Source organism: Lissotriton helveticus, chromosome 2_1 (assembly GCF_964261635.1).
Source record: "Lissotriton helveticus chromosome 2_1, aLisHel1.1, whole genome shotgun sequence".
In the NCBI taxonomy this organism is placed as follows: Eukaryota; Metazoa; Chordata; class Amphibia; order Caudata; family Salamandridae; genus Lissotriton; species Lissotriton helveticus.
The window spans coordinates 1,155,198,429-1,155,342,607 of record NC_136059.1 but is presented as its reverse complement, the minus strand read 5'-3'; positions in this window follow the sequence as shown (position 1 = coordinate 1,155,342,607).

The following is a 144,179-nucleotide window of genomic DNA, read 5'->3' as shown; positions in this document are numbered from 1 at the left end:
GTTTATTGTACTGCACCTTCACTGACTTTATACTCGGTGGAGTGGGAATAGCTAATTATATGGGTTGACTGTCCAGCACCTTCCCTGACTTTATACTTGGTGGAGTGGGAATAGTAAATTATATGCGTTGATTGTCCAGCACCTTCCCTGACTTTAAACGTTGTGGAGTGGGAATAGTAAATTATATGGGTTGACTGTCCAGCACCTTCCCTGTATTTATACTTGGTGGAGTGGGAATAGTACATTATATGGGTTTAGTGTCCAGCACCTACTCTGAATTATACTTGGTGGTGTGGGAATAGTACATTACATGGGTTTAGTGTCCAGCACTTTCCCTGACTTTATAGTTGGTGGAGTGGAAATAGTAAATTAAATGGGTTTATTGTCCAGTACCTTACCTGACTGTATACTTGGTGGAGTGGGATTAGTAATTTATATGGGTTGATTGTCCAGCACCTTCCCTGACTTTATACTTGGTGGAGTGGGAATAGTAAAATATATGGGTAGACAGTCCAGCACCTTACCTGACTTTGTACTTGGTGGAGTGTGAATAGTAAATTATATGGGTTTATTGTCCAGCACCTTCCCTGACTGTATAATTGGTGGAGTGGGAATAGTACATTATATGGGTTGACTGTCCAGCACCTTCCCTCACTTTATACTTGGTGGAGTGGGAATAGTAAATGATATGGGTTTAGCGTCCAGCACCTTCCCTGATTTTATACTTGGTGGAGGTGGAATAGTAAATTATATGGGTTGACTGCCGAACACCTTCCCTGACTTTATACTTGGTGGAGTGGGAATAGTAAATTATATGGGTTGACTGTCCAGCACCTTCTCTGACTTTATACTTGGTGGAGTGTGAATAGTAAATTATATGGGTTTAGTGTCCAGCGCCTTCCTTGACTTAATACTAGGTGGAGTGGGAATAGTAAATTATATTGGTTGACTGTCCAGCACCTTCACTGACTTTATACTTCGTGAAGTGGGAATCGTAAATTATATGGGTTTATTGTCCAGCACGTTCTCTGACTTTATACTTGGTGGAGTGGTAATAGTATATTATATGGGTTTGTTGTCCAGCACCTTCCCTGACTGTATACTTGGTGGAGTTGGAATAGTAAATTATATGGGTTTAGTGTCCTGCACCTTCCCTGACTTTATACTTGGTGGAGTGGGAATAGTAAATTATATGGGTTTATTGTCCAGCACCTTCTGTGACTGTATACTTGGTGGAGTGGGAATAGTAAATTATATGGGTTTAGTGTACTGCACCTTCCCTGACTTTATACTTGGTGGAGTGGGAATAGCAAATTATATGGGTTGACTGTCCAGCACCTTCCCTGAATTTATACTTGGTGGAGTGGGAATAGTACATTATATGGGTTGACTGTCCAGCACCTTCCCTGACTTTATACTTGGTGGAGTGGGAATAGTAAATTATATGAGTTGACTGTCCAGCACCTTCCCTGTATTTATACTTGGTGGAGTGGGAATAGTAAATTATATGGGTTTCGTGTCCAGCACCTTCCCTGACTTTATACTTAGTGGTGTGTGGTGTGGGAATAGTAAATTACATGGGTTTAGTGTCCAGCACTTTCCCTGACTTTATACTTGGTGGAGGGGGAATAGTAAATTATATGGGTTTATTGTCCAGCACCTTACCTGACTGTATACTTGGTGGAGTGCGAATAGTAAATTATATGGGTTAACTGTCCAGCACCTTCCCTGACTGTATACTTGGTGGAGTGGGAATAGTAAATTATATGGGTTGATTGTCCAGCACCTTCCTTGACTTTATACTTGGTGGAGTGGGAATAGTAAATTATATGGTTTGACTGTCCAGCACCTTCCCTGACCTTATGCTCGGTGGAGTGGGAATAGTAAATGATGTGGGTAGACTTTATACTTGGTGGTGTGGGAATAGTACATTACATGGGTTTAGTGTCCAGCACTTTCCCTGACTTTTTAGTTGGTGGAGTGGGAATAGTAAATTAAATGGGTTTATTGTCCAGTACCTTACCTGACTTTATACTTGGTGGAATGGGAATAGTAAATTATATGGGTTTAGTGTCCTGCACCTTCTCCGAGTTTATACTTGGTGGAGTGGGAATAGTAAATTATATGGGTTTAGTGTCCAGTGCCTTCCTTGACTTAATACTAGGGGGAGTAGGAATATTAAATTATATTGGTTGACCGTCCAGCATCTTCACTGACTTTATACTTGGTGGAGTGGGAATCGTAAATTATATGGGTTTATTGTCCAGCACTTACCCTGACTTTATACTTGGTGGAGTGGTAATAGTAAACTATATGGGTTTATTTTCCTGCACCTTGTCTGACTGTATACTTGGTGGAGTGGGAATGGTAAATTATATGGGTTTAGAGTCCTACACCTTCCCTGACTTTATATTTGGTGGAGTGGGAGTAGTAAATTATATGGGTTTATTGTCCAGCACCTTCTGTGACTGTATACTTGGTGGAGTTGGAAAAAAAAATTATATGGGTTTAGTGTACTGCACCTTCACTGACTTTATACTCGGTGGAGTGGGAATAGCTAATTATATGGGTTGACTGTCCAGCACCTTCCCTGACTTTATACTTGGTGGAGTGGGAATAGTAAATTATATGGGTTGATTGTCCAGCACCTTCCCTGACTTTAAACGTTGTGGAGTGGGAATAGTAAATTATATGGGTTGACTGTCCAGCACCTTCCCTGTATTTATACTTGGCGGTGTGGGAATAGTACATTATATGGGTTTAGTGTCCAGCACCTACTCTGAATTATACTTGGTGGTGTGGGAATAGTACATTACATGGGTTTAGTGTCCAGCACTTTCCCTGACTTTATAGTTGGTGGAGTGGAAATCGTAAATTAAATGGGTTTATTGTCCAGTACCTTACCTGACTGTATACTTGGTGGAGTGGGATTAGTAATTTATATGGGTTGATTGTCCAGCACCTTCCCTGACTTTATACTTGGTGGAGTGGGAATAGTAAAATATATGGGTAGACAGTCCAGCACCTTACCTGACTTTATACTTGGTGGAGTGTGAATAGTAAATTATATGGGTTTATTGTCCAGCACCTTCCCTGACTGTATAATTGGTGGAGTGGGAATAGTACATTATATGGGTTGACTGTCCAGCACCTTCCCTCACTTTATACTTGGTGGAGTGGGAATAGTAAATGATATGGGTTTAGCGTCCAGCACCTTCCCTGATTTTATACTTGGTGGAGGTGGAATAGTAAATTATATGGGTTGACTGCCGAACACCTTCCCTGACTTTATACTTGGTGGAGTGGGAATAGTAAATTATATGGGTTGACTGTCCAGCACCTTCTCTGACTTTATACTTGGTGGAGTGTGAATAGTAAATTATATGGGTTTAGTGTCCAGCGCCTTCCTTGACTTAATACTAGGTGGAGTGGGAATAGTAAATTATATTGGTTGACTGTCCAGCACCTTCACTGACTTTATACTTCGTGAAGTGGGAATCGTAAATTATATGGGTTTATTGTCCAGCACGTTCCCTGACTTTATACTTGGTGGAGTGGTAATAGTAAATTATATGGGTTTATTGTCCAGCACCTTCCCTGACTGTATACTTGGTGGAGTTGGAATAGTAAATTATATGGGTTTAGTGTCCTGCACCTTCCCTGACTTTATACTTGGTGGAGTGGGAATAGTAAATTATATGGGTTTATTGTCCAGCACCTTCTGTGACTGTATACTTGGTGGAGTGGGAATAGTAAATTATATGGGTTTAGTGTACTGCACGTTCCCTGACTTTATACTTGGTGGAGTGGGAATAGCAAATTATATGGGTTGACTGTCCAGCACCTTCCCTGAATTTATACTTGGTGGAGTGGGAATAGTACATTATATGGGTTGACTGTCCAGCACCTTCCCTGACTTTATACTTGGTGGAGTGGGAATAGTAAATTATATGAGTTGACTGTCCATCACCTTCCCTGTATTTATACTTGGTGGAGTGGGAATAGTAAATTATATGGGTTTCGTGTCCAGCACCTTCCCTGACTTTATACTTAGTGGTGTGTGGTGTGGGAATAGTAAATTACATGGGTTTAGTGTCCAGCACTTTCCCTGACTTTATACTTGGTGGAGGGGGAATAGTAAATTATATGGGTTTATTGTCCAGCACCTTACCTGACTGTATACTTGGTGGAGTGCGAATAGTAAATTATATGGGTTAACTGTCCAGCACCTTCCCTGACTGTATACTTGGTGGAGTGGGAATAGTAAATTATATGGGTTGATTGTCCAGCACCTTCCTTGACTTTATACTTGGTGGAGTGGGAATAGTAAATTATATGGTTTGACTGTCCAGCACCTTCCCTGACCTTATACTTGGTGGAGTGGGAATAGTAAATGATGTGGGTAGACTTTATACTTGGTGGTGTGGGAATAGTACATTACATGGGTTTAGTGTCCAGCACTTTCCCTGACTTTTTAGTTGGTGGAGTGGGAATAGTAAATTAAATGGGTTTATTGTCCAGTACCTTACCTGACTTTATACTTGGTGGAATGGGAATAGTAAATTATATGGGTTTAGTGTCCAGCACCTTCCCTGATTTTATACTTGGTGGAGTAGGAATAGTAAATTATATGGGTTGACTGTCCAACACCTTCCCTGACTTTATACTTGGTGGAGTGGGAATAGTAAATTATATGGGTTGACTGTCCAGCACCTTCCCTGACTGTATACTTGGTGGAGTGGGAATAGTAAATTATATGGGTTGATTGTCCAGCACCTTCCTTGGCTTTATACTTGGTGGAGTGGGAATAGTAAATTATATGGGTTGACTGTCCAGCACCTTCCCTGACTTTATACTTGGTGGAATGGGAATAGTAAATTATATGGGTAGACTGTCCAGCACCTTACCTGACTTTATACTTGGTGGAGTGTGAATAGTAAATGATATGGGTTTATTATTCAGCACCATCCCTGACTGTATACTTGGTGGAGTGGGAATAGAAAATGATATGGGTTTAGTGTCCTGCATCTTTCCTGTCTTTATACTTGATGAAGTGGGAATAGTAAATTATATGGGTTGACTGTCCAGCACCTTCCCTCTCTTTATACTTGGTGGAGAGGGAATAGTAAATGATATGGGTTTAGTGTCCAGCACCTTCCCTGATTTTATACTTGGTGGAGTGGGAATAGTAAATTATATGGGTTGACTGTCCAACACCTTCCCTGACTTTATACTTGGTGGATTGGGAATAGTAAATTATATTGGTTGACTGTCCAGCACCTTCTCCGACGTTATACTTGGTGGAGTGGGAATAGTAAATTATATGGGTTTGGTGTCCAGTGCCTTCCTTGACTTAATACTAGGTGGAGTAGGAATAGTAAATTATATTGGTTGACCGTCCAGCATCTTCACTGACTTTATACTTGGTGGAGTGGGAATCGTAAATTATATGGGTTTATTGTCCAGCACTTACCATGACTTTATACTTGGTGGAGTGGTAATAGTAAACTATATGGGTTCATTGTCCTGCACCTTGTCTGACTGTATACTTGGTGGAGTGGGAATGGTAAATTATATGGGTTTAGTGTCCTACACCTTCCCTGACTTTATATTTGGTGGAGTGGGAGTAGTAAATTATATGGGTTTATTGTCCAGCACCTTCTGTGACTGTATACTTGGTGGAGTTGGAAAAGTAAATTATATGGGTTTAGTGTACTGCACCTTCACTGACTTTATACTTGGTGGAGTGGGAATAGCTAATTATATGGGTTGACTGTCCAGCACCTTCCCTGACTTTATACTTGGTGGAGTGGGAATAGTAAATTATATGGGTTGATTGTCCAGCACCTTCCCTGACTTTATACGTTGTGGAGTGGGAATAGTAAATTATATGGGTTGACTGTCCAGCATCTTCCCTGTATTTATACTTGGTGGAGTGGGAATAGTACATTATATGGGTTTAGTGTCCAGCACCTTCCCTGACTTTATACTTGGTGGTGTGGGAATAGTACATTACATGTGTTTAGTGTCCAGCACTTTCCCTGACTTTATAGTTGGTGGAGTGGGAATAGTAAATTAAATGGGTTTATTGTCCAGTACCTTACCTGACTGTATACTTGGTGGAGTGGGAATAGTGATTTATATGGGTTGATTGTCCAGCACCTTCCTTGACTTTATAATTGGTGGAGTGGGAATAGTAAATTATATGGGTTGACTGTCCAGCACCTTCCCTGACCTTCTACTTGGTGGAGTGGGAATAGTAAATTATATGGGTAGACTGTCCAGCACCTTACCTGACTTTATACTTGGTGGAGTGGGAATAGTAAATTATATGGGTTTAGTGTCCAGCACCTTCCCTGATTTTATACTTGGTGGAGTGGGAATAGTAAATTATATGGGTTGACTGTCGAACACCTTCCCTGACTTTATACTTGGTGGAGTGGGAATAGTAAATTATATGGGTTGACTGTCCAGCACCTTCTCTGACTTTATACTTGGTGGTGTCGGAATAGTAAATTATATGCGTTTAGTGTCCAGCGCCTTCATTGACTTAATACTAGGTGGAGTGGGAATAGTAAATTATGTGGGTTGACTGTCCAGCACCTTCCCTGACTGTATACTTGGTGGAGTGGGAATAGTAAATTATATGGGTTGATTGTCCAGCACCTTCCTTGACTTTATACTTGGTGGAGTGGGAATAGTAAATTATATGGGTTGACTGTCCAGCACCTTCCCTGACTTTATACTTGGTGGAGTGGGAATAGTAAATTATATGGGTAGACTGTCCAGCACCTTACCTGACTTTATACTTGGTGGAGTGTGAATAGTAAATGATATGGGTTTATTATTCAGCACCATCCCTGACTGTATACTTGGTGGAGTGGGAATAGAAAATTATATGGGTTTAGTGTCCTGCATCTTTCCTGTCTTTATACTTGATGAAGTGGGAATAGTAAATTATATGGGTTGACTGTCCAGCACCTTCCCTCTCTTTATACTAGGTGGAGAGGGAATAGTAAATGATACGGGTTTAGTGTCCAGCACCTTCCCTGATTTTATACTTGGTGGAGTGGGAATAGTAAATTATATGGGTTGACTGTCCAACACCTTCCCTGACTTTATACTTGGTGGATTGGGAATAGTAAATTATATGGGTTGACTGTCCAGCACCTTCTCCGACTTTATACTTGGTGGAGTGGGAATAGTAAATTATATGGGTTTAGTGTCCAGTGCCTTCCTTGACTTAATACTAGGTGGAGTAGGAATAGTAAATTATATTGGTTGACCGTCCAGCATCTTCACTGACTTTATACTTGGTGGAGTGGGAATCGTAAATTATATGGGTTTATTGTCCAGCACTTACCATGACTTTATACTTGGTGGAGTGGTAATAGTAAACTATATGGGTTTATTGTCCTGCACCTTGTCTGACTGTATACTTGGTGGAGTGGGAATGGTAAATTATATGGGTTTAGTGTCCTACACCTTCCCTGACTTTATATTTGGTGGAGTGGGAGTAGTAAATTATATGGGTTTATTGTCCAGCACCTTCTGTGACTGTATACTTGGTGGAGTTGGAAAAGTAAATTATATGGGTTTAGTGTACTGCACCTTCACTGACTTTATACTTGGTGGAGTGGGAATAGCTAATTATATGGGTTGACTGTCCAGCGCCTTCCCTGACTTTATACTTGGTGGAGTGGGAATAGTAAATAATATGAGTTGATTGTCCAGCACCTTCCTTGACTTTATACGTTGTGGAGTGGGAATAGTAAATTGTATGGGTTGACTGTCCAGCATCTTCCCTGTATTTATACTTGGTGGAGTGGGAATAGTACATTATATGGGTTTAGTGTCCAGCACCTTCCCTGACTTTATACTTGGTGGTGTGGGAATAGTACATTACATGTGTTTAGTGTCCAGCACTTTCCCTGACTTTATAGTTGGTGGAGTGGGAATAGTAAATTAAATGGGTTTATTGTCCAGTACCTTACCTGACTGTATACTTGGTGGAGTGGGAATAGTGATTTATATGGGTTGATTGTCCAGCACCTTCCTTGACTTTATAATTGGTGGAGTGGGAATAGTAAATTATATGGGTTGACTGTCCAGCACCTTCCCTGACCTTCTACTTGGTGGAGTGGGAATAGTAAATTATATGGGTAGACTGTCCAGCACCTTACCTGACTTTATACTTGGTGGAGTGGGAATAGTAAATTATATGGGTTTAGTGTCCAGCACCTTCCCTGATTTTATACTTGGTGGAGTGGGAATAGTAAATTATATGGGTTGACTGTCCAACACCTTCCCTGACTTTATATTTGGTGGAGTGGGAATAGTAAATTATATGGGTTGACTGTCCAGCACCTTCTCTGTCTTTATACTTGGTGGTGTCGGAATAGTAGATTATATGCGTTTAGTGTCCAGCGCCTTCATTGACTTAATACTAGGTGGAGTGGGAATAGTATATTATATGGGTTGACTGTCCAGCACCTTCCCTGACTGTATACTTGGTGGAGTGGGAATAGTAAATTATATGGGTTGATTGTCCAGCACCTTCCTTGACTTTATACTTGGTGGACTGGGAATAGTAAATTATATGGGTTGACTGTCCAGCACCTTTCCGACTTTATACTTGTGGAGTGGGAATAGTAAATTATATGGGTAGACTGTCCAGCACCTTACCTGACTTTATACTTGGTGGAGTGTGAATAGTAAATGATATGGGTTTATTATTCAGCACCTTCCCTGACTGTATACTTGGTGGAGTGGGAATAGTAAATTATATGGGTTTAGTGTCCTGCATCTTTCCTGACTTTATACTTGGTGGAGTGGGAATAGTAAATGATATGGGTTGACTGTCCAGCACCTTCCCTCTCTTTATACTTGGTGGAGTGGGAATAGTAAATTATATGGTTTTAGTGTCCACCACCTTCCCTGATTTTATACTTGGTGGAGTGGGAATAGTAAATTATATGGGTTGACTGTCCAACACCTTCCCTGACTTTATACTTGGTGGAGTGGGAATAGTAAATTATATGGGTTGACTATCCAGCACCTTCTCCGACTTTATACTTGGTGGAGTGGGAATAGTAAATTATATGGGTTTAGTGTCCAGTGCCTTCCTTGACTTAATACTAGGTGGAGTAGGAATAGTAAATTATATTGGTTGACCGTCCAGCATCTTCACTGACTTTATACTTGGTGGAGTGGGAATCGTAAATTATATGGGTTTATTGTCCAGCACTTTCCCTGACTTTATACTTGGTGGAGTGGTAATAGTAAACTATATGGGTTTATTGTCCTGCACCTTGTCTGACTGTATACTTGGTGGAGTGGGAATGGTAAATTATATGGGTTTAGTGTCCTACACCTACCCTGACTTTATATTTGGTGGAGTGGGAGTAGTAAATTATGTGTGTTTATTGTCCAGCACCTTCTGTGACTGTATACTTGGTGGAGTGGGAAAAGTAAATTATATGGGTTTAGTGTACTGCACCTTCACTGACTTTATACTCGGTGGAGTGGGAATAGCTAATTATATGGGTTGACTGTCCAGCACCTTCCCTGACTTTATACTTGGTGGAGTGGGAATAGTAAATTATATGGGTTGATTGTCCATCACCTTCCCTGACTTTATACGTTGTGGAGTGGGAATAGTAAATTATATGGGTTGACTGTCCAGCACCTTCCCTGTATTTATACTTGGTGGAGTGGGAATAGTACATTATATGGGTTTAGTGTCCAGCACCTTCCCTGACTTTATACTTGGTGGTGTGGGAATAGTACATTACATGGGTTTAGTGTCCAGCACTTTCCATGACTTTATAGTTGGTGGAGTGGGAATAGTAAATTAAATGGGTTTATTGTCCAGTACCTTACCTGACTGTATACTTGGTGGAGTGGGAATAGTGAATTATATGGGGCAATTGTCCAGCACCTTCCTTGACTTTATACTTGGTGGAGTTGGAATAGTAAATTATATGGGTTGACTGTCCAACACCTTCCCTGACTTTATACTTGGTGGAGTGGGAATAGTAAATTATATGGGTTGACTGTCCAACACCTTCTCTGACTTTATACTTGGTGGAGTGGGAATAGTAAATGATATGGGTTTAGTGTCCGGCGCCTTTATTGACTTAATACTAGGTGGAGTGGGAATAGTAAATTATATGGGTTGACTGTCCAGCACCTTCCCTGACTGTATACTTGGTGGAGTGGGAATAGTAAATTATATGGGTTGATTGCCCAGCACCTTCCTTGACTTTATATTTGGTGGAGTGGGAATAGTAAGTTATATGGATTGACTGTCCAGCACCTTCCCTGGCTTTATACTTGGTGGAGTGGGAATAGTAAATTAAATGGGTAGACTGTCCAGCACCTTACCTGACGTTATACTTGGTGGAGTGTGAATAGTAAATGATATGGGTTTATTATTCAGCACCTTCCCTGACTGTATACTTGGTGGAGTGGGAAGAGTAAATTATATGGGTTTAGTGTCCTGCATCTTTCCTGACTTCATACTTGGTGGAGTGGGAATAGTAAATTATATGGGTTGACTGTCGAGCACCTTCCCTCTCTTTATTCTTGGTGGAGTGGGAATAGTAAATTATATGGGTTTAGTGTCCAGCACCGTCCCTGATTTTATACTTGGTGGAGTGGGAATAGTAAATTATATGGGTTGACTGTCCAACACCTTCCCTGACTTTATACTTGGTGGAGTGGGAATAGTAAATTATATGGGTTGACTGTCCAGCACCTTCTCCGACTTTATACTTGGTGGAGTGGGAATAGTAAATTATATGGGTTGACTGTCCAGCACCTTCCCTGACTTTATACTTGGTGGAGTGGGAATAGGAAATTATATGGGTAGACTGTCCAGCACCTTACCTGACTTTATACTTGGTGGAGTGTGAATAGTAAATGATATGGGTTTATTATTCAGCACCTTCCCTGACTGTATACTTGGTGGAGTGGGAATAGTAAATTATATGGGTTTAGTGTCCTGCATCTTTCCTGACTTTATACTTGGTGGAGTGGGAATAGTAAATTATATGGGTTGACTGTCGAGCACCTTCCCTCTCTTTATTCTTGGTGGAGTGGGAATAGTAAATTATATGGGTTTAGTGTCCAGCACCGTCCCTGATTTTATACTTGGTGGAGTGGGAATAGTAAATTATATGGGTTGACTGTCCAACACCTTCCCTGACTTTATACTTGGTGGAGTGGGAATAGTAAATTATATGGGTTGACTGTCCAGCACCTTCTCCGACTTTATACTTGGTGGAGTGGGAATAGTAAATTATATGGGTTGACCGTCCAGCATCTTCACTGACTTTATACTTGGTGGAGTGGGAATCGTAAATTATATGGGTTTATTGTCCAGCACTTTGAGGTACTGGGTTTTTAAGAACCGGCACAGACACCGGTAACCCAGCGGTGTCAGGGAATACACACCCAGAGACCTCGGGTTCTTCCTGATCCAGACCACAGAAACTCAGAGTCTTCTAGGTGAAGTCAAAGATTGGTTTATTGGTTGCAACCAAGGTAACAAGTGTCCTAGAAGTACAACACGGGTATATTCTCAGGAGACTGCTCGCCCTTACGTAGTCAGGCTTCTCTTTTTATACACAATTTTGGGCTTCAGGCAAAACATTCTTGGTGGTAAGGTAAATCGTTAACATACTTCTAGTACAAAGAGAAAGCAGAGTCATGATGACATGTCCATATTTCACTTCGTGCTGCCTACAACAAATCATTTGGCAAGGCCCAACATTTCATCAGATATCACTGGACCCCTAATAAAAACGGGCACCTCCCCACCATAAAGTAAGTGAAGCAAAAGAGTGGAGATAGATGTGAGCGAGATATGGCAGGTGTGCGCGCTGAAATGGTTTTATGGTTTGTTGAGCCTAGATGCTATCTTGCTCGGCCACTGGGAGGGGAACTGACTTAACGAGTTCGGCCTGGGGCAATGGTTCCAACTTGTACAGGTCATGGAAAAGTCGATTAAGGAGTATGTTTCCTTGTGGGATTGAATTCAACTGGATTAAGGCCTATGTAAAGGGCAACACATAAATAGAAGCCAAGGGTTCAGAATGTAAATGACGATTTCGGGGTGAAATCGTCACTCAAATGTGCTGAAAATATATGTACATGATGTACTCGTCATTCTCGGTCTTTTGATACCAAATTCGTCATGTTTCGACGAAGTTTTAATTCTCGAGTTCAGAATAATTACACGAATCCAGATTTCCAGAACCTCAATCCCTACTTTTGCCCTTACATAGGCAATTAATCTATCCTCATGTTAGTCTGAGTCCAGGTCTATATTCCTAAAGTCATTGAGATGTTGCTGTAACATCATTCTAGTACTTAGTTCATCTTTTGACACAGGCTTCCTTACACATGATGTAACACAGAGGCCACATATTGCAGGAGCGCACTGTATGCACAGACAGAACAGGAAAAGAATGGCTAAGACCATCCCAATGACCATCAGAATTTTCCATCCCCAGGCAGATATCAGTTCCCAGAACCATCCCATTAACGACCAATCTCCTTTATCCACATGAATAGATTCGGAAATCTTATGTAGTTTGGAGATGGCCCTGTACACGGTTGGAGCATTATCTGGGATGAAAATGCAACAACTAGATTGGATCAATTTGCATACTTCACCTCAGTCTGCAAGTATAACATCCAAAGCGACCCGGTTCTGAAGGGTCATAAGTCGATCCGACTGGAGCTCAGCAGTCAAGTTACTAAGGGCACCAGCAGTTTCAGTCACGGTGGATTCAACTACCCTTGTTAATTGCCTTATGTTTCTGCTGTTAGCCATGGATCCCCAGAACGGCAGAAAAGCCTTTGCAAAGTCCCCAAATTCTTGACCTGCAGTGTCTTCTTTACTCAAGACACCCCTAACTACCCTTGTCCGGTGGTAATCCGACGCTGCTGTGTAGGTGGGAGGCAACAGGAATGAAACAAAACATGAGCCCGAGAAGTCAGGGGGCAACCATGTATAGGCTCTATCATGGCAGATGAAATAAGTACCCTTAGCGGCTAAAAACGCAGGGGAAGTCTGAGATCCAAAAACATACGTTTCTGTACAGATACTCTTCCCTAGCTGAGCTCTGGGATTCTTGCCAATACCTTGCAGACACAGGTGACCCTGATGGGGTACGATCCAGATAGGGGAGGATCTTTTGGCTTGCTGTTTCTCACTTAAAGTAGTGCCATATCCGGTCACGTTCCAACCTACATATTCAAGTATCTCATCATCCGGAGTATCTTCATAAGAAGTTACTTCCTTGATCATGTCAACTATACCTTTGACTAGGGCGCTAGTCTTGAGGTTGTCTTTTACAGAACGTAGGGGTTGGACTTCTCGTGCATATATGAACATTGTCCTATATGCCCATACTGAACCATTGTGACTAAATGGCAGGACCAAATAGGGGATACCTTTATCCGTTGTGTGAGGCATGAGACCGCACACCCAACAGTTAGTCGTGTTCATTACAAGTTGGTGTTGGTGTAATAACTGAACAAAGGAGTTATTAACGAACTCTAATCTCCTATTTGATTCGTGGTCAGGCAGAGGGTGGAAAGAGTGAGAGGAAACAGTAGGAGGAGGTATGGGTGATGCAGTGGGCGCAAATGTTATACGGAAAGAGAATAAAACATAACTTATCAAAAAGATCATTACGCTGGATAGCATAAGAATACACAATATTATAAAACTTTTCTTTGTCATCGTGTTACACAGTCTCTGCTTAAAGTTCATTGGTTTGGCAGGTCTCTCCACATCAGGAAACTCCATCCTCTCTAAAGTGCTGCCCGCGGTGGGAGGTTGCCTCTGCTAAAGGATGCTTCCGTCAGTCTAGGGCAACTCCCTTGGACTGACCAGAACTACCGACCTAACGTCGTCAGCTGCACCCAAAAGACTTTAATCAACCGCGGCCCTAGCAGCGGAACCCGGATGGCGGTTCGAAAAACAAAAAATAAGCAAGTTTCCTAAATGGGAGAGCTGCACTTTCAAAAAGAGTACTTGGGAGGAAAAAGGATATATTTATTTGTCCATAGGTCTTGGTCTCAAATCATAAAAAGGAATCACTTTTATTAGTCCGTTTTTCTCGGTCTCAGATTGTAGCGTCTTTTTCCTGGTACTGTCTGGTCCTGAAACAGGAGTTCAGGCTCCAAAGAGTTCAATTGTTCTGATGGTGGCACAGCTTCTTGAAAAATGTTCTCGCTTTCACATTCAGGGTTAGTTCCTTTTACACGGTCATCGCTGAAAGGTATGACACGTGGCACAGTTGTAAGCTCTGAGTCAGTGACACCCTTCTGGACCCACTGGTCATGTGGCGGAGGTGAAGCTATTCTTTTGCAGTGGATCCCGTGGACCCAGTTGGCCTTCCCCTCCACTCGAACGGCTGACCTCGTGGAAAGAAGGACGAGGTGTGGCCCGGTCCACCTGGGCTGGTCGTTCTTTGTTCTCTGGAAGTTTTTCACGAGGATCCAAGAACCAGGGACAATGGAGTGACCTGGAGTCTCAGAGACCGGAGGCAGGGTGTTGTGGACCTGTTGATGCAAAACACGCAATTTAGCCGTCAATTCATACAAGTAATCAAGCAAAATAGGGTGTTCTAGCTCGCTGAACTTCGTGGGTCTAGGCACTCCCCATATGTTGGCTGGCCGGCCAAAGATAATTTCGTAAGGGCTGAGTTTCACTCGCGAATGCACAGTCATTCTGGTGGATAGGAGTGCTAAGGGTAGAGCGTCAGGCCATTTAAGACCTGTGCTCGCTTGGATTTTGGCCAATTTAAGTTTAAGCGTGCCATTGTAACATTCTACTAATCCATCTGATTGGGGGTGTTTTGCAGCGTGGAACTTCTGCCTAATGCCTAGCCCTTCACACACTCTTTTCATCACACGACCCACAAATTCACTTCCGTTGTCAGACCAGACCATTCTAGGCATTCCAAACCTGGGCAAGTACTCTTTCACAAGGGCTTTTGCTGTGGACAAGGCAGTATTGTCTTTTAGGGGATATGCTTCTACCCATCTTGAGAAAGCACAAACAACAACGAGCACGTATTTTAAGTTGTTGCACCTCTCCATGTGTATGAAATCTAGCTGCAAAACCTCGAACGGATACGTAGGAGGTGCAAAATGACCAGCTGGAGTTGGGGTTCCCCTACCAGGATTGTGCTTCAGACATACCATGCAATTCTTGACAACATTCTCTGCACACTTGGGAATCCCTGAATTCTTCCATACTGGGGCCAACAACTCGCAAATCCCTTTCACGCTGATATGAGCCATTCCATGAGCCATTGTAACCACTGCAAGCACATATGCATCGGGTAACAACCATCTCTGATGCTCTGTCAATTCAATCCAACAACCATTTGCATCCATCTTCCCTGTACTCTCTCTCCATGTGCTCAACTCTTTCTCTGTGGCCTCAGCTTGGATGGACTTCACACTTTCTATCGTGTCCTCACATATTTCAACATCACCAGTCCATCTTTCAGGGCCTGCAACATACATTCGGCTCATCACATTCTTTGCCGTTTCTTTCGCTATCTCATCAGCAAATGCATTTCCACGACCTACATCATCAGTCACCTTCTTGTGAGCACTACATTTCACAATCGCCATTTGCAGAGGCAAGGTCAGTGATTCAAGAAGCTCAATCACCAACTGACCATGCTGAATCTTAGCTCCATGCGAAGTCAGGAACCCACGTTCTCTCCACAATCGTCCGAAACTGTGAGCCACGCCAAAAGCATACTGGCTGTCGGTGTAGACATTCACTTTCATTCCTTTAGACAATACACATGCTCTCGTGAGTGCTACTAATTCTGCGGCTTGAGCTGAACCATGCGGTACTCATGCAGTTTCAACAACTGTGTGCAAAGTTGTGACAGCATATGCTGCAGTCACGTTCCCATTTGGGAGCTTAAAACATGAACCATCCACCCATAACGTACCATCACATTCAGCAAGAGGAGTGTCAAATAAATCCACTCTCCCTTTTGTCTCGTCCTCTGTTGTGAGTAAACAATCGTGCTGTTCTAAAGCATCTGATTCCTCTGCAATTGGTAACAACGTGGCTAGATTTAAGGTACTGCACCTTTTTATGTGCACATGGCTCGCTAGCAGCGTCAATTCATAACTGGACAGTCGAGCACTAGTTAAGTGCTGTGTCTTGGTCCTATTTACCAATGTGTCTACTGCATGCGGGACCATCACGATTAGTGTATTATTCATTACTAGACCAGCAGACTGTCGAATAGAAACAGCTGCTGCTGCTGTGGCTCTTAAACAACTTGGCAATGCTCTAGCTACCAGATCCAAAGTCGATGAAAAATAGGCACATGGACGCTGCCTACCTCCAAACAACTGAGTCAACACTGACAATGCACAGCCCTCTTTCTCGTGGACATACAATGTGAAAGGCTTACTGTAGTTGGGGGTACCTAACACAGGAGCCGAACATAATGCTGTGCGTAATTCGAGAAAACTTTTCTGACACTCTTCAGACCAAGGAATGGGATTGGGTGTATTTTTACACGTTAATGCCACCAAGGGTTTGGCCAATAACGAAAAATTTGGAATCCACTGTCTACAGTACGATGTAATGCCCAAGAAAGCACTCACTTCTCTCTGTGTTCTTGGTACATTCAATTTCGCTATTGCCTGAATTCTTTCTGGGGTCAGTTTCCTTCCCTCCTTCGATAAGAGGTGACCTAAGTAGGTCACTTCTTGTCGGCAATATTGAAGCTTGGAAAGTGACACCTTGTGATGCAGATCACACAGATGACGCAATAATGTCAACGTGGCCTTTTTACACATTTTCTTAGTATCTGCAGCAATGAGTAAATCATCCACATATTGTACAAGAGTAGCACCCTTAGGTAAAACGATCGTGTCAAGCTGTGTTTTCAGAGCTTGACTGTATATTGATGGGCTTTCACAGTAGCCTTGAGGAGCGCGTTTAAAGCGGAAGCTTCGACCTCCTAAACTGAAGGAAAAAATATCCCTGCTCTCCTCAGCAATTGGGATGCTGAAGAAAGCATTCTTTAGGTCAATCACCGAAAACCATGAAGCAGAAGCTGGAATCATAGTTAATAATGTGGTAATGTCGGGGACAACTGGGAATTGTGGCACGACTATTTTATTCACTTCTCGAAGATCAATCACGAATCTGTACACAGGTGGCTGAGAAGGGTCAGTTCGTTTTAAAACAGGCAGAACAGGACTATTGCAAACGTTGCCTCGCGTTTCTTCAATCACATCCTTTTCAATCAATTCGTAAACAATCGCTAGCAAAGCTTTTTCACCCTCATTGGATATTTTGTATTGGGGAATTCGTGGCATTTTGACATTGGACTTCAATGTTACAACATATGGTGGAATTTCTAAAAGACCTACATCATTAGGACCAGTGGCCCAAAGAATATCCGGGAGAAATGACAATTCTGCTGGAAGTGCATCTCTCGCCAAAAAATACATGGGAGAAACTACTTTCTTACCTAAAGTAAGTTGTACTCCTGAAGGAGAACAGTACAAAGTCGCATACAATCTTTTTAACAAATCCAATCCAAGCAAATTTTCACCACAACCTGTTGTCAGGATAAGGGGTGCTTCGAATTCACAAGGACCAACAGAAAGAGATAAAGGGTCAGAAATCGGATTTCTAACTGGGGCGCCAGAAAAACCTACAGAAACGTTCATTTCGCCAGACAAAGGTGCGCCAGGGAGTTTGGAGTGCATAATAGAACTCTTTGTAGCACCAGTATCCAACAGAAAAGGCTCTGACACACCTGATGTAATCACCTCAACGTAAGGTCCACTCTGATCTACTGGAACTGAAACAACTCCCTCTCTTTGTCTATGGCTGTCCTAGCAATCATTACCTTCCCAATGCTCATCTTCTGTGTAATAATCATCAACGTAGTATTGAGCTGTCCTGTCAGATACGTTATTTTGCTGATCAAACCTGTTCATAGAGTTTTGTGGTGGAAGGGGACGTGTGTTCTGAGGGGCGTTTCCACGCCCTCTACCTCTAGGTGCTTGCTGACTGCCACGACCCTTCACACCAGAAACTCCATTCGCACGTTGTAATAGAATAGGACAATTATACTTGAAATGGCCCTCTTGTTTGCAATATAAACACTGGTTGGGGCCTACAGGTACACGGGGTTGAGTATACTCGACTCTTTGCGAGTTCCTCTGATACTGTTGAGGCTGCTGAAAAGTATTTTGGTAGTGATTCTGACCATTATTATTTTGATTACCACCACCACGTGGCGGATAGGCTTGCTGTAGCAAAACCTTCGTTTTTAGTTCTCTAGTTTTCTTTTCTACTCTATCTTTCTCATCTTTGTCTCTATTCTCGTAATATTGTGCAGTGGCCAATATCTGGGCTGAAGGTGATACTGCCCAAGAACTTTCTGAATCTTTTAATTTCTTACACAATTCTGGAAGCAGATTGTGCACGAATTTATCGACAAACAATCTCTGACCACCTTCTGTGGTCATATCTTGACCGCTGTGGTCAACAAATGTTTCTTCAAATCTGGTGAAGAAGTCTGAGACTGTTTCTTCTTTCTTCTGCTTGCATGCAGACAACTTATCCCAATTTACGCGTATTGCAGGCATTATCGTTTTCATGTAATCTACTATTTTACCAGGGAGTTCTGCTATCAAAGGCTCAGGCTTGGCACCACCAACTTGTCGGGCATCTGCAGCAGTAATATTAGCCCATGTGTCACCTAATTCCTGGTCATGATCTATATGACGAATTTTACCCCATAAAGGCTGTGGAACAACATTTCCAAATAACATATCGATGTCGGCTAAATTCATTATACATGACCCAGCAGTTTGCGACAACTCTTTATAGTACCCTGCAGGATTTTTACGCGGATCTGGTAATGTTTGTTTGAGTGCTAAAACTTCAGCTCGCTTCCATGGGACATGTACCCATACACGCTGAAAGTGTGGCAGAATAGGTGGGACAGCAGCCGTGTCACCCTCTCTCCATTGTGGGGGAACTTCTCTCATAGGGTATTGTCGCGCCTTTTTCCTACTGGATGTATTAGGCTCAGATTGTGACTCAGAACTGCTCCCCTTACTCCGATATGATAACAACATTTCAACTGCTTTCTCCACATCTGGACCTACAATCATACCCTCTCCGAACTTAAACCGTACACGACACATCTCTCGTGGGATGCATTCCTGATCATTGTCTTCTAAATCCTCTCAAAGGAAAACACACATCTGTTCGAAAACATATCTCTGTGTCGCTGCTTCCCATTGATGGAAGACTTCCATGACAGACTGTACATCATATTTTACGGTGTCCATGACCCATTTCCGTGCTAAACTATTCAGTGAATCTCTCTCTTGATAATCGGGTAGTTGACTTCGCAACTGTCTTCTTCCCATGTTAGGGGTCGTAGTAGGCGACCCGAAAAGAGGTAGAAGAAGGTTAGTAACAGTACTGGCCATTTTCTGCCGAATGGAAGGTGAAACTGAAGGACAAACAGATGGAAAAACGGGGTGAGATAAGGCAGGGGTAGAGATAGCAGAAGAGGTATCAGGGGAAATAGAGGGGGCACTAGGCAAAATCGTAGAGGGAGCATTAGGAGACGTAAAAAGTTCAGTAGGCAAAATCGTAGAAAACACAGGTGAAACAGAGGTGGTCGGTGGGCCTGGCGGAGGCTGCACCGAAGAAGTAGGAGCCAGCTGAAGAACAGCTGGTGGGTGCTGTGGAGGAGCAGGAGGCGTAGTTTGCGCAATTAAAGGTTGAGGGGGTGCTGTGGCATTTTGCGCATAGGGGGGTGGTGAATTTAGTAAATGCGACATTAATGGGTCTTTTTCATGCTCTTTTGCTGCCTCTTGCTGAAGACACGGCAAAACTGGATAACACTTATCTATTGCCATTTTACGTTGCCTGTGCAACTGCTCATTCATCTGCTCTTCTTCATTATCTTTAAACTGCACAGCAGCTTGCATTACTGAAAGTCCCCCTTCTCTCTTATTTTTCTTAGCTAATTTAATTTCTTTTTGTTTGGCTTCTTTACGCCATAAGCGGAAAGAGTCAAACATCGCCGGCCGGGCTTTCTTTTTAAATAGTTTACTTCAAGGTTGTCTAAGATTTCAGAATCAAAGCTACCATATTGGGGCCATTTTAGAACACCATCTTTCCTGGTGTATTTAATCCATACTTCGTTGTAGGTGATGGGGCCTACCCCATGTTTCACATATAGTTCGTAAGTCGGAGTTCCAACTGGGGGAACCGGACACGAGTCCTCCAATCGGGAGTCCCTATTATTACTACCAAGACAAAACAAATTCCCAAGTCTAAGACTAGGCATCTTCGCTCTCTAGTCTAGTTCCAAACTTCAAAGGATTATCGATTACGATATTTCTCGTGAATACACGAGTCCTTCGGTTTTGGTGCTTGCTAGTACCAACACAAAACTTTGTATCCCAAAGATACCAAAACTAAGTCCAACTAAGGACTGGGAGACACTCCACTTATACTTAACTGAAATATCGATGACGTCACCAGAAGACTCGTCTTAGTGTTTCGCTCTACCAAACTTCAAGGGTCCAAATCAGGGCGATAGCCAGGGCAGCAGTCCTTGTAGCCGTCGGGAAGCGGGGAACCTCGCAGCAAAGACCTTCGGACCACGTCGACATGCAGGGGTCGATGAGGTGGTTGGCCGTCCTCCGGAATTTCCACACGAAGCTCCTCACGATCTTCTGGCTGACTGGTACCACTGGAATCGCCCCAAACGTTGGGCGCCAGCTGAGGTACTGGGTTTTTAAGAACCGGCACAGACACCGGTAATCCAGCGGTGTCAGGGAATACACACCCAGAGAACTCGGGTTCTTCCTGATCCAGACCACAGAAACTCAGAGTCTTCTAGGTGAAGTCAAAGATTGGTTTATTGGTTGCAACCAAGGTAACAAGTGTCCTAGAAGTACAACACGGGTATATTCTCAGGAGACTGCTCGCCCTTACAAAGTCAGGCTTCTCTTTTTATACACAATTTTGGGCTTCAGGCAAAACATTCTTGGTTGTAAAGTAAATCGTTAACATACTTCTAGTACAAAGAGAAAGCAGAGTCATGATGACATGTCCATATTTCACTTCGTGCTGCCTACAACAAATCATTTGGCAAGGCCCAACATTTCATCAGATATCACTGGACCCCTAATAAAAACGGGCACCTCCCCACCATAAAGTAAGTGAAGCAAAAGAGTGGAGATAGATGTGAGCGAGATATGGCAGGTGTGCGCGCTGAAATGGTTTTATGGTTTGTTGAGCCTAGATGCTATCTTGCTCGGCCATTGGGAGGGGAACTGACTTAACGAGTTCGGCCTGGGGCAATGGTTCCAACTTGTACAGGTCATGGAAAAGTCGATTAAGGAGTATGTGTCCTTGTGGGATTGAATTCAACTGGATTAAGGCCTATGTAAAGGGCAACACATAAATGGAAGCCAAGGGTTCAGAATGTAAATGACGATTTCGGGGTGAAATCGTCACTCAAATGTGCTGAAAATATATGTACATGATGTACTCGTCATTCTCGGTCTTTTGATACCAAATTCGTCATGTTTCGACGAAGTTTTAATTCTCGAGTTCAGAATAATTACACGAATCCAGATTTCCAGAACCTCAACTTTCCCTGACTTTATACTTAGTGGAGTGGTAATAGTAAACTATATGGGTTTATTGTCCTGCACCTTGTCTGACTGTATACTTGGTGGAGTGGGAATGGTAAATTATATGGGTTTAGTGTCCTACACCTTCCCTGACTTTATATTTGGTGGAGTGGGAGTAGTAAATTATATGGGATTATTGTCCAGCACCTTCTGTGACTGTATACTTGGTGGAGTGGGAAAAGTAAATTATATGGGTTTAGTGTACTGCACCTTCACTGACTTTATTCTCGGTGGAGTGGGAATAGCTAATTATATGAGTTGACTGTCCAGCACCTTCCCTGACTTTATACTTGGTGAAGTGGGACTAGTAAATTATATGGGTTGATTGTCCAGCACATTCCTTGACTTTATACTTGGTGGAGTGGGAATCGAAAATTATATGGGTTGACTGTCCAGCACCTTCCCTGACTTTATACTTGGAGGAGTGGGAATAGTAAATTATATGGGTAGACTGTCCAGCACCTTACCTGACTTTATACTTGGTGGAGTGTGAATAGTAAATTATATGGGTTTATTGTCCAGCACCTTCCCTGACTGTATACTTGGTGGAGTGGGAATAGTAAATTATATGGGTTTAGTGTCCTGCATATTTCCTGACTTTATACTTGTGGAGTGGGAATAGTAAATTATATGGGTTGACTGTCCAGCACCTTCCCTGTATTTATACTTGGTGGTGTGGGAATAGTACATTACATGGGTTTATAGTCCAGTACCTTACCTGACTGTATACTTGGTGGAGTGGGAATAGTGATTGATATGGGTTGATTGTCCAGCACCTTCCTTGACTTTATACTTGGTGGAGTGGGAATAGTAAATTATATGGGTTGACTGTCCAGCACCTTCCCTGACCTTATACTTGGTGGAGTGGGAATAATAAATTATATGGGTAGACTGTCCAGCACCTTACCTGACTTTATACTTGGTGGAGTGGGAATAGTAAATTATATGGCTTGATTGTCCAGGACCTTCCTTGACTTTATACTTGGTGGAGTGGGAATAGTAAATTATATGGCTTGACTGTCCAGCACCTTCCCTGACTTTATACTTGGTGGAGTGGGAATAGTAAATTATATGGGTAGACTGTCCAGCACCTTACCTGACTTTATACTTGGTGGAGTGTGAATAAGTAAACGATATGGGTTTATTATTCAGCACCTTCCCTGACTGTATACTTGGTGGAGTGGGAATAGTGAATTATATGGGTTTAGTGTCCTGCATCTTTCCTGACTTTATACTTGGTGGAGTGGGAATAGTAAATTATATGGGTTGACTGTCCAGCACCTTCCCTCTCTTTATACTTGGTGGAGTGGGAATAGTAAATTATATGGGTTTAGTGTCCAGCACCTTCCCTGATTTTATACTTGGTGGAGTGGGAATAGTAAATTATGTGGGTTTATTGTCCAGCACCTTACCTGACTTTATACTTGGTGGAGTGGGAATAGTAAATTATATGGGTTGACTGTCCAGCACCTTCCCTGACTGTATAATTGGTGGAGTGGGAATAGTAAATTATATGGGTTGACTGTCCAGCACCTTCCCTGACCTTATACTTGCTGGAGTGGGAATAGTAAATTATATGGGTAGACTGTCCAGCACCTTACCTGACTTTATACTTGGTGGAGTGGGAATAGTAAATTATATGGGTTTAGTGTCCAGCACCTTCCCTGATTTTATACTTGGTGGAGTGGGAATAGTAAATTATATGGGTTTAGTGTCCAGCGCCTTCCTTTTTTTAACTTTATTTTTTCAGCAGAATGAACAACAGAATCCCCCTCCAAATTGGCATCGGTAGAAAGAAAAATACAACTGTACACACGTCATAGCCCCAGTTCAGTTCCAGCAGGTGCAGATATAACAGTAGATACGAAATTCAAATCCTTGGGATGCAAAGCAATCATATACAATACAACTGTCGTTAAGGAATCGTGTGCGTGGTCCTCAGGGCGTTACGCCAACACCAGCCTTCCCTCCCCACCTCCCACCTCCCTATCCTCAGGTCCCGATCCGGCTGAGGAGTACAATTCAGCACTAGTTGCCTCGGAATCGCTGCCACCTGACCCCACAGCGCACATCATTCTCCATGCGAGCAAGTCCTCTTGCAGCCGCTCATCTTTACGCGTATGCTGCATGTGCGTTTCCTCAGCCAAGGTCCATTCCCCAACATCCCGGAGCCACAATAACATGTCCGGTGCCCTCTGTCCCATCCAAGTAATAGCCACCCATCTCCTAGCCAGCACCAATAGCAGCTGCATCATTTTATAGGAAAGGTTCTTCTTCCTAGGCTTTGGGACTAGGGCCAACAAGCAGTGAAGTGGGGTCAGTTCAATGTGTAGGCATGTGATCTTCCTGATGCGGACTACCACTGCCTTCCAGAAGTCTCCGACCAGCGGGCATTCCCAAGCCAAATGGAGAAATCCGGCTCGGAGTGCACCACATCTAGGACAGGCATCCAACTTATCCGCGGCAATGCGGTGTAAAGCAACTGGGGTTATGTAAGTACGATGTACAAAATTGAAGTGTAGCAGTTTGAAACGTGCGTTACACGACACCTTCTTGGTAAGTGTCCCAATTCGCTTGCGTTGTCCCGGGTCTAAGGCGACCCCCAACTCTGCTGCGTCCACCCACCCAAAGTAAGGAGGTGAGTAGCGTATCAAGGGTGCGGAATATACGAGGAGGGAGAGGGCACAGGGAATTCTGTAAGGTATACAACACTCTGGGCAACATCACCATCTTCGAGATGGCCAATCGCCCCATGAGAGAAAGTGGGAGTGTATTCCAAAAGGACACGTACTGTCGTAAGGAACTGAGGACTCGGTCGGCGTTTCGCGCCAGCAACTGCTCATCCGATAAGGCCACTCGAATTCCCAGGTATCGAAAGGCCTTCGTTTCCCACCTAAGTCCCAGGGGTGGAAAACCCACTCTAGGGTCATCACCAAATCCCGCAAGAGGGAAGATCAAGGACTTCTCTGGATTAAGGCGTAGACCAGAGGCCGCATCAAAGCGATCACAGTGCTGCAATAGGAGTGGCAGCGACTCCCGGGGGGAGGCAAGGTAGAACAGCGCATCATCGGCGTATAATGAAACCAAGTGCACTGCGTCTCCCACTCGTATCCCCGAGGGTGCCATCTCCGCTCGGAGCGACATCGCCAGGGGCTCAATCGCTAGTGCGAATAGAAGCGGCGACAGGGGGCACCCCTGGCGGGTGCCCCTGCCCAGTCGCCATTCTTCAGATCGGGCCGCTCCGAGTCTGACTCTGGCTGTAGGCGCACTGTAAAGGAGTCGGATCCAAGCGCAGAAAAGTGGTCCCTCCCCAGCCATACGAAGCACCTCCAAAAGGTACCCCCAGCTGACAGTATCAAAGGCCTTAGCAAGGTCTATCGACACCAGTACCTGAGGAACCTCCCTATCACGCACCTCATGGAGGACGTGGTTCAAGCGCCGAAGATTCATGGCGGTGTTGCGGCCCGGGATAAACCCGCACTGGTCCTGGTGGACTAAGTGCACCATATGAGGTGCCAGCCTCATGGCCAAGACCTTAGTGAGGACCTTGGCATCGGTATTAATTAGAGTGATAGGCCGATAGGCCGCGGGATCACAGCTATCGCCGCCCGGCTTTAGAATCATGCAAACCTCACCCTGTTGCATGGTGGGAGGGAGCATGCCACTCTCCAGCGCCTCATGGTAAGTTTGGAGGAGACAGGGAGCGAGGGTATCCGCAAATGCTCGATAAAATTCCGGGGGAAAACCGTCCCAACCGGGTGTCTTAGCCAATGGTAGGGCAGCCAACGCCATCTTGACCTCCTGGAGCGTCAATGGAGCATCGAGTTCCTCCGCGTCTGCCCGAGAGAGGGTCTGGAGAGTCAAACCTCGAAGGTATGACTGATACGATGCCTCCGTTACTAGGGGGTCCGCGGTATATACCGTCTGTAGATGCGTGCGAAGCACCGCGAGGAGGTCCCTCTCCGAGTGCACCAGGTCCCCAGTGGAGTCTCTCAACGCCACGATCTGCGCAGGTGCCGATTCCCTCCGGAGGATCCAGGCCAATAGTCGGCCGGATTTGTCCCCCTCACGGTGGAGTCGCTGGCGATAGCGGCTGAGAGTAAACTTATCTAGCCGGGTAAGGATATCGTGAACGCCCTCACGGGCCGTCCTTTCAGAGTCCAGATCCGGCACATCCGGTGCCGACAAAGATTGACAGTGGCGGAGGCGCTCCTCAGCGCACTCGAGCTCACGGAGCAGCTGTCTCCGGACTCCATAAGTCAGGCCCATACATGCGCCCCGCACAACCGCCTTAAGAGCGTCCCATTTGGTCGCATAGGGTATGTTGCCATCTCCCCAATTCAGATCTAGATAAGAATGTAGGGTTGTCTCCAGATGGTCCCGTCCTACCGGATCTTGCAGGAGATCTCCCGGCATCCTCCAGGTCCGTGGACGGGAGGACCGGTCTGCCCATTGCAGAACGCATGTCACGGGCGAATGATCGGACAAAAACCTAGCCTGATGGGTGACCGTCAAGACAAGGGATGGATCGACATTGGCAGCAAGGACTCTATCGAGCCTACTATGTGTATTGTGTGTGGGGGAATAACAAGTGTACAGCTTCAGTCCTGGATTACCGAGGCGCCATACATCGACCGCACCCAGGTTATCCATCACCTCCTGGAGACGTGCCGTCATCCGTGGTTTCGTGCCCGCGCGGGGAGGATGCCTGTCCAGGAGTGGATCCAGTACACAATTAAAATCACCAAACCATAGGAGGAGGGCATCTAAATCTGACACTAGAAGCTCCTGTAAGGTGGAGAAGAAACTCGGATCATCTACATTTGGTGCATAAGAATTCACCAGCAGGAAATCCCTCCCATCCAGCTTCACCCGCAACAATATATACCTGCCCTCAATATCCGCTTCAACAAACTGGACCGCCAGGGGAACCCCGGGTGCCACCCAGATAAAGACCCCCCTAGCATAGGTAGAGAAGGAGTAATGGAACATCTGACCCCTCCACTTCTTGGCCAATTTAAGGGCACCTTCTTCACTTAGATACGTTTCCTGCAAGCACGCCACAGAAACCCCATGGCGGCGGAGAAAGGACATTACTCTATGGCGCTTAGTGCAAGTGCCCAAACCACGCACGTTCCAAGTCAAAAATTTGTATCCCATAAGCAGTGGCCACGCCCATCCGGGCAACCAATTCCTGCATCCACAAGCAGCCTCCCAGGGGCATGAACAATGGTACACACAATGCCAAAAACAGTTTCCCCGCAGAACCCCTTCCAACCCCACAATTCCCCAAACCACTCAAACTTTAAAGAACCCCCTCCCCCTCCCACGAGCAGGAGTAGCGCAACAACAAGACATGCCACACCGCCCTCCCCCTGCCAGTGCCAGGACGTACACAGCCACCCCATACACCCCACACCACACACACACTCAACCACACCAATCATCCCCCCCCAATCCCCCTACCGGACCCAACAAAGATTAGTCGTACCTTCCCCGTGCGAACAGTGCAACTTAAGTATCGTTCCAACAGGTAAGCAACCCCCCCCCTCCCAATCTCTCCACAGATCACCCATATAGAACAGAAACAAAGGAGGCTCTGCAAGGCAGGCATGCAGCAGATGTCTAACGGTGCCAACAGCAGTTCTCAAGCAGGAGTGCGGCCCATACCCAGGCCAGCAGGTCAAAAATATAGGACAGCCTGGAGTCATATCACCTCAAGATGAAACCGGTACCTGCAACAACTCAGTTCCTCCGGTTTCCGGGACCACAGAGGTAGAATGTAGCGTATTCTGTATCGTATCTTGTAGGGTGTCAGGGACCAGGACCTCCTCGGGGTCCACCTGATGCGGGTCCCCCAAGTCAAGCGCATCTGGCAACGGCTCCAGAAGCATAGCACCATCCCTGCCCACCGTAATCCTAGGTTCCACTGTGTCAGCCGACTCAGATCCTCGCCTCCGTCTGCCACGTCGTCTCCGTGAAGGTCGTGTTCCCCAGGTCTCCCGGGGTCCCCCCCGCTCTCCGGGGGGCAGGTCGTCTCCCCGGATTTCCAGCCATTCCCAAACCTCCGCAGGGGAGTAAAAAAAGTGCGCCTTCCCCTGTGAGAGCACCTTGAGTTTTGCGGGGTACAATAGCATATATTGCAGCTGCATCTCGCGGAGCTTCCTTTTCACTCCCAAATAGGATTTCCTCTGCTCCTGGACTTGTTGCGTGTAATCAGGGTAGATGGACACCCGGCTATTCTCGATGGTGAGATCCGCTGATTCCCGTGCCGCCCGCAGTATACAATCGCGGTCCTTATAGTTCAGTATTTTGGCGATCAAAGCTCACGTAGGCTCCCCGGGGCGCGGTGGCGGGATCAGAGCACGGTGCGCTTGCTCGATCACAAAGACGTCAGAGAGGCCCACCGGGCACAGCTTTGCTCGGATCCATGTCTCCAGAAAGCGTTCGGCGTTCCCCGCCTCCAGCCGTTCCGGCACCCCAAGAACTCGAATATTACTGCGGCGGGCCCTCCCTTCCGCATCTTCAGCCCTCCGTTCCAGAGCTCGAGTCGCAGCCGTGAGGTGCGTGACTGTCTTTTTGAGAGTGGCCACCTCTCCCTGTAGCTCCACAATATTCCCTTCTGCATCAGTGACCTTATCAGCAACCTTCTGAAGGTCAGTGCGAAGCAGGTTGACGTCAATGGAGAACGTTTCGATCTACCTCTCCAGCGCAGTATGTGAGCCCTGTATGGCCTTCAACAATTCCGCCCGTGTAGGCTCCCCAGGGCCTTCCGCACCCTCATCCTGGCCCGACTGGCGTGTAATCCGCTGGGAGGGCAGCCGCTCCGTGGTGTATTGGGTGATGGTGTTGGGCTGTGAGGCACGAGCCATTCTGTCTTTACGCATGGCCGGGGCCACACGGGGGTCCCCCGCAGGTAAAAACAGCGCCGGGCACCCTCCGAACCGATGGTCCAGTCGATACTCAGCCAACGGGCACAGGGATGTAGCGGGCCCCTAGGCACCGAGCGTGGAATGAGGCAAAGTCCAGGCCCCAGCAGCCGCAGTCTGGAGGAGCGGAGCCACACCACACACCAGTCCCCCTCGATATGTCGGCTCCCAGAACAGGTAAGTCGCGGAGGAGGGGAGGATCAGGATGCAGAATGTCACTCACCAGAGCGCCCCCCGGTCTCTCAATCCTCTCGCGATAGGGTGGACATGTCCACGGGTCAGCTCCACTCCCAGGAGTACCAGGTCTGCTCTGGCAGTTGTGTCCAGGCCATCCCCGCAGGCAGCCTCCGTACCACCGGACACCCAAAGGACGGGGTCGCCCGGCCGACAAGGACCCCTCGCCGTCACCACCGGCGTCACCCACAGCCTCCTCTCAGTCCGCAATGCGGCGCTGGGGGAAAGGCCCTTCAGAGCGGCTACCTTGAAATGGCGCACTCGCGGCAGGAATCAACAGGCAGCAGGGCTCTCCACAGGGGTCGCAGAGGGCGTCAGGGTCCGGTGCGGGCAGGAGGGCGCCGGGTCCCGGAGGAGCCACCGGGGATCAGGACCGCGCCACTCTCAGGATCCTCGACTAGGCCCCAGACCCCGGGCCCCACGTAGGTATAGTCCCGGGACCCAAGCCAGGCACGTCCGGGGCAGCAACCAGGAGGCCCCAGGGCCCGTCACAGGGGCCGTAGGCAGCAGCAGGCTATGGCGTGGGGCCAAGGCACCAGGCCCCGCAGGATCCCCAGGGGCACAGGACCGCACCACCTCCGGCAATTCCGGCTAGGCCACAGACCCCGGCCTCGCGTAGTCAGAGGCCCGGGGCACGAGCAAGGCTCTCGGTCGGAGGCAGCCAGCAGGTTGTAGGGCTCGCGCCAGGAGCCGGAGATGACGACAGGCTCCGGTGCGAGACAAGGCCCCTGTTCCCGCAGGAGCCACAGGCGATCGGGCCGCTCTACCTCCGGCGCTGGTGACTCGGCAGCAGACCTCGGCCTCGTGGAGCCAGAGGCCCGGGGCTCACCTCCAGCAAGCCGTGGGTCGGCTGAGCGTTCCGGCGTTCCTCAACGCCGTTCGCAGGAGGGGGACCTCCGACCACCGCCGCAATCGGTTACAGGCACTTACAGGATGATTTAGACAGGATTTGTGGGTTCCGAGGCCGGGAGCTAGCGGAGCTCACGTCCCGTCGGCCATGCTGCTTGGCCACGCCCCCGTCCAGCCCCTTCCTTGACTTAATACTAGGGGAGTGGGAATAGTAAATTATATGGGTTGACTGTCCAGTAATTTTTTCAGAGTATATACAATGATATTAACATTATTTAAATATATATTATACAGTAACATTTATAAAAATATATAAATAATTATTATAATTGATAGTAAGTGAAATTAAAATAATCAGACTCAAACATTTTTTAAAGATTTTATGATGTTCAAAAGAGGGTAATAACATGAGAAAATAAAATTATTTATATTTTTCAATGTTAAGTACACATTTTCATTTTGATGAGATATAGTTTAATAACATATTTACATTATAGTCACAGTTGTGTATTGGTGTAAAAAAATTGTTTTTTAAACACATTTTTAATACAATCATTTTTAAGCAAAGTAATATTTATTCACTGTACATTTGTTTGTTTATTTCACAATTTTATTGTAAAAATAAAGATTTATTTTACAAGTTATATAGAACACATTTTTTAAATATTCTTTGATACAGTCTTTGTGTATTGAAACATTTTTTAAGTAAACATATTTATATATATCACCAAAAAGAAGTAGGTATTGTTCACATTGATATCTAATTTACAATTGTATTTTTTGAAAGAAATTAATATTATTAATATATAACATATTAATAATAATAATTTTTACATAGGTAAAGTATTATTACACAGGTAATGTTTTTAGATTAATTATTTGTACATATAAAGAGTAAATAATAGTAACATGTATTACACTGTTTCATATTCATACAATCATATAAGTATTTTTTATTACAGTAAATGTTTGTTAAATTAATAATAAGGGGGTCATTAGGATAGCGGGCGGAAAACCACCCCGACCGCCATGGAGGCGGAAACCAACCGTCTGCCTGCACCGCGGATACACCGGCGGCCACATTAGGATCAACCGCCACTAAAGACCGACCGCGGCGGTAGCGGGCCAAGCAAAGCCGTCCGACGCGGGCGGTGATGGTCTAAAACCGACCGCAGCGGTCGGAAAAGCTGCGGAAAAGCAACAACCCGCCGCAAGGACAGCGGACACACCGCACGGGATATCCCGGAGGGTGTCGCGGTCGGAACCGCTGTTACCGACCGCCACGGACGTACATAGGAGTGAATGGGAAAAATAGCGGAAGAGCTGCAGCATAGCCACCGCAGCGGACGGGGCATGAAAAACATGGCGGACAATGCCAAAACACCGCAGTGATGCCAAACATTGCACAAATAAAATTAGCCATGCCCCCCAAATACATAACACACATACAAATAAATGCAAATAAAAATAAAACAGCACAAGACAACTCCCACAACACACCTGACACCCAAATTCCACTTGGACACACCCACACAGCTGAGTATAAAGCCACCCCCTTCACTAACCACAATCCTTTGCTACACTCCAGAAGAGAAGGCCATACACCACATCTAACAGAAGAGGCATAAGAGTACAGCACACACACAAATCCACCACCACCATCACTACCACCATTACACCAGCACTAACAATCCCCCAGCACACAACACACCTCACACACCAACACCACAACCACCACCCACACACCTGTACCCACAAACACTTCACCCACCACGCACCATGACATCACAGAAAATGCCCAAATTCACCGAGAGTGAGTTGACAGTCATGGTCAATGAGATAGTGAGAGTAGAGCCACAACTGTTTGGTAGCCTGGTCCAACAGACACCATTAGCCATGAGGACACAAATGTGGGAAAGGATACTCCAAAGGGTACATGAATTTGGGACCACCCCAAGATCCAAGAAGGAGATCATGAAGCGGTGGCATGATCTCAAGAGGGTTGTCAAGGAGAGGAGGAGCAAGAACTGGACGCTGGCGAACATGACTGGCAGTGGCCCTCCCATCCCACCGAAAAAATTCACACCATGAGAGGAGAAGGTGCTTGCCACACTGCTTCCTGAGAGTCTCACAAGAGTAGCCGGGGGAGCGGAGGCTGGTAAGTACAAACAAATGCCAAACAACACACAGAGAAGTACTTCCTTGCAAGACCCAAACACCATTACACTGTCCACCCTCACCCAACAGGTAGCTAGACATCTTGCTTAGGAGGCCTGTTTGGGGGTGGGAGGCCTGTATCACTACTCCCAGCATGCTCCCTGGCCCACAGCTCAGCAGGACAGAGGCCTCCCCCACCCAGGAGCATGTGTCAGCCATTGCACTGTTTACCCTCACCTAACAGGTAGGTAGCCATCTTGTATTGGAGCACTGTTTGGGAGCGGGAGGCCTTTATCACTACTCCCAGCATGCCCCCTGGCCAACAGCTCAGCAGGATAGAGCCCTCCCCCACCCAGGAGCATGTGTCAGCCATTGCACTGTTTACCCTCACCTAACAGGTAGGTAGCCATCTTGTATTGGAGCACTGTTTGGGGGTGGGGGGCCTGTATCACTACTCCCAGCACACCCCCTGGCCCACAGCTCAGCAGGATAGAGGCCACGCCCACCCAGGAGCATGTGTCAGCCATTGCACTGTTTACCCTCACCTAACAGGTAGGTAGCCATCTTGTATTGGAGCACTGTTTGGGGGTGGGAGGCCTGTATCACTACTCCCAGCATGCCCCCTGGCCCACAGCTCAGCAGGATAGAGGCCACCCCCACCCAGGAGCATGTGTCAGTCATTGCACTGTTCACCCTCACCTAACGGGTAGGTAGCCATCTTGCTTGTGATGTCTGTCTGTTGGAGGGTTGCCTGCACTACCACTCCCAGCATGCCCCCTGGCCCACAGCTCAGCAGGACAGAGGCCCCCCACCCAGGAGCATGTGTCAGCCATTGCACTGTTCACCCTCACCTAACAGGTAGGTAGCCATCTTGTATTGGAGCACTGTTTGTGGGTGGGAGGCCTGTATCACTACTCCCAGCATGTCCCCTGGCCCACAGCTCAGCAGGATAGAGGCCTCCCCCACCATGGGGCATGTGTAACCATTGCACTGTTTACCCTCATCTAACAGGTAGGTAGCCATCTTGTATTGGAGCACTGTTTGGGGGTGGTAGGCCTGTATCACTACTCCCAGCATGTCCCCTGGCCCACAGCTCAGCAGGATAGAGGCCTCCCCCACCCAGGAGCATGTGTCAGCCATTGCACTGTTCACCGTCACCTAACAGGTTGGTAGCCATCTTGTATTGGAGCACTGTTTGGGGGTGGGAGGTCTGTATCACTACTCCCAGCATGCCCCCTGGCCCACAGCTCAGCAGGATAGAGGCCTCCCCCACCCATGAGCATGTGTTAATCATTGCACTGTTCACCCTCACCTAACAGGTAGGTAGTCATCTTAACTCTTGATGATGTGTGTGGGGGAGACCTGCCTCCATAAACACAGCAACAATTGCATGCAATGCATTGACACCTGACATGTATGAGTAAATGATGTTCCTCTGCACCATGACATTACACATAGTGTTGCCATGAATTGTACTACTGGAGACTCATTAATTGTGTAGTGTACAGACAGTCAATGATACGCGGATGATACAATACTTGCACGCTGCCCAACACTGACCATTCCCCATCTACTCCACAGGTGATGAAGAACTCACTGCTGAGGACCACACCAATTACCAGCAGAGCCAGTCTCCACCCCCGGCACATGGACTCTCAGATGTGGACTCCCAGGACAGTTTGGAAGATGAGCTCCAGGCCGGCCCATCTGGTGTGCCATAGACCCAGAGGTCCCCAGCCCCCATCCTCCCCACCACCATGTGTTCTGCAACAACAGCGCAGCAGATCCCTGCTGTCATGGCCTCTGCCTCCACCGCAGCCACCACCGCCATCACCAGTACCACTAGTACCACCAGCACCACCAGTACCACCTGCAGCACCCTCCCTGTCCCAGGGGTGACCAGCCCACAGCAACAACTGTGGAGGGCATGGAGAGTGTACGTGGACCCACAGTGGCGAGGCAACAGGTCTGTGGCAGCAGGGCAGGTGGGAGGGCCAGGGTCACCACCAGACCTCGGGAGGAGTGGACACCATCCTTGGATCACTTCACCAGAGTTGGGGAGGCATACCAAGAGTTCCAGGGACAAAGTGGCCGGTCTGATGAACTATTAAGGGAGCTCATCCTGCTGATGAGGTCCATCGACAACCGCCTTGGACAGATGGTGGACATTATGGGCCAGCAAGTGGCGTTGCAGAGGGACAGGCCTACGTCCCAACCAACACCTCCGCCCCTCCTGTTTTGCCGCAGGATGACAGTGCACCATCCTCCCCTGCGCCAACAGAGAGGGGCGAGTCCTCTGACGCCGCTGGCCATTCAGCAGGACCCCACCGCCAAAAAGATCTAGGGGGCGTCCAAAGAAGAACCTGGGAGTCTCAGAAGGCAAGGCACCTGCCACACGCCAGTCACGGAGCCAGCCGTGATGGCAACCCTCTTCCCTACTGCATTGACTGTTTGGACTATCTTTCCCCACATTTCCTTTGCAATGGCACTTGTCTGTTGGACTGGGTCACCACATCCATGTGGTGTCTACTCTTACATCTCATCGACCGTGACTGTCAACTCACTGCTCATTCCCCACCTTCATGTAAATATTCCTGCACAAATCACATGTCCACTTTTCAAATAAAATACCTGACGCACCTGATTTTGTGCAGTATCGTATTTAGTTCAATATTTCCAGTGTTGAAGATGTCCATGATGTGTCCAAATAATGCACAGTATGTAGGGCAGGATTCTTCTGTAGCACCTAAGAAGACACATCAGAACAACAGTCACTGGTGTCATTGTGGCATCACAGACATAATACTACACAAAACATACACAATTCAATACTGGCATACAAGACAATGGGCTGCAGGTGTGAACAAATAGGGTCCACCATACATCCCCATATGCAACGTCAATGTCACAGTTACCACACACAGGTGACTGAATGTGTGCCTGTCTGTTACATTCGCGCATAGCCCTGCACAATAACAGCAACCACACCAGACAATGTACACGTTGTACCTCATCACCCACCTTCAAATGAAATAGCGGTTGATGAGCTGCTGGCGCAGATCTACTCCTTCCTCCCCTCCACTGTCCTCATCACTGGACTCAGGTCCTTAAGCATTTGGTGGCCTTGGTTCCTCACCATCGTCCAGGACCAGGGGGATCCCCTTGTGGATGGCCAGGTTGTGCAGCATACAGCATGCCACAACGATCTTGCACACCTTCCTAGGCGAGTATGCCAGTGCACCTCCTGTCCTGTTAAGGCAGCGGAATCTTGACTTCAGCACGCCAAAAGTCCGTTCGATTACACGTCGGGTCCTGCCATGGGCCTCATTGTACCGGATGTCAGCCAGGGTCCTGGGATTTCTTAGTGGGCTCAACACTACTGGATTATGCAGAGTCACCTGTGAATGACAAACACCCATTGCAATGTTGCACAGCCAGAGTGCAGCAGGTAACACACAGCACGCCATATCAGTAGGCATACTCACCCACAATCCAAGCACGCTCGGGATGCAGATTTTCCATAATCCATGGCACCATGCTGTTCCTCTTGATGTACGAAGCATGTGCAGAGCCAGGATATCTCGTACACACATGGGAAATGGTCATGTCCACAAGGCACACCACCTGCACATTGATAGAATGATAATGTTTACAGTTTCTATAAATGTGCTCTGTTGCCTGTGGTGGCACCAGACCTACATGGGTGCAATCGATGGCACCAACAACATGTGGGATGCGCCCAAGGGGATAGAAGTCACCCTTCACAACGGCCAATTCTGCTCCCCTAGGGAAATGAATGTAGCGATTCCTCATGGCTGCACAACATCCCTCAGCACCTGGCTGAACATGGGCTGCGACATCCCTCCAGCGCTAGCCACGGTCTCCTGGAAGGAACCTGTTGCAAAAAAGTGGAGTGCTGCCATCACCTTGTATGTGGGTGTGAATGCAGTTGGATAGTGACGGCGAGGCGGCAGGTGGGGCTCCAAAAGATCACACAGGATCTTCAGTGTTGCTCTGTCCAGGCAGAATTTCCGTATTATTGCAACATTCTCCATGTCCTCCAGCACTGTCAGGTGACGTAGGAGATTTGGCCTCCTCCTAGTTGAGATGTAAGTTACAAAATGTCAGTGACAACCATCATGAGATGGCCACAGCACATACCATCAATGATGTCATGGAAAAACAAAGACTGCCTGAGAGATGCATGGCACAACAGGTTACATAGGTGGCCTTTTGCTACACACAGAGGGCACACCTCTCCACTGACAATACAGAAGTACCACAAACACATCTGTGAATGTGAATGCACACATACTGAACCACACAATTCACATGTGCACGCCAGGTGCTGCAACATCGGCCAATGTGTTAGAAATTACCATGACTGTATCATACCCAACTGCTGTACCTGTCACACCTCATTGCATCATGTAAAGTCTGCACACATCCATCAACAGAATGATCACAGTCGCAGGAAAACTTTCAGTTGTGTGCATGAGCTGTTGTGAAAGCACCAGTCTGGTATGATACCATACAGTGACACAAGCCTTGTCAAGGTCAGCTCTGGCCCACAACACATTGATTTCTTCAACATCATTAACACCAGCTCAAGAGTGTCAAACATCATCAACCATCAAATGCATAACTAACATGGCAGGGACCACAGACCAAAGTGTGTCACACAGAACGTACGTCCACCTGTGGATGATATGGAAGAATGGCATTGTGTGTACAATGATGTGCCTTTCACCATGTTGCTGCTGTGTACTGATACAGTGTTCACGATTGCCATAGCCATTAAAGGATACGAAAATGGCGGTATCTACCGCCTGTCCCCGGCGGTGTGACACCAGCACCACCCCTTCACAAGTGCGGTAGCCATTGGCATATGGACATGTGTAGATGGCGGTGGGCATGCTCCGCCGCATGAATCGCGGTACCTACCGCCTGTCCCCGGCGGTGTGACTCCAGCACCACCCCCTTCACAAGTGCGGTAGTCATTGGCATATGGACATGTGTAGATGGCGGTGGGTATGCTCCGCCACCGCGGAGGCGGTCATTGGATACTTTTGAATGATGCACCATCGCGGTAGCGCACCCCAGGCACCCGCGGTGCATCACCGCCATGGAGCATTGCCTACAGCCAATGGGAGCGATGATCGCGGTGGCATGATGCAGATTTGAAAATCGAGGAAGGTGTGCTCCGCCAACGCGGAGGCGGTCATTGGATAGTTTTGAAAGAGGCAGACCTGGACAACCAATTGTTGCTGTTTTGCAGCTTCCAGACGACCCCAGGGGGCTATAAATCTGTGGGAGTGAGCCTCATATTTCCACTGCTCACAGAGCCACTCTCCTGCTGCTGCCTGAAGAGCCTGCTGCCTGGGACCCTCTCCTGCTGCTGCCTGAAGAGCCTGCTGCCTGGGACCCTCTCCTGCTGCTGCCAGAAGTGCCTGCTGCCTGGGACCCTCTCCTGCTGCTGCCTGGGACCCTCTCCTGCTGCTGTCTGGGACCCTCTCCCGTTGCTGCCAGAAGTGCCTGCTGCCTGGTGTAGTGTCCTGGCAATCAATCAGACAGACACTACAGGTGATATATGGTGGTGCTTTATTATTCACGTCTTGCTCCTTCAGGGTCCCTATTCTAACTGTCCTCATCCTGTTCTGACTCCTCCTCTTCCCCTCAGCCCACCTAGCTCCGCCCACCCCAGCTACTAGACTGTCAACTATATTACATCTCCCCCTTTCTTAACAAAATGAGCTTAATGTCTTCAGTGTTTGCAATTCTTCAATCCACCACACGGGTCGGCGGACAGCCTGTTCTTCAAGCTTCAGTAGTGTCGAATCAGTGGTGGGCTTGGCTTTGGTCAATCTTTCCGTTGTCTTAATCAGGGCATTCTTGACTAAGGTGCGTGTGAACTGTTTACTCTCACACTCCGCAGTCATCATGTTTCCTTCCTGTGGTGTAACTGTTGGTTTAGATGCTCGGTCCCTTTCATGAGTGGATAATGTTCTGGTCCTTTTCTGAGCACCTGCATTTACTTTTACTTCCTTTTGTCTTGTCCGGTCGAGCGCAACACTGTCCTCCAATTCAGGGTCATGCATACCAGACAGTACGGTACTATCTGACGAGACTGTCTTGGTTTGGTTCAATAACTCATTCACGGCCTCGGGTTGTCTGGCGAACTCGTGGGCTATCTGTGCATGGGCATGTCTTTCTCTCATCCAGTGATGATCTCTCTCTACTGACACGTCCAGCTTTCCTTGCGGAGTGACTGGCTGGTCCCTTCCCATCCGGTGACTAGGGTCCACTGTCTCTGTCTTCCTTTTGTAGGTCCTTTGAGTCAGCCTCGCGTACCCCTTCAGGGGTGACGGTGTCTGATCTATGTCCGGATATACTTGTGACTGACATGACAGGTTGCCTTGTGGAGTGACTGAGTATTCAGAGACCTTAGTGTGTGACATGTTGCTCTTGACGGGAAGGATGTCCTCTGGTTCCATGGTGCGTTCGGGTGGTTGACGCCATGGCTGCTGTCGGGACCATGACTCGGTCGACTAACGGGGTTGAACAGACGTGCTCTCTGGGTCAGAGAAGTCTTTTGTCGACTTCCAGGATCGGGCAGACGCGCTCTCTGAATCAGAGGAGGTCCTGGCCATACCCCTTTTAAAGGATCGGACAGACGCGCTCTCTGAACCAGAGGAGTTCCTGGCCATAGACGTGCTTTCTGGGTCAGAGAAGTCTTTTGTCGACTTCCAGGATCGGATAGATGTGCACTCCGCGTCAGAGAGATCCTTCTTCCCATTCCTTCTCAAACGTTTCTTTAAAACTGTCTTGGGTAATGGATTTTTGAATTCCGTAGTCCGTGACAAATTGCTCTTTCCCTTTGAATTGTCTTTGAGATGCTTCTCCGTTTGCCTTTGTTGGAACATCTTCAATGCTGTCTCATTTGGGAGGTTGTTTGATGATCCCGTGCTTGTTCCTTGTGCTTGATCCCAAGCTTTTGCCTCTTTGTCCTTCTCGCCTGAAGTTAACAATTTCCTCTCCGTTTCTTCGTTGTCGCGGGAGCCATGGATGCATGGATCTTTTCTGGTTCGTTGCTGTGGAGGATCAGTCCGTCTTGTGCGACCTGTTTCTCCTTCACGCTTGTTTGATGCTCTAACACCTCTGATCTGGGGGTGATGTGTTCTCCTGCCAGATGTTTCCTTGGACTCGTCTTCACTGCTTGGCGACTGATGTTCCTGCGCCGACTTCCGGTGTTGACCAGTGCGACCCCTTCTTCTATGGTTTGTCTTTCTCTCCCACTTGTTGTGCAGGATGCCCTCTTGTCCAGGAGTGCGATCTGTCCCACTTGACGCTCTTTCCTTATCAGAGTACTGTGTGTCATACTTTGAATGACTCCTTGAGGAACTCCTGGGGGGTGAATAACTCCTTGGAATTGTCTTTTGGATGGTTGACTCTGAGTCATCTGACTCTGAGTAATCCTTGGTTGACTTTGAGTAGTCAGACGCTGAGGAATCTGACTCTGAGTAATCCTTGTCACTTTCTTTGTCACTGTATCTTTCCCGTTGTCTTTTTGCTGGTCTGCCTTCCCTCTCTCTCCTTTCAGTTCTGTTTGTTTTCTGAGTTCTATCTCCCCAGGTATCTTGATGGTTTGCTCTCAGGTGCACGTCCTTCAATCCGTCTCTTGCTTTGATTTGCATTCCAATTTCGGCCTTCTTGATGATTTCCTTTAACGACCAATGCCCTTGCAGGATCTTGCGCTTTGTGTCAGGGTTTGTGCAACCTTCAACTATCCGAAGTCGAACCGCATCCTCATTTGTAAAAGTGTTGAAGTGGCAGCCTCGTACCAGACTTTGCAACCGAGTGATGAAATTTGGCAATGGTTCGCCTGGTTCCTGCCGTGCTGTATTGAAAACCATGCGATTATGATCCACATCTGTCTGTGCGTTGAGATGGGCACAGAGCTCCCTTTGGAGTCTTTTATAGATTTCTGTATCCTCTTTGGAAAATGTCCTGATTGGGCATCGGCCCTCAGGACCCACCAGATGGAGGAGTAGTATCAGACATTTTCTCTCTCTTTGCTCACCATTGGCTTTTAAGAAATCTTCCAAGGCTTCGAGCCACCAGTGTCGTTTGAGATCCGAGATCCAATCATCAGTCTGCACCGCTGGGGGCGGTACTTCAATGTATGGAGTGACCCGCTGTGCTACGTCTCTTCCCGCCATGAGAGAGGGAGATTCTGGTCAAGGTCTTTGGTCTGGTCGTTTGCTTAGAAATTGATAGTCTTTGTAACCATCACAGTATGCGCCGGTGAATGAACTTGGATGCTTCTACTCTCTCCGGGGTCCTCTGTAGGACTGCCCTCCTCTGGGTCTTCTGCAGTTCTGCCCAGCAGCTCTTCTCCCTTCGGCGCTCTTTGGTTTGTGCTCAGCGTCGTCTTTATCTGTCTCTTGCATTTGCTTATGCTTGTTCCATTGTGCTGTTGTCTTTGCTTGGTCCTTGTGTTCGCTTGTGCTTCTTTTATTTTACAGACACGTGTTACTTCATTACATTCGCCACTGCGCATTCGCTTGCGTTTCTCAATGTTCGCGTTTCCACCCGTGCTGACATTTGTTTTTGTCAATGCATGTTTGTTAAGTCACTCTTGTGGTTGCTCATGCTTGTTAGTTGATTCACTCTCGTGTTTGCATGTGCGTATTCTGTTTTGGTTGCCAAGACTTGTTCATTGTTGTTCACGCACCGTTATCCACGCTTATTTATTTGCCTTACCAATGCCTATTTCTTGGCATTTACCAGTGCTTGTTTATTTGCATATACCAAGGCTTGTTGACTTGCATGTACCAATGCTTGTTTATTTGCATGCACCAATGCTTGTTTATTTGCATGTACCAATGCTTGCTTGCTTGTCTTTGCCAATGTTTGTTTGGTCTTCGCCAATGCTTGTTTTATTTGCATATACCAATGTTTGTTTATTTGCATGTACCAATGCTTGCTGTACCAATGCTTGTTTATTTGCATGCACCAATGCTTGTTTATTTGCATGTACCAATGCTTGCTTGCTTGTCTTTGCCAATGTTTGTTTCGTCTTCGCCAGTGCTTGTTTTATTTGCATATACCAATGTTTGTTTATTTGCATGCACCAATGCTTGTTTATTTGCATGTACCAATGCTTGCTTGCTTTTGCTAATGTTTGTTTGGTCTTCGCCAATGCTTGTTTGTTTGTTTCCTTACAGTTATCAATGCTTGTTGACTTTCCTTTGCCAATGCTAGATTTCTTGACGTTGTCTGACCTCAAGATGGCCGCTCATGGATCACACAGGGTATGTCCTTAAAACTTGCCTGACTCAAAGATGGCCGCCGTAGTTGTCTGCAGGCACTACTTTCTCTCTCTGCACTCGACCCGATTCTTCACACAGGACTCACCGGCAGTTGCTCCCAGGGTCAGCGTACTCCGGATTTGGCTCCCTCTGGTCAATGCTACAGTCAGGTGATATTGGGGTGGGCTCCCGCCTTACTTTGCAGGGTCCTGCGGCGGCGTGCCAAAACCCACGCATCCGGCGTGAGGTTTTCCGACGTCGGAGCTCACTCGGGCTCCAATTTCACCGCGCTCAGCAGCGCTTGGCAGGAGACCTTCGTGGGGGCGATGTCCTTCACCCTGAGGTACTTTCCTTTCACCTTTGGGGCTTGGCAGAGTCGGAGTGGGCTCCCGACTTCTGTTTCGTTGGGGCATGCCAAATTACACGCATCAAGCGTGAGTCTCATTTTGGCGCGATTGAGCGTTTCTTTTTCCCGACGCTCTGGCGCTCGCTTCTCCGGTTCCTTCGGGCCCCTGTCAATCCCCTGGCTCTGGGGAGAGGGTTACTCACTGCTGGCCTTTCTTCTTTAGGCGGCAGTACGGCAGGGTCGGGGTTGGGCTCCTGATCCCTCGCTCAGTCCGTTTCAGCCCTCACCTCACTCGGGCACTTTCAGTTTCTTTTGGCGCGAACAGCGCTCGGTTCAAAATTTGCTCCGACACCCTGGCAGCAATTACCTCAGCTGCACCAGGGGAACTCCACACAATTCACTGATTGCGGAGCACAAATTCGATCGCTGATCTTCTGACGGCGATCATGCTGGGGCTCACGTGTCGCTTCGGCGACCTCTTCAACGCGACGCCCAGGGACCAGACAATGTTCCTTTCTGGGTTTCAGGATAGCAGGCTGCTAATCCCACCCTCGTCGCCAGTTGTAGTGTCCTGGCAATCAATCAGACAGACACTACAGGTGATATATGGTGGTGCTTTATTATTCACGTCTTGCTCCTTCAGGGTCCCTAATCTAACTGTCCTCATCCTGTTCTGACTCCTCCTCTTCCCCTCAGCCCACCTAGCTCCGCCCACCCCAGCTACTAGACTGTCAACTATATTACACCTGGGACACCTCACCACTCACTTCCACCACAGGTGTTCCATGTCCACAGGGATGGCAAGGACAGAGAATATCCGTGCCAGTCCATTCACAAGTGAGGAGCTGGATATCCTTGTGGACAAAGTGCTGGGACAGTACCCAAGGCTGTTTGGTGGTCCCAATGTAGTGGTAAGTCACCATGAAGGTAACTGTAGGGCAGGGGGGTGTCAGACGTGTAGTTGTGCAGCTGCAGTATATGCCTGAGGGTGTGGGGTTGTGTGAAACACTGACAGGCAAGCTGTCGCCAGGGCAAGGGAGTGTGTGTGTCCCAATGTCACTCTTTTCCATGCCTGGACTTGTATGTGTGAGTGGTGTGTGTTACATTGTCAGACATACAGAGCCAACGGTTGATAGCCATGTACGTGCCAGGACAGTATTTGCATGTGTGAATATTTCTGTGTGCACCTGTAGTCTGAGTCAGTGTGACCAAGAGAGTAGGTTCAGTGCCTGCCCACCCAAACGATTATACATCACCAGACTTACATGCTCCTTGCTCCAGTTCCTTCAAACTGAATAGTAGATATACCCCATCTGTGCCCTGGATTACTTCAGACTTAACACACTTCTGTTGATGCATATTGTGATGAGGCATCATGCATTTGTGTGAATATCATGGAGCCTATACGCCCCAATGTGTGCATGCAATCACATATGTTTCAGCCATGCAGAGTGCCCTTGTGAGGGGTCCCCCAGTTTTGGAGGGAGGGAGTTACAAGTAGTCCTGAGTCTGTGTCTTGCTACGGTACTGATAGATGTTGATATCTGACATTGTGTAACTGGACATTTACCCTTCTTTTCTCTCATACCTACAGTTCAAGGTACACCAGCGTAAGGCCCTGTGGAGGGCCATTGCAGAAAAGGTGCGAGCCCTGGGGATTTCCAACAGATGATGCACCCACTGTCACAAGATGTGGGACGACATCAGCCGGCTGGCAAAGCAAGTGGCAGAGATGACCTTGGGTTTGCTACCACGCACAGGGCGTTTGGCACGGCGCAACATGACTCCACTGATGGGTCGCATCTTGGCAGTGACTCATCCAGACCTGGATGCACGTCTGAGGGAGCATCGGCAGCAAGGCAGGGGTGGTGAGTATCTGGGAGGGTGACTTTTGCTGGGAGTGGATGCATGTGCACAGGGCCTGTGTCACCGGTGACCCATGCGATGTGCGAGTGTTGCTGTGATGTGCTGTGTAATGTGAGTGGCTGCTGTGATGTGTGGTTGTATCAGGTATTGGCCCACCCTGGCCTTACTGTGCTGAAACTCCCTGCTGTACTTTCGCATTGCCAGATGGGTTAGGCTCCGCATGGTCATTCTTCATTGGGATAGTGTGGGGAATCCATAATGGGTTGTACTGCAGTGTCAACTTTCTGAGTGTGACTTCATGTATGCCTACTTTGCATGCACCATGATCGTTGAGGCCCACACATCTGACAACAATGTGCCCCAGATTACCACATGGTTCTTGCTATGGCCTACTTGGCATTGTGGACTGAAATGACCTAAGAGGTGTGTGTGTTGTCCCCTCCTGTTCCCTGAAGGTCTGTCATTGGTAATAAGTGTTGTACCCACATCATGTCCCTAGGGCAGGGCAAGTTGGGGGGGGGCACTCCATCTACAGCCAGGGTGTAGTGCTGTGTGGCATCAACATGGCTCAATCATGGCATTTTTTCTGCGTTACAGGCACTGTTGTGGTCTATGTGGTGTGTTGCTGCACAGTGATTGCAGGGTGTTGTGGTTACCACGTATATTTGGGCCTCTCCTGTACTGCATTGCTTGTAATTCGTGTGACCAGATGATGACACTTACACAACCCTGTATCTCTCTCTCATGCAGATTTGCAAGAGACCACGGAGGAACATGAGCCAGAAACCAGTGGTGGCGAGAGTGGCACTACAGCAGCACCGGTGGCCAGTGACACAGAGCCCACCAGTGCATCTGAGGGGGACAGAAGTATGCAGGAGGAATCCGTGGCAGAGACAAAGAGTACCACATCATCTGATGCCAGCGGGGATGCATCCATGTTGGCAGGTACAGGGGATGGGGAGTCTGCATCATCATCTACCACCCAGCGGCCAGTGCCCAGCCTCCCATCCACTTCCTATAGTGCTGCCCGTATCCGTGTCACTAAGAGGGGATGAGTCACATTCACACCTGGCACCGCTGCCCCTGCACCTGTCCCCCCTGCTGCCCTCAGTGCAGAGTATGTTGAGCTCCTGTGCCAGCTTGGTGTGGGCCAGACCGCCCTGCTCAATGCCTTCAGTGACCATGACAAGAAATTAGGCCAGGTGGTTGCATACATGGAGGGCATACACTCTGACATGGGTGGGCTACACCGTACAGTCCAGGCGTAGTCATCCACAGTCACGTCAGCCCTTCAACAGGCACATGCTCCCATTGCAGCTCAGGTGCCTTTGTCCATCCTCCAGTCAGTGGCCACCTCAGATGACAGTGTGCACGGTTCACCTGCGTCAACAAAAACGTACAGCACAAGGAGCACACAACAGACACAAGGCAAACACTCCCGCCTACATACACCATCCCCACTGAAGAGCATGGCCACCCCAGAATGCACAGACAAGAGCCAGTCAGGGAAGAGCAAGGCCAGAAGAGCAATCAGGCAGACAGCAGGCTCCCATGCCGCAGAGGCATCACCAGCAAAAGATTCTCCTGTCACTAAAACATCACACAAACCTACCCATGCAGTGTCTGTGCCCACTGAGGAGGTGTTGCATGTCAGGGGTACACCTAGGAAGAGCACAGGGACACATCCACCCAAAACATCTACCCCAATTCCACGTCCATTGATGCAGGTGGAGGAGGGAACTGTAGAGACCACCTGTGGCAAGAAGGCAAAGGAGGGCACTGTAATGACCACCCCTGGCAAGAAGGCAAAGTAGGGCATGGAAGAGACCAACCCTGGCAAGAAGGCAAACGAGGGAACGGTAGAGATCACCCCTGGCAAGAAGGCAAAGGAGGGCACGGTAGAGACCACCCCTGGCAAGAAGGCAAAGGAGGGCACTGTAGAGAACACCCCTGGCAAGAAGGCAAAGGAGGGCACGGTAGGGGGTACACCTGGCAAAGAGGGGAAGGTGGTCCAGAGACGTAGCCAGACCAAGCGTTCCGCGGGATCCAGCACATCTTCAGAGGTTGTGCCAGTGTCTGCACCTGATGTGGGACAGTTGGGGTGTGTGCCTGTTGTGTCATCACCACTTCCCATCAACCCCAAGACAGGGAAGCCATTTCATATTCCCAAAAAGTGGAAGGGCACCCGTCCAACCTCTCCTACCCACACTGTGCCAGGGGTCTGCATGACTCCACCTCCACGTGCCACCAAGCCACCTGGTCCACACAGCCCTCCTGCTTGCCAAGCCACTGTTAGCCCCACAGCACCTGGGCCTCTGTCACCACAGTCAAGTGGGCCTGCTGTCCCCGACACACAGCCAGGTACAAGTCCGCATGACAGCCAGGAGTGAGTTGACATCACCCTCATACGCCTGTGCCTCTTACAGGTGTGCTAGTCCTCAACATTGTTTCGAACATGGGTGTGTTGCTGGCCCTGTTGCTCTGCTATGCTGTACTCTCCCCTGTGCAGCCTCTCGTCTACTTGCTGTGCACCCTGCCATGGACACTGGCCCTGTTGCTCTGCTGTGCTGTACTCTCCCCTGTGCCATGGACACTGGCCCTGTTGCTCTGCTGGCCTCTCCCCTGTGCCATGGACACTGGCCCTGTTGCTCTGCTGTGCTGTACTCTCCCCTGTGCCATTGACACTGGCCCTGTTGCTCTGCTGTGTCTGCCTCTCCCCTGTGCCATGGACACTGGCCCTGTTGCTCTGCTGTGCTGTACTCTCCCCTGTGCAATGGACACTGGCCTTGTTGCTCTGCCGTGCTGTACTCTCCCCTGTGCAGCCTCTCGTCTACTTGCTGTGCACCCTGCCATGGACACTGGCCCTGTTGCTCTGCTGTGCTGTACTCTCCCCTGTGCCATTGACACTGGCCATGTTGCTCTGCTGTGCTGTACTCTCCCCTGTGCTATGGACACTGGCCTTCCTGTTTGTGTTTCACATGTGCATGGTATCTGGCATTGGTACATCATTTTGTGCCTTGCTGTTGTCTACAATTGTTGTACCGCTACATCTGTGCAATATGTGAATAAATACAGTTACTTCTGTTGTGTGTTTTGTCAGTGTCCTTGCTGATTAAAGTTCTGTTTCTGTTCGCATTTTATTGCCTGTGCACCATGCTCTATATATCACTTCAACATTGCAAGGCTCTTTGCAGGCATCAGATTTTTAGACAGGGGGAATGGATCTTCAGTCCATTCTGACCCTGCAAATAGTGTAATCTGTGATGGCTATATTACCTGCCATGCAGTTATCTTGTTGGTGATTTGCTATTGTTGCCTACACTGTTCACATGTCAGGTTGGGAGGCACTGCCAGCACAGGGTGTGATGCTGTGCAAATGTTTATAAGCTGGCTGGGATATGTCATGAAGTATGTGTGTAGATTCCTTTCTGTGTGCCCAGCCTTGTATGTGTATGGTCATCTTGTGTTGGCCCTTGGTCCTGGTACCATGGCCTACATGAGATGGATGGTCTTGGGTGTAGCAGAGGTGTGCAGTGTGAAGGGTGTCAGTTTGTAGTGGATGTATGTGTGCCCCTGTATTGTGAGGGACACACATGTGTCACCCAGGAGTTGTATTCCTGTTGTGTGTTTTGTCTTGCCCTGTGTAAAGGATTGTATGCACTTGTGTGAGCTGTTTGTAGTGCACTGTGCTGTGTGTTGTTGTGTCCATGGTGTTGTGTGTGACTCATCCTTGTTGTGTTTGTAAGTTTGAAGTGTGCAAAGTGTGTGAGTTGCACATCAGTGTTGTGTTTGATTGATCCTCAATGTGTCTTGGGTGTTTTTGTGTAGAGTGTGTGGCCCTGCTGCTCTACACTGGCATTGTGTTTGTGTTTGTCATGCATTGCAGGCACATGGTGGTTTTTGGACTCCTGTATGGAATGGTGTGTGTGGTTTTAGGCTATCCCCTATGTGTGCCACTTGTGCCTGGCCATTGTGGGTGTTCCGTCACTCTATTCGTGTGTGGCACACCCCTTACATGTCTGCTACTGACATGCAGGCTGTTTCACTTGGATGTGAGCTGTCCCCTTAGTTTCTATGTGTGTGTGCCTCCACATCACTTCATTTGTGGGCTTGTGCTTTGTGGTGCAGTTCTTAGGCCATACGTGTTATTCCACTCTGGACATTGCCCCAATGGTTTATGTGTGCTGTCTTTGTGCTATTGGTCATTCAGTGGTGGTCATGTGCACTTCAGCTGTGTTTGCTGGCCAGTTCTCTGGTGGGGGTGGCTGGGCTCTTGTATCCCAGAGTGGTGCATGTGTAGTTGTTGTGTTGGATGTGTGGGTGTTGGCTGTGGTATTGCTTCAGTTCCTGGGTGTGCTGTTGTATTTGTGCAGTGCTGATTTGTGGTGTGTGTCATGAGGTTGTGTCAATCATGTGTGTGTGTGGCTGTTGTGCTTGTTATGCACATACTGCTTGTTGAGCATGCAGTGCTGTGTGTATGTGGCCTTGGCATTGCCTGATGTGCATCCCCTGATGCCTTGTGGTGTTTGTTGATTATGGTTTCATGGGCATCTGTGGTCGGTTTGATGTGGCAGTGTGTGTTTGTCCAGATGCACTTCTTGTGTGATTTGTGTTATGGTGTGTGTGTTTTGTTCCTGAGTGATGATGTTGTGCACTCCTGTTGTGTCTGTGCTCCCATTGCTTTTCCCCAGTTTTGCTGACAGGGTATGTCTGTTTCTGTTGGAGTTCAGTATGTGTTCCTGTAGTGTTTGTGTGTTGTTCTTGTGCAGGCATCTGTAGAGGCATCCCTGTGTATGTGTTGTGTTTGTGGCTACACCCAGGGTGTGTGTTTGTTTGTGTGTGTATGTGATGGGAGGGATTGTGGGCCTTCGGTGTGTGTGGCACTGGTGTTGTGTGTTCCTTGTCAGCCACTCCTGCAGTGGCTGTCTCCCTGGTTGTGTGTTGTGTGGTGCAGTGAGTGTGTATTTTGCTTGTTGTTGCAGTGCTTGTTGGTTTGCATGGGGGTGCACTGGATGGGCACCTGGCCTGTGACTTGTTGGGGTGTGTTGATGTGTGGTTGGGGGTGGTGTGTCCCTATGGTGTTTGTGCCCTGCCCATGCCTTTGAGTGGCCCTGTCTTCTGCATAGTGCGCATGTGTTGACCGCGGCGGTGACGTGACTGGGACCGGGACGTTGCTGCTGGTTGGTGGACGATGTGTGTTCCGGATGCAGAGGGGTTCCTTGTTGTCAGGTGGGTCATGTGTGGGTGCCCTTGTTGATGTGTTGTGACCCCCAGCAGGGTGTCTGTGTGGTGATTGGACCCTGTGTCGGCCTGTGTGTTGTGTGTTGCATTTGGGTAGTTGCGTACCTGCGGCGTCGTCCGCAGTGGCCCATCTGACGATAGTGTTGCAGCAGGTACATCACCAGATGCATATGGAGGGCTGGGTCCAGGGCGTTCATGATCGGGTCTCGGTGATTGCGCTCCGTTGTCTAGTTTCTGCCTGCTCAGGCTGGGTGGTGTCTCCGCTGCGGTGCGTCTGCTTGTTTGGGCCATCCTAATTTGTCGAGCAGGGCGGATGTCATTCGGGACGGTGGTGAGTCTCGATTGGCTGCCACCGCCGCGGTGGTGGGCGCACTTTGAGGGCGGTGCGCGTCGCTCCACGAGGGACGGGAAATTACCTATGTTTTGCTATCCTAATGTGGCGGACGTGATTACCACTGCTCGCGGGTGGAAAAAGCTGTTTTTCCACCCCGCCATCACCGCGGTGGTGCCACCGCCCGACATCCTAATGGACCCCTATGTGTTTCACGTATTATGGTGCATGCAGGATTTTTTATTTATGTAGCGATTACTAAGATTAAAGCCACCTCAGGTTTTAACACAGTTGAATAATGCATTATGGGATTTGTAGGAATGATTGATTTGATGGAGGGAGGACAGTTTCTTTTGAATGAGGTATTCATGTAGTTGGATTGGGCACACCTGTGTGAGCATTTCAAAAGAGCAACTCGTGAAGAAGTGAACTCTTGAACTTTTTTTGGAGAAAGAGGGGAGGCAATAAATGACAACTATGCCGTAACTGGCTTTCACAAGGTAAAGAGGGGAAATTAGTTATTGTACAGGGACAAGTTTATTATTTTAGATGTGATTAATGGAGCTGTGAACGGAGGAAGGTGAATCTTTGAGGGCACGTTTCTTTAACCCAGTAAATAAGAGCATTCTTGAGAGGCGATCATTTTTTTGTCATTGTTTGCACAGTTTGAGACACTGAGAGGGAGGTTAAGGGTAACGATGATTACAATGTAAAGGCAGGAGACTTTTTGTTTGTTTTTTAATCATTGAGTATGTTACGCTATAGAGTGGATGGCTAAGTGTTTGCTTTTAATTTTTTACAGTAACCCCTGACAAAGAACCTATTTGGTTCGAAATGCATTGGGTCAAAACTGAAAGACTGGTTGTGAAATATTTTAAATCTGCACACGTCGATGGTAAAGCTTGGATTAGCTACAGAAAACATTTGAATGTGCAAGAATAATGTATTCAGTATCATCTGGCTGTCTCCGGACTGACATGTATACATAGAAATGATGAAGATTACTACAATGTTAAGTATAATGGTTTACTATGGATTACCTGGTTTAAAATGAAAACTCGGTCTATATGGAAGATCTTATTTCCTTCACAGCAGTGCAACAGTTGGAGCCACAATCATGCGTCACTCTTTTCACAACTTTCTAAATGTGGCATTTCCAGAAGTGTGACTTAAGATCCGACTTTACCATTAAAGAAGGTGTTAAACTACAGTTTCTTAGATACCAAACTTGTTATTCCAACTTGCTCCCACTTGAAAGTCATCACTAAGCATGGGCGGATTTTGCGGATCCACGATTCACGAATTTGCGGATTCACGGATCGTGGATCCGCAAAATCCGCGGATTATGCGGATCGGCGGATTTGGGGGCGGGGCTTCCTCGAGTGTGTGGGCGGGGCCAAACGGACGGGCTTCCATGCGAGCGCACATGCCTCTTGTGTGTATAAAAGGTCAGAGACCGATCGGAGCAGCAGATTAAGAGACAGAAGCTCCTGGTCACAGGAACAGCACGGGGATTGCGCTCGTGAAAGTCAAAGATGCAAATGCCTCTGGCCAGCATCACAGAGGATTTTCGATGGTATATTTGGGAAGAAGGCACACCTGCCCAGCACCCACAATGCTCACGATTGTTTTTGGGCTGATGAATGAGTCACTGAATTTAAGCTTCAACTGGGGCACATGCTTTATTGATATCTGCAAGTGTTCCTCGAGTGTGTGGGCGGGGCCAAACGGACGGGGCTTCCATGCGAGCGCACATGCCTCTTGTGTGTATAAAAGGTCAGAGACCGATCAGAGCAGCAGATTAAGAGACAGAACCGTTTGTCACCATCATGAATAATTTACGATGGCGCCGGCAAGCTGCCAGCGCCATCCTGCAAAAGTTACTTAATTAGCTTCAACAGGAAGCTCCAACTGATAAAATAAAGCAGGCGCTCGAGCCCCTGCTTTATCTTATCTGTTAGAGCTTCCTGTTGAAGCTAATTAAGTAACCATTTGAGGATGGCGCTGGCAGCTTGCCGGCGCCATCGTAAATTAGGCATTAGGCTTGAACTTTTGACCGCAAAATCCGCTCCGATCGCGGATTGCGGATTTTCGGTGAATTCGCGAGAGTTCGCGGACCGCTGATTTACCGAAAATCCGCAAAATCCGCGATCGGAGCGGATTTTGCGCTCATGCTTAGTCATCACTTAATAAATGAGATATGCTAACCCAGTGTTATTCTATGGGAGAGGCATTACAATAGTGAAAACAAATTTGAGAGTTTTTCACTACCAGGACATGTACATCTTAAAGGTACATGTCAAACTTTGTAAATGCTCTGTACCCTGCCCGCTTGGCTGTTCAGGGCTTACCATAGGGGTGACTTATATGCATTAGAAAGGAAGGGATGTGCCTGGAAAAAGGTTTATTTTGCCAGGTTCTCATCTGTCATAGAATGAAAGGGAGAACATGTTGTATTTGTCATAAATGGAAACAACCTTGGAAAGCCAACTGGACTTGGCTTTCAAAAAGAAGATCTTTATCAGACTGGAAGCTGATGCACTTGACCATAGCAACGGGGGCAAGGGAGCAAGGCACTCAACTGACTATGTTAGAAGCTGGCCCTTTATAGACTGTGATAGATACTGCGGGCCTGATTCACAAAGGTAATTTACACTTTTCAGTAAGTTTACACTTTTGAGTATGTTTACCACTTTTCGGTATTCACAAATTCCCAATGAAAGCACTTGATATGGTCAATCTCTGGTACTGCAATAACCTTCCATAGAAAATAATAAAAGTACAGACTTAAAATAAAACCCCATAGGAAATAATGTTAGGTTAAATAAATTAATTAAAATAGTTAAAAATGTAAATAAATATAAATGAATGCTAAATATATATACAAATAGTACCTATGCATTATTTTATTATACAAATATTTTAATAACCTATTTTGTATTAAAAGAAATCCACCAAGTATCTGAGTGGGTTAGGCGAAAGGTCCAGAGGATGTATGGGAGGTGGAAAGTTAGGCACCTCCTCTGGACACACAGAGGGATGTTAGTTCATCTCTGTACTTATTGCATGGCCACTGAATGGCAGGGAGGATCTAGCTAATTCTTTGGTGAGTTTTCATAAATGGGATGTGGTACTCGTTGACTGCATTGAATTAAATGTCCTTGTTGTTTCCATAAAGGCTATTGTGGTGTTCCCTTCTATTGACACTGTAAATTGTGGTTGGCATGTCATGCAGGTTATTTTCGTTTTATCTCTTTTGCCATTGCTGCTGTTTATATTTAACTATATTTTATTTCAATTGGATATACGAGTAAGAGATTTGGCCAGTCAATTCGTGTTTTGCCACCTATGTGGCATGCAGACCTGGAGCTTTTTCAAGGCTGTGTGATGTTAAAACAAAAACCCAGAAGGTATATATATGGAACATTCATATTCACCGCACACAAACATCGAGTACTAAAAATTATTTAGAGTGTAGTTCAAACACAGAAGAGAAAATGCAAAAAAAAAAAAACTAGTATAGTACATTAAATATTTGTGCTTATCTTTGTGCTAGATTCCCAGTGCTGTGCACACAAAAAATGTGGTGATAGGCACTTTGTACAAAATTAGGGGTAGGCGAAATTCACTGTGTTTTACTGAATTCCCCAGAGTTACATAGAAACTGCGGGAGATTCGTTGGAGTTCCGCGAGTGTTGAAAAATCAGCACAAACTGCACCACACGGCATGCAAAAGGGTGCTGCTTCTTTCCACCACACAATTAGGGCCCGATTCACAGAACTAACTTAAGACAAAATCCTAAACTTACTACCATTTTGGTATTCACAGAAGGTACTTACTGATTTCGGTCTTCACAGAAGGCATTTAGGAGTCCTAAAGTTAGGACTCCTAACTTCTGTGAATACCGAAATGAGTAAGTGCCTTCTCTGAATACCAAAATGGTAAAAAGTTTAGGATTTTGTCTTAAGTTAGTTCTGTGAATCGGGCCTAAGGGATTTTTCTCAGTTTAGGAGTAGTAAAGTTAGGACTCCTAACTTCAGGACTCCTAAATGCCTTCTGTGAATACCGAAGTCTTAAAGTTAGTATTTTTCTCAGTTTAGGAGTAGTAAAGTTAGGACTCCTAACTTTAGGACTCCTAAATGCCTTCTGTGAATACCGAAAGTCTTAAAGTTAGGATTTTTCTCAGTTAGGAGTGCTAACTTTACTACTCCCAAACTGAGAAAAATCCTAACTTTAAGACGTACGGTATTCACAGAAGGTATTTAGGAGTCCTAAAGTTAGGACTCCTAACTTCTGTGAATATCGAAATGAGTAAGTGCCTTCTGTGACTACCAAAATGAGTAAGAGCCTTCTGTGAATACCAAAATGGTAGTAAGTTTAGGATTTTGTCTTAAGTTAGTTCTGTGAATCGGGCCCTTAGATTTTCTAATGGAGCAGCAGCTTGCTCAACGCCAATGGTCGCGACCTGCCCCGGCCTTACACATTGAGAAATCTTACTGGGAGGCATTCTACACCTGAGAATCTCGCTAAGGGAAACAAGTTCTCACTCGCCAACTTAATGTTGGCAAGCCGATTGTGAGAAAAAACTCCACCACACAGCGGTTGGTGGAGTTTTGCTGAAACTCAGCATTCCAAGTGGAACTCGGTGAGGGTAAAATGCTACAAACTCCACTGGCGTAGTGGGATTTTTCACCCACCCCCATACAAAATGTGAAATTGATGGGGCGATAGAGGTATTATTACTCAGTGTCCCAGTTTTTGTGTCCACTTCAAGGTGACACTATGCCATTTCCTAGTTAATCATAGCTGAAATCGAGCTGTAAGTAATGTATATGGATCCTTGTGGTGGAGGCATATGAATATATGAAAGTATATTATCCTTGCAGTCTCTTCAAGTGGATCCTACTGAACACCAGATGAATGGTCACCCCGGCTCTTATCACAAGTCAACTTGATTACTGAAACACCCTCTACGTTGGAATCCCAGCTCATGTCCGACCTCAACTCCTAACCACCTAGAACGTTGCTGCCAGACTCATCCTGATCATCCCACTAAATAACCACATCTCTTCACATCTCAACTATCTCCACTGGCTCCCAGTCCAGGAAATATGTAAGTTCAAACTACTCACCCATGCTTACATAGCTCTTCGCAATCCAGCTTACCTTAACCCCTGCCTCAACTTTTACCAACCCACCAGATGCCTTCGATCTGCATACCGGGCAAGAGTACACATCCCACGCATCAAGAAGACCAGAAGCGTAGGACGCTCCTTCTCATACCTTGCAGCCAAGACTGGAACAACCTCCCGAAACAACTCAGAACCCTTTGCCCTCATGAACATCCGATGGAACCTCAAAACATGGCTCTTCCAGATGAAACAGGCATGATCCACTCCTCCCCCCATCAGGCCTGCCGTACTCAACGCCTGGATACCCTCACGGGTAATTAGCCGCGCTCTAAAAATTCACATAACAGTCTAAATCCATGCAGGAGATGTTAAGTGCCGTATCGTTGCATCCATATTAAGGAAGGGCCCTTATTGGTACCTACAAGTTTTTGTGATCAAGCTTCAAACTAATGCAGTTCTCACTAAAGTGAAATACAAGGGCAGCTGATATATGGCTGCACTCCGGTGGGTCAGGGAAAAGACAATCAAATATGGGCACCAGAGTCTATAAGGGTGAAGTGAAAGAGACAGTGCTGCAGTCTACATGCCTCCCTTACCCCAATTACATTAAATTGTAGTTCAAATCAATTAGATGAGACGGGGATTGGGTAGATTACATCAGTAGATGGTATAACACCGAATCGGTCTTTCAGGAACGGACCTCCATGGCGATTGGGGTAAAGATACAGTTAACCTAGCAAAGGGTAATAACTGTGGTAAAGTACATCTTTCGTCTTAACTTGTGTTAATGGGAACAGGGAAGTGGAGAGCACAATTTATGCTGGAATAATACTGTGGCCATGGCTTGACCATATTAGATGAGAAAGGTAGCAGCCGTATTGGATTGGGGAAGGTAGGGAGGAAATACCTGTGAAAACTGAGTTGTATTTCCAGTAGGTATAATATTTCTAGTCGATGTGATTAAAACATATTTATTTATATAACATAATTAAAACAAATGAGAAACAAAATATGTAGTATGCATTGACCAAAGTGTGAAATTTGACAATACTTGAAGAAAAAAGGAAGACATATCAGAGGGCAGCAAGTGGCTGAAAAGGGGTGTGAGACCCTTGACAAAAGTGTGACTACAGGGCGACGCTCCCACTCCATGGAATGGCTTTGGTGAAACTCGGTTCCTGAGAAGGTTTCTGATATTGGACAGCATGGCCAGATTGTTATCCCCTATCCTCATTTTGAAAGAGAGGAAAGACGGAGTATAGTAGGGTAATAAGTAGGAGGATATTCATCTTGATGAAGGCTAAAATCCCTGAGGGATGGTTGAGAAGCCAAATGTTGTTGAACGCAGTATGCAGTGGGAAAGGGTACTAATGGTCAAGATATACCCTGACTGACATTTTTGAGCCCTGCCAAGAGGGGCCCAGAATAAAATTAAGTGGGCACTGTCTTAGGTAGTTTTAGACTTTATTGTGTTTGGAGGATCCCAGTTGTTGCAGGGCTATTTTTGCACTTGAAAAATAACTGTTTGCTCCACTATGAGCATTGGTCTGCACCAGAGTGTTGTAGCACACCCTATGATGAAGCATGGCACTATTTAGTGTGTGAGGCAGTTCTGATACTATTTCGAGCTTCTCATGATGATGTGAGGCTGTTATGATTTTCCTATTCATTTTCTTTGGTGTGAGCTATATATGAAAAAAGGATACAGTCATATTCGACTGAGGTAGGCAGAGAGGAAATGTATTTGAAAACCAGGTTATGAGTATAGATATTCCATGAGTGGGCGGAGTTGGCGTTGTGCCACTAGCCAGAATTCTAGGGAGTTGACTAAAATCTCCATGGAATTCCGCTCCGCCCTCATTTATACCATGCATGAAGGCAGGCAGCAGACCCGGAGGGTTCCTGACCCCCAGTATGCCACCTGCTTTACAAGGCCTACCTGGATCTGGAATTCTCCGCCGTGCCCAGGCTGTCCTCCTCCTGTCTCCTCGTTAGTGCAAAACCTTTACCGTGTATGACTAGGGAGGGCTGCTCATGCGTGCAGGCACGTGCATGCGCAGTCCTCCCAAGATGGGCAGCGTAGGGGTTTTGCACCGATGGGAAGACAGCCAGGAGAATGACAGCCCAGGCATAGTGGAGAACGTGAGGTCCAAGTAAGAGTCCTCCCGGACCGAGTCATTTCTAGGGGTAAGCGGCAGGGGCAAATTCTTCACGCCGCAGAATCAGAGTTTTTGCCGAACTCCGCGTTCCCAGCAGATGGCAAATTTGGCAAAACTCTGCAAACTCTGCCTGCGGAGCAGAGTTCGCCACCAACACTTAGTGTATTCAATATTTATAATATTTCAGGCACATGTAATTAGTACATATTTATATAACATTATGCAGGAGATGAAAAACTACATGTGAAGTAAACATGAGAGAATTTTGCAGAAACAGGGAAAGTCCATCAGCACTGGGAGCATGCTTGGGACATTTAGGTGGGACTGCAACTTGGCGTTGTGGCGTTGTGAAGGGTTAAATCTTTCTGAAGACCTTTGTTCGTAATATGGTCCACCCGTCTATGCTCCCTCCATTCTTTTGACTTTTTGTATGTTGTACTGGCATCGTGTGTACATATCCAAGATAGTTAGTGTAATACTAAATATAGGTTGTTGTAGTCTATACAATGTTCATAGAGTGCACTAGTCCAAAATGTTACATATGCCCCAGGAGTGTAATCAAGAATATTGTAACTTTTTAAGGGTGAGGTATAACTAAAACCATGTAATTGAGATAATAATATCACATAGGGATAGAGATCGTGGAAATTATATAATGTTCATAAGGTTCACTAGCTCCAAAATATTACCTATACCATAGGAGTATAATCAAGAAAATGGTACATTTTAGGTTTAGGTATAGCATAGGCTATGTCATTGAAATGTTAATATCATATGGTAATAGAACTCATGGGAGAGTACCATGAAAAACAGTTGTCTGGTGGTGTGCTTGACCCAATACAGATTCTGCCTATTGAGGAGGGAGAAGGGGAAAGATTCATTCAAGAAGGCTGTATGTAGGTAATAAGAACAGCAATGTGAGTTTTCAGATGGTGGTGTGCTAACTGGTGATAAAGGAGACTGGAAGATTGAGCTTCCATTCTTTATTATGTGGTAGTACTACGAATTTGAGTAACCTGAATATATTAGTACTTGTAGAATATGATCAGGAAGCAGAATCGAGAAGGTTATGGATTAGAAATATGCAACACAAAATGATGATGCACGGAATGTTGAACATTGTCAAACATTCACCCCCAGGTCCAAGGATGCTTGTTTCCGGTCCAGGGAGGACCTAGACTGGTGGTTCGGGATGGACTGTTCCAATGAGGAACAGGGTCAAGACTCAATTGCATATGGCTGGAAACAAACCAGGGTGGCATAGTGAGCAAAAGAACAATGGATTAAGCCCAGATCTGTGAATGGGGGTGAATGGTTGAAAAGTTTCAGCACTCCGTCCATCACCTTGTTGTGTTTGCTATGGGTTAGAGATAGCCTTATGCAGATCTAAGTGGAACGTATGTACCCAGTGTCAGGAACATAAACATTTGTTAATTTAGGCATCTTGTATCCAGTAATGCATATCTTTTTTTCCCATTTTTTTATTGGTAGTATGCATGGGATGATCAATATACAAACATCATTATACAAGCATCAATGCGGTATGTTGTTGCCTTTCTGTAAACAGTAGCTTGGCACCGTTAAATTTACAATGTAACCTAGGCCATGTTGCTGGTACAATATTATAGGGTCCCTTAATATCCCACAATCACAATAGTCTATTTGCAATTGTGCCCTGTAATCACATTACTACTTTTTTAATTGAAATGTTTCTGAAACAGAAACGAAACAAAAACCTCCAACAGACTTCTATTGCTATTTGACAGCTCCTGGCGGAATGGGCGAGCCTCCCCGTGTTGCAGTAGTATGTCTTTCTTCAGCATGTAGGCAAGGCTTTAGTGTGGTGCAGCATCTCGTGTCTCTGACCCTATGCCCAATAGTGGGTACATCTGGGCGGGGGATCGGGGGCTCGTGTGGGGGGTTACGGTCCCAAGTAGGACTGGCAGTGAGTGTCCAGCTTATCTGTTGGGGCATCCAGGCAGGAGCCCGAGGGCTTAATGGATCAGGTCGTGGGCATATAGATGTCGCTAGAGTACCATCCGTACACGGGTGAAGTCATAGTGTTGTTACCACTATAAGCTTACAGGGAGAGGTGGGGGTGGGGTGCACGTGGGGAGGGGGGTCTCTAGTAGTGAGCTGTGTTGTGTATGTGGCCCTGTATCATTCCCAGAGGGGTTAGCGCTGGTCCCATCTTCGTGGTGTGGTCCCTGCACTACTAGGTCCATCATAATGCTCCAGATCTCCAAGTCCCTGTCTGCGTTCTCATCTGTGCGAACCCTTCTGAGTCGGCGCTCCTCTGCAACCCCCCATTCCCGCAGGTCTGCCCTCCATTTCTCCGGGAGGGGGTGAGGGGGTGTTTCTGCCTTCCAATGAATAGCTATGTGGCGTTTGCCTAGTATCAGCCTAAGCATAGCGAATTTATGCTGCATGCGAGTAGTGGCCTTGGGGGTCTGGAGTACTCTCAAGAGGCATTGATTCATGGAGGATTCAATTGAGAGCATCGTTGCTCTGCGTAGAGTGTCCACCACTACGCTCCAGTAGGGGCCAAGCCTGTGGCTGTCCCAAGTTACATGAATAAAATGAGCCGGGTAGAAGCCACATCTTGAGCATGTAGGACCATGCGTTGGGTCAAACTTCGCCAGGCGTGCGGGTGTCAGGTAAGTGTGGTGTAGATAATTGAACTGCGTACGCTTGAACCGGGCATTGCTTGAGATGTCCCGAACCAGCGCCACAGCGCGCTTCCTCACCCCATCCGTTAAGGGCGTGGGCAGGTTTTCCTCCCACCTCCTCTGTTTCTGGGTCATGTCCAGTCTGCGGTCTGTTTTTAGGACCTTGTACAGCCTGAATATTAATACTCGGAGGGAGCCAGGGTCCAAAATCGGGAATGTAGCACATATTTCCCGAAACGTGTGAGTTATCATTGCATATTGGAGTAAGTGGCCCTCTGGGATCCCATAGTGCTTCCTAGCATCCTCGAAGCGTAATGCATATCTTCATTTTAATTTGGTCCTATTTGGGTAGTGTCAAATTTCATGGTCCAATCATTCTCCCATTCTCTCAATCTAAGTTTGCGATGCCCCCCCCCCCCCCGAATTATTTTTGGAGTTGTTCCTGTCCAAAGAATTTGAAGGTTTTTATTGTGCTACTGGATCTGAGTGGTATGGAAGTGCTATGCAAATACAGTTTGGAGCAAGGACATTGTTTGGTATAAATTACAAATTCGCAGTTCTTCCATTACTGGATTTTCAGAATAATTCCTTGTTCTGGTATGAAAACCTTGATTTTCTTGATGCCTAGTTTGCAGATGTTGCAGTTGTGACATAAATAAAATCCCACTGGTTTCTCCAGGAAGGTGGAATGTATTCTTCTTCTGGCAAGGAATTCAGACTTGCACAATTGTGGTTTTATATTTTTGGCACAATGGAAGCCCATTTGTTGATAGGTCTGAATGTTGGTATTATTAGAGGGCTTTGGTCAGTAGATGTCAGTGGCATTTTTGGATTTTTCTGATTTATTGATGTCCATTGTAGAAATCTGTTATGACATTCTGCGGCTCATTTGATGGTTTGGTCTTGGGTTGTAGGAGAGACTGGCATGTTTTTGTCTATTTCCTTTTCTGTGGCCTACAGTGGGTGTTTCTTACATGCCCTTTTCTCCAACCATTCCATCAGTTCATTAGCAGTTGTTATATGTTATTTTCAAGATTGTATGATTTGTTGCAGTTCCCCTTGTACTTTATTTTCAAGACAATTTTGTTTGATTTGTTGCAGTTCCCCTTTAGAGCTATTTTTGGTGGTAGTTCGAGGGTGACAACTGTCTGATCTTAAAATGGAGTTATCTGCTGTGCTTTTCCTTCTGAATTTGGTGTGGATTCTGCCATCTGAGACATAGATGGTAATGTCCAGGAAATCAATATATTTGGCAGAGAAATTAGAAGTAGTCCTGATGCACCATTGTTTGGTATTGATCTTCTGAGTATATTGTTTTAAGATGATAACTGTACTCTGTCAAAAACAATGTTTATCATCGATATAGAGGGTGCTGCATGGGGCTGAGCTGGAGTATCAGGAAGCAGCTGGATGCGGACACATATTGAAGGTGCCCTGACCGAATTAGAAGGCGCGTTGGCACAAGGTAATGATGTGCAGCAGGACATTGGCACTACGGTGTACACAACATGCTGAGGTGCTGGAGAGGCTGCGCTGTTTGAACTACGCATCACATGGCGCACGCACACAGGCAGCAGCTGATAGGGCAGGCAGGTTACTGGCACGCATAATCCGCCAAGAGCAGACGCAACTCTGATCTGTGGTCAGTCCAATGCTTACTACACGGAGCGACGTGCACGGTGAATTCACGACATACTACATCAGAGTGTATCAGTCACGACACAGTGCAACGCAGATAGATATAGACTTTTTTCTTGACTCCATGTCCTTGATTCAAATCACAAGGGAGCAAAGGGAAGAAGTCCGTAAACCTCTCACGCTGCTGGAGGTGCATGAGGCTATTCGCTCTTTAGCTACGGGCAAAGCGCCGGGCCCTGGTGGGTATCCAGCTGAATATTATACGGCTAACCTGCAGACCCTCGTGCCGCGGCTACTTGGCTTGTATCATCATGCGCAGGAAGCAGGTGCACTCTCGGACACGCTCTGTGAGTTCCTTCTGGTGTCCCTACCGAAGCCCAACAGGGATTCAGTACTGATAGGCTCCTATCGTCCATATAAATAAATAATTTGATAGGACGGACGCCAAGTGTGCAATGTGCGGCGAAGCAGGTGCAGACCTACTTCATATGCTATTTTAGGGCACGACTCTGTGGACATACAGGGGCACGGTCACTAGCTGCTTGGCACAGTGCATGGAGAGCCCCTTAGATTGGTCATGGAAACTATGCATATTGGGGTTATACCACAGGCCCAAAAAACACAAAGCAACGTCCAGATATATTGATTTTGGCCTCATAGTGGCCAAGCGCCTCCTTACTCGGCGCTGGAAGTCCCCTGAGCCGCCTGAGTCGCAAGTCTGGTACCAGTCCCTATTGTGCTGGGCGTAGGCGGAAAGGTAGCGCTCCGCCGCGGAGATGCGATTGGTCTGCGAAAGCAACCAATAGCAGCAGCTTGGGATGAGCTTCTATTAGATTTCCGCTCGGCTTGGCAGCAGCGCTCAGAGACATCAGAAGATGCACCTGTGAGCGGGGAGCGGTAGGTATGGGGGGTAGATTGGGAGCAAGGACTAGGAAAGATGTCTTGCCTCTATATAGCAACATCTTATTGTAAACTGTGGGCGCAATATTCCTACTCAAGTCAGCGCGTAATCGCCAACATCACAGGAGTGGGATGTTGGGGATCCAACATCCCATTCCTGGATTTATATCTTGTGAAAGTAGGGTGGGCGGCTGGGCACATTCAACATGGCGAGGTATGTTTACTTAGTTATGTTAGATGTTCAACATATAAACAATTACTTCAGCTAACAACATACTGGCTCTATGCCTTACAACTTTTTATCTGCATGCATTGTACAATGTTGATATGTAACTTGTATTGGACTGCTGATGTTTCATATTTAATGCGAACTGTTGCAATGTAATAATTGTCATGCAAATAATACTAATGATAATAATAATAAAAACAAATTTGAACAAAATAAAATAGATATACCTACCTCAGAATATTATGTGTGGAGTATGTTCTGCAAATTGTTTGTCCAAGATCCAGAATCTCTCAACTCTTCCAATCAGCATAAGGGCGTACGGTGGTGTGAATTTGGCTCCCATTGAAACTTGTATTTGTATGTCATAATTCAGATTAAAGCTGAAGATGTTGTTTGTTAGGCAAAACAACAGCATTTCTATTATCATGTTGTTCAATTTAATGAAATGTTGGCCTGCATCAAGTGCCTTCTGGACTGCATTGATTCCATCTGCATATAGAACTATATAAACTCACTGCGTCTATGGTAATCAATATGTAGACTTCCTCCCTTATGATGTTACCCAGCATTCTTAAGATGTCTTTAGTATCCTGAGTATACAACTGGACATTTCTCATAAATGGTTATAGATGATGGTCTATGCACTCTCCTGTGTGTGAACAAATTGTGTTGATATACGCAGTGAGTAAATGTCTGGGGGGGGGAGTGAGGAAAACCATTTATGTGGACTTTAGGGAGTAGGTAGAAAGTTGCAATGCAGATAGTTCCTATCTTCCCAAGTCAACAAAGTCTTGTTGTACCACTCATCTTTTTGTTTTATGTCTCATTTGAATATACCTTGATTGATTGTGCTTGACATTCTCATAGCAATTGGTATGGTATGGCTTCTCCAATGTAGTGATCCAAATGTAAGAGGACCACATTATCTTCTTTGTCTGACTCCTTTATTACGAGGTCTAGACAATAGCATATTTTTACCTTGAACCACACACAAGCACTGGGATACGTTGAGTAATAATACCTCTATCATCTCACAGAACCCATATTTTGCAGTGTGAACCACACCAAGTATACTTGGTGTGGTTCACACTGCAAAATATGGGTTCACACTGCAAAATATGGGTTCTGTGAGATGATAGAGGTATTATTACTCAACGTATCCCAGTGCTTGTGTGTGGTTCAAGGTAAAAATATGCTATTGTCTAGACCTCGTAATACATAGATTGTACAAATATTTAATGCACTATACTATTTTTTGGTTATAGTTTTGCTTTTTCTCTTCTATGTTTGTGCTTAACCCTTAATTTTTATGTATTGCTCAATGTTTCAGTATGTTGAATATGAATGTCACATATATATCGACATTTTATTTTTAATATCACACAGCCTTAAAAAAGCCCCAGGCCTGCACTTTACATAAAGGACGAAACACATTTTGGCTGGCAAGACCTCTTACTCGTGTATCCTATTGAAATAAACTACTACAGTTTTAATGTGGATTATGACTTTGTCTCTTTGAATATAAGAATTTTACTTTATTGATACTGCATGAAAAACTACCTCCTGCTTTACCTATCCTCTTTAAACTAGCATAACTAGACTGCATTATTGAAAGTGGGTGTTTAAATGTTGTGCACACGCAGTTCTTTTCCTTTGCTTTTTAGAAAATCCTCCTAATTCAGCTTCAGCCACAGTCAGTTTCTGTATAAACAAAGCATCTTGTCTCTAGCTTCCTTGGTTGAAAAATGTGTTTGAAACATTTGAGGGTACTGAACAAGACCTCGGGTGTTATGTCCATAATTAAGGCTGTGCAGAACAATCAATTGCGTTAAGTTTCATTTCTTGTTAATTTCCTCTGTGCAACTAATTCTTGTGGGTTAAATTCCAAAGAAAATCATTTGAAAATAGGTGTTGTTTGAAGCGGTTTGGAAATTAATAATTTGATTGGTTTGCTGTGCAAATAAGTCTTAATACCACCTCTAAATGTAATATTATGCTATGAAGTTGTGTGCTATCTTTGTCTACAAAGGATCTGAAATATTATGTAATAAGGACTGAGGATTTGTATTTGTGATTTGTTGTTGCTAAACTACACGGGCTTTTACTCTTAATATTATGATTTGAATAATGCGAGTTCTCTTGATTTGCTATCTTTTTAATTAATGTAAAGATTTTTTTAGTATTTGAATAGTAAAAACAAAATTGAGAACTAGTGAAACCTAGCTGTGCACATTTTTCTTTAATGGCCTTGGCAGAATACTTGAGCACTGGATTCTCCCATTGCTGCAATTTGACCCTCCGCAATGTTGATTTGATTGAGTTGGAGCTTCAAAAGGTTTTAAAACATGTTGCCAGTATTTTTGGGGAGTGAACAATTCAATACTCGATGTGCAGTCCAGTGCGAGTCATGTTGTTGTAACTGGGCCACAATGACCCACTACTCCAGTACCCCATTGATTCATAGGGGACTCTAACACATATTTAAATGTCCTCACCCATTTCCAGAATAGCTCAATTCGATGCATGCATCTTTGTGAACATAGGAGGGGATTTTTTTTATCCTGGTCCACACATTTTATTGTTAAGCCTGCTTAATGACATTTGGATTATGCGTTGCCCATTTAAAACTGATTTTTAAAATGTCTATTTAAGGCAATCGGAAAACCTGGAGTTAAGTGAAAATCGACACTTTTCTAAAGTTCTTTTCAACTATTTTACAGTCACTGTTTTCTGCAGTGGTTTGAAGTAGGAAATTAAAGTAATACTGTGTCAGGCTTCCTCCTCCCAAGATGACCTTGAAGAGCTAATTGACTTAACATCACATGATGATAATAGTCTATGGATTGGATTAAAGAAACTGCCCAATGGTGTTTATTTTCATGTGGGAGCTCCTATACAAAGAGTTAAATATTGTTAATATTTGATATGTTCTTTGTCTCATTTTTCAGAAATCAATGCTGTCTTGCAGCAGTAACAAAACAAAAAAACAAAAACAAGCATTGGCAATGCAAATAGATGGCGCTGTGATGCAGCCATCACATCATTTTGTAGGCATGTGCCAACACGGATGTGCAGACCTACAAAATGACGCAAGTATTGTTTTTCTTTTTATTTATCATTTCGAGATGAATTGGTAAATAAAAAGTTGGACAAAATGCACTTTTTTGATACAGCACAAATGCATTTTTTGATCCATTGCTGATGTGCTTTTTTGGGATGGGCAGAAGGAAGGACGAGGTAACGTTGAGGTAAGGAGGGAGGGACATAAAGATGTGAGTGGGGAAGAGTAGGACAAGCAAGAGGCAACAATGGGGAAGCACATGGGCAATGGAGGGCCGGTGATGGGGAAGCACACATTAGTTTTGTGCAAGTTAATTTAAGAAATTGGGGGCATATTACCAACAACTAGCGATAATTTTTGTCTCTAACTTGTTTAGAGACAAAAATTATCGCCGCACATCGGCGATTTTTATCGCAGATAAACCTTGCTATTAGCAAGGTTTATCGCAAATGCGATAAAAAACGGCCGCAATGCATGAATATCGCTGAAAAGTCAGCGATATTCATGCATTATCGAGCAAATGCTCTTAGCCATGTTATCCACCTCCCATTGGATAACATGGCTAAGAACTGCTCAGGGCAGGTGTTAGCTTTTGGAGATATTCGCGCTTAGCGCGAATATCTCCAAAAGTTGGTAATAGGAGATAGCAATGTTAGCGACTGTTTCCAGTCACTAACATCTTGGCACGCCCACTTTGCATGTCATTAGTGATAAATATCACTGACATGCAAAGCGGGGCCCAAGATGGTCGCTATCTCCAATTAGCTGTCGCTAACTGGTGTTAGCGACAGCTTGGTAATAGGGAGATAATTTTATCTCCGCTTTCTTGGCTTTTAAAGCCAAAAAAGCGGAGATAAACCCCCTTGATAATATGCCCCTAAATTCTCTAACATTGCACAGGACGTGTCTGAGCAATAAATTGCCATGTGGACAGCTTTAAGTTGGGGATCATGACACTGGGATCACTTTTATTTTCAAGTACCAGGGATCAGAGAGTAAAGCTGGAGGGAGACTCAATGAGATTTGCAAGTTTAGTGCAGACAGGGAAAAAACGCTGCCCTTGAAGTTTGAGAAAAATTGGACTAGTAGTCCAAGGAGCCAAAGCAGTTGAGGCAGTCCCTGTTAGCCAATGGCGTTCTTCCACCTGAGTGCTACATCATCCTCTATTGCTCAACCCTGGTGCTCTCTATGGGATGTGGACCACTGTCATCATGTCCAAATGTAAAGGAATAACGCCACCTAAAATAAAGAAAAATCCTTCGGATGAGATGTACCTTGCTGTGGTACCAAGGGTAAGGAAGGCCAGAAGTGGAGGCAGACGCTTCTCATGTAATTCCTCCAAGCTGTGGAACAGCCTGCCGTTGCAGCTGCATAGACAACCTAACCACTTAGCTTTTCGTAAACAACTTAAAACCTGGCTCTTTCCTTAGAAGGTATTCCCTACTCTAGTGATTACACTATGCTGGGATGCTTCCGGAAAGGCATGCGCTATACAAAAATCCCTTCTATTTTATTCTGTTCTATCCTTGAATATTGTAAAACTTAGGAAGACATTAAAATAAACTAAGGAGAGACACTTTTTGTCCTAATAAAATACAGATTTTTTCCCTTTAATCCAGAGAAGTATCTATTTTATTAAAAGACTAGATGGAGACTTTGTAATTTACAATCTGCAAGCTTATGAGTAGCAGATGTGGTGAGCTGCTGACTAAATAATTTAATACAGAGCAACAAGAAGAACTTGGTTGATTTTCTGATTTCCAAAAGAACACAAATAGAATGGATTGATTGCCTTAGCAACATTGATTGCAAATTACATCTTGATGGTATTTATTCCAAAGGGAATTCTTTTGCAGCATGAAGCCATTCTAAAGTCACATACTGTGCCTTATTCTGCCACCTAGTGGTCATGTCTAGATCGCAAGTACTCGCAAACATTTTTCTAGGGGCTATAAAGTATGGTGTGTGGTGTAACCAAAAGCCAAACAGTTGCTAGTAGGGTGGAGTCCTGAGGATGGGGGTAAAAGGGGAAACAAAGCCTGTACATGGTGTGAAAAGTAAGTTGTTGAGTTGTGCTGAGGGTTTCTTTCCATACTGACCCCTAAATTAAGCCACTAGTCTCTAGAAGATTTGCAGATTTGTTAGATTATACTGTATCTGAATCGCTATTGCTCTACTCCACTTTCGAGTAAGCCTTCTCTGTTTGCTTTCTCCACCTTTGAAGAGTCACGTTTATAATGCAAATAACTTTATTTTATAATAGAATCTTAAGACACATAATCTCCTTATACCATTAGTCAATAATCAATAAACATTAGGAGTGCTTAGAAACAGGCTCTGTTAAGGTAGTGAGTGCTATGAAAAATCCTTGACAAAAAACCCCCAGCAAGGTGTGCAGTTCACTGAGGTAGGTGGAAACAAACACCCAACCTTCAGCACTAGAAATGGGACAGTAGAAAGTTTTAGCCATGACAATATGAGACTTGGGGGCAGATTTATGAAGGCCTTGCGCCGCCGGTGCGTCACTTTATTTGACGCAACGGCGGCGCAAACAATGCGCCCTATTTACAACGTGACGCATCTAGGAGATGCGTCACGTTGTAAAGCCCTGCGCCATAGGAGGCGTTCCTGCGCAGGGGGGGGGGGCGTTCCTGCGCAGGATTGCCTCCTAAAAGTGGCTGAGTGAAATCTATAAGATTTCACTCAGTCACTTTCAGGACAATGCTGCGCCAAAACCCTGCGCCTGCTTGAAGCAGGCGTAGGTCTTGACGCAGCATTGTGGAGATGGGGCACCCCCGAGCCTTGCTGGAGCTGCGTCGCGCTTGCGACGCAGCTCCAGCAATGCGCCACCTTTACGGCACAGATGCGTCACGCTTCTGTGCCGTTTTTGCCCCATGGTGCGCCGCATTGCGTGCACCATGGGTGGCGGAGCAGCGGCGCAGGATGACTGGCGCATCCCTGGGGATGCGCCAGTCATCATAAATCTGCCCCTAGTTGTTTAATCCTGTCTTTACCACTTTGCCAAATTATGCTGACTGTGAACTCTGTCTTTAAAGTATAGACAGGTTCCACAGCACAATGGCATTTCTTTAATGAAATTAGTTACTGAGTCTCACTGTGCTAACCGCTTACACCCCAGTTGTGTAATGAGCAAGACTGACACTATGGAACCAAAAGGCATGTTTTGATCCCTGCTAGTGACAAATTATGCGCTCTTGGGTAATCGCTTTTGGAACATATCACTGTGGTCCTTTTTTAGCTGACTAAAATTACTACTAAACACTGGCAGTGAGTATGTGAAATAAAAACCAGGACTGTAACCCAACAATCATATGATTGTACACCTGGTGTGAACCCCCAGTTTTGGAGTCCACTGAGTAAAATATGATGTAGTGAGAAACTTATGAATTTTGAAACAAGGAGTTCCTGCACTGTGGCGTGGGTACTCTTCACTGCTTCACAAAACCATTTGATACTCAAATCATATCCTTCTTTTGGCTTTGACCCTTTATTACCATTATTTGATAGAGGTGGGCGAGCCACTGAAGTTGCAAGCTAAGGGGCTCATTAGGATGGCGGACGGACCTTCGTCCATCCGCCACCCCAGAGGAGGAGGGACTGTCCGCAGGGGCAGCGGCGGTCCCTCCGTGCTAATTAGGATGTGACCGCCACCCTGGCGGTCACATCCTGTATTTTTAACATTGCGGCGGGTGCTGCTTGAAGCAGCACACACCGCAATGTTACAAAAGCATGTGTTACTTGTAGGAGAGTGGGGCCTGCAATTCTATGGTCACCCCCAGATTTTTGCTTTTTGCTTCACTGGTTTACGACTTTCCCTGGCTGTGGGCCTGCTAATCAGACCCACAGCCTAGCTGTTCTCTCTCTAAATTGACAACCATGTACTTTAGGTGCATTTACCAATTGGTACTGGGCCACCTTATCAGTCCCTGTACCCAGGGCATAGGTATACCCAGGGCCTACCAGGGGCTGAAGCATGTATTATACCACCCCTGGCTGGCCATCTAAAACTGACAACTGGCTGCACGACAGCTGGGGCAAGGTGGTGTAAATACCCTTTGCTGTAGATATAGTATACCTATATCTAACCCTAAAAGTGGACACATATCCTCCTATCAGTCACTCCTATGGCAGGCCTTATCAATCCTGAAGGCAGAGTGCTTGGAATTATGTGAGATAGTGCTCTAGCATGAGCTGAGCCTCGCGGTTAAATGCCAACTCTGGTATAACATTATCAAAACATGTCTAGTAAGGTGTCATACGAATTGGAATAGTACCCCCTCGCCAATTCTGGCGACGGGGGTAGCATTCCACCCTTCTAGAGGGACACGACATGTATGTAACTGTGAACCCCGGTTAAAGTTAACTCGAGCCTTGGCATGACAAAATGGATGCTGCCACCACACACACAAGTCTGACCTTCTGCTGCTGGGAGTCCTGTGGTTCCCAAAATCCGGACCCTGTGGTTTTCCCGATATCGAGGTCCAATACCCGTGTCACAAAATCTCAACGTACCAAGACGATTTTGGTGTCTACGAACCGATAATGATTAGGACATCATTCCTATGTATTTGCGTTACAATCGAGGGTTGCCAACACCCCTAAATCACAGTTTCCGTCCCATCCCTTAAACTCCATTTTGTGAACGGCATCCATCTTGCATCTTGCCCTCATGATAAGTCAATTAAAGGTCGAGCTTGATCCAAATAGACACGTCCACCTTTCGTGACTTTCCCCTGACCTGTCCCAACTGTCTCCACTGTCTTCGGCCAAACCTGTTTAGGCAGCTCCTCGCCCAGTGGCCGAATACGATAGCATCTACGCATAACATTCCACGAACCATTCACTACATACAGCCCATGTTTCCTTCAAACACGCACCTGTCCCCGTATCTTGTTTATGGCCCTTTTATGGCTGGGTTGTACCTTCCTTTATTGGTGGTTCATCTATATCTGATGGGAGTTCCCGGTCCAACTGGGTAATCTATCAGCAAACTGGACATCTAAAATATGGGCTTGCTTACATGACTTCGCTCTTTGTATTGTTGTAGAAATATGTGTGTTGCCATACCATAAACTCAAGAATTCTTGCTTGAAGCCATATATTTGATATATAAGGAGACGGCTGGTTCTGTAAAAACGAACAGTCTCCCAAGAACCTACTCTCTGTGTGGTGTACTTCTGGGACACGTGTTACTTGGTAGCTACCAATAAAACTTGATCTTTGACTGCGACTAGAAGACTACGTGTTTCTGTGGTCCGGAACAAGGGAACTCAGAGGTCTTCGGGTGTTATCCCCTGACACCGGCGGGTTCCTAAAAACCCGTTACCTCAGTTGGCGCCCAACTCGGGGCGATATCAAGCGGTGACGGTCCAAGCCAGATGTTCGTGAGGAGCTTCGTGTGAAAATTCCGGAGGACGGCCAGCCACTTCAGCGACCCCTGTATGTCGACGTGGTTCCGAAGGTCTTTGCTGCGAGGTTCCCCGCGTCCCGACGGCTACGAGGGACTGCTGCCCTGACTATCGCCTTGTTTTGGACCCAGTGATCCTTGGTAGAGCGAAACGATAGACGAGTCTTCTAGCGACGTCATCGATCTTCAAATACTTCAGTTAAGTATAAGTGGAGCGTCTCCTAGTCCTTAGTTTGTTCTTAGTTTTTGGTATCCTTGAGATACGACTTGATTTGGAACTTGCAAGCCCCAATGCCGAAGGACTCGTGTATTCACGAGAAATATCGTAACAGATAATCCTTTGAAGTTTGAAGCTAGACTAGTGAGCGAAGATGCCTAGTTTTAGCAAACTTGGAAACTTGTTTTGTCTTGGTTGTAGTAAGGACTCCCGATTGGAGGATTCTTGTCCGGTTCCTCCAATTGGAACTCCAACGTATGAACTCTATGTGAAGCATGGCGTAGGCCCTATCACATATAACGAAGTATGGATAAAATACACCCGCAAGGATGGTGTTTTAAAATGGCCCCAATATGGTAGTTTCGACCAAGAAATATTAGATAACTTAGAGGTCAAATTGTTCAAGAAGAAAGCCCGGCCGGCGATGTTTGACTCTTTCCGCTTATGGCGCAAGGTAGCCAAACAGAAAGAAATAAGATTAGCAAAAAAGAATAAAAGAGGTATGTCAATGGTGCAAGCTGCCGTTGCATACAGAGATAACGAGGAAGAGCAGGAGAGCGAACAGATGCTTAGGAGCAAGAAACTAGCGATAGATAAATGTTACCCGATGTTGCCAAATAAGGGACAAGGTCAAAAGGAAGGATCCGAGAAAGATCCATTAATGTCCCACCTATTAAATTCTCCGCCACCCTATGCACAAAATGCCACAGCACCTCCGCAACCTTTCGTTGCACCTTTGGTAGCTGTAATACAGGCTCCTTTACCGCACTCACCGGCTACTCTTCAGCTGGCTCCTGTTTCTTTGGCACAGCCTCCTCAAGGCTCACCGATCACATCTATTTCTCCTACCGTTCCTTCTAAAATTTCGCCTAGCGCACCTTCTAGTCTCTCTGATACTCGTTCTACCAACATTTCTGTTTCTGCTTTGCGTGACTCTGTTCTACTACCAGCTATTCCTTCACTTTCACCTTCCGTCTGGCATAAAATGGCCAGCATTGTTACTAACTTTCCTTCACCACTTTTTCGGTCGCCTAAAACGACCCCTAACACGGAACGAAGACAATTACGAAGCCAAATGCCTGATTATCAGGAAAGGGAAACATTGAATAAGTTAGCACGAAATTGGGCTATGGATACCGCGAGATATGATGTAGAGTCTGTCATGAACGTTTTCCGTCAATGGGATGAACCAACGCAAAGATACGTCTTTGAGCAGATGTGTGTTTTCCTGTGTGAGGATTTGGAAGATAATGGTCAGAAGAGCAACATGCAGGAGTTGTGTAGGTTACGATTTAAATTTGGGGAGGGTATGATAGCTGGTCCCGACGTTGAAAGAGCAGTAGAGATATTATTATCACATCGAAGTACAGGTGGTAATTCTGGGTCATCCTCTGACAGTGGTACATCTAGTAGGAAAAGAGCGAGACAGTACCCTATGAGAGAGGTTCCTCCGGTTTGGAGGGAAGGTGATGCAAACGCAGTTCCACCGGTTCTGCCTCATTTCCAGCGTGTATGGGTACATGTCCCCTGGAAAAGATCAGAAGTTCTAGCACTCAAGCAGACACTACCCGATCCCCGTAAAAACCCGACTGGGTATTATAAGGAGTTGTCCCAAACTGCAAGCTCATGTATAATGAATTTAGCGGATATAGACATGTTGTTTGGGAACATTGTTCCACATCCTTTATGGAGTAAGATACGTCATACGGATCATGACCAAGAATTAGGTGACTCATGGGCAAACATTGCGACTACAGATGCTAGACAAATCGGTGGTTTCAAGCCTGAGCCGTTAATAGCTGAACTTCCTGGTAGAATTATTGCATACATGAAGACAATTATGCCTGAAGTACGTGTAAACTGGGACAAGCTATCCGCGTGCAAACAGAAGAAAGACGCGAATGTGTCTGACTTCTTCACGAGATTTGAGGAAACCTTCACTGACCATAGTGGTCAGGATATGGCTACCGATGGTGGCCAAAGACTGTTTGTAGACAAGTTTGTACACAATTTGCTTCCTGAATTGTGTGCTAAACTAAAAGACTCAGAAAGTGCTTGGGCTGTCTCTACGTCAGCGCAGATTCTAGCAACAGCCCAGTACAATGAAAATAGGCGTAAAGACGAGTTAGACAAGGCAGACAAAAAGACGAAAGATTTGAAAACTAAAGTTCTTCTCCAACAGGCCTATCAGCCTCGTATGGCTAGCCAGTCTAATTATCAACAGAATCAGCAGTACTCTAGAGACGCGAAAGGGAACGAGCTTTCCCATCAGCGTCCTACGTATGGCCCGAATCAATGTGCGTATTGCAAAGAAGAGGGTCATTTTAGGAATAATTGTCCGGCTCTTGCACGACGTTTAAACGGTGCACAAGGTGTAAGGGGAAGAGGTGTTCAGCATGCCTCTAGAGGTAGAGGCCGTGGAAATTTCACTCAGAATATAACTTCTTTTCCACCTCAGAAATCCATGAATAGCTTTGATCAACAAGGTAATTCATCGTCCAAGTCAGCTCAGTACTATGCTGACGACTATTACACCGAACACGACAATGAGGGTAACGATCGCTAGGACAGCCATGGACAAAGAGAGGGAGTTGTTTCAGTTCCAGTAGATCAGGATGGACCTTATGTCGAGGTAATTACCTCAGGAGTGTCAGAGCCATTTCTGCTGGATACTGGTGCTACAAAAAGTTCTATTATGCACTCAAAACTTCCTGGCGCACCTTTGTCTGGCGAAATGAATGTCTCAGTAGGCTTCTCTTGCGCCCCTGTTAGAAACCCGATCTCTAGTCCAGTTTCCCTTTCTGTTGGCCCCCGTGAATTAGAAGCACCCCTCATTCTTACAACAGGTTGTGGTGAAAATTTGTTAGGATTGGATTTGCTAAAGAGGTTGTACGCGACTTTGTACTGTTCTCCCTCGGGAGTACAGCTTACTTTAGGGAGAAAAGTCATTTCTCCAATGTACTTGTCAAAAGACGGTATCCCAACCGAATTGTCATCACTTCCAGATTTACTATGGGCTAATGGTTCCAACGATGTAGGTCGTTTAGAGATAGCACCGTATGTCATAACTTTGAAAGCAAACGTCAGATTGCCACGTATTCCCCAATACAAAATTTCTAACGACTGCGAACAGGCATTGTTAACGATCGTTTATGATTTAATCGATAAAGATGTTATCGAGGAAACAACAGGAAACATTTGTAACAGTCCAGTTTTACCGGTCTTGAAACGTACTGATCCTTCACAGCCCCCTGTGTATAGGTTTGTGATTGACCTCCGAGAAGTAAATAAGGTAGTTATACCGCAGTTTCCAGTCGTCCCCGACATTACTGCTTTATTGACAATGGTTCCAGCTTCAGCAGCTTGGTTCTCGGTGATTGACCTGAAGAACGCTTTCTTCAGCATCCCGATCGCCGAAGAGAGTAGAGACCTTTTCGGCTTCAATTTAGGAGGACGAAGCTTCCGCTTCAAATGCGCTCCTCAAGGCTACTGCGAAAGTCCATCAATATTCAGTCAGGCTCTGAAAACACAACTAGACACAATTGTTCTGCCAGATGGGTCAACATTGATTCAGTACGTAGACGATCTACTAATCGCTGCAGACACTGAAGAGATTTGCAAGGAAGCTACGTTGTCGCTATTACGTCACCTATGTGACATGAAGCACAAAGTCTCCCTTTCAAAACTGCAATTTTGTCGACAAGAAGTAACCTACCTAGGTCACATCTTGTCGAAGGAGGGAAGGAGACTGACACCAGAAAGAATACAGGCAATTGCAGAACTGAGTGCCCCAAGGACACAGAGAGGTGTCCGAGCTTTTTTGGGCATTACATCATACTGTAGACAATGGATACCGAATTTCTCACTACTAGCCAAACCTTTACTGTCACTACTCCGCAAAGACACGCCTAAACCTATGCCTTGGTCTGAAGATTGTCAGACGAGTTTCCGCGAGTTGCGCGATGCATTGTGTTCGGCTCCTGTGTTGGGAAACCCCAACTACAGTAAGCCTTTTACATTGTATGTCCACGAAAAAGAAGGTTGTGCATTATCAGTCTTAATGCAACTCTTTGGGGACAAACAACGCCCATGCGCGTATTTTTCGGCAACTCTGGATCCAGTGGCTAAGGCACTGCCAAGTTGTCTAAGAGCAACAGCCGCAGCAGCTGTCTGCATTCGACAGTCTGCTGGATTAGTCATGAATAACACTTTGATCGTTATGGTTCCGCATGCAGTAGACATTTTACTAAATAGGACAAAGACACAACACCTTACTAGCGCTCGACTATCCAGTTACGAACTTACCCTGCTAGCAAGTCACATCCATATAAAAAGGTGTGATACACTCAATCCCGCTACGTTATTACCCATCCCGACAGAAACAGACAAGATTGACAAGCATGACTGCTGTTTCAGGACAGAGGAAGAGACAAAAGGGAGGGTAGACTTACAGGACACTCCCCTTCCCGAATGCAATGATACTCTATGGGTTGATGGTTCATGTTTCAAGTTGCCGAATGGTGATACGACTACAGCATATGCCGTAACGACGTTACACACCATTGTAGAGACTGCACGCATTCCCCACAGTTCTGCACAAGCTGCAGAGTTGATAGCGCTTACTAGAGCATGTGTGCTGGCGAAAGGAAAGCGAGTGAATGTGTACACTGACAGCCAATACGCCTTTGGTGTGGCTCACAGTTTTGGGAGATTATGGCGTGAACGAGGGTTCCTTATGTCCCATGGTGCAAAGATACAACATGGCCAGCTAGTCAATGAGCTCCTTGAGTCACTCACCTTGCCCCTACAAGTCGCCATTATAAAATGTAGTGCACACAGAAAGATTCAGGATGATGTTGGCCGCGGAAATGCCTTTGCAGATGAGGTTGCGAAAGGAACTGCAAGGAACACAATGAGTCGGATGTATGTCATGGGTCCCGCTAGATGGATTGCTGATGTAGGAATGTGTGAGGACACCATTGAAAGCGTAAAATCAATACAAGCCGAGGCCACTGAGAACGAGATGAATGAATGGAGAGAAAGCACAGGTAGATTGGATGCGAATGGTTGTTGGGTCGAACTATCGGAACACCAGCGATGGTTACTACCTAATGCATACGTACTTGCAGTGGTAACGATGGCTCACGGAATGGCACACATCAATTCGAGAGGAATATGTAAACTATTGGCCCCAGTATGGCAGAATAGCAATATCCCAAAGTACGCAGAAAACGTGGTCAGAAAGTGTATGGTATGTTTGAAGTACAATCCCGGTAGGGGAACGCCAACTCCAGCTGGTCATTTCGCACCTCCAACGTATCCGTTCGAGGTTTTGCAGCTAGATTTCATCCACATGGAGAGGTGCAACAACCTGTAATACGTTCTCGTTGTTGTTTGCGCCTTTTCAAGGTGAGTGGAAGCGTACCCCCTTAAGGACAACACCGCCTTATCGACTGCCAAAGCCCTTGTCAAAGAGTTCTTCCCTAGATTCGGTATGCCTAGAATTGTCTGGAGTGATAACGGAAGTGAATTCGTAGGATGCGTGATGAAGAGAGTGTGTGAGTGTCTAGGCATACACCAAAAATTCCACGCTGCAAATCACCCCCAATCAGCTGGATTAGTAGAATGCTACAATGGCACTCTAAAACTCAAACTAGCCAAAATCCAAGCCAGTACAGGTCTTAAATGGCCTGATGCCTTGCCTTTAGCACTTTTGTCAACCAGGACGACTGTCCACTCCAGGTTAGGACTTAGCCCCCATGAAATCGTGTTTGGCCGCCCAGCCAACGTCTGGGGCGTGCCAAGACCCAAGAAACTGAGCGAGATAGAGCACCCTGTACTGCTTGACTATTTGTGCGAATTGACAACTAAATTGCGTGTTTTACACCAACAGGTTCACAGTTCTTCTCCACCAGCCTCTGACGATCCAGGTCACCTCATCGAACCCGGTTCGTGGGTTTTGTTGCGGAATTTTCAGCGCACCAACAACGGACAACCGAGATGGACCGGACCGCACCTGGTACTACTTTCAACAAGATCTGCTGTTCGGGTTGAAGGCAAGAAGAACTGGGTACATGGGACACACTGCAAACGGGTCCCTCTACCCCTTCCATACGACCGGTGGGTCAACAAAGGACTTGCTGACTCTGAGACAGAATCCGTACCTCGCTTCATCCCTTTCAGCGATGCCCGTTTGAAAGAAACTAGTACCGAAAAGGAGAGTGATCATATTTTGCAAGGACTTGTGTCACCATCTATGCAATTGGACACTACTGAACCTGAAACGCTGTTTGAAGATCACACCGTACCTGGGAAACGACGATACGACCTGCGGTCTAAACAAAAGAACTAATAAAAGTGTGATCTAATGTAATTTTCTTTTCCCCCTAAGAACTATTTTTGAATTTTCAGCTCTCTCGTCCCAAGGGAACTAGCTCATTTTTGATTTTTCGAACCGCCATCCGGTTCTGCTGCTAGGGTCGCGGTTGAAGTCTGGGGAGTGCAACTGGGAAGTTCTAGGTCCACGGTTCTGATTGGTCCACGGGAGTTACCCCGGACTGAGCAGAGCGCGCTCCCTGGGAGAATCAATCAACCACCGCGGGCAGCAACTAGAGGATGGAGTTTCCAAGGGTAGAGAGACCTGTCAGACTCACGAACTTTGAAAAACAGTTATGCACGATACTGTCCAGAAGAACATTCCTGATATTATGTGTTTTAATGTTATGTAGCATACTTGTGTTTTTTATTGGTTATGCTTTGTTCGTATTTAAAGTTACCTTTTCGAATGACACCCAGACACCACCTCCTCCCACTATTTCTCCACACTACTTTCACCCTTTACCTGAACACGAGTCTGCCCGAAGACTCGAATTTGTAAACAACTCTTTCATCCAGCTTCTACACCAACACCAGTCCATAATGAACACGTCAAACTGTTGGATATGCGGACTTATGCCACACACAACCGATAAGGGGATCCCATACTTCATTTTGCCATTTAGCTACTATGGTTCTCTGTGGGCTTTCCAGACCCTGTTCTTATTCGCCCTAGAACCATACCCGACCCGTTCCGCTGCGAGCGATTCCAGTAACAAGGCGCTAATCGCAGGGATAAGGAACATGAGTAGGGATATCGACACCTATCTGACAATGCCCAAAGATGAACTGAGTCCCTACTCCCGTTGGAATGTGACCAAACATGGGGTTTACCTGGTCAAGAGCCAGGCAGCACAGAAATCTCGCCCAGTTTGGATAGTTCCCCACCGAGGTCACTTATGCTTACAGGGTATTGGTAGGAACCCCACAGCACAGTTAGGAAAGAGCATTTGCACGGAAACATACGTATTTGCTTCCCGAACTTCCCCTATACTCTTGGCAGCTAAAGGCACGTATTTCGTTTGCCACGACCAAGCCTACACGTGGTTGCCCCCTGATTTCTCAGGTTCATGTTTTATTTCATTTCTGCTGCCTCCTACCTACACGGCCCGAGCAGATTACCATCGGACAAGGATAGCTAGAGGTGTCGTGAGTAAAGACGACACCGCGGGTCAGGAATTCGCTGACTTCGCAAAGGGTTTTCTGCCATTTTGGGGGCCTATGGTGAACAGCAGGAATATTCGCCAGTTAGCGAGGGTAGTTGAATCCGCCGTGACTACAACGGCCGGAGCACTTGGCAATTTGACAACAGAGCTTCAGTCGGATCGACTTATGACCCTTCAGAACCGAATTGCCTTAGACATTATACTCGCCGATCGTGGTGGTGTGTGTAGAGTCATCCAATCCAGTTGCTGCATTTTCATCCCTGATAACGCACCAACAGTATACCAGGCCATCTCCAAACTACACGAAATATCTGGTTCCCTTCACATTGAGAAAGGGGATTGGTCCCTGCTGGGGTGGTTCTGGGAACTGATCACTGCCTGGGGATGGAAAACTTTGATTTTCATTGGGATGATCTTGGCACTTCTGTTCATGTTTTGCTTGTGTAAACAGTGTGCTCCTGCACTATGTGGCCTCTGCGCTACCTCGTGTGTACGGAAGCCAGTGTCACAGGACGAGCTGAGTAACAGAATGATGCTCCAGCAACATCTCCACGAATTTCTTCATACCGATTTGGACTCAGATTAACATGAGTTATTGCCTTATATGAGGGCAAAAGGAGGGCTGTGGTTCCCAAAATCCGGACCCTGTGGTTTTCCCGATATCGAGGTCCAATACCCGTGTCACAAAATCTCAACGTACCAAGACGATTTTGGTGTCTACGAACCGATAATGATTAGGACATCATTCCTATGTATTTGCGTTACAATCGAGGGTTGCCAACACCCCTAAATCACAGTTTCTGTCCCATCCCTTAAACTCCATTTTGTGAACGGCATCCATCTTGCATCTTGCCCTCATGATAAGTCAATTAAAGGTCGAGCTTGATCCAAATAGACACGTCGACCTTTCGTGACTTTCCCCTGACCTGTCCCAACTGTCTCCACTGTCTTCGGCCAAACCTGTTTAGGCAGCTCCTCGCCCAGTGGCCGAATACGATAGCATCTACGCATAACATTCCACGAACCATTCACTACATACAGCCCATGTTTCCTTCAAACACGCACCTGTCCCCGTATCTTGTTTATGGCCCTTTTATGGCTGGGTTGTACCTTCCTTTATTGGTGGTTCATCTATATCTGATGGGAGTTCCCGGTCCAACTGGGTAATCTATCAGCAAACTGGACATCTAAAATATGGGCTTGCTTACATGACTTCGCTCTTTGTATTGTTGTAGAAATATGTGTGTTGCCATACCATAAACTCAAGAATTCTTGCTTGAAGCCATATATTTGATATATAAGGAGATGGCTGGTTCTGTAAAAACGAACAGTCTCCCAAGAACCTACTCTCTGTGTGGTGTACTTCTGGGACACGTGTTACTTGGTAGCTACCAATAAAACTTGATCTTTGACTGCGACTAGAAGACTACGTGTTTCTGTGGTCCGGAACAAGGGAACTCAGAGGTCTTCGGGTGTTATCCCCTGACACCGGCGGGTTCCTAAAAAACCGTTACCTCAGTCCTTCCAGCGAGGGCGGCTCGGACAAAGGGTTTCCTGCCTTGGGCGGTGCTAGCACCACCCCAGACAGGATTTTGTGTATTCGGTAGGATAGGCCTGAAAGGAATGAGACATGCCTGGGGCACACAAGGTGCCCTGTGCATACACCGGTTCAAACCAGTTGCTGGGGCACTCCAGCCCCAGCTCTGGCGGGAAACCGGACAAAGGATAGGGAGTGTAACCACCCCCCTTCCTGGTCCCACCCAGGGGAGGGACCTAGTCAGTAGTGCAGCCCCCTTCTTTAGCAGGATAAAGGTAGGAGCTGGTCCCATTCCAGATTAGATTAATCCTGAACTACTCTAAAAGAAGAAACTCTGGACTTCGACGTTCTGCTTCACAGAAGACTGAAGAAATCTCCCTTGTGGGCAAGGAGTGTCCACCCTGCAGCTGCAGGCACCATCAAGCATCCAGCAGCTTCCCATTGTCGTCTTCCTTCCAGGATCCAGACTTCAGAGCGCGACGAGACCCGGATTCCTAGACCTCTCCAACCTCAACCTACATCTGCAGCACAGCTGAGATCCGTGGGTGCGACGAGACACGTGGGACCGGCCATCTTGAAAGAACCTGCACTTCGCTTCCAGCACGACTCCCGAGGTAAACTCGACCAAGTGCTTTGGGGACTGTGGCTGCAGAGTCAAGTGCCCACTCTTCACCTGATCGCGACGACAGCACCTGGTTCCTTCCTGGTTCCACACCGGTCACTGGCTAGTGACTTTGAACACTGTCCCCTCTGCTTTCAGGTCCTCTTCTTCACCGATCCACCCTTGGATTGCACCGGACATCTTCCTCCTGGTCGCCTGCAGCATCTTTTCTTTCAGGCTCCATTGACTTCAACGCGAGAACCCGACACACTTTGGCACCTATGCACCCGCACCCCGTGGGTGAGGTAATGAGAGCATTTTGGTGCTCAAGGGTAGTCTAACTGTCCTAGTGTCCAATTCCTGAGTCGTTGTTGCCCTAACTAGTCAGGATTGTCCGTACTTACCTTTTACTTGAACTGTACTGTCCATAGACGTTGTTACGCATCTCGCGTGTGAGTTCACACTCTGCACACGCGTTCCGTGGGCCTCCTATTACTTACCTAGGGTTAGTGTAGCGTGGTCCCATCGATCCTACAGCCTCTGGACAGCTCCATTCCTTTTATTGACTTTCACATTCCACTTAGTTAGTATATGGTTTGTCGTGCCCCTAGGGCACCATTGTAATTTTGTGCAACTTGTCGTATTTTTCTTAAGAGATTGTCATGTGCTTAGCCCTCTGACCTCATAAAGAGTTCAGAAGTGTTGTTATTAATAAATATACTGTTTATTTTCATAACAACCTGTGTGGTGTCCTTTCATCTGGTATTTAAGGGGTTATATTGTGGTAAAACAGCTGGCTTCACATGCCAAAAGAGTTTAGCCTAAGACTGCTTTGTCCATGCTACCATTAGGATAGCTGGTCTATAAGGTTGACTTACAACCAATCACCATAAGGGTTGTTTGGACTGATACAAGGTGATCACTAGAACTAGTGAGCATCATATATCAGGCCAACTTCTCACATTGGTGTGCAGCGGTTGGGATTTGAGCTTGCTGTTGTTTTTACCACGTATAATCTTGAAATATCATTTGAAAGATCACATAAGGTACTCTAGGTACATATAACACGCTTAGAAATACTCTGAGTTCTACTGAACCAGCTATTGTAGTAGAAAGGGCCTAGCACACCCTGACTACAACTCTTAGCAAGGGATCAGTAGGAAAACCCATAGTGTAGGTAGGTGCATCACTTACACCTCACTAGAAAGCATGCCTACCCATGGAGAGTCCTCAGAGACTCCCCTAGTGGTTAGTGACCCTCTACAGGTCCTTTCCAGATATGCAGCTCTCAGTTTCCAGGAGATGAGACAATTGTGTACCTCCAGGAAATTGAAACAGGGTTCTAACCCTACCACTCCTTTTCTGGTAGGTCTCTTAGGGGCATATTATCAAGGGGGTTTATCTCCGCTTTTTTGGCTTTAAAAGCCAAGAAAGCGGATATAAAATTATCTCCCTATTACCTAGCTGTCGCTAACACCAGTTAGCGACAGCTAGTAGGAGATAGTGACCATCTTGGGCCCCACTTTGCATGTCAGTGATATTTATCACTAATGACATGCAAAGTGGGCGTGCCAAGATGTTAGCGACTGGGAACAGTCGCTAACATCGCTTTCTCCTATTACGAACTTTTGGAGATATTCGCGCTAAGCGCGAATATCTCCAAAAGCTAACACCTGCCCTGAGTAGTTCTTAGCCATGTTATCCAATGGGAGGTGGATAACATGGCTAAGAGCATTAACTCGGTAATGCATGAATATCGCTGACTTTTCAGCGATATTCATGCATTGCGGCCGTTTTTTATCGCATTTGCGATAAACCTTGGTAATACCAAGGTTTATCTGCGATAAAAATCACCGCAGCTCAGCGGTAAAATTTTGTCTCTAACCAAGCAATAGCGATAATTATCGCTATTGCTTGGTAATATGCCCCACAGAGACATATGATGCCAGAAGGGCTGCTAACACAGACCCCTCTAATCCAGATAGGAGCATGTCTCCCTTAGAAGGTACTCGTGGTGATCCAGATCTCCCTGAAACAGAAGATGTAGATGAGGAGGAGGAGGATGAGGAACCCTCTGGGGATGAGGCAGACAAAGGTTCTGTGATAGTCAGCAGACTCACAAGGGCCAACTTAGACCTACATAGGGAAGGAACTGGGGGACCCCCAGTGCTGAACCTAAGCAGGCCTAACTATGAAGTTAGAAGAGATAGGTCTCATTCTAGGGACTCCATTAGATCTGTGCACTCCCGTGCCTCTCATGCATCTGCTCAGAGGAGGATAACTTCCCCTCAGAGGAGAGAGCATGAGGCCAAGATGAAGGAAGCTAATCTGAGGATCCAAAGGGAAGAACTTGCCCTGGCCAAAGAGAAGCTTGCCTTTGCTAGAGAGCAACAGTTGAGTGGGGTAGTCCCCACTGGTGGCAGCAATATCCCTAGGGATAGAGACAGGAGTTTTGATAATAGACACCTGAGTAAAATAGTGCCCTCCTACAAGACAGGAGATGATATCCACAAGTGGATAACTGCTTTGGAGAGAGCCTGCAAAGTACAGCAGGTACCCCAGAGTCAGTGGGCAGCTATATTGTGGCTCTCCTTTGAAGGTAAAGGTAGAGACAAGCTCCTCACTGTTAGAGATAAGGATGCTAATGATTACCAAGTCTTGAAAACTGCACTGATTGATGGGTTGGCTTAACAACTGAACAGTACAGGTTGATGTTCAGAGACACCCAGAAAACTCAGGCTCAAGATTGGACTAACTTTGTTGATTGTGCCACTAAGGCTCTGGAGGGCTGGTTACTGGGAAGTAAAGTTACTGATTACACAGGATTGTATAATCTAATTATGAGAGAGCAAATCTTAAATAATTTTCAGAACCAGTTGTTGCATCAGCACTTGATTGACTCAGATCTGACATCTCCCCAAGAATTGGGAAAGAAGGCAGACAGGTGGGTCAGGACAAGGGTCAAGCAGCAGAACCAGAACCAGGGTGGTGGCCAGAAGAAAGCAGACCAGAAGGGTAATGAGAATAAGCAAAATGACCAGAAGTCTTCAACAGGGCCCCAACAACCTAAGGAGGGTGGGTCCCAGAATTCCCAAAAGAAGAAGAATGGTCGTCCTAAGAAACCATGGTGGCAATACTGTAAAAGTAAGACTCACTGGTTTAGTGAGTGCACCAAGAAAGGCCAAACTCCTACCACTACTGTCCCTAAGACACCTGCACCCCCTAGTACAGTTAGTAGTGATAGTGTACCTCCCAAGGCTATAGTTGAGTTAACCCTGGGAACTGAGGTGGGCTCTGACTTAGTCAGGATTCCTACTCAGGCAGTTCTTGTCTGTATTGGGGACATGGATATGACCCCTACTCTAAGTCCTAGTACTCTGGGCAAATACAGACAAACGCCTTTAATCAATGGAAAAATGGCTCAGGCCTACAGGGACACATGTGCCAGTGTCACTATGGTGACACCAACATTTGTGGACCCTGGCCAGATCGTGCTAGGTTCAGACTACCTAGTGACCAATGCTAGCAATGTCACTACCAATCACAGTATGGCAGTTGTTAATTTCTCCTGGGGAGGGGTAACTGGCCTCAAAAGGGTTGTAGTTAGTCCAGACCTCCCAGTAGATTGTCTTTTGGGCAATGATTTGGAATCCTCACTGTGGTCAGATGTGAAGTACAGGACTCATGTAGAAATGCTAGGTCTCTCCTCACATGTCCTTGCTGTAACTAGGTCACAGGCCAAGAAATGCCCAGCTGAACAAATGCTGGATCCTGGAAGAATGGACCAGACACTACCCAAGAGAAGGAATGGTAGGGTTAAGGCAGAGCCTTCCCCCCTGTCTCAGGTTGAGGATCAGCCCTCTCAGGAGGCTGACCCAGAGACCCCAAAAGGAACTGTCCTAGAAGAGCTTGAACCTGATCAGGTTGAGTTTCTTGGGACAGGGGGACCTTCCAGGGCAGACTTGAGACAGGCCCAATTAGATTGTTCCTCTCTTGAACCCCTCAGACAGCAGGCTGCTGCTGAGGCTGCAGGGAATGCTACAGGTGCCCATAAGGTATATTGGGAAGATGGACTCCTATACTCTGAGGCAAGAGACCCCAAGCCTGGTGCTACCAGGAAGCTGGTCATCCCCTTGTCTCTTAGAGGTTTCCTTCTCACCTTAGCCCATGAGATTCCCCTTGCAGGTCACTTAGGCCAGAACAAGACTTGGGACAGGCTTGCCCCACACTTTCACTGGCCTCATATGTCTGAAGACACTAAAGAGTTTTGTCGCTCATGTGTCACCTGCCAAGCCAGTGGCAAATCAGGTGGCACAACAAAGGCCCCCCTCATACCACTACCTGTGGTGGGGGTACCCTTTGAGAGAGTGGGGATAGACATTGTTGGACCAATGGACCCCCCAACAGCATCTGGGCACAGATTTATACTGGTGGTAGTGGATCATGCCACCAGGTATCCAGAAGCTATTCCCCTCAGGACCACTACAGCTCCTGTTGTGGCCAGGGCCCTACTTGGAGTTTTCTCCAGAGTGGGGTTTCCTAAGGAGGTTGTCTCTGACAGAGGTGCAAACTTCATGTCAGGATACTTGACTGCTATGTGGAAGGAGTATGGTGTAAATTACAAATTTACCACACCCTATCACCCACAGTGCAATGGGCTTGTTGAGAGATTCAACAAGACCCTCAAAGGGATGATAAAAGGGTTACCTGAAAAGCTTAGGCGAAGATGGGACATCCTTTTACCCTGCCTCCTGTTTGCTTACAGAGAGGTCCCACAGAAGGGGGTTGGCTACAGTCCTTCTGAGCTTCTGTTTGGGCATCCTGTAAGAGGACCCCTATGTCTGGTGAAGGAAGGATGGGAGTTACCTCTCAAAAAGCCTAAACTTGACATAGTGGACTATGTACTTGGTCTCCGCTCCAGGATGGCAGAGTACATGGAGAAGGCATCCAAAAACCTTGAGGCCAGCCAAGAACTCCAAAAATCTTGGCATGACCAAAAGGCTGTCCTAACTGTGTATCATGCAGGACAGAAGGTGTGGGTGTTAGAGCCGGTGGCCCCAGCAGCTCTCCAAGACAAGTGGTCTGGACCCCATACCATCATTAAGCAAAAGGGAGAAGTCACCTACTTGGTAGACATGGGAACTCCCAGGAGCCCCCACAGGGTGCTTCATGTGAATAGGCTCAAGGCATTTGTCAACAGGGAGGACATGGGCTTGCTCATGGCCACAGATGAGGGACAGGAGGAAGAGAGTGACCCTCTCCCAGACCTGCTCTCTCAGAACACTGATGATGGGTCAGTAGATGGTGTAGTCTTTTCTGACAGCCTCTCTGAACATCAACAAGAGGATTGTAAACAGGTTCTTCAATCCTTCAGGCAAATGTTCTCACTGACCCCAGTCAGACAAACTGGCGCACCCATGAGGTGGACACTGGTGACAGTCTGCCTGTCAAGAGTAAAATCTACAGGCAACCTGACCACGTCAAGGACTGCATAAAGAAAGAAGTCCAAAAGATGTTGGAATTGGGAGTCATTGAACCCTCAGAGAGCCCATGGGCTAGTCCTGTAGTTCTAGTGCCAAAACCTCACACCCAGGGTGGTAAGAGAGAGATGAGGTTTTGTGTAGACTACAGGGGTCTCAATGCTGTCACTAAGACAGGTGCCCATCCAATACCTAGGGCAGATGAACTGATAGACAAGTTGGCTTCTGCAACTTTCTTAAGTACATTTGACCTCACAGCTGGTTATTGACAGATCAGGTTAGCTGAGGATGCCAAAGCCAAAACAGCATTTTCTACCCCAGGAGGTCATTACCAATTTGTGGTGATGCCCTTTGGTTTGAAAAATGCACCTGCCACTTTTCAAACGTTGGTGAACCAAGGTCTCACTGGGTTGGATGACTTTTGTGCAGCATATCTTGATGATATTGCTGTCTTTAGCTCCACCTGGGAGGATCACCTGATCCACCTGAGGAAAGTTTTGGAGGCCCTGCAGAAGGCAGGCCTCACTATCAAGGCTACCAAGTGCCAGATAGGGCAGATCAGGTTGTGTACCTGGGCCACCTTGTGGGTGGAGGCCAGGTTCAACCATTGGAGAGCAAGATACAGGCCATAAAGGACTGGGCTCCTCCAACCACCCAGACACAGGTCAGAGCTTTCTTGGGCCTGTCTGGTTACTATAGGAAGATTGTCAAAATTTATGGGTCCATTGTGACACCACTTAATGACTTGACAAGCAAGAAAATGCCAAAGAAAGTTCAGTGGACAGTTAGCTGTCAGAAGGCATTTCATGACCTAAAGCAGGCCATGTGTACTGCACCTATTCTCAAGAGTCCTGACTACTCCAAAACCTTCATTGTCCAAACAGATGCATCTGAGTTGGGTGTGGGAGCTGTTCTATCTCAACTGAATATTGATGGTCATGACCAGCCCATTGCTTTTATAAGCAGAAGGCTGACCCCTAGAGAGAAACATTGGTCAGCTATTGAGAGGGAGGCCTTTGCTGTGGTTTGGGCCCTGAAGAAGTTGAGGCCACACTTGTTTGGGACTCACTTCAAGATTCAGACCGACCATAAGCCCCTCTTATGGCTAAATCAGATGAAGAATGAAAACCCCAAACTTCTTAGGTGGTCCATTTCCCTACAGGGGATGGACTTTACAGTGGAGCACAGACCAGGGACTGACCATGACAATGCAGATGGTCTCTCCAGGTATTTCCACTTAGAACAGGAAGACTCACCTGGTCAAGGTTAGTTTAATGTCCCTAAGTTTGGGGGGGGGGGTTATGTAGGAGAGTGGGGTCTGCAATCCTATGGTCACTCCAGATTTTTGCTTTTTGCTTCACTGGTTTACGACTTTCCCTGGCTGTGGGCCTGCTAATCAGACCCACAGCCTAGCTGTTCTCTCTCTAAATTGACAACCATGTACTTTAGGTGCATTTACCAATTGGTACTGGGCCACCTTATCAGTCCCTGTACCCAGGGCATAGGTGTACCCAGGGCCTACCAGGGGCTGAAGCAGGTATTATGCCACCCCTGGCTGGCCATCTAAAACTGACACAACTGGCTGCACGACAGCTGGGGCAAGGTGGTGTAAACACCCTTTGCTGTAGATATAGTATACCTATATCTAACCCTAAAAGTGGACACATATCCTCCTATCAGTCACTCCTATGGCAGGCCTTATCAATCCTGAAGGCAGAGTGCTTGGAATTATGTGAGATGGTGCTCTAGCATGAGCTGAGCCCGTCTACAGCTTTCGGAACCAAGTCCTTTAGCTGTTTCCATGATAACGCTATACCATGTACTCTTAAGTGCATTATCAACCTCGCGGTTAAATGCCAACTCTGTATAACATTATCAAAACATGTCGAGTAAGGTGCCATACGAATTGGAATACTACCCCCTCGCCAATTCTGGCGACGGGGGTAGCATTCCACCCTTCTAGAGGGACACGACATGTATGTAACTGTGAACCCCGGTTAAAGTTAACTCGAGCCTTGGCATCACAAAATGGATGCTGCCACCACAGACAAGTCTGACCTCCTGCTGCTGGGAGTCCTTCCAGCGAGGGCGGCTCGGACAAAGGGTTTCCTGCCTTGGGAGGTGCTAGCACCACCCCAGACAGGATTTTGTGTATTGGGTAGGATAGGCCTGAAAGGAATGAGACATGCCTGGGGCACACAAGGTGCCCTGTGCATACACCGGTTCAAACCAGTTGCTGGGGCACTCCAGCCCCAGCTCTGGCGTGAAACTGTACAAAGGATAGGGGGTGTAACCACCCCCCTTCCAGGTCCCACCCAGGGGAGGGACCTAGTGAGTAGTGCAGCCCCCTTTAGCAGGATAAAGGTAGGAGCTGGTCCCATTCCAGATTAGATTAATCCTGAACTACTCTACAAGAAGAAACTCTGGACTTCGACGTTCTGCTCCACAGAAGACTGAAGAAATCTCCCTTGTGGGCAAGGAGTGTCCACCCTGCAGCTGCAGGCACCATCAAGCGTCCAGCGGCTTCCCTTTGTCGTCTTCCTTCCAGGATCCAGACTTCAGAGCCCGACGAGACCTGGATTCCCAGACCTCTCCGACCTCAACCTACATATGCAGCACAGCTGACATCCGTGGGTGCGACGAGACACGTGGGACCGGCCATCTTGAAAGAAACTGCACTTCGCTTCCAGCACGACTCTCGATGTAAACTCGACCAAGTGCTTTGGGGACTGAGAAGCTCCAACCCCGAGCAGCCCCTGCACTGAAGATCAGCCCTCCAGCATCCATGAGATCTGCGTGGGGCCCTTCTGCTTGTTTGCTGCTCGACGCATTGTCTGGTCACTTGCCGGCTGGCTAGTGGCCTCCTAGACGATGAACCTTTGAATCTTTGCTGCTGGTCTGGTTGCTCCAGACTGGCCCTTGCTCCCTTCCAAAAGAGGGGCACCCCGGACTCTCCTAGTCCGCACCAGACACCTTTTCCACTCACCGTGTGGGTTGCCTTTGCCAAGGCCTGTTGACTCCAATCCCGGATCCGACACCGCCGACAGCGAGAGCCTGCGTGGGACAGCTCGTGCCTCCATCCTGGTCATCGAAGACACCTCCTGGTCCACGTGGCTGCAGAGTCAACCGTCCACTCTTCACCTGATCGCGACAACAGCACCTGGTTCCTTCCTGGTTCCACAGCGGTCACTGGCTAGTGACTTCGAACACTGTCCCCTCTGCTTTCAGGTCCTCTTCTTCACCGATCCACCCTTGGATCGCACTGGACATCTTCCTCCTGGTCGCCTGCAGCATCTTTTCTTTCAGGCTCCATTGACTTCAACGCGAGAACCCAACACATTTTGGCACCTATGCACCCGCAGCCCGTGGATGAGGTAACGAGAGCATTTCGGTGCTCAGGGTAGTCTAACTGTCCTAGTGTCCAATTCCTCAGTCGTTGTTGCCCTAACTAGTCAGGATTGTCCGTACTTACCTTTTACTTGAACTGTACTGTCCATAGACGTTGTTAACATCTTGCGTGTGAGTTCACACTCTGCACATGCGTTCCGTGGGCCTCCTATTACTTACCTAGGGTTAGTGTAGCGTGGTCCTATCGATCCTACAGCCTCTGGACAGCTCCATTCCTTTTATCGACTTTCACATTCCACTTACTTAGTATATGGTTTGTCGTGCCCCTAGGGCACCATTGTAATTTTGTGCAACTTGTCGTATTTTTCTTAAGAGATTGTCATGTGCTTAGCCCTCTGACCTCATAAAGAGTTCAGAGGTGTTGTTATTAATAAATATACTGTTTATTTTCATAACAACCTGTGTGGTGTCCTTTCATCTGGTATTCAAGGGGTTATATTGTGGTAAAACAGCTGGCTTCACATGCCAAAAGAGTTTAGCCTAAGACTGCTTTGTCCATGCTACCATTAGGATAGCTGGTCTATAAGGTTGACTTACAACCAATCACCATAAGGGTTGTTTGGACTGATACAAGGTGATCACTAGAACTAGTGAGCATCATATATCAGGCCAACTTCTCACATTACTTTGCGTGCACGAAGCTGCAGGCACCGCGGGGTGCCTGCCGCTTCGTGCGCGCAAAGGCAGGGGGTACCATGGGTACCCCCCATGTGCACCCCCATCCCCCCTTCACCCCTGGGAGCCCGCAACGGGCCCCCAAAGAAAAGTCCGTATGCCTTTGCACGGCGGAAATGCAGCTGTGTAAAGGCATAGCACCGCTGACATCCTAATATGGCTGGCGCCAGCCATGTTAGTGCTTTTCCGCCGCGGACGGAAGGCGACCGCGGCGGAAAAGCGGCAGACGGAAAAAAGATCCCACAGCCATCCTAATCTGGCGGCCGGGTCTTTTTCAGTCCGCAGCGGTTAATCCGCATCCTCCGGGCCGGCGGAAAGGATGCGGATTAACCGCAATCCTAATGTGCCCCTAAGTTCAAGCCAAAGGCCTTGCTCAGGCTCAACTCGAAATTATTGTGGATCCTATAGTCCAAAATGAGCCAGCCTTCATGAAGCTTCTGTCTGCCACCCTCACTCTAACCTTATGTGCCAAGAATTAAAGACAAAGCATTAACTTTTGATGTAACTTGAAAACAGGAAAAATAACCCATCTAGGGGCCGAAATGCACAATTTGAAAGCAGCAGACCTGGAATAAAATCCAAGCTTCGACCAAATTGACCAAATTGTGCTATCCTAGGCAATTGTTTTATTTCACCTTGCCTCTTTTGAATTAATACCCTAAGAAAGTAAGAAACTTCAGAATTACCATGAACTCCAAGCTATCAATGGATGCCCAAATGGACCAAATAGCAAGATCAAGCTTCATTACAATAAAAACTCTGCAATGCTCTCTACGCCAATAGCCTCTACCACGATTCATCTTTAAGAACTATGAAAAGACTACAATTGATTCAGAACTCTAATATAGATCAGGCTTGCCACTCAAAGCAAGACATCAACTGAACAGTTGAACTCCGCTCTCTTTTTACAATGATTAGCAACACATCTGTATATGGACTCTTATTGTGTACATTCAGTTTCATAGTTGTCAAATATGCTGCTGACAATGGGGTGCACATATTGGATAAATCTGAGGCTAAAGCTATTCAGACCATTGATAGGAGTGATATGGTTACTGATCATCTTATGCACAAGACTAAATGAACTCTTAGGTCGTCACCAATGCCCCCTTTTCTGAGATATCTCAGCACTTACTATTTGTTGCTTATTTTGGGTATACCTTGGCTACTAGAACTTAATACATACATACATTGACTACAGTGAGAACAATAAGGCTTGGTTGTCATTATTAATAAAATATGCTGTTCTACTATGTTTAATGAAGCCAGAATAAATATAGCAACACAACACCAAGAACCACCTGAACTCCTAGACAGCATTGTTGTACTTTTAATCAATCAATCAATCAATCAATCAATCAAACTACTTTATTTTGGTCTATGAGGCCAAAAAAGTAAAAATACAAATAAAATACAGTACATACATGAGAGATTGTAAATACACTCATCCGTTGCTCATTACAGGGCACCAAAATACATCAAATTGATAAAAAAATCAATCATCCGTTGCTCATTACAGGGCACCAAAATACATCAAATTGATAAAAAAATCCATGTATTTTTAATCTAGGTTGCAATATGTAACTTTAAGCCAGTCACTTCCAGCCTAATATTTGAAAGGTTGCCTGGAACTCACTTGTATATGTAATGCATGTTTTGAGGTACCATTCATGCAGGGTCCTAAATACATTTCCAGACTTTTGTCCAGCCTAGGAGGAACATGTTTTTATATAGTACTTCATACAACACTTCTTTCATTACTAAGCGCTGCAAATACCACTTGTTATTACTACCCACTTCACTGCACTATTTTTACTGACCAGGGAAGACTAGAAGGCTGAGTCTTCTTTGCAGGGTTTTGACCTTCTGTTGCTCACATTTGTCAGCAGTGAGTGCTGATCTCACTGAGTCATCGTATTGCAATAATGTGCTAATTGAACGAAGTGCTGGTGCTATTGCTCTAACATAGAGCAGAGACTGTTATCTTCAATGCCAGCAGGTGAAGACTTTTGTCTTGTCCGCCTTCTTACTTGACTCAATTTAATATGCAAGGGGGAAAAGGAGAAGAGGAGGTTCTTCCAAGAATAAAGAGTTTTAACGCGTCTTGGTTTTAGAAAACAATAAAATATGGTTTTTTGGGACTGCTATCAATAACTCCCGCACAAGCCCATTCCCGGATGGCCTGCCAACTTCCTTACACACGTACTACCAAAAACACAGCCAACACGAGTTGTAGTTTTGTTGTGGTCGTTGTTGGCCGCAGTTTTATTACCATTATATATCAACTCATTTTCTGTCCCTTGGGCATAACTTTTCTATCGCCAAGAGCATAAATCATTATCATGGCTTATCATAAATCATGTGTCATACTTTATCCGTATGTCATAAATCATTTGTGTCATGATAAACTGGACGTCATTCATGATTGCGTCGCTTGTCATAAATCATTTGTCATAAATCATTTTGTCGGTCATAAATCATTTGTCTGTCATCACTCATTTGCATATCAGAGGATCATACATCAGGTGTCATAAATCATTTGTGTACCATAAATCATTTGTGTCATGGACCGCCATAACTTGGACATCATAAATCATTAGCGTTACATTGTCGTAAATCATTTGTCACCCATCATTCCTGGTCATAAATCATTTGCTGGTCATACCTCTTTGCATATCATAGAATCGTGAATCACCATGACAGTTCATTATTCCGCTCTCTTATAGGCGTGTCTCCTTTCTTGGCACTTTTGGGCTCCAACTTGTTCTGTCGGTTTCCACGCACCTTTGCATGTGGGGTGTAGCCTCTCCCCAGAGTTAGGCCCCAATTCTAGACATAGCGACATACAGTTTTCCATAGAATACAGCACTAACCGCATGACATTCTTGGATGTAGAGGTCACATGTACCCGAGGACAGCTGAAAGTATCCCTTTTCAAAAAAGCAACAGATAGGAATACTATTTTACATCACAACAGTGCCCATCCGAGAAATCTTAAAGCCAACCTGCCCTTTGGCCAATTGCTTCGAATACGACGCAACTGTTCTGAAATGGATGAGTATGAGAAACATGGACAGCATTTCTGTTCTGACATGCGCCAACGGGGTTATCCCAAAAAGCTTCTTAAGCACTCTTTTAAGAGAGCAAAATACACACCTCGAGAATGCTTATTGCAAGTTAAACATCGTCCCCCATTGGACAGACTTGTCTGTGTCACGACATTTTGCCCTGACACTCACAAACTCAGGCAAGCTGTACTCAAGAATTGGCATCTTTTGGAAGGACTTGATTGTCCTTTTCCTAGGCCCATTTTTGCCTACAAAAAAAACCGAAGTATTGGCCAACAACTGATTCGAGCAGATGTTGCCCTACCAAAACCAAGAAGTGATTTGGTGGCTCAGTGGAATCTCAAACCCATTGAGGGCCACCACAAGTGTGGAAACTGTGTCGTTTGTCCCAATACAATTGAGGGTAAAGAATTCATTCACCAAGGGACAAAATGGTCGCACAACGAATTCTCCAATTGTCGCACAAAAAATGTCATATATGTGATACAGTGCCCTTGTGCTAAAATCTACGTCGGAAAGACGAATCAACAGATCAACCATCGAATCAGTCAACATCGTTCTAGAATAAAGAAGAAAGTGATGGTGGCTCCCATGGTACAACATTTTCTTGAAAAGGGTCATACTGAGCATGATTTCAGATGGTCCGTGCTGCAAGTAGTGAATTCGAAAAAGAATATCTTAGACATTGATCGTGTTTTGCTTCAGAAAGAAGCATACTTAATTTTAAAATTTAACAGTGCCCAGACTGGATTGAATAACTTGTCTGAGATCACACGCCTGTAAGACAATCATTGCAATGAATGCCTTGGCCACTCATGTGACACCTGGCTTGGTCTAAGTGCCCGTTTCCTCCTATTCTTTACAACACATGACAAACTTGGGGCCGTGAGGTCCACAAACATTTATACTTGTTTTGCTTTTATTCCTTGTGTATTGTATAAACGATGTGCTGACCGTCGTGCCAAATAAGATTAGTGCGGACTGCAATCTTTCAACACTTGCACTTTAAACTGTAAGCCCGTTTTTCTTTTTCTTTGCACAAAACTACCTAGCCCAGAATGCACTGGTCATGAGACTAGTATAACTAAACATGAATAGCCCGCCGGCCATCTTTGAATCACAGAGAATTCATTCGAGTCTTGGAAGGCACAGACACACATGGTAAGCGGCTTCCTCTTGTGCTTTTTGCTTGAATAATCCGGTCCTAAGTCGGCCGGATGCCGATCTAACATCATCCTTTTCCCCGTTAGGTCTATGCGAGCGCAGCGGTTTTTGAAAAGTTTACGGGCCATTGAAGCTACCAAGAAAGGTAGGCGCACGTTTTCCGTTATTTCATTAAGACGAACAGCGGCGTGTGAATTATACCTGACGCATTTTCCACATGTTTTTTAACACAGACGAACCGGTACATGGTCACAATCTACTCAGAGCTTGGCCGGGAGACGGCACAGTGCAGGTCAGTTTCCGTGTGTTAAGCTCACTAAAACAAGTTTGGCTTTGGCGCCTGAGTTACATGCGCTACTCCCTTTTTGTTGTCATTAGGTACCCCACCTCGAAATAAAGCCCCCGCTGTCCCAGATTTGTAAGGAATGCGATACTCCGCCACATGACCCCAACTCGGTATGTACAGTCAGTCATGATTTGTGGAAAAACCTAGGAGAGGCAATCAATTGAGTATAAGTCCAGTAATTAGCTTTTCTTTACATCTTACAGATATATGGAATTAAAGCCCTGATGAGAGACCAGGGACATTCGTCCTGGCCTCGAAACGCGTCGGCTTTTGTGTTGGATGGAACAAATTCTGATTTGTAACAATAACTAGGACTTGCTAGTCCAGTGTTTTGCATTGTTTGCCATTCATTTGGCACAAGTTCCACGCACATTTGAAATATTCATCTATTGTTGTTTATATATGTATTTTGTGTTACATTTTTTTGTATTTTCTGTAGTATGTTTTGATGTCGCCTTAATTGATTAAGATTGATGTGATTTTGTGTTTTAAGTGTTTGAATATTGAATGTACAGTGTTTGTTTTTTGCTAATATACCTAAAAAATTGTTTATAAAATATGAAGTCAATGGCAATAAAACATTTGCCTGGAAGGAAATTAATAGACATTTTTTCCATCCATTTAAGTTCTCTTTGAATTAATTGTGGTTGTGACAATTTTTGTTGTTCAGTTAGTATAAGGTCTAGTCTCAATCACTTATAAGGACCTAACTCCTTAGGGATACATACCTTATCCATATGTCATAAATCATTTGTGTCATGATAAACTGGACGTCATACATGATTGAGTCGCTTGTCATGAATCATTTGTCATAAATCATTTTGTCTGTCATAAATCATTTGTCTGTCATCACTCATTTGCATATCAGAGGATCATACATCAGGTGTCATAAATCATTTGTGTACCATAAATCATTTGTGTCATGGACCCCCATAACTTGGACATCATAAATCATTAGCGTTACATTGTCGTAAATCATTTGTCATCCATCATTCCTGGTCATAAATCATTTGCTGGTCATACCTCCTTTGCATATCATAGAATCGTGAATCATCATGACAGTTCGTTATTCCGCTCTCTTATAGGCGTATCTCCTTTCTTGGCATTTTTGGGGTCCAACTTGTTCTGTTGGTTCCCACGCCCCTTTGCGTGTGGGGGTAGCCTCTCCCCAGAGTTAGGCCCCAACTCGCTACCTTGCTAGTCTCTTTTTGTCCCCTTGCCGTCCGGCTGGGTCTGGGCTGCGAGCGCTCTCTCTCCGTTTGCTACCCCCTTCTGTCAGGCCTACTCACCCTGCCATTCGTCATCCCATAGTGAGTGGCCCTCCTTCTACACACCGCCCCGTCGGTGTGCCTTTTATAACCATCCGCTGTACCTCTCTGCCGCCACGCCGCTAGGGAGGATTACGTCTTCCTGCGGCTCCCCCCTTCCTGTGACGCTCGTATTTCCACTTCTGTTGCTCTTTTTATGCAGCCTGCTACCAATGGAGAGCTCAGCTCCCTCCTTGCCATTATATATTGGTAAACGTGTTCACCATTTGGCTCCATCAGCATCGTCTCAGCTCGCCATGAGCCATACATGAAAATAAAATTGAGAGATAGTCAGCTGCAGCTTTGGAGGCCTGATACAGCACCCAACGCCAAATAACCTCATCCATTTCACCACTGCCCCTTACGGGCTCCCTCGTACTGACTCACTGGATATTAACTGGCAGCAGAAAGATGGCCTGCTCCCCACATCCTGCCATATGTGCCACTTACTCCTGCACACTTATTCAAAGCGCATGTGTGTGCAATTGATCACAAAATTAAAACTTGGGAGGCGTGTGGTCTCTGATATCTCCCCAGCTGCTTGTCCCTGTGTGCTTCCCCATCACCACAACTGGCTACCCATAACTCGAGGTGATATGGACTACCGGTCCCAGGTGTACCACCACCATTGGTGTCCCTAAATTAATGACATGGAAAGTGTGCATACCCCTTGGGCTCTGGGTTACAATTACAGTCACTCCCCTGAAAGGAACGCTGTAACCTGATAGGTTAAGCAAACAATGGTAATGCTTGCGGGCTTTGAGCCCCAATTCGGTGCAATTACTGTCACCTCAGCTCAAAAAGGATGTGTCATTTGTAAGATTCTTGCCAGCAACCTTACCGCTTGATTGTTGTTGTGGTCCACACCTTGAGGAATATGTACCTGTTTGTATGTCAGCCATTTCTCATGGTAGAGTTGGCCACTCACTCGGGTCCACTTTTTCAGCCACGGCTTACAGGCCGGTCTGCACGTGACATGTTAGTTGTAGGACAATAAAAAAGGACGTGTTGCATATCTGCCATCCTAAGGATCATTGGCCTGGCTCAGAGGCTCAAGCGGAGCCGACTGTATGACTGCATTTCATGGTGGGAATTGGACATACCAAGTTGTTCAACCTTCACTGACTGGGCCCTTGATGTAGGCCCCGCCTACGTGGTTCTGCCTAAAGGAACCCTGGGGCAATTTATTTATTTAATATTTTTACGCTTCAGAATTTGACGGAACTTGCTGCCTGCACACCTAACTGCTGATCCGCACAGTGTATTCACGAGAGCCTAGATATCGTTCTGAGTTACTAAGACATCCTGCCACCATTTCTCCCAGGCCCCCTGAACACCCGAAAGGCTGTGGCACCACTCGCTCTATATTACTATCCTGGACTACCAGGAGCGATTTCTTATTTATTTATTTGGCCAGACCCCCGCTTGCATACTGACGCCATTGTGTAATAATTGGCAACTATGGTGTGTAAGCTAGTCATGCGGTACACTGTTAACTGTGCACTGTGTGCCTTGCCAGGGTGACAGGGTTAACTGTGTGCTATACTGGCCGGTCATCGCACCAAGAGCCACATCGGAAGGCGCATCGGCGGCCTTAGCTACAGCCTGCCGATTACCCTGAAGGAGATTGATCTGCCAATATTCTAAACACTCGATACCCATGAGTGTCAACCTAAAGGCATCACCGCTAATGAGATAGCAGGGACAGCAAGAGCCCGCCATAATTCATAAAACAGCCAGCTTCACAGTACCCTCTTCAATGTGAGTACCCGGCTGGGTTCTCACGTGAGTTCACTTTTCCTTCCCTTCACCACAAATGGGACACCTCACATTCACCTATGCTGCGCCCTTTTAAGAACAAGATATCCCCACATTAACATCCTGAAGAGACCCCACACCCAGCGGAGGGTCGAAACATCGTCGACAAACTTACAGAAAAGACCATTAAATAGCCAGTGTGTTCATACACTCAGGCTTTCACAATGTATAACTAAATGGTCACTTCTTGTACATATGGAAACCTCTTTTTTTGCAAAATTGTTCACTGTATAAATTCACCTATGGTTCCATGTTTCACTTGGGGATAAACCGCACAAAGCATGCCGCTTTTTTAAATTTTTAAGAAAAGTGATTGATACCATTTCTGTGTGCACTCATTATATATAAAAAAGTTAGATGAACAAACTGTGCAGAGAGTTCTTTTTTTTTTTTTTTTTTTTTTTTTTTTTTTTTATATTAGTCCTCATCTCCACCATGGTTGTAATCTGTCGAAACTGTGGACAGGGAAGAATGGCATATTGGGGAGTTGACATGCTGTCTCAGTCGAAGACTGGTAGGGGTATAAACGATGTACTGATCTGCCGAAACCCTACAGCTATGTCGTTCTCCCAGCCAATCCTTACACCATGTTACTTGTAAGACAGATTTTTACCATTAGCCAGTTACCACCATTATTTGTATCACCAATTCGCCGAGAGAAGGGGCGAAGATGTTTTAGCAGGGAGAGTATATCATGGCTTCGTAATCATTGGACCTGGGGGAAGAAAAAAAAAACCCAGCTGGGAGGAACATGGCGGCAGTAGGCTAACTGCCGCGGTACTCCGCTCTGAGTCCTAGCGGAGCGTTGCATCTTTTTAGCGCTAAAAAGAACGGGGACTTCTGTATGAGACTCCCGTGATATTAGAGGGACTGTCACATCGCTCGTTTTACCGAATTACTGAATAATTCGAAGAAAGAAAGCCATCTATCTGACGAAAGTTTGCTCAGGGCCGTTTGTGCGGTCCTTCTTCCTTGTCCATGTGTATTCAGAGGGGCGTGTTTCAGCTTGCTTTGGCGTCCCTCGTCGGAGCTCCAGCAGATGAGCCTCTTGCGCATCAGCCGTCACTGCAGACGCCGTCGGTGTTGTGGACGTGGCATCGAGCCGCCCTGGAGCTCCGTCACGGGAGACACCTGCGGTCTCTTCGTAGAGACCTTCGCTCTTCTGTGGTTCCTGCGGGGAAGGTGGCCGAGACCGAGCGAGCGGACATAGCGGTAACAGCAGCAGCCGCTTCTGGATTTACAACAGCCACAGCAGCCTATGTCCCGCCAATTCCTGCAGCTCCTGCAACAAAGGAGGTGAAGGGGAAGCAAGGAGGGGGGGGAGGTAGCCGACAGTCAGTGCTTGAAGTTACCTGAAGAGGGGGTACTTAGCCCAGGGTTAGAGCCAGGTCCGGGTTCTAGCGAAAGGCAGTGAGAGTGCTGTTTGGTCAAAACCCCACGAACAACTACCCTTAGAAGTTACTGCCTGAATCAAGTTGAAAACTCCTCAAACTTGTATCCAGCAATTGTTAACAGGGGCCGCAGGGGGAATAAAGGCAATAAATACCTAAATCAAACCAGGGGGGGTAAAACTAATAGGAAGAAGGAGGGCACGAGTAGACCCCCTGTCCTGGGAACTAGGCTGGAGTCAGGGGGAGCGACTCAGGATACTGCTGTAGTGGGTCCTGAGCCGACTAAACTAACTAGTATCAATAACATTAAAACGCCTTCTAAAACCTCCTCCTACCTCTCCTCTGAGGTGAAACCCAAACGTGCGAAAAAATCTAAATCAGCCAAAGGAGTTCTAGACTCTAGCTCTAAGATAACGCCATCACTGCGATCCTATTTTAAGGCCATTCCTCAGGTCTTAGATTTGGCACAGAGCTATCCCCCTCCAGTGTGTGTCCCTCCAGGTATATCTCCGACCACAGTTCTGTCTGGTTGTTTGGTCTCTTTGGTCTCTAGTCCTCAAAACATGGAGAAGGCTCGTAATGAGGCTCAACCTGGGGGGGAGGGAGGTACACCCACAGGTACTACATCGATGGAGGTTAACTCTGCTCTCTTGTTTACGAAACCATCAGCTGAACTGAGCATTGAAAATAATATCAGTCTTAGTGGTTCTCTAGAGTTTTGTGAGGCCCCTACAACCTCTGTGGCACCTATTAGTTCTGTTGAAGCAGAAGTCTGTAGTTCTCTGGGTGACCGCACATGTCTGGAGGTTGATACATGCCTTGAGTCAGACGTTTCAGGACGTCTACATCTAGAGGGCCACTTAAAAGTAAACCAAAACATTCCACTGCAAGCCGCTCTTAATCCCTATTCCATCTCTGACACCCCCTCTAGTCTCCCTGCTCTTGCCGCCAGTATACCCCCAGATCTCTCATTCTCTTCATTATTACCTATGTTTTCTAATTTGTCAGCTGACATCAAACAGGGTTTTGAAGAGTCATCAAAAATCCAGAGAGAGATCAGATCATACTGCGAGTCTTTGGACAGTAAGATAGATGGTCTTTTTTCAAGAACTGGAGCGTTGGAAGAAACAGTGGCTGGGATGTCTCTTGAATTGGAAAATGCTAAGGAGGACATAGTTAAACTAAAAAGAGAGGATACTGCTCTGGCTGATAGAATGGAGGTCCTGGAAAATAACGCGAGGCGATGTAACATCCGAATTTTAAATGTACCCGAAGGAAATGAAGGATCAGACATCAAGACCTACATCATTCAACTTCTAAAAAAATCTCTTAATCTAGCTCATTCTGAAGAGGAGTTGAATGTTGACATCCAGCGGATACATAGGGACCCCTTCAGGCGAAATCTTCAGAGGACAAAGCCCCGGAAGATATTAGTTAACTTTCATACTTTTTCACTGAAGGATCATATCCTCAACTTAGCCCTGAAACAAAAATCCCTATCAGGAGCAGATTTCACTTTTCAAATAAGATCCGACCTTTCAAGGGCCACCCTGGACAGGCAGTGGGAACTGGGCAGGAGGATGGAGGCATTCAGGAAATTAGGAGCGTCAGTACAGTTGAGTTTCCCTGCAGCTCTGAAGATTATGCTCAACAATAAAATGTTCAACATTCGCTCAGTTCAGGCTGCAGACGATCTTTTGATGACCATTAGTGCGCCCAAGGGGGCCGAGGGCAGGTCGGGTTTGGGCTGAGAGAATGGGGCATGGCCACTTTTTCTGCATTAAGGTAGAGAGGATAGAGTCTTCACGATTACGGCCCCACCCTGATCTTTCCTAGCTCTCTGTTTATTTTCTCCTATGGTTCCAAAAAAAAATATATATATATACATATATATATATATATATATGTATATATATATATAACTTAAACAAAAAATTCGTAATAATAAGCACATACAACAAGATTTAAAAAATATATATATAAAAGTATAAAAACCTTAAGTTGAGCTATAAAATAACACTTACCAATAAGATGTGAAAATTACAACTGACACATCTCACACCTTGGGGAATTTGTCCTGATTTCTTGTGGAGCTACAATAGTTCAAACTACACTGGTAGCATTACCTAGTCCTCAACAATATAAGTAAAACGCTTCGTGGGGGCTTAGAATGGGTCAGGGGTACCACAAACCGGAAGTGTTCCGGTTAGACATACAAGGGTTCCTGGAGGATGGGGGGGATATGTGGGGTTCTCACTTGGGTGAGGGTCAGGGTAAAAAAGCATAAAATGTTCCTCATTTCCGAATTGGTTGTTAACAATTCTATTTTTATCTCTAAAAAATGGACAGATTTTGTATTTCAGACAAAGACCAAGGGTTGTATGCTTGTAGTGTCTAGCCTTATCAATTATACCAGCCATGAGTACTATTAAGATTCTCTCCTGGAATATTAATGGCCTGCGCACCAAACCTAGATCAAACAGGATCCTACAATATTTACGTGATTTTGATGCGCAGGTCATTATACTTCAGGAGACACATTTGGTTGAGGCTGAGCTACTCAATTTGGTAAATAAAAACAGATGGATAGATCTGTCTGTCTCTACTTCTCAAGCTACCACTACTAGAGGGGTCACCATCCTTTTTAAAAAAACTATCACCACTAGACTCATAGCGCAGAAAGTAGACCCCGCAGGCAGATGGGCTATCGCTACCGTGGTTATAGGTGGCTCACGCTTTACTATAGCTGGGTATTATGGGCCTAATCGAGACGACCCCTCGGCCTTGGAATCATTATTCTCTGAACTTTTGCACTTCCCAGAACCTGTCATAATAGCAGGAGATTTTAATATCGTTCTTGACCCCCTGTTAGACAAAACCCCTACTAGTCGACAACATACTTTGTCTAAATCCAGAGCTTTATTACTTAAAGCTACGTGTCAATACGGAATTATAGACATTTGGAGAGTAAGGTCGGGGCAGAAAACCGGTTTTTCTTTCCGAAATTTAAAATATCATCATCGATCCAGGATTGACTTCTTTTTAGTAAGCAGAGATTTGCTTGATTCAGTAAAAAATGTTACTTACCTACCATCTCATCTGTCAGACCACTCCGCAGTCCTTTTACATCTTGAAGGCTTGGTTCAATCCCCGATCAGGTCATGGTCTATCGATAGGTCCCTTCTTACATCTTCAGATGATCTGGAGTATATTAGAGTAGAAGCACAAGAATTTTTTCTAGTTAATATTGGTTCTGCGAGCTCTAGCTCTGTATGGGACGCTTTTAAGTGTTCCTTGCGAGGGGTTATCAAGAATAAAACTACTTTCCGTAGGAGGCAGTACACCCAAGAAGTCGCATCTATTGAGGCTAACCTGTTATTAGTCCAAACTGAACTAGAAGCCTCCAGCAATGCTCCTAATTCAATTACACTGGCCAAACAGGAGAAGCTGCTGGAACTCAAGGGGCAACTGGCTTCAGTACTTAATCAGCGCATTCTCCAAAAGCGGGAAGCAAGTAAACTAGCCCATTTTGAATTCGGAGAAGGGGCGGGTAAACTTCTTGCTTGGAAGTCTAGAACCGACCGGACTCGTAATAATATAGGGTCTATAACAACTAGTTTCGGTTCCGTATCTCTGGATGTAGAAATAAGATCAGCCTTTAAAGATTTTTTTCAGACCATTTACCAGTAGGACAATAACATCTCCCTTCAAAATATAAAGGAGTGGCTGAATTGCATTTCATTGCCATCGTTTTTCCAAGAACAAAGTGCTTTTTTAGATCAGGCTGTTACGGAAGAAGAGGTGGTGACTGCTATACACAACAGCAAAGGGGGTAAGGCGGCGGGGCCTGATGGCTTGCCTGCCGAGATATACAAACACCTTGCGGGAGATATAGCTCCTTTCCTTGGTGTATTATTTAATCAAGTTCTGCAGGAGGGAGTTTTACCGCCCACATCTTGGAATAACGCATCCATCACACTCATCCTGAAACCAGACAAGGTCTCTACTGACTGCGGTTCCTACCACCCTATTTCAATTCTTAACGCTGATTATAAGATCTTCGCGTCCCTCTTAGCCAGGAGACTGGGTCAGGTCGCTCCCTCAGTCCTACATTCCAACCAAAAGGGCTTTGTTAGCTGACGTACGACCTAATAAGAGCAATCGATATGGCAACTAGCTCCTTAATGCCCCTGGCAATCCTCACGCTGGATGCCACCAAGGCCTTCGACAGGGTCAACTGGTTGTACCTGTCAGAGGCCTTGGAAAAATTCGGCGTGGGTCGGGCTTTCCGCAGAGCGGTGGAGCTCCTATATCACAATCCATCTGCTTCGGTCTTGGTCAATGGTGGTTTGTCAGAACCATTCACTATCACAAGGGGCACACGGCAGGGTTGCCCTCTACCCCCCCCTGCTTTTCGATCTCTATATTGAGCCGTTTGCTCAAAAAATTCGGGAGGACAATAACATCATGCCTTTTAAATATAGAGATTGGGAAAAAAAGGTGTCCCTGTATGCAGACGACATTATGATCATGACGTCAGATATCAGCACCGCTTTTACGGCAGCCATAAATCTAGCATTGGAATTCGGTAAAATCTCAGAGTACGAGGTCAATGCCTCCAAAACCGAAATTATGGAATGGAACAGCGAAGCAACAGGGCTTTCTGAGCAACTAAGCAGTAACATGAGATATTTAGGCTTAAGAATTGTTAATGATATCAACCTGATTGCCTCTACCAACTTTGCTTTAGTTGCTAAAGAGTGTAGGAAGCTAATGGGATCTTGGGGACATCTCCCATTGACAGTCCTGGGTCGTGCAAATTTAGTGAAAATGTCCATTTTACCTAAGTTAACTTTTATTTTTAACAGTATACCATTATATTTTGACAAATCACTAATAGCGAAGATGCAGAGTGATATCTCTTCATTCATCTGGAAGAACAAGAGTGTAAGAATAGCCTGGAAGAAACTAAGGCGTCGCAGGGAGAAGGGTGGTTTGGCCGGTCTTGACCTTCAGATATACGCGTGGGCTTTTCAGATGACACACGCTCGAATGTTGCTAAAAACCCTGTCAGACCAAGGCATCGGGATGATGTTTTCAGCATTACTACAGTGTGAAGGACTGGGGCAGTCGGGTTTTCTTTTTAAGTTTGGAGACCCTAAATTTTTCAAGAAGGTCAAACTGAAGGTGTTGCAGGGCCTAGCAAGAACTTGGTTCAATCTCAGAGTTGCTATTAAACTAGGATACCATTCAAACAGATCTCCTATATGGGAACTCCCTGCTCCCCCAGGTTGGGTAAATGATGTCCTGGTAATTCCACTAATAGACGCCGGAATTTCAACATGGGGTGATTTGTTTGTGGAAGGGGCGATGCTCTCCTGGGAACATCTAGTGAGCAAGGTGGGCCCCAACCGCTCAAGATTGAAATTTTTGCAAATCTCAAGCTGGGCACAAGCGCAGTCAGCTAGAGCTCCCCGTCGTCTCAACATGCCCCTAGGAGGAGGTAGCCAACTGGAATCCTCTTTGCTTGATAAAACACCGGTACCCAAGGAGGTTTCCCTTTGGTACAACCTAATCTTGGAAGAGATTGACGGGGAATTTCATCTTCCAGACCTACTATGGGGTTCCTTGTTGCCTTCTTTGAACTTGAATGATTTATGGCTAATCTCCTGCAATGTTCTCTGGGACATAGTCAAACCAGCCTGGCTCCGCAGGAACCACCTTTTTACCCTTCATAGGGCCTAGTACTCCCCCCAGAGACTGTCTAAATTTTCAACAAGGGATCAGGTGGCATGTGCCCGGTGTGGTCTAGTGGCGGCCTCGGACGCACACATGTTCTATGACTGTCCACACTTGACGTCTTATTGGGATTTAATTGGCAACAAACTAACATCTTCAATAGGTTCCACAGTGGTTATAGATCTCCGGCTAGTAATCTTCGGTGTAGTAGATCAGAAGCGTAGTCCTGCTAATAACCTTTTGTTATAATCTATTCTGGTGGCCCGTAGAGAAATCTGCAAGCGGTGGAAAGAGGCTTCTCCTCCGTCGTTACATAACTGGTGTTCCTCCATGTTACAAATATCAAAAATGGATCTCGCCAGGGCTGGGTAAGCAGAGAGTTCTTTTTGTCCACAGACATTACTTGGTCCCTTACAAACGTATAGCCATTGTGCACGTGTACTACTTAAATTGTTGTTCTATTTTCCCACTGGAACCATTGTTTCTCTGTATAAAACTATTACCCTGGTTCTTTGTGAGTAGGGTTCCCCTGTATTTGGCAGATACTGGCCGGTCAGGCCTGGCCGTGGTTAAATACAATCTGAATTTGCATTTGGCACTTTGGGTTAGAAGAACCTTTGCTCCACCAGAGTCTGCCTTGCCACAGGCACACCTCTGCAACGCGGAGCTACCGTGCCAAGCACCTGCAAAACTATTTTGTGACAGGAGTACTTCCCACAAGTAAATAGTCTTGAATTTTTCACTTTGTGGCAGTACTTGCTTATAGTGTTACCAGCTATATGCTGTCTATAATTTGGGTAGTCAAAGGTACATCATGCATTGAATCAGTTTGATATAACAATGAAATGTGGATGTGAGGCAAAGAAGTGATGACTATGAGGCAAACAGCTTCTTTCGTGATTCCAGTGCATGGGACAATGTGCTTCTTTCACCATTGTGTTACTGCCGGCACTCCCTATCCATGTTGTGGCAACGAGTGATGGTATTGACAGGGGGGGGGGGGCTGGCGTGCCGTGTCCGCACCTACACAAGTGAAGCAGATTTAGGAATATCCACGCCTGCAGAGGGCAGTCAGACACCGATATGCATAGGCAAAGTACTGAAGTGATAACACTTCTGGTCTCAGTGTAACAAACTATAAAGGAGGCAAGCAGTGCAGTCACGTCCTCTCCGCTCTCAATATATAGGACTCGAAAAAAGGCGTGATTCCAGCCTCGTTGCCCCCCGTGTCAACAAAAACGCACTATAAAAAGGGATACACTTACAGTCTCAATTAAATGCCTTAACTCCGACAGGTGCACAGGGTGAAACCATTTCCTGTCTCAACAAAACCCCCACTATATTCTCTTGACCCGTGAACTTGCAGGTGGAAATTATCTCTTTTTTGTCATAAGGTGCTAGCGCCGCCCCCCCCCCCCCCCCCCCCCACAGGATGCCACTCCGGTATCCCTCCTGCCAACGTCCTCTACCAGATAGCATCTCAGCACTCGCCGTCATTCTAGGCCTTCGAGTTAACTGCTCTGAAAGGGGGGGTTTGCTTAATATGCGGTATGGGAAAGGTATGTCTTTTCACAGAGCATCCGATACTTAGTTATTGTTAACCATGAGGGCATATTTCCGCAATGGGGGCCTTCTACTGCACACCACGGGCTCCATCTGCTGGAAGTTTTGGGGTGCTGAAACGCTACATACTCCTACAATAATTTTCTCAACCCCAGTCCCTTCGATTCTAGTTAACACGTACGCGCATGTTTAAACATAAAGATGGTGTGCCCGGTTGGGAGACCATCTCACACCAGCCCCCGGCATGATGATAGTTCTGAAGTTGCCTCGCACATTAACTTAATCTCACCGCTTGGCCCTTATTGCAACGCATGTGCGGCTTGGCCAATCCCAAACATGCCAATTACTGTCGGCGCTGGCTACAACAATGATGAGGTGAGCAACTTGCACCTGAAACCGGGCCTCATTTTATCAGCCTCATGCGGATGAAAAACTGGATGGACCTGCTAGGAATTGAACCAGTGCCCTTGGGGTCAAGCGCAGACCTCTACAGTATACCCATATTTACTGAACGAGTACCGTGTCCGTCCGTATATGACTGTGATATGCCTCGGCAAATGAACTCCGGAGGCGCAGACCAGATCACCAGCTCCACATTTAAATGGTGTGACGTAACGGCCAGAGCGTCTAACTTTGGGGCTGGGAAACCCTGCATGGGTTCAGCCTGCGAATCAGCTCTTGCGCTGTAGCGATCTCGTAATCTACACCTTCTCTGAGGTGCCCCTTCGATTTTATTTACCCTGTGATCCTGGGCGGTAAACGTGGGAGGGCAGGAATCGACATACATCTTTTTTTTAGGTGTGCTCCTCCTTGTTGGGCACATCAACACGGGTATCAGCAACCGTGATTCCACAAATTTTTTGATATCACTTATCCATCCACTGGCGTTTGCCTTTCACTCAGTGCTTGCAAATTGCCTGGAATCTCCCGACCTCGCGGTGACTACCAACTACCAGAAAAGGCGCTATGGGATGAAGCCCTACACTTTGTTCCATGCTTTCAACCATGTTCTTAACCATTTTGCACCATTACAGGGGGAATGGGAGCCCTTTCCTCCATGGACGCTCCATCCCTTCTTCCGGGAATTACTTCCGGGGATTACACAGCTATCACTGGCTGTTGGGCCAACGTGGTGCTCGCACTGGATCTCTCTGTTCGCCAGTGATAGTGCACTGTCCCTGCTATAGCCCCCGTTCCACCAGCGCCAGTGTTATGCCTTGCAAACTATTTACCCCGGCTGGAAGGCCAAAAGCTCATTATGGGCCGACATCACGCAAGCACCCTAGGCTCCCCATTACCTTCTGCTCGTGACCCATACCAGTGCTCACCTCAACCTCGCCTCCTTGTAGCCGCCCGCCTTTTCATGAGAGTTCTCCGTGGGCAGCTGGGCACTGCCTCCTTTCCCAGATCGCGGGAGTTCGGCAACGCCATAATCCCCGGCTTCTCATGGTCGGCCATTCAGAGTTACCAAAGTAGAAAAGAGATTCTTGGCAAGGGGCTACGGAGTAGATATCATTAACAAAGCTAGGAGTAAAATCAATCTGAGAGAGGGGAGTCTGTTATTAAAACGCAAAAGACACACTAAATGTATGAACAATAAGATCAGATTCATAACTCCATACAGCACAGTTAGCACCGATATTTACAGAATATTGAACAAACATTGGCACCTGCTGGTAGAAGATATCACTCTACAGGAAAAGATAGGTAATAAGCCAAGCATTACCTTTCAAAAAGGGAAAACTCTTAGACAAGAACTTTGTCCGAGCTACATTCCACCAAAAAGACAGGCCAACTGGTTTCCCCAAAGTCTAAAGGTTTTTTCAGATGCGGCCTGTGCTGTATTTGCTGCTTTGCAATGAATAGGACTCTTAAGTTTCAATATAACAGCAAGAAAAGATATGAAATTAGCCAATTCATTAACTGCAATACAACACACGTTGTGTACTGTATAAAATGTATCTGTAATCAGATTTACATTGGCAGCACCAAAAGGCCCCTAAAAGAGAGGATTCAAGAACACTTCCGGGCCATAAAGAATAATAATCCACAATACCCCTTTGCAGTACACTTCAACACAATACATAGGAACACGGAAATCCACAAAATAGGATTTCATGGTATTGATGTAGTGCCAGTGAGCAGTAGAGGGGGGAATAGAACCTCTAAATTGCGACAGAAGGAAAGCAAATGGATAATCTTATTGCGAGCTGTGGAAATGGGGATAAATGTAGATAAAGAACTTGTAGAATTCCTATAGCCCATGGAAGAAAGAAGAGTAAAGTAAACAAACTATCTCTTCCCCCTTAGCCAGTAAATAAAGTTATGAACATCAAAGGATTATTGCTCTCTTGAAAAGACTCTGTGAGAACAAGTAGAATAAGGGCAAGTGACAATGGATCCCTTGAAGCCAAGAGGTGTCAAGTTCGATGGTGATCCAATAAATGAAAAATATGGTTTTACACTGTGATGAGTACTTTGTTAAATTGAAGTGTAATGGTCTTGTGCTGCAATTTTTGCTTGAACAAACAGAAGTATAATGGGTTAGTGTTGTAATGATTCCATTTCAAAATAGAGTGTAAGTGATTTAAGAGGCGGACAGCAGGTCTCTGAAAGCAAAAGCACGTTATGAGTGATTTAATGTGTATGCAACAACCAGGTTAAATGGGCTAACAAAAACATTATGAATCAGGATAAATGTATATATGCTAGTAGACTCAATGTCATAGAGATATGGACACTATGCATAAACACACATTGCATTCACATAGGACATGGTTATAAATGTATCTTAAAATTAATTTAAAAAAAAAGATGTGTGTTTCTTTTAACAATGACTGAAAGCGATGGCACATTGTTGGGGTCGCGATGATCCCTGCGCACTTTCCAAAATTCATCCAACCCAATTATTTTATGGTTTGAGCACAGTATAGTTTAGCTGTTATTGGCATTAATATTATACATTGTAAGATGGCCGCTGTGGTGGATTAACATAGTAAGGAGTAATAGATGGTTTGTCCCTTGTTGATGTCGGCAGTCGGAAGGGCCGGGGAAAACTCAATATAACGAACGCCGGGTGTACATGAGATTCGATGCCGCCAGGTTGCAGGGACGGTGTTGGAACGCAGGACATTTTCCTTGGAGAGGTAAGAGTCTCTAAACATGGGATTGTAAAACCACGTGTAGGATATGGCCAGCCTGACCGTACTTCGACCATATACGTTACATTCTATTGCGTGATAGCGATACCTTTTTTTAAAGTGACTGCCTTTCTGGAACGATAACGGAGCTGCGGTATGCAAATTCTAGGATCAATTGCGGGAAGCTTTCTAAACATTAAGTTAAGTTTTATATAGAGTCTACCGATGACATTTTGCCGGATAATGAGGATATATATATCTTAAGTCAGTTTAAAAATATAAGGGTCTTATAGATCCTGACGAAGTTTAACTATGGCCAGAGTTTTTAGCTATGGGCGCTAAGTTAATATAGCCCATACAAGTGCAACAGGAGAAAAGACTGCTGAGTGTTTAATAATATGCATATAATGGGCATTGAATTGAAAATGACATTACATTCATACCCACAGGTTGTGGAACGTATCATGGCTCCACATTGCAAGCCTATTTGGGACTATCATTTCACTGACAACACAATTGGAAAGAACATAGGAACCTGTAACAATACAAGGACCATTCAGGCTAAGGTAGGATTTGGCATCGAAGTAAAGACTTGGTGAACTGTTTTTCAAACCACCATATTTGGCTTTCAGTGTCCTTTTAGAAATAGTTTTTAAATACAGGATATGGTGATAATTGTACTGTATTCTGTGAATTTAATTATAGAATTGCTGGACAAGAATTCAACTAGTGCCACAACATTAACTATATACATGAACCGTCTTGTACGATAAAAGGTGAGCGGCCAGTGTGTTGTTTCGGTCACATGCATGAGGGAGATGGTCTTTGGCCTATATTGAATACTTGGGTGATAGGTAGCCTTCTATATTGCTATAACACTGGGAAAAGTGTGATAAAACTTTTGGAGGTATTGTTACGCGGCTGCGTCTAGGTTGTTCACTTATATATGAAAACCATGCATGACACAAGGCTAGATATTAAGGAAGGTTGGATGTCTTGGATTATGTGTAGTCCTCCTCGTTCACCCCGAGTGGGTCCATCACTTATGGAGGACACCCATTTCCTTTGAATTTGGGGTTGGTTTTCAAATGTTTGATTTACTCACATGGTGAAGGTTAAGATGGTCATTACATCTATTAAAAGTGCATGTAAAAAGTTGATTCAAATTTGTATATGTAAAATTTTTTAAACAATATTTGGAATTTAGTATACATATTTTTTCTTTTTTGTTACATGTGTGCTGTACAGCCTTGAGAAAGCCCGAAGCGGGCGAAACGCGCGTTGGCTGTGGATTTTAGCATGTGCAAAATAAAGGCTTGAATTTTCTACATCGTCTATCTGTGTTGGATTTGGCTTCTGATCAAGGATATGGACAGTGTTTGAAACGCTACAATAGCGTATGGATTAAAGTGACTATCTTGGAAGTGCACTGGTGTTTTACTTTACATTGTGGTGACCCTCTGCCTTGACGGACGTTAGGGAAAGGTGGTCACTTTTTGGTGTTCTAGGTGGATGTGCATCTAACGCCTAAGTAGCACTCTACATTGTGTGTTATGTGTAAAAATGGAATTATGATTTAATTGATGAAAACTAACATTGATGTGCGAATTAATATAGCAAATCCACCAATTCTTTGTATATAATTGTATCATTTGCTGATTTAGCACTCAATAGTTTCAAAACATAAGAAACTCTACTGTCTCTTGATAGGTTAGAAACACTGAGAACAAGTGTAATAAGAATCAAAAAATATTGATACATTTGGAATAAATAGTGACAACCAGAATAGTGACAATTACAGAGATAATCAGTGCTATTTGAGTAATGGCCACCTTTGATGACAATAGGGACGCTCTATTAGAGGATTTATTCAGCACAAACCCTGGAAAAAGCAACAATGATCCTAAGACAACCGCTAAAGAAGGTCTGCGGCAAAAGTTCATTCGATTAGAAAGAGTTAAAAAACAAGAACTCTCCCGCTGGTGGGACGCAACAGTCCTACGCAAATATATTGCCAAAGAACAGGTACCTAGGGGGTTACGGGTGCTAATTTTTCCCTCATTCGAGGACGTGGATAAGGGACATCTGAAGGAGTGGGAGAAACTGCTATTACATTCCTCTTTGGGTATGATGGATATACTAATACGGGATGCAGAACTAAAACGGGAGAAATTGCTCGCAGAAATAGCCAAGTTAGAAAGAGAAATACAGGATATTAACTTACCAGAAGTAGCAGACCGTAATTGGGCTATACTGAAGGATGAGTTACACAAACACCAAATGTATGTACGGGAGAAGAAATCTCTAAAAATCAAAAGAGATGAAAGGGATTATCGGAACGGGAGAGTTTATACTTTCGCAAGAAAGTTTGATAACATCAAACCATACACAAACAGGACAGGCTCCGACTGCACTTCACAATCAGCAGAAGGATCCAGCATGTCTGGCGCATCAAGTATAAGCAGCCTAACTAGTAATGAGTCAGCTCGGGCACAAGAAGGAGCAGTGGGAGGTGTTTCAGACCCATTATTTTTAGAACTCCAAAGGTTCAGGAAGGGCAACAAACAGGCCTTCAAAAAAGATATGAATACAAAAGAACAAGGAGGGGCAACTCCAGAGCAAGATCCAAAGTCAAAAACAGGAGTTACAACACGTTCAGGGACCCGCAATCAGAAGATGTAATGAATGTGGGGTCCAATACACAGAGTTTGGATATATGTGATGGTATCAATGTTGTAAATCTTTCAGAGCATGTCTTGACGAATTGTGAAATAAATGTACTCAGCAAAGGACTTGGTTTCTGTCCTAGTGCGATTCCTGATTTTTCATTGTTTCATATTAGTTGTTTTAAATTTGTGAGAAATCTAAAACTGTGTAAATGCTTCCAGGATAGACCACGAATGACCAACAAGAAGTTACTCATTGATAATACTAATGAGAAACCTTCAATTAAAGAAATAAGGGATGTACACTTGCTTCTTAGCTTGGATGATGAGGATGGTGTTCCAAGTATGGAAGCTGTAGCAGCAGACCTCAATTTAGATACATTCGCCAATATAGATAGTGGCCTGAAAATAAAATCAAGATTTACACCACAAATACAAGGAAGGAACAACATTGATATGTTTCAACAGAATGTAATGTCTGATTTATACAAATTCGAAGATAGATTTTATAAAACCCAAAAGTATAAAAAACAGAACATAACGTCTGATGAACGTAAGGCCCTGTCCGACCTTAAGAGAAAGGACTCCCTTGTCATCCGGGAGGCTGACAAGGGAGGAAATATAGTTCTGATGAACCATGGGGACTATATTAAGGAATTGGACAGGCAACTCAGTGATACGATGACGTATATGAAACTCAGTGATAATCCCATCAAAACAGTAAAGGACATGATTTGGAACCATTTAAAATCTTGGCATGATAAATGCTTAATATCAGATGCAGAAATGAAGTATCTTTTCAATGATGTTCCCACCTATCCCTGTATATACTGCTTGCCTAAAGTGCATAAAAAGGGGGGGGGTTTCCCTCCGGGAAGACCAATTATAGCAGGTATCGGATCCCCTACAGAGAAAATTTCGGAATACATTGATTTATTTTTGCAGCCATTAGTGATTAATTTACCTTTCTTCATTCAGGACACGGGAGATGTCCTGAATAAAATTACTGATGTAGATTGGGTGCAAGGGCATTTTTTGGTTACAATGGACGTGTGTGCATTATACACAAGTATACCATATGAAGCAGGTTTGGTAGCAATATGTCACTTTCTAGACACACGGCCCATTGAAACGTATGAACATTCTACAATGCTTATATCTATGATCGAACTTGTACTCAATAGCAATGTTTTCTTGCATAATGGCAGTTGGTTTCGCCAAATAAAAGGTGTGGCCATGGGTGCAAAATTCTCTCCATCCTTGGCCAACCTGTATATGGGATATTTTGAGCTCATACATATTTGGCGTAAGGGTCCTGTACAATTGTTGAACCATATCCTATATCTAGGGAGATATATTGACGACATGATCATGTTCTGGTCAGGGACTAATGAGGAGTTGAATATATTCTTTGAATATATAAACAAAAATCCATTTAACTTGAGCTTCACCAAAGAACAAAGTATCTCACACGTCAATTTCTTGGATATCACCATAGTGGCAGAGGGTGGAAAACTAGTGTCCATACCATACAGAAAATCGACGGCATGCAATGCGGTATTGCATGCGGAAAGTCTACATCCAACCTCACAAATCAAAGCCATTCCATATGGCGAGATGACCAGGACAAAGAGGAACTGTAGTGATGAAAAAAAGCTAAATGAGGAATTAACCAAAGTAGAAAAGAGATTCTTGGCAAGGGGCTACAGAGTAGATATCATTAACAAAGCTAGGAGTAAAATCAATCTGAGAGAGAGGAGTCTGTTATTAAAACGCAAAAGACACACTAAATGTATGAACAATAAGATCAGCTTCATAACTCCATACAGTACAGTTAGCACCGATATTTACAGAATATTGAACAAACATTGGCACCTGCTGGTAGAAGATATAACTCTACAGGAAAAGATAGGTAATAAGCCAAGCTTTACCTTTCAAAAAGGGAAAACTCTTAGACAAGAACTTTGTCCGAGCTACATTCCACCAAAAAGACAGACCAACTGGTTTCCCCCAAAGTCTAAAGGTTTTTCAGATGCGGCCTGTGCTGTATTTGCTGCTTTGCAATGAATAGGACTCTTAAGTTTCAATATAACAGCAAGAAAACATATGAAATTAGCCAATTGATTAACTGCAATACAACACACGTTGTGTACTGTATAAAATGTATCTGTAATCAGATTTACATTGGCAGCACCACAAGGCCCCTAAAAGAGAGGATTCAAGAACACTTCCGGGCCATAAGGAATAATAATCCACAATACCCCTTTGCAGTACACTTCAACACAATACATAGGAACACGGAAATCCAAAAAATCGGATTTCATGGTATTGAAGTAGTGCCAGTGAGCAGTAGAGGGGGGAATAGAACCTCTAAATTGCGACAGAAGGAAAGCAAATGGATAATCTTATTGCGAGCGGTGGAAATGGGGATAAATGTAGATAAAGAACTTGTAGAATTCCTATAGCCCATGGAAGAAAGAAGAGTAAAGTAAACAAACTATCTCTTCCCCCTTAGCCAGTAAATAAAGTTATGAACATCAAAGGATTATTGCTCTCTTGAAAAGACTCTGTGAGAACAAGTAGAATAAGGGCAAATGACAATGGATCCCTTGAAGCCAAGAGGTGTCAAGTTCGATGGTGATCCAATAAATGAAAAATATGGTTTTACACTGTGATGAGTACTTTGTTAAATTGAAGTGTAATGGTCTTGTGCTGCAAATTTTGCTTGAACAAACAGAAGTATAATGGGTTAGTGTTGTAATGATTCCATTTCAAAATAGAGCGTAAGTGATTTAAGAGGCGGACAGCAGGTCTCTGAAAGCAAAAGCACGTTATGAGTGATTTAATGTGTATGCAACAACCAGGTTAAACGGGCTAACAAAAACATTATGAATCAGGATAAATGTATATATGCTAGTAGTCTATAGGCAACAAATAGGGACCCCCTGTTAGGTTTAGAGAAACTCCTAGGACAGGGCAATAATGCAATGTAGTAAATTCCTAGGCAGTTAAAGTATATTTGACATGCTGGCTGGTCAATACATTAAGAGAACGAAATGATAACTTTGGCTCCGTGCAGAACAGAATACAATTTAAGACATAGGTATTTCTTTTATTCTATATATTTTTATTAAAAAGAGGTAAAACAAGTGGCATGTAATATATATTTGACATCAATATTTCTGGGGTACATAGCTATTTGTTAATACAGTGGTTAGACCCTATGTAACGATGGGTGTAAGCTGTACTATACAAAGAATCAATACAATAAAAACATATTTTTTATATAACATTCAAATCATACACAATTTTATATAAAGCTATAAATATAATGTGGCTGAAAACTGATAGTAGTCTCAACGCGCGTTTCGGCACAAGTGTGCCTTCATCAGGAGTGCCACAAAGGAACGGACGATTTCCTAATAAAAACAAGAATGTGTATATATGTACAGTTATTATTTAAAATTTGATGTGTAGATACATGCATTCAATGATAAATACATTTGTTCTATAGTTTGAACAATCTAGTTCATATCGAACGTGCACGGAGCCAAACATATTGTGCTGAATCATTCTAGGTATGCCATAGCTAGTTTAGGGAAGCGATTGAATGGAATCGAAAGAGCATGTAAACAGAGATAAGATAAATTTAAGGAAGAATAGCAGCAACAGACATTAGCAACCTATACTTGATATTCTATGTGGCTATATTTAATAAAGTAGCCAACGTTATGCATTTTAAATGATTTTTATGGTACATATGCACAGCATGAATCTGGATGAATGCTTTTCTATATTAGATGACTTAATATATAGGTATTGATATAGGGGCTAGAAAAGGGAATCTGTTAAGTTGATGATATGGGGAAGCACTGTTAAGTTAGAGAGTGCCTAATTCAATTGACCTTTTAAATAAAACGAGAAATTACCTTGCAAGAGGTTGTTCAGTCTTTAACTTTTTTTTGGACTTTTTTTTGGGCTTTTTTTGGAAAGACGGTCGGTTCCAGCAGCTAAGGGTATGTAGAATAGAACCCACGGTAGATTAGAATCCGCCTGATTCCATATATCTGCACACACACCTTTTGTTAATCTGTCGCAATTATCACTCCATATAAGTTTGCTTACTATATCGTCCAAACAAAGAATAGCAGGTAAAATTATTTACCTCATATATAACCCACAGTCAATGTGAGTAAATACTGATAGTCTAAATAATATCAAGCAAACACAAATATATCTTTATTCACGCTCTTTGAAACACTCTTTGTAGCGTTCAACAGTATGTCTTCTATGTCCTGCCGGAAAAAAGTCATGTGACTTTAAAGGTAGGACTATAAACGCCACTTCGGTAAACAACGATCGTTTACGGCGGGATTCATCATCCATCCACCATCGCGTATCGCAAAGGTAAGAATATAAGAGCGCCACCCCATCCAACCCCTCAGGAGCTTAACCGCTTGATATACTTTACTCTATCGACCTACTGAACGATTATCTCGTTGAGACAGCTCCTGATATATCTAATTGCTTATTTCCCCCGCCACAGTCTACCCTTGGCGAGCAGCAGCCTAAGAAGAAAAGATATCACTTTTCTACTCCAACTCGGTGCCCAAACACAGAAGCATTGGCCCAGATGATTTACACTTAAAGCCTCATTAAGCTTATAGGTGGTGAGTACATTGCTTCCTGCCACCACATTACCTCTTTACCTACGTTTAAACACTATGAAGGCAATACATTATACACGACGTTTTTGCATATTTTGTGTGTTTATTTAGCATGAAGTGCCGACCTCGGTCTGCGACCATCGATCAGCCAAAGAACAACTACGGTTCTTCCGTATTTTATCTACCCCTTTTTCATGCTTCCTGAAAATAAATCAGGTGAGCATCGCACAACGGCCCCTCGCGGTGGGATGCCTGGCTTTCACCTTGCGGATACCCTGCCGGGGCTATCTCACAGGGGAATACCAGGACGGGTTCCCTAAGCAAGCGCTTAGAAACCGCTCGGTGATTTGCGCTATATAAATTCCTGTACATTTACATTTACATTTACATCGCAACCATAAAGATATGAGCATCTCACATAAATTCAAGCTACCATCCATCATGAGACGATGCAATATTGATACAGTTTCAAAATGTATTTGTCTAGATTCCTAAAATATAAGGGCCACTGCGAAGTCAAAAATCCAAGTCACAGGGCCTCATTACAAACGTAAATACAGGTAACATTATCTCTATTCTTTTGGTCTCACTAATCACTCTTGCCTATATATTCGTTGTTGCAAAAAAAACGTATATGTTTTCATATATACATTTATACATAGATTATTCTAATCTACCGTGGGTTCTATTCTACATACCCTTAGCTGCTGGAACCGACCGTCTTTCCAAAAAAAGCCCCAAAAAAAGTCCAAAAAAAAGTTAAAGACTGAACAACCTCTTGCAAGGTAATTTCTCGTTTTATTTAAAAGGTCAATTGAATTAGGCACTCTCTAACTTAACAGTGCTTCCCCATATCATCAACTTAACAGATTCCCTTTTCTAGCACCTATATCAATACCTATATATTAAGTCATCTAATATAGAAAAGCATTCATCCAGATTCATGCTGTGCATATGTACCATAAAAATCATTTAAAATGCATAACGTTGGCTACTTTATTAAATATAGCCACATAGAATATCAAGTATAGGTTACTAATGTCTGTTGCTGCTATTCTTCCTTAAATTTATCTTATCCCTGTTTACATGCTCTTTCGATTCCATTCAATCGCTTCCCTAAACTAGCTATGGCATACCTAGAATGATTCAGCACAATATGTTTGGCTCCGTGCACGTTCGATATGAACTAGATTGTTCAAACTATAGAACAAATGTATTTATCATTGAATGCATGTATCTACACATCAAATTTTAAATAATAACTGTACATATATACACATTCTTGTTTTTATTAGGAAATCGTCCGTTCCTTTGTGGCACTCCTGATGAAGGCACACTTGTGCCGAAACGCGCGTTGAGACTACTATCAGTTTTCAGCCACATTATATTTATAGCTTTATATAAAATTGTGTATGATTTGAATGTTATATAAAGAATATGTTTTTATTGTATTGATTCTTTGTATAGTACAGCTTACACCCATCGTTACATAGGGTCTAACCACTGTATTAACAAATAGCTATGTACCCCAGAAATATTGATGTCAAATATATATTACATGCCACTTGTTTTACCTCTTTTTAATAAAAATATATAGAATAAAAGAAATACCTATGTCTTAAATTGTATTCTGTTCTGCACGGAGCCAAAGTTATAATTTCGTTCTCTTAATGTATTGACCAGCCAGCATGTCAAATATACTTTAACTGCCTAGGAATTTACTACATTGTATATGCTAGTAGTCTCAATGTCATAGAGATATGGACACTATGCATAAACACACATTGCATTCGCATAGGACATGGTTATAATATGTATCTTAAAATTAATTTTAAAAATAAGATGTGTGTTTCTTTTAACAATGACTGAAAGCGATGGCACATTATTGGGGTCGCAATGATCCCTGCGCACTTTCCAAAATTCATCCAACCCAATTATTTTATGGTTTGAGCACAGTATAGTTTAGCTGTTATTGGCATTAATATTATACATTGTAAGATGGCCGCTGTGGTGGATTAACATAGTAAGGAGTAATAGATGGTTTGTCCCTTGTTGATGTCGGCAGTCGGAAGGGCCGGGGAAAACTCAATATAACGAACGCCGGGTGTACACGAGATTCGATGCTGCCAGGTTGCAGGGACGGTGTTGGAACGCGGGACATTTTCCTTGGAGAGGTAAGAGTCTCTAAACATGGGATTGTAAAACCACGTGTAGGATATGGCCAGCCTGACCGTACTTCGACCATATACGTTACATTCTATTGCGTGATAGCGATACATTTTTTTAAAGTGACTGCCTTTCTGGAACGATAACGGAGCTGCGGTATGCAAATTCTAGGATCAATTGCGGGAAGCTTTCTAAACATTAAGTTACGTTTTATATAGAGTCTACTGAGGACATTTTGCCGGATAATGAGGATATATGTATCTTAAGTCAGTTAAAAAAATAATGGTCTTATAGATCCTGACGAAGTTTAACTATGGCCAGAGTTTTTAACTACGGGCGCTAAGTTACTATAGCCCATACAAGTGCAACAGGAGAAAAGACTGCTGAGTGTTTAATAATATGCATATAATGGGCATTGAATTGAAAATGACATTACATTCATACCCACAGGTTGTGGAACGTATCATGGCTCCACATTAAAAGCCTATTTGGGACTATCATTTCACTGACAACACAATTGGAAAGAACATAGGAACCTGTAACAATACAAGGACCATTCAGGCTAAGGTAGGATTTGGCATCGAAGTAAAGACTTGGTGAACTGTTTTTCAAACCACCATATTTGGCTTTCAGTGTCCTTTTAGAAATAGTTTTTAAATACAGGATATGGTGATAATTGTACTGTATTCCGTGAATTTAATTATAGAATCGCTGGACAAGAATTCAACTATTGCCACAACATTAACTATATACATGAACCGTCTTGTACGATAAAAGGTGAGCGGCCAGTGTGTTGTTTCGGTCACATGCATGAGGGAGATGGTCTTTGGCCTATATTGAATACTTGGGTGATAGGTAGCCTTCTATATTGCCATAACACTGGGATAAGTGTGATAAAACTTTTGGAGGTATTGTTACGCGGCTGCGTCTAGGTTGTTCACTTATATATAAAAACCATGCATGACACAAGGTTAGATATTAAGGAAGGTTGGATGTCTTGGATTGTGTGTAGTCCTCCTCGTTCACCCCGAGTGGGTCCATCACTTATGGAGGACACCCATTTCCTTTGAATTTGGGGTTGGTTTTCAAATGTTTGATTCACTCACATGGTGAAGGTTAAGATGGTCATTACATCTATGAAAAGTGCATGTAAAAAGTTGATTCAAATTTGTATATGTAAACATTTTTAAACAATATTTGGAATTTAGTATACATATTTTTTCTTTTTTGTTACATGTGTGCTGTACAGCCTTGAGAAAGCCCGAAGCGGGCGAAACGCGCGTCGGCTGTGGATTTTAGCATGTGCACAATAAAGGCTTGAATTTTCTACATCGTCTATCTGTGTTGGATTTGGCTTCTGATCAAGGATATGGACAGTGTTTGAAACGCTACAATAGCGTATGGATTAAAGTGACTATCTTGGAAGTGCACTGGTGTTTTACATTACATTCAGACTTACTTCACTGCCACCACTGCTGTCCTCGGCCATTCGGATTCCCTCTGCCCCTGGGTGGCGAGGGGAGTCGTGCCCTTTGCCTCGAGCCTTAAACCGATGTTGCTCAGCTGCCCTGCTGTTCCATGGGCCTGGGTTGCTTCTTCCTTGATTGGGCACCATCCGACTCCGCGTGCTTCGCCAGCTCCGCCCCCGGCTGGGCCTCGCTGCGTCATTTTCTCTCCTGCCGCTCGATCCCCTCGTGGAGATTGTGGAGAGATCTTACCCCATCCCATACGGCGCAATGGGTCCTCTGGCTGAAAGCAGAAAGTGAGTTCTGCCGCGATGAAAGTGCCCCTTCCACTTCGGGCGCTTTCCGGCTGCTGGAACCGGATTCTTCCTGGGCTCTGGCGTCCGTTATGGCGCCGTCTCTCGAGACCCCCTATGGGGTCGGTCTCTGCAAGTACATTTCTGAAGACACGACTAGGTGACATTGTGATAATAATGGATGCAGGTCAGTTTCGATTGTTACACTTTGTAGTGGATGAAACAGGGACTCGTTTAACAACCTACACCTACAACCTTTAGAGCTCCTAAAATCTGAACGAAGAAAGATGGTTCTCAGATGGGATTGCATCGTCTAAGTAGGTGAAACACTCAAGAATGAATGGGAACACGACCTTGTAAGTTCCATAGCAACTTGCAGTGGAATGAAAAAAAGCCTGCTGTACGCGTCCAGATTACACCAATCACATGGGCATCAGAAGGAATCTTAGAGAAATTAGACTGAATTAAGCACCTAAATGAACAACACCCTCTCTTATTCCCTGTGCCAATCGATAGCAGGATTATTTGCTCAGGAAAGTGTTCTTTTGAATGAAGACATTTGACAAAATCCCCCCTTCTCCCTAGGGAATGATTCAGTCTCTTGCCTGAGCTACACTCAAACCAACTGGTTTATCAAGCTCAGGTTGGTTGAAATTCCTTCACAGGTGGGATGTCACTATAATGGGTATTTGGGGGCGATTTTTATGTTGAGTGATATGCTGGTGTCACACTTACAGACAAGTCCGGCTCTAGGGCGGCGCGATGGGTGCCAACGCACCCGGGCGCTGACATCAGAGGGCGCTGTGTTGTCAAATATATAGGGGATTTAAAAGCACCTGCTGCGGCCCTCCCTGCCTTCAGCAAGATTAAGGCAAAGATATGAATGTCAACATAACTCTGGTGATTTATGGACCTGTTGGAGAGAGATCGAGTTTTGTCTAGTGGATGTTTTGATTCATCATAAAGTAGCATATGGGGTTAATATGCCTGCTACCATGCAGATCACAAAAGTGCATATAATGTTAATAGCTCAGTGAGCTTCTGTCAGAGAGATCCTTCTGTTACTTGCAATTTATAAATTATAATCCTAATATAGAACAGTGGGCTATTAACTGTCATCAAAGAGCTTCGTGGAAATGGGAAGGTATGGGTTAGAGCGTTATGATTTTTTCCACAGATTTTCATTATCGTAATGTTACAAAAAGGGTTCATTTGGTTCAGTAGTCGAAGTACATTAAAAAAAAATTCTTGTAACTGTGATGCTGGGTACAAAGGGGGTAGGGTGTGAGTGTGGGGTGGAGGTCAAAGGCGTGGCTAAAACTACAAAATATTCTGTAACTTGTTTTCGATCTTTCACTTTCAAGTAACTACATATAAAAGTAGGCACAGCCTAAATGAAAAATAAATGCAAGTTAAGTTAATCAGTGGGAAGTGCACTATCATGCATTATGAAACCTCTATTAATCAGTGTACTGCAGAGGTCTGCGTCCCTCACCAGACAGCCACAGATTTGAATCCTATCCTGGTTGGTGCAGTGCAGAATAGTGACTTGAGCATGTTTAATGCTATATGATCCCAGTCTGTGACAGAAAGCACTGTGAATATGTAAGTAAATATTTTAAACGTGCATTACATACAGTGTAAGATAGGCTGCTACAAAATGATTGATACTTTATTGTTCAGTTAATAAAAACGTACAATATGTCACTCTTACAAAACCATATGAGACATCATAACTAAATATCATTTATAAAAAAAAATGTAATGACAGATATAATCTTCATAATATATTAAAAAACTGCAAGGTAAAACTTGGAGTTGAAACAGTTCTTAGGGGCACATGCATCATTGGTTTTTGCATTCGCAAACAGTGCGAATCGCAAAAATCGGCCGTTTGCGAATGCAACAAACATTTTTGGGATGCATTATTTTTTTCATTTTTCGCAATTTAAGAAATCACAATTTTAGCGATTTCTTAAATTGCTATAGCATTTAAGAAATCGCAAATTTTGTGATTTCTTAAATGCTATGCATGATTTCTTTTAAATTGCGAATTTGCAATTAGGAAGGGGAATATTACTATGAAGTCAACCTTCATGGTAATTTGCGAAAAGTTTAAAAAATGCACAAAAGTGCATTTTTGAAACTTCTATTTTACACACACACACATGCCCTTGGGACATGTGTGTGAGTAAAATGTACTTACGTGACATTTCAGGGGTGCAGGGGGGGTCCTTTGGACCCCCCTGCACCCTTGAAATTACATTCTCATTTTGCGATTCCTTAATTGCGAATTCGCAAAATGAGAATGCCTTGCCATTGATTCCTATGGGCCTCTAGGCCCATAGGAATCAATGTAATGCGATTCCTTAATTGCGATTCGCAATTAAGGAATCGCAAATACAGAAAATTAAGGAATCGCTAAAACTTTAGAAAATTCTTGATGCATAGGATTTTGCAATTCCTAAATTGCGATTCCTTAATTTTCGCAATTTAGGAATTGCAAATTCCTACAATGATGCATGTGCCCCTTAAAGTCTTATTGCACTTAATACACCCAGAGCACCTTAAATATTCAATTTACATTGTTGTGGATTAACCCACGATTCACTTAGTGCAAAACAATCAGCAAAGTGCAACATGCCTGTCACGGATCCTCTGTTTCTTAAAATGCACTTTAAAACTGCTTTAAAGTAAAAAAAAAAAAGAAAGAAAATTATTCCATAAATTTTCCAGCCTGTATCGATTTCGCCCACTTTCTTCTTTAAGAATTTTTTAAGTGTCATGTTCCCGTATTTGTGAACATCATTGTAATTCTTTATCTTAGAAAACTTACGGAAAAAAAAACCACAACATTTACAACCACTCGAGAATTCATCTGATGGGGAACCCTTACTCTCAGAGTATCTCGTTCCCCTCAGAATTCATCTGATGGGGAACCCTTACTCTCAGAGTATCTCGTTCCCCTCAGTTCGAGCGAGGGTAAATAGCATGATCAACATCGTAAATCTTTATTAAATGTATTTAGCTAGTTTGCCCTCTGCTACCTCAATGAACTTTATGAATTTACTAGTGAGTGATAAATCTTCTCCCAACAAACCAGCTATTACTGCTTGATGACGTGCGAACAGCATACTCCTTAAAACCTCTGAACAGGCATCCACGTTCTCTTGATAGAGCCGAACAACTACACATTATATGACAAACCTCTTCCTTGTAATAATTGCAGAGGCGACATGACATTGAATGGCCCACCTTTTCCCAAGCTGGTAAATTACTACGAAACAGAAAATTACAAAGCCGGAGACGCATAAGCTTTAACTTTACTTTTAAACTGTTTAACCCCCCCCAGACAATTAGGAGGTTTTATTTGCCATATGAGGCAATTACTATCCAAGCGTGCGTTCTTTTCGCCAGGACCTCTCTATCCATTATAGATGATACTTTTTTACTGGTCCCGTTAATCACTCTAGTAAAAGCACCTTGTGAGAGGGGTAAAATCCATAGTTGTTCTGCAATCAAAGTTGTCATGGTAAGATTAAAATATTCATGGGCTACAGTATTTCTAGGGTCGCCATACGGTTGACATCAGAGTGGAGTTGATATCTTTTTTTAGTTTTTAACAACATTTCTAAAATGCCCAACTCTAATCTAATATATGCAGGCAAAGCCTGTTTTGGGAGATTAAATAGGCACGGATAGGTCTCTACCATAAGGTTATTCATTATTTTATCGGCTTTCCCTCTCAGAGTCTCCACACCGTATGACAGGGACGGGGCGTGTTTAGCTGCCATGACTTGTAGTAGTTGTTTAAGAGACAGGCCTCTAGGGGTGTTCCGAAGTGAGGCAAACGCTACATTTAATGCGTTGTTCCTTCTTTGCATCGCCACACAGTGAGACAGGAAAGAGCCTCTTGCATCAAATATAACACCCAAATATTTGTACTCTTGCACTGACTCCAACCTTAGGCCTTCTATATAAGATTGTGGTCATATTACTAAACCCTGTGTCACTAGCATGGTTTTTGTTTTTCTTTAAATTGACTTTTAGACCACGAATCGAGACATACTGGGTGGTTTCGCTAATTAGCCTCTGGAGCCCCACCTTGGTATAACTAAGTAAGACAATGTCATCAGCGTACAAGTGGTAAACGTAAAAGCTGGCCAACGACAGGGATAATGAATTGATTATGTTCAGACCAGGGGTAATGTCAGCGAGGTACAAGCTGAACAGGAGTAGGGCCAAGGCGCAGCCTTGTTCAGGCCATTCATAGTTGGATTTTTTTAAATAAATTGTAGCGCCTTGACCCAACCTAACTCTATTCCATGTATCTGTATACAGTATTGGATTGCTCTAAGTAAGGTAGATGAAATACCCTATAGAATATTCCTCTGTACTGTATCAAAAGCTGAACAAAAATTAACAAAACACAGATGACGATTAATTGAACGTCGCCTTGCTTGTTCTAATGTAAGGGTCAACATTTGCGTGTTGATGGATGTATCTAGCCCTTTGATACAGCCGGTCTGATTTCTAGGCAACACATTTTTACCTTCGACCCAATCCGTAAGTTCCACCAGCAGGCATTTGGCGAAGAACTTGGCCTCACAATCCATAAGTTCTATCAGACGATAATTGGCAGGATCTGTAGGTTGGCTGGCTTTATGAATAAGGGCCAATATTGATCATCACCAGTTGTCGGGGATGATTTGGTTAAAAAGAGTATAATTGAATACGTTGGCCAAGTTATTTTCCCAATATTCCGGTTTCTGCTTATAAAGGGCTTGGAGAATGCTATTTGGACCAGGGGCCCATCCTTACGAGCATTACAAATTATTTTTTCCAACGCTCTAGGGTGTATTAAGATGAATGGGTCTTCACCGGTAATGTTACTGATGACAGTTTTTAAGGATCCAGTTGTAGACATGAAGCCCCCATAAATGGCTCGAAGATGTTTGCTTCAAGTTTCTTCTGACATGTTTGATGCCAAGCCTAGGGATTTCCTGCCAGAGGAATAATTAACTAATTTCCAGAATTCCCTAGAGTCTTAAGTTGAAAGAAGGTGATGTAATTGATCTAGCTGGTTGGCGACAGGCATTTTCCTCTATTAAAAGAGTTGAGAATTGATCCCAATGACCCAGAGAATTTTGATTTACGTCATATAGATTTTACCATAGCTCTCTCACTTGAAGCTCAACATCCTCGAAATTAGTTACCGTCCACTGTAGTTTTTTATAGTTGGACATCATGGCGTGGCCTATAACTGAAGCACTTAGTTCATGGAATAAGATTTGTAAGTTGAAACTCATCATTTACAGCTGGTGGTCACTTTCCAAATTGTTGCCCAGTCCATAGAATGTGACCGCATGGTAAAGTGGCAGAGATACTAAGGAGTAGTCAATTATTGCCTGGGATTTTACTGATTGATGGGGTGCCTGAGCCGACACGTCCAGGTACACCCTACCATTCAGAGCTTGTAGACCCAAGTGCTCCACATTGCTCACCAGTTGCTTTCCCCTTAAATCTGGTCATTGTTTGAAAGCTTGGAAAGGGCGAATATGCCAGATATGGTCATTTATTACCGTTTTTTTGGTCTCTTGGCATGGCTTGCAGTAAGTTCATATAAAAATCTACTGACAAGAGGATCAGAGGTACTGGGTTAGATGTACATTGTGATGTTATAAAGCTCCAAATAATTTTGATTGTTTATTTTTTCTTCATTGGCAGAGGATGGAGGTACACATTTATAATCAGCAGTGGAGCTGCATTACCTCGATGGTTGCCCCACACCCTAAGTGCCTGTAATTTAGGATGATCAATTTTTACTTCTTCTAATCTGATGTTCAAGTCCCCTAATACGTACAGGGCCAGACAGCCCGCTGCACGCCCCATTAATTTTTATTTAATTAATGCTTCAAAATTTGCAAAAAGCTTTAAGATAAGGTGCTTCCAAAATATAGATTTTAGTAATACCCAAACTGTATGTAGTGCAACTGTTTTTATAACTGTCCATTAAAAGCACACACATCATAGCTCAGCTTGTTACTCCCTTGCAATACCACTCAAAAAGAATAAATCTGTGTCACCAGGAAGCTTCAAATGATTCCATCTATTAAAACCAATGCAGGCTTCCAAGCACCCTTTACATTTGCAGATTAACCATTTGTGCCCGTTTTCATTTCTTTCAGGCAAGCAGGCACACTGCCAAGAAGGCTTGTTTTCTGTTTCCCCTCCTCTGGTTTTACAGCACATGAGACCTGCATACATTTCAGCTGAAGCATTTCAACTCTCGGAATTAACCGTCCCGCTGATTTGGTCAGAAATCAATTCTTGTAAACACAACCCCCAACCATGGTGGTACATTTTGAATTCTGAGTTTGTGCTTCTCCAGATCAAGCACTCTTAACCCCTTGTGTGCGTCGGACAGCTGGGAGCCGTCCGAAGCCACAGTTGGCGTGTACTTCAGATGGCTCCTGTTGTCCTAGAACCCACCCTCGGGGGAAGCGCTGGAGCTCCGCCCTTGGGCCGCCCTTCCTATTGCTCTCCCGCCCACCTCTCCATGCCTCTTAGGATGCTGCCAGATGTGCTGGAAGCCATTTGCTTCCAGCGTGGCGAGGGCCTAAGGCAAGTTTTACCTGGGGGGAGGTGGGGTGGTGGGTTGAACCAAAGAGGCATCAGGGGAAAGCAAAGGATTTCCATTTCCTCCGATGTCTCTTTGGAACATTCCTGCTGCCTGATCATGCATGGGGCCGCGATCATGCAACAGGAATGCCCACTATTCACCAGGGATTTGTTTTTTTTACTCAATTTCATTGTGGCGAGGAGCGGCCCCTTGGGGAGGGGTCGCTCTTTTTTTTTGGGAGCATTTCTGTTGGCTGCTTCTGCCCCAACTTGGGAGCAGATCGGTTTGTATTTTGTTTTTATCTATTAGCCACTAGGCCACCTGGGAATTTTTTATCTTTTGGATGTTGGGGAGCGGCCCCTTGGGCAAGGGTTGCTCACCTTTTAGGGTGTGATTATTTTGACGGTTTATGCCCCGTATTGGGGCAGATCAGCCATATGCTTTTAGGCCCACCTGCCCCCCAAGGGGGGCAGACGCCACTATACACCAGAGATGTTGGTTTCACTAAGTTGTTGTTTTTTGGGAGAGGCCCCTTGGGCAAGGGTCGCTTTCCTTTTTGGGAGTACATGTTTTGGCTATGTTGCTAGGCCCATCTGCTCCCCAGATTGGCTGGTGGATTGTGTGTGGACTGGTGCATTATTTGCATATGTGATTGTAATATTTTGTTTCTCCTTTTTGTTCTAGTGGAAAGCTTTTGATTCCTGTTTGCGGTTTCAGCAGTGGTTGAGCTGCAGTTTGTTTAGTTTAATCTGTTTGGTAAGAAAACATTTTTGTTGTATTTACTCCAAATGAGTATGAATGAATTTTTGTAAGTGGTGTCATAATAGCAGCATATTTAGATTATGTTTTGAGTGTGAAATACTTTTTGGATTAGTGCACAACGTGTAATGCGTTCTCTTATGTGTAGTTTTAATTTTTTTAGTGGGATATTGTTGGTCTTTGTTATGTCTGTGCAGAGTAGGTGGTGGGGAGTCTAGCTGTTCTGGCAAGTAAGTGGTATTGTTTTAGAGTATATAGGTCTTTGTGACAAAGCCACATTTTGTTTATTGCTTTTTGTACAACGTGTTTGTTGTTGTTGACTTGTTTGTCAAGTTACTTTCATTAGTAAGGATTATGGCTAGCCACAGGATTACTGCTCAGCAGGTGGTTGTTATGCTTTTTGAATCTTCTTCCGACCATGATTATGAGACTGACAGTGCATCTGAGGCAGAGGAGGAAGTGCAAGATTCTGGCAGTGAGTTTTCTCTCCACAAGAAATCATCTGATGATGAAGGTACTCTCAGTGTGGATTAAGCTACTCTCAGTGCGGATGAAGTGCCTGTTTTAGAGGAGAACAATGATGTGTTGATGGTGCAGCAAAATGCTTCTGGATTGCAGCCTGGGGCTGTAGGCTTCCCATTGGAAGTGGTGGTCTCTGGGTAGATCCATACATGGTGCGGCCAGTGTTGCCTGCCTTTAGTGGTGATGCAGGGTGTAGGGTGAATTGAGAAAATCTTTTGCCTATACAATTTTTTCATTTGTTTATGGATGATGTATTTTTGGCTGAGCTTATTGAGCAGACTAATTTGTATGCTGAACAGTATTTGAGGGACAACAGTGCCAGACTTAGGCCCTCTCTAGTGCCACTCGGTGGACTCTAGATGAGATGAAGAAGTTTTTGGTTTAACTTTTTTGATGGGCTTGATAAGGAAGCGTCCCTGTTTTCATATTGGTTTACCAGTCCCTTGATGGCAACGGCAATTTTTTGTGCAATTATGAGCCCTGATCGGTATTTACTTTTTCTGCATTTTGTTGATAATGCTTAGGTGTTGCCATGAGATTACCCTGATTGTGACCGTCTTTTCAAGTTATGGCCTGTCCTTGATCACTTTATACATCGAATTCCAGAGATATATGCTCCAGGTAAAGAAATAACTGTTGGTGACTCTTTAGTCCTGTTCAAGGGCTGTTTGTTTTTTAGGCAGTACATTCCTATCAAGAGGGCAAGTTATGGAATTAGGATGTATATGTTGTTTGGGAGTAGTACATGATATGTCTTTAATTTCTGGGTGTACACTGGTAGGGATTCCACTATTGACCCCCCTGGTTGTCATCCACTTTTGGAGTTTCAGAGAAAATTGTGTGGAAACTTGGTAGACGACTTTTTAACAAAGGTCAACATTTGTACCTAGATAACTTCTACACTGCTTTGCAATTGTTTAAGGAAGTGTTCAAAGTGGACACTGTTGCCTGTGGCACAATCCGCTCTAACTGTAAAGGTTACCCAAAAGAGCTTGTTTGCAAAAAGCTTGAGAGGGGACAGTGCAGTGCCTTGTGTAGCGATGAACTGCTAGCTGTAAAATTTGTAGACAGGAGGGATGTCTACATGCTGACTACCATCCACAATGAAGGTACTTCACCTGTGACTGTTTGGGGTCAGGGTGCTGAAGTGCATAAACCTGTGTGCATTGTAGACTACAATAAGTACATGGGTGGTGTAGATAGAGTTGACCAGAGGTTGGAACCTTACACTGTTGTTTGTAAGGCTTACATTTGGTATAAGAAGAGGACCATCTAGCCCTTCAACTTAGCAACTTTTAATGCTTTTATGGTGTTCAAGGAGTGTTCTCCAGCATCAAGGATGACTTTTGTTCAGTTTCAGGAGTCTGTGATAGGCAGCCTTGTTGTAGTGGAACAGGAAAGTGTTCCTAGAGTTGAAGTGGTGAAGGATGTGGCTAGATTGAAAGATTACAATTTTCCTGATTTAATTCCTCCCTGCTGGGTCCGCGGCTGGTGGTGTGAATGTGTGTGTCGGGTAGGAAAGGTGTGTGACTGGCCTGTAAAGAGGTTGATGCCTTGACGTGGCTTTATAGCTCACAAGCTGTGAGTCATTGGTTAATGTTTTTAACCTTTAATTATTAACAGTGCATTTCCTTTTTGTGAAATCTGTTGTTAATAAAAATATACATTTTGAATTAGTCACTCACCCTCATGCCAAATCCAACCAGTCTGTGTAGGTACTTGAGAAACAGATGGATGGGCAGTAATTTTTGTCTTGGCTGTCTTTCTCTGCCAAAGTGTAGTTTGTCTCTATGGAAAATCTACCAACTCTAGATATTTTTGTAAACTAAAAACCATGGGGAGTACTGGGTGGTGTGCCTCTCGTGGATCTCAACAACATTTCTTACCCACAATACACTGCAAACCTAAAAAGAAATGTGACTAAAATCACACATTTTCCTTGCATTACTGTGCCAAAATCTTCTGGAATCTGAAAAACCACAATTTTCCTACCAGTAAGCATTTTGTCAGGTCTCCCGATTAAAATGGTACCTCACTTGTGTGGGTGGGCCAAGTACTTCCAACATTGAAGAGCTCAAAATCTATTGTCGTGACATCAAAATTATCTTTTATCAAACAACCTGGTTTTTCAAGGGGGTCACCTAAGTTTTTGGTCCCGGTCTTGGTGGCCATCTGAGGAAACCTACCACACCCAGACAGTTCTGAAAATTAGACACCCGGTGAAGTCCAGGGAGGTGTTGCTTGCATGGATTCCCTGAAGTTTTCCTACCCAGAATTCCCTTTAAACCTCAAAATTAGTTGATAAAATAAAAATTTCTGAAATTGTTGTGTGTGAATATTAGGGAATAGCACGGCTAACAAAACTTTCCCACCACCCGGGTTTCCCCCAGGTCTTCCGATAAAAATGGTACCTCACTTGTGTGGCTGGGCCAAGTACCTGCGGTAGGGAAGGGCCCAAAATGTATTGTGGAGACATCAAAATGATCTATCACAAAACAACCTGATTTTACACGGGGGTCACTTGCATTTTTGCTCCCGGGCTCAGCGGCCATCTATGGAAAACTAAAAAACCCAGACATTTCTGAAAAGTAGACACCCGGGGGAGTCCAGAGAGGTATGGATTTCATGGATCCCCTAAAGTGTTTTTACCCAGAATCCCCTGCAAACCTCAAATCAAATTTAGAGAAATAAATCACATTTCCCTTAGATTTATGCGTGGGAAAGCTGTGGGATCACTGCACTGAAACAAACTTTCTACCACCCAGTGTTCTCCCAGGTCTTCCAATAAAAATGGTACCTCACTTGTGTGGGTGGGCCAAGTACCCGCGGTAGGGAAGGGTTCAAAACATATTGTGGAGACATCAAAATTATCTATCACAAAACAAACTGGTTTTGCAAAGGAGTCATTTGCGTTTTTGATCGCGGGCTCGGTTGCCATCTATTGGAACAGACAAAACCCAGACATTTCTGAAAAGTAGACACCAGGAGGAGTCCATGGATGTATGGCTTGTGTGGATCTCCCAAAGTTTCCCTACCCAGAATCCCTTGCAAACCTCAAATGTAGCTGAAAAAAATCAAATTTTGCTGATATTTCTGTGTGGGAAAGTTGTGGAATCATCAGGCTGACACAAACTTCCTACCACCCATCATATCCTTAGGTCCCCTGAATGGTACCTCATTTGTGTGGGTGGGTCAAGTATCCAAGGCAGAAAAGGGGCCCAAAAAGTATTGTGGAGACATCAAAATTATCCATCACAAAACAACCTGGTTTTGCAAGGAGGGCCCCTGTGTTTTTGGCCCAGGGTTTGGTGGCCATCTAGGAATACATACCAAACCCAGGCATTTCTGAAAGCTAGACACCTGGTGAAGTCCAGGGAGGTATGGCTTGCGTGGATCCCCAACATTTTCTTACCCAGAATCCCCTGCAAACCTGAAATTTAGCTAAAGAAATCCAACTTTTCCAACATTTCTGTTTGGTCCTAGCAATCAACGTTCCTCTCGATCGCTAGAGTAAAATGATACCTCACTTGTGTGGGTGGACCAAGGGCCTGCAACTGAGAAGGGCCATAAACATAGGGATTTAGGGGATAGCACAGCGAGCTTTAAGCACAATTAGAAACAAATATGTGTTTTTAGGCTAACTCTGCATTGGACATCCATTCAAATCAGGAATCCTTTTTAGTAGGAAACCAAGAGGTAAGCTGGATGTTAGGACCTTTGTGCCAGCGCTGTGATACCATACAGAAATGTGAGGAAAATGTGATTTGTTTTTAGCTAAATTTGAGGTCTGCAGGGGATTCTAGGTAGGAAGAAGTTGGGAGATCCACGCAAGCCATACCTTCCTGGACTGCCCTGGGTGTCTTGTCTTCAGAAATGTATGTGTTTGGTAGGCTTTCCTGGATGGCCGCCAAACTGGGACCCAACATGCAGTTGCACGCCTTGCACAACTAGGTGTTTTTGATAGGTAATTTCGATGCCCCCTTCCGGCCGCGGGTACTTGGCCCACCCACAGAAGTGAGGTACCAATATTATTGGGACACTTGGGGGAATGCTGGGTGGTAGGAAATGTGTGTCAGCCCGGTGATCCCACAACTTTCCCACACGGAAATGTGGGAAAAAGTTGCTTTTTTCAGCTAAAGTTAATATTTGCAGGAAAATCTGGGTAGGAAAACATTGGGGGATCCATGCAAGCCATACCTCCCTGGACTCTTCCTGGTCTCTAGAAATATAGGTGTTTGGTAAGTTTCCCTAGATGACCGCCAAGCCTGGGGACAAAAACCCATGGCGGTACCATTGTTATAAGTTTTTGGCTCTCTGCAGATTCCAGAACTTTCCATCACAGAAATGTGAGGAAAATGTGTTTTGTTTTACAAAGTGCGAGGTCTGCAAGGGATTCTGAGTAACAGAACCTGGTGAGAGCCACACAAGTCACCCCATCCTGGATTCCCCTGGATGTCTAGTTTAAAGAAATGTACAGATTTGCTAAGTTTTCCCAAGTGTGGGCTGAGTTAGGGTCCGAAATCCACAACTAGGTACATTGCAAAAAAAGGGTCAGTTTCCACTGTAAAAATGTGATATGCCCACGTTGCGCTTTGGGGCATTTCCTGTTGGGGACAGTAGGACTACCCGCACAAGTGAGGTACCATTATTATTGGAAGACTTGGTGGAATGCTGGGTGGGTGTAAGTTTTTGGCTCCCCACAGATTACAGAACGTTCCATCACAGAAATGTGAGGAAAATTCGTTTTTTTATTAAGTGCAAGGTTGGAAAGTGATTCTGGGTAACAGAACCTGGTAAAAGCCACACAAGTTACTTCATCCTTGATTTCTGTGGATGTCTAGTTTTAAAAAATTTACAGGGTTGCTAGGTTTCTTCAGGTGCTGGGTGAACTTGGGTCCAAAATCCACAGCTAGGCACGTTGCGATAAAAGGGTCAGTTTTCACTGTAGAATTGGGATTTGCTCACGGTGCGTTTTGGGGAGTTTCCTGTCGTAGGCACTAGGCCTACCCACACAAGTGAGGTACCATTTTTATCTGAAGACGTGGGGAAATGCTGGGTGGGTGGAAGTTTGTGGCTCCCTGCAGTTTCGAGAAGTTTCCATCACAGAAATATGAGGAAAATGTCTTTTTTTTACAAAGTTTGAGATTTGCAAGGGATTCTGGGTAACAGAATCTTGTGAGAGCCACACTAGTCACCCCATCCTGGATTCTCCTGGATGTCTAGTTTTCAAAAATGTACAGGTTTGCTAGGTTCTCCCAGGTGCCGGCTTTTCAAGGATCCAAAATCCACATCTAGGCACATTGCGAAAAAGAGTCAGTTTTCACTGTAAAAATGTAATGTACCCACCTAGCATTTTGGGGTGTTTGTTGTCATGGGCACTAGGCCTAACCACACAAGTGAGGTACCATTTTTATCGTAAGACTTGAGGGAATGCTGCATGGGTGTAAGTTTGTGGCCCCCCTCAGATTCCAGAACATTCCAACACAGAAATGTAAGGAAAAAGTGTTTATTTTTACAAAGTTTGAGGTTTGCAAGGGATTCTGGGTAACAGAACCTGGTGAGACCGTACATATCACCCCATCCTTGATTTCCCTGGATGTCTAGTTTCCAAAAACATACAGGTTTGCTAGGTTTTCCCAGGTGCCAGCTACTGTAGGAAACAGGAGAGTACTCGCGAGTAGTCGGAGAATAACACTGGCCTTCATTACGAATTAGGGTATGCAAGAAAAAGAAAAACACACTAAATATTCACATGCCGGATACTGAAGCATGAGGCAGCCCTTCTTTCTACTTGACATTTGCATATTTACTTGCTGGGATGCAAGTATAACCGGCAGGAAGACACATGATACCTAATGAAAATCAACAGAACTGATAAAGTCAGGGGATTGATTCCTAGAGGCGGCCAAACACGTGTTGGCTGAGGACGGCTAAGGACTACTTAACCTCTTGAATGCTATGGGGATTTTGCCCCTGTGCTGGAAACCCATGAACCCCATTATTCATGACGAGCTGGGCTCGTCATCAGCGTAGCAGGAGGCTACTGCATGACGAGCCCAGCTCGTCATGAGCGTGGAAGGGGTTAAGAAACATAAAGAGCACATGAACAAAACAATCTGTGGAATCCTAAAACATTACTGTTAATTACTATATGTTGATATTAGCGTGTGCTGGATGGTAAAAAGTATTTATTTGTTGAGCGAGGTCACGTATTGGGGAGGGGGGTGATCTCCCTACCTCATAGCATTGCAGCAGACTATAGGGTTTTCAAATAACGTTACACAAGTCTTTTGAGCACCATATGACAATTCACCCAGGAGAACCATAATACTTTTTAGAAATGTATAACTTTTCAGGATTCATTATTGATTTCAAACCCATTTTTACCACTAATTGGAAGGAGGTTGAAAGCACAAAAAATAGAAAAAAATGCCTATATCCCAGTAAAATGCCAAAACTGTGTAGAAAAGTTTGATTTCCTGACAAAAGTCTGCCTGTTCCTGATACTGAAAAGATGGTGATTTTAGCACCACAAAACCCTTGTTGATACCATTTGTAGGAAAAAAAATCTGACGACTACTTCTGCAGTGCTTTTTACCCATTTAAAAAAAAAACCTAGGTATGTTTATAATCCTCAGGATATTGGAAGAAAAGGACGCAAATTTGACTTGAATACCTTATGTTGACCAAAAGTTACAGGGACCTAAGCTCGAACTACCTCAAATAGCCTAAAAAAGCTGAAAAAAAGGTTGTGATTCCTATACTCTGTAGTCCTCTTTCTTATGTAACATTTCCTATACACTGATCTACGCATGTGTGATTCATTGTCTCTGTGTAACCTATGTGAGATGCAAAGTGCTTTGACACCCTACACTGGTATGATTAGCTTTATAAAACACAAAAACAGCAGGTGAGAGAGGTTGATTATGGAGATTTGAGAGTCACTGTTAATGTACTTTTAGTGAGAAAATTAAGGGGAATGGAGGTCATGGGGGGGGGGGGTGCCAAAAACATAGTTGCACTGGGCCCAACCAGCGCTAAAGCCGGCTCTGCCTACCGAGATTGTATTACCAGCCGCATGTCACAGATGTGACAGCTTACTTGGACACACTCACTTGTTAGGCTTGGACAAGTTCAAACTTCCAGATATGGCGTGAGCATACACGCCTATTGTTGAAAGCTTGCAGCCAACCAGCGCGGTTTTGGAACAGACCAGACCATCCACGTTATTTACTCAGCTTAGCAGCTTATATATTTTAGACCAGCTCTGGAGTGACCTTGGAAATTTTTTTGGGACCAATGTGCGAGCCGAGTTCCTGTTCTCGCTGCAATGAGACATTTATGTGTGAATTGAATCAATCTTGGCACTCCATTTACATGCATTACAGCATGGCTAGTAGCCTTATAGTACCAAAGTTCCTGGGACAGTGCTTTACTGTCTATCTGTTAAATGTACGCTCATTGCACAAGCATGCCTTGCATATATTGCATTTGTTCGATTACTCCCAATTTAATGCTATGTTCTGTTTAAAACCTGTCTCAACGTCTTCTCTGATCATGATATTGCAATTTCTGTGCCGCTTGGCTCCTCTATTGTTCATTTAGACAGGCAAGATAGAAAAGGAGGGGAGTGCCTGTAGTTTTTAAAGACTCTATCCAGTGTTCCACCTTTGCGCTAGATAAGTTCTGTGCGGTTCAAAAGGGGGTGGTGATGGACGGAGCATCTGAACCAATCATACACTCGCACGGTACCGCTTTGTTCGCCATAAGTTGGCAAAGTATGCTCAGACGTGAGTCCTTTGCTCACTTTGCCACTGGATTCAAGCAAGCCTAGCTGAAGACGGCTGAAATGCCAGAAACCGGTTATAGGAAGCTTGTTTCCGGTCCAGGGAAGGCATGGCTTGGCAGTTCGAGCTGGACTGTTCCCATGAGGCACAGGGTAAGAATGATTTGCATATGGCCATGTCTGAACTGAGGTGGCAGAGTGGGCTAAAGAACGGTGATGGATTAAAGCCAGATCTGTTGACTGGGTGTGAGTGTTTGATTGGTTCAGATGCTCCGTCCATCACCACCCCCTTTTGTACCGCTTTGTTTGCCATAAGTTGGCAGGGTATGCTCAGACGTGAGTCCCTTGCTCACTTTGCCACTGGATTCAAGCAAGCCTGGCTGAAGACAACTGAAATGCCAGAACCAGTCCTAGGAAGCTTGTTTCCGGTCCAGGGAAGGCATGGCTTGGCATTTCGGGCTGGACTGTTCCCATGAGGCACAGGGTCAGACTGATTTGCATATGGCCATGTCTGAACTGGGATGGTAGAGTGGGCTAAAGAACGGTGATGGATTAAACCCAGATCTGTTGACTGGGTTTGAGTGTTTGATTGGTTCAGATGCTCCGTCCATCACCACCCCCTTTTGTACTGCTTTGTTCATTATAAGTTGGCAGGGTATGCTCCGACGTGAGTCCCTTGCTCACTTTGCCACTGGATTCAAGCAAGCCTGGCTGAAGACGGCTGAAATGCCAAAAACGGTCCTAGGAAGCTTGTTTCCGGTCCAGGGAAGGCATGGCTTGGCAATTCGGGCTGGACGGTTCCCATGAGGCACAGGGTCAGACTGATTTGCATATGGCCATGTCTGAACTTGGGTGGCAGAGTGGGCTAAAGAACGGTGATGGATTAAACCCAGATCTGTTGACTGGGTGCGCGTGTTTGATTGGTTCAGATGCTCCGTCCATCACCACCCCCTTTTGTACCGCTTTGTTTTCCATAAGTTGGCAGGGTATGCTCAGACATGAGTCCCTTGCTCACTTTGCCACTGGATTCAAGCAAGCCTGGCTGAAGATGGCTGAAACGCCCGAAACCGGTCCTAGGAAGCTTGTTTCCGGTCCAGGGAAGGCATGGCTTGGCAGTTCGGGCTGGACTGTTCCCATGAGGCACATGGTCAGACTGATTTGCATATGGCCATGTCTGAACTGAGGTGGCAGAGTGGGCTAAAGAACGGTGATGGATTAAACCCAGATCTGTTGACTGGGTGCGAGTGTTTGATTGGTTCAGATGCTCCGTCCATCACCATCCTCTTTTGTACCGCTTTGTTTGCCATAAGTTGGCAGGGTATGCTCAGACATGAGTCCCTTACTCACTTTGCCACTGGATTCAAGCAAGCGTGGCTGAAGATGGCTGAAATGCCAGAAACCGGTCCGAGGAAGCTTGTTTCCGGTCCAGGGAAGGCATGGCTTAGCAGTTCGGGCTGGACTGTTCCCATGAGGCACATGGTCAGACTGATTTGCATATGGCCATGTCTGAACTGAGGTGGCAGAGTGGGCTAAAGAACGGTGATGGATTAAACCCAGATCTGTTGACTGGGTGTGATTGTTTGATTTGTTCAGATGCTCCGTCCATCACCACCCGCTCTTGTACCAGATGAGGTCTGTGGGCCGAAAGTTTGAGATTCTGCCTTTTTGTTTTTTTAAATGGGCAGGCATTTATGGCTAGAGTTCTACTTTGTTGCCTCAAGAGATTTTATTGAATCCCTCAGTGAAGCTTTGTCCTAATTTTGCATCGGTACCACTTTGTTTGCCATAAGTTGGCAGGGTATGCTCAGACGTGAGTCCCTTGCTCTTTTTGCCACTGGATTCAAGCAAGCCTGGCTGAAGACGGCTGAAAACCCAGAACCGGTCCTAGGAAGCTTGTTTCCGGTACAGGGAAGGCATGGCTTGGCATTTCGGTCTGGACTGTTCCCATGAGGCACAGGGTCAGACTGATTTGCATATGGCCATGTCTGAACTGGGATGGCAGAGTGGGCTAAAGAACGGTGATGGATTAAACCCAGATCTGTTGACTGGGTGTGAGTGTTTGATTGGTTCAGATGCTCCGTCCATCACCACCCCCTTTTGTACTGCTTTGTTCTTTATAAGTTGGCAGGGTATGTTCAGACGTGAGTCCCTTGCTCACTTTGCCACTAGATTCAAGCAAGCCTGGCTGAAGACGGCTGAAATGCCAGAAACCGGTTATAGGAAGCTTGTTTCCGGTCCAGGGAAGGCATGGCGTGGGAGTTCGGGCTGCACTGTTCCCATGAGGCACAGGGTCAGACTGATTTGCATATGGCCATGTCTGAACTGGGATGGCAGAGTGGGCTAAAGAACGGTGATGGATTAAACCCAGATCTGTTGACTGGGTGTGAGTGTTTGATTGGTTCAGATGCTCCGTCCATCACCACCCCCTTTTGTACTGCTTTGTTCTTTATAAGTTGGCAGGGTATGTTCAGACGTGAGTCCCTTGCTCACTTTGCCACTAGATTCAAGCAAGCCTGGCTGAAGACGGCTGAAATGCCAGAAACCGGTTATAGGAAGCTTGTTTCCGGTCCAGGGAAGGCATGGCGTGGGAGTTCGGGCTGCACTGTTCCCATGAGGCACAGGGTCAGACTGATTTGCATATGGCCATGTCTGAACTGAGGTGGCAGAGTGGGCTAAAGAACGGTGATGGATTAAAGCCAGATCTGTTGACTGGGTGTGAGTGTTTGATTGGTTCAGATGCTCCGTCCATCACCACCCCCTTTTGTACCGCTTTGTTTGCCATAAGTTGGCAGGGTATGCTCAGACGTGAGTCCCTTGCTCACTTTGCCACTGGATTCAAGCAAGCCTGGCTGAAGACAACTGAAATGCCAGAACCAGTCCTAGGAAGCTTGTTTCCGGTCCAGGGAAGGCATGGCTTGGCATTTCGGGCTAGACTGTTCCCATGAGGCACAGGGTCAGACTGATTTGCATATGGCCATGTCTGAACTGGGATGGTAGAGTGGGCTAAAGAACGGTGATGGATTAAACCCAGATCTGTTGACTGGGTGTGAGTGTTTGATTGGTTCAGATGCTCCGTCCATCACCACCCCCTTTTGTACTGCTTTGTTCATTATAAGTTGGCAGGGTATGCTCAGACGTGAGTCCCTTGCTCACTTTGCCACTGGATTCAAGCAAGCCTGGCTGAAGACGGCTGAAATGCCAAAAAACGGTCCTAGGAAGCTTGTTTCCGGTCCAGGGAAGGCATGGCTTGGCAATTCGGGCTGGACGGTTCCCATGAGGCACAGGGTCAGACTGATTTGCATATGGCCATGTCTGAACTTGGGTGGCAGAGTGGGCTAAAGAACGGTGATGGATTAAACCCAGATCTGTTGACTGGGTGCGCGTGTTTGATTGGTTCAGATGCTCCGTCCATCACCACCCCCTTTTGTACCGCTTTGTTTTCCATAAGTTGGCAGGGTATGCTCAGACATGAGTCCCTTGCTCACTTTGCCACTGGATTCAAGCAAGCCTGGCTGAAGATGGCTGAAACGCCCGAAACCGGTCCTAGGAAGCTTGTTTCCGGTCCAGGGAAGGCATGGCTTGGCAGTTCGGGCTGGACTGTTCCCATGAGGCACATGGTCAGACTGATTTGCATATGGCCATGTCTGAACTGAGGTGGCAGAGTGGGCTAAAGAACGGTGATGGATTAAACCCAGATCTGTTGACTGGGTGCGAGTGTTTGATTGGTTCAGATGCTCCGTCCATCACCACCCTCTTTTGTACCGCTTTGTTTGCCATAAGTTGGCAGGGTATGCTCAGACATGAGTCCCTTACTCACTTTGCCACTGGATTCAAGCAAGCCTGGCTGAAGATGGCTGAAATGCCAGAAACCGGTCCGAGGAAGCTTGTTTCCGGTCCAGGGAAGGCATGGCTTAGCAGTTCGGGCTGGACTGTTCCCATGAGGCACATGGTCAGACTGATTTGCATATGGCCATGTCTGAACTGAGGTGGCAGAGTGGGCTAAAGAACGGTGATGGATTAAACCCAGATCTGTTGACTGGGTGTGATTGTTTGATTGGTTCAGATGCTCCGTCCATCACCACCCGCTCTTGTACCAGATGAGGTCTGTGGGGCGAAAGTTTGAGATTCTGCCTTTTTGTTTTTTTAAATGGGCAGGCATTTATGGCTAGAGTTCTACTTTGTTGCCTCAAGAGATTTTATTGAATCCCTCAGTGAAGCTTTGTCCTAATTTTGCATCGGTACCACTTTGTTTGCCATAAGTTGGCAGGGTATGCTCAGACGTGAGTCCCTTGCTCTTTTTGCCACTGGATTCAAGCAAGCCTGGCTGAAGACGGCTGAAAACCCAGAACCGGTCCTAGGAAGCTTGTTTCCGGTACAGGGAAGGCATGGCTTGGCATTTCGGTCTGGACTGTTCCCATGAGGCACAGGGTCAGACTGATTTGCATATGGCCATGTCTGAACTGGGATGGCAGAGTGGGCTAAAGAACGGTGATGGATTAAACCCAGACCTGTTGACTGGGTGTGAGTGTTTGATTGGTTCAGATGCTCCGTCCATCACCACCCCCTTTAGTACCGCTTTGTTCGCCATAAGTTGGCAGGGTATGCTCAGACGTGAGTCCCTTGCTCACTTTGCCACTGGATTCAAGCAAGCCTGGCTGAAGACGGCTGAAATGCCAGAAAGCGGTCCTAGGAAGCTTGTTTTCGGTCCAGGGATGGCATGGCTTGGCAGTTCGGGCTGGACTGTTCCCATGAGGCACAGGGTCAGACTGATTTGCATATGGCCATGTCTGAACTGGGGTGGCAGAGTGGGCTAAAGAACGGTGATGAATTAAACCCAGATCTGTTGACAGGGTGTGAGTGTTTGATTTGTTCAGATGCTCCGTCCATCACCAGCCCCTTTTGTACAGCTTTGTTCACCATAGGTTGACAGGGTATGCTCAGACGTGAGTCCCTTGCTTACTTTGCCACAGGATTCAAGCAAGCCTGGCTGAAGACGGCTGAAATGCCAAAAACCGGTCCTAGGAAGCTTGTTTCCGGTACAGGGAAGGCATGGCTTGGCATTTCGGTCTGGACTGTTCCCATAAGGCACAGGGTCAGACTGATTTGCATATGGCCATGTCTGAACTGGGATGGCAGAGTGGGCTAAAGAACGGTGATGGATTAAACCCAGATCTGTTGACTGGGTGTGAGTGTTTGATTGGTTCAGATGCTCCGTCCATCACCACCCCCTTTTGTACTGCTTTGTTCTTTATAAGTTGGCAGGGTATGTTCAGACGTGAGTCCCTTGCTCACTTTGCCACTGGATTCAAGCAAGCCTGGCTGAAGACGGCTGAAATGCCAGAAACCGGTTATAGGAAGCTTGTTTCCGGTCCAGGGAAGGCATGGCGTGGGAGTTCGGGCTGCACTGTTCCCATGAGGCACAGGGTCAGACTGATTTGCATATGGCCATGTCTGAACTGAGGTGGCAGAGTGGGCTAAAGAACGGTGATGGATTAAAGCCAGATCTGTTGACTGGGTGTGAGTGTTTGATTGGTTCAGATGCTCCGTCCATCACCACCCCCTTTAGTACCGCTTTGTTCGCCATAAGTTGGCAGGGTATGCTCAGACGTGAGTCCCTTGCTCACTTTGCCACAGGATTCAAGCAAGCCTGGCTGAAGACGGCTGAAATGCCAAAAACCGGTCCTAGGAAGCTTGTTTCCGGTACAGGGAAGGCATGGCTTGGCATTTCGGTCTGGACTGTTCCCATAAGGCACAGGGTCAGACTGATTTGCATATGGCCATGTCTGAACTGGGATGGCAGAGTGGGCTAAAGAACGGTGATGGATTAAACCCAGATCTGTTGACTGGGTGTGAGTGTTTGATTGGTTCAGATGCTCCGTCCATCACCACCCCCTTTTGTACTGCTTTGTTCTTTATAAGTTGGCAGGGTATGTTCAGACGTGAGTCCCTTGCTCACTTTGCCACTGGATTCAAGCAAGCCTGGCTGAAGACGGCTGAAATGCCAGAAACCGGTTATAGGAAGCTTGTTTCCGGTCCAGGGAAGGCATGGCGTGGGAGTTCGGGCTGCACTGTTCCCATGAGGCACAGGGTCAGACTGATTTGCATATGGCCATGTCTGAACTGAGGTGGCAGAGTGGGCTAAAGAACGGTGATGGATTAAAGCCAGATCTGTTGACTGGGTGTGAGTGTTTGATTGGTTCAGATGCTCCGTCCATCACCACCCCCTTTAGTACCGCTTTGTTCGCCATAAGTTGGCAGGGTATGCTCAGACGTGAGTCCCTTGCTCACTTTGCCACTGGATTCAAGCAAGCCTGGCTGAAGACGGCTGAAATGCCAGAAAGCGGTCCTAGGAAGCTTGTTTTCGGTCCAGGGATGGCATGGCTTGGCAGTTCGGGCTGGACTGTTCCCATGAGGCACAGGGTCAGACTGATTTGCATATGGCCATGTCTGAACTGGGGTGGCAGAGTGGGCTAAAGAACGGTGATGGATTAAACCCAGATCTGTTGACAGGGTGTGAGTGTTTGATTTGTTCAGATGCTCCGTCCATCACCACCCCCTTTTGTACAGCTTTGTTCACCATAGGTTGACAGGGTATGCTCAGACGTGAGTCCCTTGCTTACTTTGCCACAGGATTCAAGCAAGCCTGGCTGAAGACGGCTGAAATGCCAAAAACCGGTCCTAGGAAGCTTGTTTTCGGTCCAGGGAAGGCATGGCTTGGCAGTTCGGGCTGGACTGTTCCCATGAGGCACAGGGTCAGACTGATTTGTATATGGCCATGTCTGAACTGGGGTGGCAGAGTGGGCTAAAGAACGGTGATGGATTAAACCCAGATCTGTTGACTGGGTGCGAGTGTTTCATTTGTTCAGATGCTCCGTCCATCACCACCCCCTTTTGTACCGCTTTGTTTGCCATAAGTTGGCAGGGTATGCTCAGACGTGAGTCCCTTGCTCACTTTGCCACTGGATCCAAGCAAGCCTGGCTGGAGACGGCTGAAATGCCAGAAACCGGTCCTAGGAAGCTTGTTTCCGGTCCAGGGAAGGCATGGCTTGGCAGTTCGGGCTGGACTTTTCCCATGAGGCACAGGGTCAGACTGATTTGCATATGGCCATGTCTGAACTTGGGTGGCAGAGTGGGCTAAAGAACGGTGATGGATTAAACCCAGATCTGTTGACTGGGTGCAAGTGTTTTATTGGTTCAGATGCTCTGTCCATCACCACCCCCTTTTGTACCGCTTTGTTCACCATAAGTTGGCAGGGTATGCTCAGACGTGAGTCCCTTGCTCCCTTTGCCACTGGATTCAAGCAAGCCTGGCTGAAGACGGCTGAAATGCCAGAAACCGGTCCTAGGAAGCTTGTTTCCGGTCCAGGGAAGGCCTGGCTTGGCAGTTCAGGCTGGACTATTCCCATGGGGCACAGGGTCAGACTGATTTGCATATGGCCATGTTTGAACTGAGGTGGCAGAGTGGGCTAAAGAACGGTGATGGATTAAACCAGATCTGTTGACTAGGTGCTAGTGTTTGATTGGTTCAGATGCTCCGTCCATCACCACCCCCTTTTGTACCAGATAAGTTCAGTTGGCAGAAAGTTTGTGATTCTGCCTTTTTTTTTTTTAAATGGGCATGCATTTATGGTTGGAGTTCTACTTTGTGGCCTCAAGAGATTTTATTGAATCCCTCAGTGAAGCATTGTCCTAATTTTGCATCGAGTACGCCAACATTTCTCTTTAGGGGTACTTTAATTTACATATTTATGTCTGCACTTATACTCTTGCAGTCTCTGCTTTATACATTAGTATAATTTAATCTTAAACAATTTGTTTCCTCCCCTACGCAACAAGTCGGACACACCAATGATCTAATCTTCTCCAGTGTTACGTTATAGGTGGAGGGATCATGCTCTTATTTCTTTTAGCTGGGCTCATTTCACCAAGCCCACTCTGGACTGGCCTCCACAAAAGTCTTTTCAAGCCTGGATTATAGTAATTCCCTCTGAACTAGGGCAAATCCT